Source organism: Melitaea cinxia, chromosome 5, assembly GCF_905220565.1.
Source record: "Melitaea cinxia chromosome 5, ilMelCinx1.1, whole genome shotgun sequence".
Lineage (NCBI taxonomy): Eukaryota > Metazoa > Arthropoda > Insecta > Lepidoptera > Nymphalidae > Melitaea > Melitaea cinxia.
The window spans coordinates 10,481,141-10,618,209 of NC_059398.1; the positions used below are offsets into that span (position 1 = coordinate 10,481,141).

A 137,069-nucleotide genomic window follows, 5' to 3' on the forward strand; every position below is an offset into this window, starting at 1 on the left:
ACGGAGTAGATGTCCGACTTAACGATGGTGTCGTTAAGTTTGATACCCGTCTGATGGTGACATTTATGGTTAGTGTCGGACATAAAAACGAATTACGAATTTAGGCGACATGTTTATATAGTTTATGTTTCTACCAAACAACGTGACTTTATCGTATATCACGTGAAATATGTATGAATTGGAGAAATTATTTATTTTAGCCGACTTCAAAAAAGGAGGAGGTTACTCAATTCGACCGAATATATATATATATACTATTATTAGCTTTATGTTTCTATGTAAATTGTGCATGAAAGTATTTTAACTGTGGTTCCTCCTCACAAATAAATAAATATATTTTTATTATTTTATTAATTTAATAAATATTGAATAAAACTGAGAATCGGCCAACATCTGTTTTTATACCCCTAAGTTATAAAGGGGGGGGGGATTAAGGGTGTTAATAACATATATGGCAAAGCAACGTTTGCGGGGTCAGCTAGTATCAATATAAATGTATGATTGGTCTGTAGGCAACTTCGCTTGTACCTGTTAATCTCCTTTATATCTTCTTTATTCTACGTGACATTGGTAAAATATTCCGTGCTATTTTGGCACTATTGGAAGCCATTTATCGAAATGAATGAAGAACAATATACGAGTATGTCAAACAGATTTAAATTTTTTCATACTTGTCCTGCATGTGTTCAACGATAGTATAAATAAAAATATTTGAAAAATCCAAAAGTGCACGCCTCCACGCACTCCTTTAAAACTATCGTTTGCAGCTTATGCTTAGCAGCGCCCTTTAGTTTTTTTTTTTTTTTTTGTTTAAAAAGTAATGATCGACCATGCAACGATTATAAGTTCGATTAGTTGATTTGTTTCTTGTCGATAATCACAGATAGTTCTGATTCATTCACATTACATGATATTTTATTAAGGTAGAAACTAAAAATATTTAAGTTTATTGTAAGATTTTTTTTCCAGATGGTTCCTAGGTTTTGACTGGGAAGGTTTACGCGAAGGCAAGCTGAAAGCGCCTCTGGTGCAACCCGTCACCAACGACCTAGACTTGTCTAACTTTGAGAAGTATCCCAAAGACAAGTTACCGCCGGATGAGACCTCCGGGTGGGATATCAACTTTTAAGTTAACAGTCTATTTATTATTGTTTTAGACACATACTTGTAGTTAATTAAATAAAAAATTTATCACTTGAATTTTTGTTTAATTTACTTGTTACGTTTACTTACACGATGAAACATTAATGTTATAGCGTTTATGTAATAGCGTTTACTGTTGCGTATAACAATATACATATATATATATATATATATATATTACTTTATCTTTGATAAGTAGGTAGAACATTTTTAACCGACTTCTAAAAAGGAAGAGGTTCTTAATTCGACTGTATTTTTTATGTATGTGGTAGTTTTGACTGGGTAGACCGACCGATAACAATGATTTTTTTAATCGAAAGGTGGTGCGTGTCATCCCATTTAAATTTAATTGAGATCTAACAAGTACCTACTTTTTGACTTGAATATTTTTTATTTGACTATTTTTTCGATTATCTACGTTGTATTTTGCCTCGATAACTTTTTAATAGGTGGACCGATTTCGATAAAATAAAAAAAAATTGAAAACTGGTGCTTGTCATGTGGTCCCATTTAAATTTGATCGAGATGTGACGAGTTCTTTTTGAGTTATCTCTAACAGTGCGCATTTACTATTTTTTCGTCTACCTAAGATGTTTTACTGGTTCGTGTAATTGAAGTCGGTTTTTTTTCGCTTGAAAGCAAATACCATAAACCACCATAAAAATAATACTTTGTTTTATCTTCATGTTTAAAAAAATTCGACAACATTAAATACAACTTAATGAAATATTGAAGTTGTTTTATTTTAATTTTAATTTTTAAATTTTAATTTTTTATGTATATTCGGGGATAGCTTCGTTGTTTATGAACCGATTATGGTTATTTCTTTTTTTGTTAGAAAGAAGATATCCCATGTGTATCATGTACCATGGTACCATGATAAGGAAACCAGGATCTGATAATGCAATCCCAGAGAAATCGAGGGAGCCCCTCGAAAATCGTAGTGACGACTAATGCGTTTGTTAATTTTTTTCGTCTTCTTACGTTGTATACGTTATACACGTGTATACGTGTATACGTATTCTTACGTTGTACTTGTCGATGTAATTGAAGTCGTTTTTTTCGTTTTGCTAGCAAACACAATTATTTAAGTTGACGTAAAACGGAGATTTTCAATTAAGTTTTGATATCATTTTGTACAAAAAAAATTAAGTATGTCCAACGAAATCTTGATGATAGAAAACATTTACAATAATGACTTTTTTAGAAAATAAATGAAGTATAAATATATATGTCAACCGGATTTGTAGAGTTAAAACTTTAAAATCTTAATAACACATTTCAAATTTAATTAACTAATTAGAAACTCCATTTCTAATTTAGTCAAAATTTTCATAATGTTATCAGTAACTTATTAAAATTAAAAAAAGCAATACTTAATTTAACAAAATTTTTAATAATTCTAAAACGATAATGTTATCAATGTGTATTAAGATTTTAAACAATGATGTGTAGATACACATCAGTTTTTGGTATTTTTTAAATAGAAATGGAGGTCGAAAGCTATAGCCACTGAATAAATTATTTTTTATAAATGCAATATTTGAGATATTTCTTGTTGTTGGCACCCGTGAGTAAGGAAGGCATTTTAATAGTTTATTGAATAGTCATGTCATTGGCCTTAGTCCGTCTATTGCAGATGATTTAGACAGTGTCAGACACACACTGTGTCGCCTAGGACACTCTTCAGGAAAACGCAGAGTTGCCTAAGCTCTGCGTCATCCTCTCGACCTCACTGGCTAAGCCCACAGGAACGACGAGTCGGTACGTGTGGAGCCAGTTCGACTGCAGGAGTCTTTCGCATTTTAGAGCTATGCCACGAATGCTTGACGGAGACCCCATTCCGGGTTTCAAATGAAGTTTTCCTTCTCCAGGACCCTGATGATTTTGAGCCAGGTTTATCCCTCGGTCGCCTTTTACGACCCCCACGGGAAGAAAGGGGGTGGTGCTATTCTACTCGGCCAACACCACACAGTAAATAATGAATAAGGTAGAGCAGAAAATATCCTGCTTAAATTTTGATGCAGCTCGACTGGAGAAATGCGTCAACCTTACATAAAAATGATTTTCTTATCGTTCATATTGTGTCATATATAATATTGTGTTTCTGTGGTGATAAAGGTAGCCATACTCCAAGAGAGGGTAAGGGACTGTGATCGGCAACGCGCTTGCAATGTTCCTGGTATTTTGATATACGCTTACCATCAGACGGACCGTACGCTTGTTTGCCACCTTTGCAAACTTTAAATGGCTATGACAAAACTTATCCAATTTTACAATTGAATCATAACAATAGTGAACTTTAACAAAATTATCTGTTAAGTAGAAAAGGAGCATGTTCTACATGACAAGTTAAAATGTAGGTTACTGGACGACCTCGTACTTTCCGCTCCCCCGCCGTGGTCATCACTGTATTAGGCATGAAAGTATACAGAAGAAGTTTAAGCAACTATAATGTCAATTAACTTAAAGATAAATTAAACAAGGAAATTATTACAGTGCTCTAATAGAACTTCTTATAACCATGGCGGAAATGATTCTCACTTGATTTTATTCTAATCGAACTCAAAATACTTATAGAGTAATGTAATGTGACGTTATGTTCGTTGCCCTGCACATAATATTGATATGTGTGTATTGAAACGGCTCAGTCTCTCGCGTGTGCGTGCGGAAGGTTGTCGACTGCCGTTGCTCGTATACTCGCATAAACGTCTCGCACTTCGATCCTTACGACACAATCGACTCATTCAACGAATATAAAACACTATTCGACATGCCATCATATCCTACATAATCATCTTGAAACAATGAGGAATCGTTAAAAAATATTATAATTTATTCTGATCCAACAGTTCGGTCTCGGATGCGAAGTCGCTTCAATCGGCGTTCAAAATAAATGTGTTTCGCATTTAAATTGTGGTCAGTGATATTTTTCGTTATATATTTTGTGCGTGTGGATTAACGACAATTTTAAACGATTGGTATTTTTCCCACGGTATGTACCGACTTCTTGCTAGCAATTATCACAGAAAATTTAATAAAATATACTATAAAAAATTAAGTTAAATATAAGCGTCACACAAAATTATTGTCACTGTTTTTATCAAACTACCAAATTTACTTTGTCTCAAGGACAAAATAATCAAAAAATAATTCACAGCACAATAAAAGACATTTGTCATGACTGTCTTTTGAAGATCTATTGTTTCCATCAGCATTATCAGGATGTTGACGAGATGCATTTTTATAAATAAATACCTACTTCGCAGTTTCGTATCGCAATGAACTAGGGTAACAGCACCAGTAGCCAGCCAGGTACCAGTGGTCAGCCTTTTGCGTCGTTTATTGGTCATAAATATTGCTACAATTAGAATAAACGAATCACGTGTACTTAAATAGAAACTTTGGTTCCTCATTGAATAATATGTCACACGATAGGAGGGTTAGGGGATCAGGGGGGAGAATTAAACTCATTCTTACAGGTGACGGCGGTAGAAAAGAGCAGTAGTGTCATGTCCGCCATATTTTTTACTTCGCGTGGTGTTCTCTTAAAAGGTAAGAAAAAACATGTTTTATTATTAAATGTGATAGTCTTTTATGCAATTTGACATTGTGTATTACTTCATGTATTGAATTATATTAAATTTGAATAAAAATATCGCTGATTTACGTAAATATTGTAGGGGCTGACCATTGGGTACTACTTTTTTATAAAAGGTCCAGTGGTCGGCCCCCCGGGGCTGTTCACTGGGTTCTTGAATTATTTTTAAAATTGCGAGAAAAGGCGTCATTAGAACCGTTAAATTAAAATTTTCAAATTTAGTAAGGCATGTTCTTTCATATTCCACAAAAAACCCAGTGCTCAGCCGCATTAAACATTTTATTTTTACGCGGCTGGCCACTAGGTGTTGCTGATCCAGTATTCAGCCCCGATAGACTACATTTTAGTTTTACCTCAAATAGTTATAAAATGTATTTAGGTAGTTTGTATTTCAGTAATTGAGAAGATTTTTAGCCCAAAATGCCGCCAAGACAAACTTATCCTCCAGAGAAGCTCTCTTCCACCATCGAAGCCATACATCTACGTGTCCCAGAAGGCCCAAGAAACCTGTGGGTCCGGATTCCATTTTAAATAAAGCAGAAGAAGCTGCACTGGTACATTTGTGTCCAAATTAACAAAAGTTTCCTTTAAAGATTGACAATTTATTAAATACGGTCCAAGCAATAGTAAAGGCCGATGGAAGACCTAATCCTTTCGTAAATGACAGATCAGGAAAAAAATGGCTTAAACCCTTTTTTCGAAGAAACCCTTCATTATCCATACGAACAGCTGAAGAAATTTGTAAGGGACGAGCAGTAATAACAGAAGAATATATGAGAAAGGTTTCAAGACTTCTTAAAAAACAGAGTTCTTAAAAAAATACAATGCTCTAGATATACTGGATGATCCTATGAGAATATTTAATGGTGATGAAACAAGTTTTATGATTTGCCCCAAAACTGGAAAAGTCATTGCTCTATCTTAGAAAGAAAATTAAAACGGGAAATGATAAAAAAGAACAAGTAGAAAAAATAGCAGCCATACGAAGTCAAAAAGTAAGTGTAAGCACTAGTAAAGTAAATAAAAAGTGAACAAGGAAAAGGAAAATAGATCTTTCGTCTGTTTCGCCTTATTTCATCAGATAGTGATTCAGCTCCTATTGACGAAACCCTATCCAAAGAAAATAAAAAAAGTGTGGTAAAAAAATCTAAGTGTATAAGGTACCGGGAAATAATGAATATCTTAACTACAAGTAACAGTTCGGATGATTAGAAAGATATGAGTACAAGATAGATATCTTCGTTGATATATAAGAGAATTGAGACATATAAAAATAGGAAGATTATGGCTGTGATTATTTGATTGTAAATAGATTTTACTAGGTACTATTAGAAGATTTGCTAGTGACTTTTTTCTCTTTCGTGTTATGCCTATTAAACCTAAAAGAAATATTTACATAGTATATAAGTATGCATAGATACTAATGTCGTTGATTATCTTATAAATAAATGTTGATGTTTTTATGATTAAGTTCTACAAAATAAGAACACAAATAAGTATTGTTTACTTGCAATAATATTTCGATCAGGTGAGATTTTTTTTGTTCTGGTAATTTAGCTATAAGAAATAAGAGAGACATAAATAATATTGTTGATTTTGATATAAATAATACTCATTTTGACCTCACGCTTATTCATAGTTATAAGGGCTGAATACTGGGTTCATCAAGGCTGATTACTGGATTTTTAGAGGCTGACCACTGGCAAAAAGTACCATATTTTGTTTGAATTTATATATATATTTTATAAAGAGAAAGGTTGTTTTTGACATATGTTGTTTAAAAACTATAATAAACAATTAATCCAATCATGTACTAAGTTTCATTATCCGACGAATCCTGTAAAAATGCCAGCTTTCCAAACTTCAAAAAGTTGTTATGAGGCTGACCACTGGTGCCATTACCCTACCTACTACCCGAATTTCTTTGAGTATTGCAATACCATTGCGTTTTTTAAAACATAATTTTTCAAGTTATTAGTTGAATAAATGTAAACCAAAAACCGACTTTGTACACGTGAAATTTGGAAATTTTATTCTTATTTGCGTGTGCTAATCAAAGTACAAATAAACCTTAACCATATCTTAATACTGGAACCTGGCGAACTTCGTGTAGCTTTATTTTTTTTTCTTAAATATAATAGTTACAACTATCAAAATAAAATATAGCCTCTCTTTCAAGTTGCATTAAACTGCACACGGTGTGCAAATTTGATTAAAATCGATTTAGTAATTTAGGAGTTCATATCTAACTAAGAACGTGGAGAAACAAAACCTAAATAATCACTATTTTGAACACAAATCGCTAAAGCAGTCGGTAATCCAGAACATATTGCAGGTTTTAATCCGGGTAAGCACTGTGCACTTCACTCTTTAAAATTCCTCTCCTAATTTTCATCGTGATAGAGGAAACATCGTGAAGAAGCCTGCATCTCTAAAAATAATTTCGAGAATTATATAAATTATGACAATCCACAAAGGAAAAAGGTGACCATTTAGACATCTTTTTGTATCTTTGAAGTCTCCTTGAAAAGCTATTGTCCTACAGGAAGATAATTACAGACCGCTACGAACATAACACAGATTACAAATTAACAATTTTGCAACATAGGTATCTGGTCTGGGTATTACAAATTAAGCAAATATTTACAGTTGATTACATTACTTTGTTATCTATATATTATTAATACGTGAAGCAAAAACTTTCCCTATGGAAAAAATCTCATAAAACATGGACAAATGCAGACCAAATTCTCTTCAATTATAGAGGTGTGATAGTGTTATATTCAATATATAGAGGTGGAGTGCAGAATGCTAATATTTTTTTTAATTATGCATAAAATATACGAAATAAATAATAATAATAAAAAAACATTACACGCACTACCGTGTATTTGACACACACACGCAAATTATTTATTTTATTTTTTTTTTGATTGTCAGTCTGTAGTGAAATTTGAAAAATAAAAAAAAAAGTTCTTTATTTTCATAACTTTTTGGTGTTCTTCAATTTATAATTTTTAATTATGGTCGAATTTAGACCGTTGGGTGACCTGTAGTACTTATTATACTATATGTTGTTATTTATGTGTTATAGTACTGTATGTTCCATGTTTCGCCTACGTATATTTAATATACCCAAATTATACTTTAAACTTACTAACTTTATTCAAGTAGGCATAGATATACTCAACTAACTAACAAAAATTTTAGTTGTGCTGTGGGTGTATATAAATGATTCGTCGTGCTTTTTCTGAGAAGATTATTGCAAAAATTTCATATTTAGTCTTTTAAAATATATTTTGTGCATCATTGTTTAATTATTATAATTTGGATGCAATGAAAATTTTGCAAAAAAACGAACAAACGATTTTGTGTCACGTTAGTTTACCTAAAAATGAGTAATAACGATATATACAAGGAAGAAAAAAATATTTGTAAAAATACAAATATCCATTCCAAGCGGGAATCGAACCCGCAACCGCCGGTGTTTAGTAGCCTACACGGCACACGTACGACCACACATACCAAAGCGCATATAACAGCATAGCAAACTCTTATTTGTTGTTGATGATTATAAATATAATTGGTAAGCTTAGAATACTTTCTAACTGTAAACCTATGTTGCTAAGCTATTTCTCTAATACTCACTCCTCCTTTAGTATTTACTATTAACGAGTCAAAATCGTTAATTTTTTTTAAATAATATAGTCTAGCTAGACATTTTTTTTTTGGTATCTAAAAAAATATAATTCTCAAAAAATACAACGTCAATAGCCTTTTTATCAACCCAAAGTAATTAGAATTATTTCAACATTAATTTTGATAAGAATTTGGTATGTGTAGTAAATTTGAGTTTTCAACGCTAGCTTGTGTAAAGTTGTGTAGGTTTATTACAATTTTGAAACAACAATAACTAATATTATTACTACATAGTCGAGTACAAAATTGTCATAAACAATTAAACACAGTTACAGCATTATTTCTACGTGAAAAGGTTTCTATGATGTTGTGAATCTAATCAATAATAATTAGTATTCTTAAACTAATCAAAATAAAAAAGAACTTAGGTAAACTTTGTGTGCTACTAATATTGAAATCTGATACATTGCGGCTATAGACGGCTATAGACTAGATTTGTTTCACCTACCTATCACGTTCGCACACTTTCAATTATTGAATACTCGTTGGAAAGTTAAAATACTTACTTACCTTATTAAGTGTATTTAAAATACTTTTACATTATATTCATTAAATAAACAAGAAATATATGTAAAGCAAAAATAAACTTAGTATTTACATTTAAATATTTATAATCCTAATGGCTTTATTTGTTTAAATTTAGAATGTTTTTAACGCGTTTTTTTAAGTCACATTTTAATTATGCCATAATAATTTTCAATGCTAATAGGAAACATGCTGCAAAAATAGATACCTATTTCTGCTGCAGAAATAGTTAATTAGCTGTGCAATGAGTAGTACCTATATTTAATATAAAAAATAATAGTTTATTTGCGTACAAAACAATTTTTTGCTTAACATCTGGAAAAAAAATATTAATTTGATAAAATCAATTGCGTTACTTGCTGTGTAATGATATGTTTGATGTAAAAAAAAACGTTTGTTATTTTAAATTTTAAACGGATGGATGGTCGTAATTGGCGTTTTTGATTATATTTCATTCTAGTTTGTTTTATAATTTTTTCTGTGCTGTGTACCATCCCTTATAAGTAAATAAATAAATAAGTAAATGAATAAATAAAAATAACTTAATTGATGGACAAATGTTGCTGGTGATGAGATTTTTGGTGTGTAATTAAAAATATCCCATAAATAAATATACTCACTCGTATTTTACACGACACACATGGTCATATTAAGTAGATATCTTGTAGGGAAAATAACACAAGTTCTTCTATTTTGAAAATGTATATGACGACGTTCTGATGCGACATACAGACTTATTCGAAGAGGACGCCAAGTGATCAGTACTTGTTCTTATCACGAAGACCTGATAGTGAACACTTTCACTAAATAGGAATTTGCTAACCTAACCACTAACCTGTAGTGTGGCTGACTAAGCACCAGTCCTATCTAATATAAAAAATTGCCTTCATCTACAATAAAACTTAACAAACTTCTTCAGTTGTATGTGAGGTTTCAATATTTTTTATCACACCGGTTAACTAAAATTTTTATGTTGAAAGTTGATTATCTTAAACGGCCGGCTCAGGCATTACCCAATGATAATATCTATCTTTTTAACCGACTTCCAAAAAAGGAGGAGGTTCTCAATTCGACTGTATTTTTTTTTAATGTATGTTACATCAGAACTTTTGACCGGGTAGACCGATTTAGACAAATTTTCTTTTAATCGAAAGGTGGTGTGTGCCAATTGGTCCCATTTAAATTTATTTGAGATCTAACAACTACTTTTCGAGTTATATCTAATAATGCGTTTTTACTTGACGCTTTTTTCGTCGACCTACGTTGTATTATACCGCATAACTTTCTACTGGATGTACCGATTTTGATAATTCTTTTTTTGTTGGAAAGGGGATATCCCTAGTTTGGTACCGTGATAAAGAAACCAGGATCTGATGATGGGATCCCAGAGAAATCGAGGGAAACTCTCGAAAATCCGTAATTACTTTTTACTGGGTGTACCGATTTTGATAATTTTTAATTTAATCGAAAGCTGATGTTTATCATGTGGTCACATATAAATTTTAACGAGATCTGATAACTACTTTTTGAGTAATCTTTTATAACGCGTAGTTGCTTGACTATGTTTTCGTCGATCTACGTTGTATTACTTGTCGATGTAATTGAAGTCGGTTTTTTTTTCGTTTGCGAGCAAACACAATTATTGTACGTATAATGAATATCATATGTTTAAAACACATGTATAATAATATATGTAGTACAGCTGAAGTATTCGTTTATTTTGACGCTCTAGTCTCATGTTTATGGTTAGAGTACATATTCTGTATCTAAGAATTGCGTGTCTTATAAATCTGATAATATCACACTACCACCTTACAGTTTAATAGAAATCATAAACTATTAAATAATATTCGAGATTACAACTTATGAAACTGCGATGTAGTTTATAATAAAATAGGAAGTCCAAACAAATACATCACTTAAAAACTCAGCGCTAGTAAACATGCTTTGAAATTGCGACCTGATTAAGATTCAGGGTTTCCATATGTGTGTCACAATAAATAAAGGTGTACATAAATAAATATTGTTACCAAGATTGACCGAGATGGACGCAGTATGCGAGCCCAACGACAAACTATGCCGAGCCTATGCACTCGCCGCAGCGCTGCAATCTCTCAACCTTTACTGTGCTACCATCTCGACCGCCCTCATTTGCTGCTGCTTGAAACAGCGACCTCGTTGGTTTGTAATTAGTACTTATCAAACAAACTTTAATCCAATTCAAAAAATGAGAAATATTAATAAAAACAATTATACTGTAGGTGTGGTGTCCGATGGCGAGGACAAAATATAAGAGGAGTAGCTAGTATACTTTTAGGCGTAATTTGGTGTTGCGGTGCCGCAGCAGCTACTCTCCGTCCAGGAAACACCGTACGACTTGTGGGTGCACTAATGGGTCCTCTAGCTTGGTTGGCCGCTGCAGCTATGCATGTCACTTTATGGACTAGACGCACAACCGCTCCGATATTATATTTAGCTATATATTGGCTACTGACATCTGCCTCATCAGGAGCAATAATACATAATTTCCTGTTGAATGGAGCTTCTCACGATTATATCGAAGTATATGTATATGGAGTTGGAATGTTTTTATCGTTCATTATGTCTGTAGTGGATTGGCTATGCTTTTATGATGAGGTAAGTATTTTAAAAACTAGTTTGTCAATACTGATACAATAAAAAGGAGCCTTTGTTTTGGATGTGTTCGAACGTGGTAATTTCGTGATGCATAAAACCGATTGAAAATAGACGTGTTAGAAAGCCCGTAAGAGGAAGATGTATGATACTTGATACTGCGCTTAAGCGGAAAACAGTCGTCAACTCGCCATAATAGTTGAAGCGATTATCGTAAAAGATCTTCTAGTAGGTAAAGACATAATAAAGGAAATTAACTATTTTGTTTGAAATAAATAAATATTAAATAATATTGTGTTAAAGAGCACTTTTATGCAAAATCAAAAAACCCAATAAAGAGCCTAGTTTGTTAGTTTGGGTCTTTTGAGCTTTATTTAAGCGCTAATAAAATATTTCTAAGGTAATGTATTAGAAGATGTAAATTGACTTACAATAATATCTATCCACTGAGGACAATAGTAAGGGCTTTAGAACTTTAAGAATAACAGATAGGTACGTGTGGCTGCATTGTTGTGAAAGCTTCCTCTCAAAATGTCAGTGACTCACTAACTCGACAAATACGAGTACACTCATATTTTTGCTAAAGCAGTAACTCATAGGAGTCAATCTAGACGCCAGACGCCAGCCACGAGACGTAAGTCTGGCGCCGCTCTTCGTATAATTTTCTCAACACGTGTTTAACGATTAGATCTTGAAATTTAACGAAATGTTGAGAATATTTTATTAAATATTAGTATTATGATACTTTGTCGAGACGTGGGGCTGTCTTGGATTCTCTGCTGAGATGTTATATCGACCGGCGATGTATCATATAATGCTGGGCTACCTAAATGAGTCCTCACGAGATTATCTCGGTATGAATTTGGACAAAACGAAAACTATGTTTAATAACCAAGTCATACCGAGGACGGTATCGGTCGATGGTACCCTTCTAGAAGTTATTCAGGATTATGTCTACCTTGGCCATACAATTAAGCTTGGCTGAAACAACTTTGAGAAAGAAGCCGATAGGAGGATTCTTCGACGGGTCTTCACTTGAATACTCCGCAATGCTTGAAGACAAAAGTCTTCGAGGAATGCCTCCTGCCTATTTTGATATGCGGTGCCGAGACGTGGACACTGACGAAGGGACTACTAGTTCACAAGTTTAAAGTCGCTCAACATGCAATGGAACGCTATGCTTGGGGTCTCTCTCAAAGATAGGATCAGAAATGAGACTATCCGCTAGAGAACGAAAGCAACCGACATAGCCTGTACAACAAGCTATAATATATTATAGTTGAAGTATATATTATAGTTGAAGTGGCAGTGGGCTGGTCACATATATCGCAGGACCTAGAACCGCTGAAGCAGACGTGTCCTGGAGTGGAGACCACGTGTTGGCAAACGCAGTGTGGACTGCAGTACTGAACTGACTGAGAATATTATGACACGAAAGATATTTTTATTTTCAGGTTACAAAGCGTTTACCCAGACGTCAAATAAGTTTAACAGAGACTAAAACGTTATACTTATATAACGATACACATTTTTATTCAAGAATAACCTTCTTTTGGTTAAACTCTTTACTGTACAGAGGTTACCGATCAACTTCAGACAGTGAGAAGATTGGAGAAGTACAGGAAAATGAGTCATCTAAACTATATTATAAAAAAATAAGGAACTTTTACAACAATCAAAAGGTATTTGCTTCTAATATATGGAACTAATTGCAACCCGTTTAACTTATGGGCGGTTGATTTAATGTTTATTTTCTGTATTATATTGCAGGTCACAAACAAAAACAAGTATGTTAGCATATGGAAATGTTACAGTCGGATGGTGTGGCCAAACTTCTATATAGCGGGATTATTAAAAATTTTCAGCGATTTAACGAGTATTGTCCCTGCACTTGGATTAGCTGCTTTAATTCGATATATTGAAGGTTTAAATGCAGTTTATAACACGGAATCTGAAGTAACTATCGAAGAGTTTTTCTCCAATGGCTATGTTATGTTATTTATTACAACGTTAGCGCTTATCGTTCAAGCTTTATTATCGCAAAATTCTACTCATTTACTTATGGTAGAAGGTTCTAGACTTAAAATGGCTCTACAGGTAAGTTGTGCATCACATGATGTACAAAACTAGGCTGTAAAAGAATCTAATCAATCACAGGTACATTAAAATTTAATTTCTTTTTAGAGCATGATTTACGATAAATGTACACGCTTAACAATTTGGTCTGCAGACACTGAAGTAAACGATGTGTCACATTTACTGCCTAACCCGGAAGAAGTTGCTAATACGCAATCAGGACTTCTTACGAATTTAATATCTCAAGATACCTATAATATCATGTCATGCGTATGGGTTTTCCACTACACGTGGGCCATTCCTCTGAAGGCAAGTGTAGCGACGAAGATTTTTATCTAATACTAGCTGACCCGGCGAACTTCGTATCGCCTAACAGTGACTTTTAAGTATTATCACAAATCTTTTGTATGGGAGTATAGAAAAGTGTTGTTTTTAGACTTTTTCAGGAAATTTAATTTTTTTTTTTTTAGAATTTTTCTCTCCGTAAGAACCATCCTCGTACTTCAAGGAATATTTAAAAAAAAGAATTAGCGAAATCGGTCCAACCGTTCTCGAGTTTTGCGCTTAGCAACACATTCAGCGACTCATTTTTATATTATAGATTATGTTGTGAAAAAAAGGAAAGAAGAATATTTGTTTCATTGTTATACCCATAAGTCATGTTAGAGTTGGAGCACTGTTATATGTATTTTTATCGCAATTAAATAATGTTCGCAGTAAGAAACTTTAAAAAACATATATTCCCGTTAGTTCTAAATTTATATTCAATAGTCGTAAGGAAGTTAAGATTCATAAATATTTTTTTCAGGTTACTATTATATTGTATTTAGTATATACAAAGTTAGGTATAAGTGCTATTATAGGCTCAATTACAAGTGTGTTGCTTATATCACCGCTGCAACTGTATATAGGAAAGAAAATCTCAGAAAATTCTAGGGACATTTCAAAATGTACGGATCATAGAATTTCAAAAATATCAGAAATACTACAAGGAATTAATGTAATAAAGTTATACGTATGGGAAGATTTATTTAACGAAAAGGTATTGCAGTTTAGAGAAGTTGAACTAAAGCTTCTTAATAAAGATTCCATATACTGGGGGCTATTAGGTATGTAGTTGAGTGATATCTTTATGAGGTTATAAATTCAATTGTAAAAATCTACACATTGCAATTAAACATTACAGGTTTTACGACACAAGCGTCCGGAGCGCTAATCACTATAATCACGTTCACGACACACTATTTTCTCGAAAATACTAGTGCCCTAAACGCAGTTAATGTATTTTCTGGACTAGCACTCTTTAATCAGCTGACTATACCGCTGTTGATATTACCAGTAACTATATTAATGATGATACAAGCAACGGTACGTAAATGAATTGACGTAATTATGTTGTACGGTAGTCGGTACCTACAAATAATGATTTAATTTTCTGTGACGTTACATGTAAATAAAGAATGTCTCGATGTTTAGGTCAGCACAAAAAGGATAAATGATTTCTTGGATCTTCCAGAATCTTACAACACACAAAATGACATTAATGGTGATGATGCGTATTCTAAGCAGTCCGCGGACAATTCATACGAAGCTTTCCTTGATGTTATTCCAGAAGATAATACTCTCTCTGAAAGGGAAGAAATGGCTGTTAATAGTTCACAAGTTGTTCAAGAGAAAGAATTTCTTGTAAGATTTAAAAACGCTGTTTTTTCTTGGAAAATGAAGGAAAACGTTTGGCTTGAAGTCGATGATTTAGAAATCTCACCAGGTAAACCATTTTATTGAACATAATTGCTTATAAACATTTTTTTATTTTTTTAATGTCATATCAAAAATCGACCGTTCCAGTGGGGATCGAACCTGCATCTCCGACTGACCGTGTCGGTGCTCTAGCCAATTAAGCTATGGAACGATGTACCTGTAAGATCGAAATTTTTGATATGATGATTTTATATTCGGTCTAAGCGACCGTGGCGCCGTCTATAGTGAGTTCTTTAGAGAAACCCGTAAATATTCAAAGTTTCATATTACAATGAAAATCGTTAACAGGAGACGACACCATGATATTTTTAATTTGTACGATTTATTCACATTCACGATTTGTACGATTTATTCATATTAGGAATTCTAAACATTTTTTTATATCATTATTTATTATTAATATAATTATTTATTTAAATTATTTTTAGTTTTATAGTAAAAATAGTTTTAATATGTAACATAGCTCATCTCCTCAATCCCCAACCCCATCATCTGTTTATTATTGTAACCACTCTCCTCTTTATAATTTCAATATAAAACGCTCCATTGGGGAGTAATCGTAAGATAAATACATCATATAACACTTCTATTTTGCTTCAGGAAAATTAATAATGGTTGTCGGAGCTTCGGGGTCTGGTAAATCTTTGTTGCTTTCCGCAATACTGGGAGAAATGTATCTCGAAAGAGGAGATATTAACATAAATACGTGAGAATAGTTTATTTTAATTATAATCAAATAGCCTAAAAATATTAATTAGAAAGGATAACAAAAATTAAAAATAACAAAATTGAACTGAGAAAAAATAAAAATCTAAAATAAAGATGAAACTGAAGCTAAGCTACTTTGAAAGAAATAGAATAATAAAAAAATAAATGCAAAAATTTTACAAAAGCTTATCTGAAATTATAGCCACTCCTTATACTCGTATGTATGAATAAGATTTCAAATTAAGTTATTTACTTACGCCCGTCACGAATACAAAACCCTGAATACATAAAATTACTCAATATTCGATACAAAAGGAAGTAATATCAATTTGAATTTTAGATTCATATTTAATCCTTTTGTTTTTGTTTATTTAGTAGTTGTACAATGTGGTACGCCGGACAACCACCTTGGATTCTCGAAGATTCTATACGTGAAAATATATTAATGGGTAGTGTATGGTGCCCGAAAAGATACGCACGCGTACTGCGTACCACTGGCCTTCGACCTGACTTGAAACTCTTACCGGGTGATCATGACTCACTTTTTTAAGCAATGTTAATAATGCGTATCTTTAACATTAATATAACTATACATGTAACATCAAATTGTAGAAGGTGATAACACGCAGTTGGGAAGTTATGGGACGCCATTGTCAGGAGGACAGCGCGTTCGCTTATGTGTTGCACGTGCTTTGTACTCACGAGCAAAGCTTATTGTACTTGACGAGCCGCTTAGTTCTTTAGATGTATCGCTAGCACGACATTTAGTTGCAAAGGCGCTTGTACCAGCGGCGCGATCTGGTCGTACAGTCCTATTAGCAACTAACAGACTGGAGCTACTGCATTACGCAGACATTGTAAGATAACTACGAAGAAATAGCTATCACCAAAGTTAGGGTAATAGATTAGTCTCTTCTCACAATGATTTTTAAACTTTGTAGGTGATAGCGATGGGAGACTGTCGTATAAGAGAAGTTGGTCATCTAAGTACTACACACGAAGGTATTATCAGCCAATGGGCACAACTAGCAGCTGAAGCTCGCTCAGCATCTGGGAGGACCGCAGCGGATCCATCTGGCGGCACTCTGCGCGAGCGATCACAACTTCTTCGTGCAATAAACAGTTTACAGTTTCGGAGAAATATGTCAGATGATGCTTTAGTATGTTCTCAACAAAACATTATCCTTTTTTATTTTTATGACGTTTCTATTCTACAAAACATTCACTTAAAAATAAGTTACGTATGCATTCAAAATATTACTATGTTAGCAAGTTGGCGTTAACGAAGTGGCTGGAGCTCATCTTCTAGCCGAGGTGCCTACGTTTACTGGTGGCACTTGGCGTAGTACTGTAAAGCGAAATCGGCCACTGTTGTCACGCCAGATCTCGTCCCCGCCTCCATCCATTCGCTTCAAGTGAGTTCTGTAAGTAAAAAGTTGTATTTAATACAAAAGGGGTTCTAAGATTACTTATTATTTTGTTTAAGATGGTATCGCGATTTTCGACGAGCTGTGAGTGCAGATGAAGCTAATGAAGTATTACAACGAGAAGGAAGTTTATTGCGACGTCTTTTAAGCCGCCGACCGAATCGAACAGTACCAAGGTAATAGCAATGATTTAGACAATTTAATTAGCATTAAGCGTCAGCAAATTCATGTTTCGAACTTTGTAGTTATCGTAACAAATCTTGTATTGACTATTTTCACGTTAAAAGAATATGATGTATTATTTTACATGCTAAGTTATAAATGATACTGTCTATGGAAGCTTGAATTATATTTTTTGAGGACCTTGTGTTGAAGGTGTAAAACGTAAAATGGTAATCAGATGTAAAATTCGTGGCCGAGTTAGTAAATTAGGTGGCAAGTAAAAATAAGAAGAAGAAGTAAAAATAATTGTTGATCTTTACTTGATGCTTTCTATAGAATATTTAGTTGGCTTTGAAAAAAAGACGAAAAGGCTATCTCGTCTCGTTGCTTAGTTATAAAATAAGAAGTCAGCTCACATGGCAAATAAAGAAATCTGTGGCTAGACTTATTACTTCCCATTTCGTATCAAGTAAAATCATTCAACTTACTGAGTCAATTAATTAAGTGAGGTAGGGCACGGCAGGACATATCCTCAAAATCGGGGGAAGTACCTTGATGTTACAGAAGATCACCGCTAAATAATACTGTTCTCAAGTAGTATAATGTTCCTGTAGTGAATAAGGTGACCAGAGCTCCTGGGGAGGGGCGAGGGTAAGTTCAACAACGCGCTTGCGATGCTTCTGGTGTTGCAGGCGTCTATAAGCTACGGTAATCGCTTACCACCAGGTCAGCCGTACGCTTGTTTAATGACCTAGTTGGAAAAAAAAGTATGTGAGACAGTTAGCGCAAAGCGCCAGTGTTTCTCACTTCATACTATCAAAGAGATTCTTTATTACACTTAACAAAATATGTTTCATTTGTATTTCCAGCTGGACGCCAGTAAGCTTACATCGATTATTAAGCTCAGACTCAGATAAAATCATCCCCGCATCTCAAAATATTGGTAATCCTCTTTAAATAAACTATAAAATAAAATAATAATAGATTTAAAAAAAAAAACTATTAATTAATGTAATGAGGCAAAATGCATACTTTTTAAAGCTATATATGTTGATTTAGAGTATTATTTATTATTTTATTAGTCTACCTCATAAAGCAAAATTGAGACAAAATTCTGCTAAAAAATTAAAACGTCAATATGTAAATAAAATAACAATAAAAAAATCGTTTCAAATCTTAGAAACAGTCGTGGAGGAGTCAATAAACGACCCAACGGTTATTTCAAACTGCAATGGTGTCGAAACAACTATTGCACCCGACGATGCACTGCCACCCACCGAAGGAGACGCAGAGCTTACTCTGGATGAGGTAACTTTTAATACATCACTATAAGCACTAATACAGCTTTAAGCACTGAAGTTAACGTACTCGGGCCTTGTTCACCAGTTGCCGGTAACGCCATCTGAAAGAAGACGGTATTCAATGTTTATAATTTTAAATTATATTATTGTTTTTCAACATGGAAATTCACTATATTTGTTGCATATTTCTATTCGCATTTGTGAATCTAAAAGTTTTGTCTTAATTGAGGCAAAAAGGTCCTAATGGCCTATTCTAATATATTTATTATTATTATTTATTGTGCTATATCCCGCTGTTAAATAAAGTCTATTTGTAACTTATGTGCAAGATAAACTTTATCCACAACCGGTGAAACAGAGCTTAAGTATAGTAATGAAAAGAAGATAGCCTGAATAATTTAAACATCCAGCTTTTCTAAATTTTTTTAAAATTTATTTCTTATCTTTTTACAGTGTACAGTGGTATGGAAATATGCTCGTGCGTGTCGTTGGTGGGGGGGAGCGTATTTCTGCGTCGCTGTGATAGCTCAAGTCGTTTCTGTCGGCGCTGATTATTGCCTGTCACATCTCGCCGTAGAAAATAAACGTTCTCCTCTGTCTGATCAACAGGTTAAAGGATCATATTACCGAAAATCAACCATTAACTGTCAGCAACAACATGTCAAAAATAACCAACAAAAACTGGCAATGATATCTGGATTTTATTCTTATATAATTGTGTTTGCAGGCAAACGAAGAAAAACCGACTTCAATTATATCGACAAGTAATATACAACGTAGGTAGACGAAAAATAGTCAAGTAAATACGCATTATCAAAGATTACTTCAAAATTTGTAATCAGATCTCGATGAAATTTAAATGTGACCACATGATAAACATCGGCTTTCGATTAAATTAAAAATCATCAAAATCAGTACACCCAGTAAAAAGTTATGCGAATTTTCGAGTTTCCCACGATTTCTCTGGGATCCCATCATCAGATCCTAGTTTCCTTATCATGGTACCAAACCAGGGATATCTCCTTTCCAACAATAAAAGAATTATCAAAATCGGTTCATACACGACAGAATTATCCCCGAACATACATAATATATATATAATATAACCTCCTCCTTTTTTTGAAGTCAGTTAAAAAATCGAGTAATTTCCACGACTTATTAACTATTTCAATCGAAATAAAAGTAGTACTAAAACTAAGAGTTCGATACATCAAAGTTTTTCATTTGCTAGCTCGTCAATTAATTTACAAAACAACAGCCTTCATCATTGTGATATTTAGTTCAATTGTAAATAAAATTGAAATGGTTATTTGTGAGAAAATAATATTTTTTTATTATATAATTTTAGATGTGGGACATGATTCTTGTGTACGCTCTGTGGTGCGCGTGCGGGGTGCTGGCGGCGGGCGGCGCGCAAGTGTTGTGCGCGTGCGCGGCCGCGGCGGCGCGGCGCTCGCTGCACGAACGACTGCTGCACGCCACGCTGCACGCTTCGCTGCACCACCACAACTCGCGCTCGGCTGGCGACACGATACATCGCTTCTCTTCTGACACTCTTATTGTTGATAAAGTACGCACTTACTTAGTAAAAGAATACTTTGTTTTATAATATTCTTATTATTTCACGGTACAGCGACTACAATATAAGATATATTTTTAGAAACTGTATATTGAATATACACGTAGTTTTACAATTACTACTACTAGTACTAGAATATTTCAACTACAGCAACGCTACGCACTATCGAGCACTGTAAAAAGGAGCACGAGTACCTAACTCGTATCTCGTAAATTGATACCAACTCAGTAGCAGAAAATTGGCAAGTGTTTTTTCTTTAAGTTGGCATTGATCGAAATTTTATATATATTATCGTAAGTAATATTGCTTATTAATGAAAAAAATAATAATTCAGACTGTGTTAAAAAAATCGCCGTGTGGCAACCAGCGTAGAATAGTGCCACCCCATCTCATCATCATCTCATCCCGTGGGTATCGTAAGAAGCGGTAGAGGGAAAACCACTAGAAAGTGGGCAGCAGCACTTTCTAAATACATGGTCACAACTGCGATTGCCAACCCGCCTGGCAAGCGTGGCGATTAAGCCAAATCCCCCTAATGACAGACACGACTAAAAATTGTCCCCCCAGTCCCCGGCAGCCCCGCTAGTCCTGGCTACGGTGGTGGCCACGGTAACGGCGGGACAGGGGGCCATAATCTCCGGCAGAAGCCAGGCTACCACACCCAACGAGACGACAATTGGCCCTGGCAACATATAACACTAGGACGCTGCGGACCGCCGCGAAGCTCCTTGAGCTAGAGAAAGCTCTCAGCAGGTTAAACTGGGATATTATAGGGCTATCTGAAGTCCGAAGGGAAGGAGAGGACTCGATAACCCTTAAGTCCGGCAACCTGCTGTACTACCGGGAAGGCGACCAACAGTCCCAGGGTGGTGTCGGGTTCCTCATCTACAAGTCTCTCGTCAACAGCATGGACGTCGTCAGGAGCGTGTCGAGCAGGGTGGCGTACCTTATACTCAGAATATCCAAGAGGTATTCGCTGAAGGTCATACAGGCTTAAGCACCGACCTCGACGCCTCCAGATGACGAACTGGAAGCTATGTATGAGGAAATCTCTACAGCCATACATACATCCTCGGCGGATGCTAACCGTTACCGGAAGTTGAATAGATAGATCTCCAAGTCCTTGACAAGTGACCTTCGCCGCTTTAATACTGAACGTATTGAAGAGGCCATAGAGCGGAACAAAGGCTAAATGGATACTTATGTTTGTACATATAGGTATTCATTTACGGTCTGGTATTTAGTACTTGTGGGTCTCTCCACCGTGCCTCGGAGAGCACATTAAGCTGTCGGTCGGTTGTTATCAAGTATACCTGACAGCAATCGTTACTCATAGTTGGGAATGTATCCGCCAACCCGCAGTAAAGCAGCGTGGTGGATTAAGCTCTATCCTTCTCCTACATGGAGAAATGCGGCCAGTGGGATATTACAGACAGAAGCGAGCTATATCCTAGTTAACATAAAAGAAAATATTATAATATGACCTTATTATCACATACAATAGTAAAGTTTCAAGTTGAAATACATTTATTTAAACTGAATTATGGTATTAAATGTTTATTTTTTTCATCATTACAGAAGTTACCAACAGCTGTAAATAGATGGGTCCAGCTAGCCCTGCTCTGTGGAGCGGCTATGCTTGTTAATGCCGTCGCGTCACCGTGGACCTTACTTGCAATGATTCCAGCATTCGCCATATACATTATCTTGCAAGTTGTTTATTTGAAGAATGCTAGGTAAAGTAATAGTTTTAGCGGACGCTTTAGCGCAGTGATCACAGCCACTGCAGCAATGACAAATCTTTGTACTTACATGCAGTACAGATGTTTGTCGTGATCTGGATCTTTGTGATTGTTTGTATGTATTTTGAAGATAAAATACTATTATTTAAAAAAATGATTATTTATTCGTATTCAAGTTTCACAGAGTTGGAATTTGTACTTTTATTATTAAATAAAACACAGTCATGCCCCAAATTTACGCCACATGTAAATCGACATGTTCACTTTCACAAAAATCAAAGTACAAAATGAGTTGTAAAAAAAAATAAAAGAATTCGGAAGCAGTCTAACTTCATTTTCGCTTAAGTATATATCGGATATCGTGGGCTATATATATATATATATTATATATTCTCTTTTAAGGTTATGATCACTTAAAAAAATAACATAAGCATTGGTATACAGTATACTAGTCATAAACTTTATTTGAAATAATGGCCAATATTCCTGAATAGTCGTGATATTCATCCACAACCAATTAATTGGTTTAATCGTCTTCAGCATACAAATGGAATAAAATATTTGATTAATTTAACCTGTCGCGATCAATAAATCTCTTATATCGTTGAATCCCAGGACGCTTCAACACGCAGAGGCTGACACAGCGGCGCGCGCGGTGTCGTTGGCGGCGCAAACGCTGGCGGGGGCGGTGACTGTGCGCGCGTGCCGACTACGCCCGCGCATGCTGACTGCCTTTTACCACCGTCTAGATCGCAATCACAATGCTTTGTTGTTACTCAATTCTGCAAATCGGTGGCTAAGTCTTTCACTGGTAAACGAATATTATAAGTACCTACTGATTCTAAACATTTTTGAATATCATATCAAAAATTGACCGCTCCAGCGGGGATCGAACCCGCGCCTCCGACTGACTGTGTCGGCGCTCTAGCCAATTAAGCTATGGAACGATGTACCCGCTGGATCGAAATTTTTGATATGATGATTTTTATTTTCGGTTTAAGCGAACCGTGGCGCCGTCTATAGTGAGTTCTTTACAGAGACCAGTTACTATTAAAAGTTTCATATTACAATGAAAATTTGACAGGAGACGACACCATGCTATTTTTAATATGTACGATTTTATTTTTGTGTTACTCACACATTAGGAATTCTAAACATTTTTGAATATCATATCAACGCCAACGGCGTTTTAGAATTCCTAATGTGTGGGTAACCCAAAAATAAAAACGTACATACCTACTGATTACCAAATTTTCTTCTAAAGATTTGAGTATGTACTGAATTAAATGTGCTGTGTGGTGGGCAGGTGTTGTTGTCGTAAGAGGCGACTAAGGGATAACACAGTTTCACTATAACCTTAGAACTTATAAGGTTTGGGCAGGCGGTGCCCAGAGTGGTGACTATGGGCAAAACACATGAGTTCACGTCATTTTTGGCGCGAAATTGGAGAGACCTATGTCAAGCAGTGGACTGCGATAGGCTGAAGTGAGTGACTGAATTGAATAAATGTAAACTCATTAAGAGCCATTTCACAAAAATTGGTAATAATCCGCGGAATTGAAACATTTTGACGTCGTTAATCTCACTATTGGATGCAATAATATAGTTTCTATTATTGAAATTTAATAGAGCAACCCTTGTTGTAAGGGAATAAGAAGAAACAATTTTGATACATATTATGTGTATAAAATTATTAACCTTTTCATCAGCCTCCTCCCTGGGTAAATGGTCGCAATGTATACTTTGAAGTCCTACTTTTCAATAACCTCTACGTTGAAGCCATTTAAAAAAAAATATCGTAATATGTGGAATATAATTTTGTTGAATACTAGAACAGATTTTTATTCCATTTTTATTTCTATTAATCGATAAAAAAATTTAAAGTTGCGAATATTTTCCAAATAAGTACAATTTTAAAAGCGATATTTTTCTTAGAAAGTAAACTTACATCATTAAGGAATACAAAAAAAAATAATTAAAAAATTGTAATCATTTTTAATACATTTTGTATTAAATAATAAAAAGATAGTATATATTACCACGCATCATCATCGCCCAGTAAATCAGTCGAGCGCCAGCGCTCTTAGAGGTAAGGTCTACGTCAAATTCTGCGCAGCCGTCTCTTTCACTCACACGCGCCAAGCGCCTGTTGTTATAGTGGATAAACCGCATTTGATACTTTCATAAAAATACAAACATATTAGGAAAATGACTGTAAAATAATATAATGATAATTTCTGTAAACAAATGTATAATTTAATTTTTTTTCTCACATTATCAATACAAATAGGCATTTCAATCTGTTTGTCTTGTTATTTGTTAATTAATAAGTTTGTCGGTGTCATTGACTTTATAAAAAAATTAAAACCGCCAAAATTTGATGGTCTACTTTCATCCAAAACTATGCAACTAACATTCACGCACAGATTTTCTGGGGCATAATAAAATGCTATTTTATTTATATCGTAAATAAATAGATTCATTCGTAAAGTCAAAAAACTAAATCAATTTTAAAAAAATGTTTCATATAATTGTGTTTGCTCGCAAACGAAAAAAAACCGACTTGAATTACATCAACGAGTAATACAACGTAGATCGACGAAAAAATAGTCAAGTAACTACGCGTTATCAAAGATTACTCAAAAAGTCAGATCTCAATAAAATTTATATGTGCCCACATGATAAACATCAGCTTTCGATTAAATCAAAAATTATCAAAATCGGTACACCCTGTAAAAAGTTATTGCGGATTTTCGAGAGTTTCCCTCGATTTCTCTGGGATCCCATCATTAGATCCTAGTTTTCTTATCATGGTACTAAACTAGGGATATCTCCTTTCCAACAAAAAAAGAATTATCAAAATCGGTACATCCAGTAGAAAGTTATGCGGTATAATACAACGTAGGTCGGCGAAAAAAGCGTCAAGTAAAAACGCATTATTAGATATAACTCGAAAAGTAGTTGTTAGATCTCAAATAAATTTAAATGGGACCAATTGACACACACCACCTTTCGATTAAATAAAAATTTGTCGAAATCGGTCCATACGGTCAAAAGTTCTGATGTAACATACATAAAAAAATACAGTCGAATTGAGAACCTCCTCCTTTTTTGGAAGTCGGTTAAAAATTTTTTTTTTTTTTATTTTTATTTTAAATGTATTGACTGTTGTTATATGACAAACTTGAAATTTTTAACAAATTAATTATGTAAAAAACAGAGTTATTAATTTATATTATACATTAGAAAATGAACAAGATGATCTTTTGGTTGTCACACTTATACTAACTAGCGCAAAGATCGCGCGGCTCGTACAACTCGCGCGATGCACCAAATTTACCTAAACTTGCAGAGCGAAAAATTGTGAAATGACTTTTAATAGGACATAATGGGAGCGGTGAGCGTGTTCGTGTCTCTGGCTGCGGCGCTGTACAGCGGCTGCAGTGGCGCGGTGACGGGGTTGGCGGGGGCTTATTCGCTTCTGCTGCCCGTGTACCTCGCTCACCTCGGCAAGGCGCGAGCAGATTTAGATGCGATGCTTGCTGCTGTACAACGACTGCTTACCGATACGGATGTGCCTCAAGAAGATTATAGAGAAGAATGTAAGTTAACTGTATGGACAGTGTCGCTCGCAGTTTTACCTTTATAATTCCTAATGATGTGGAAATTTCAGAATAAGCCTAAGTGATTAGTTCACTTAGACTTATACCGATCACACATTCTCTCAGTTTGACGTGCTAACGTCTTATAAATTGATAAATACTGGCTGCGAGAATGCAGAACAAGCAATATAGAGGCACGGTCAGCCCAAGCGTTGATACATTTATCTCTTTTCTCGCGTGATGTCAGAGCAAGCAGTTCGAATAAATATATGTTACTAGCTGACCCCGCAAACGTTGTTTTGCCGTATATGTCACCTATGGAAAAAATCTCAGAAAACATGGACAAATGCAGACCAAATTCTCATACCGAATTATGAGAGTCTACGAGATCTCTTATGCTCTCATAACTCGGTATGAAAATTTGCTCTGCATTTGTCTATGTTTTATGAGATATTTTCCATAAGGTTATTACCCCCTTAATACCCCCTTCTCCCTTATGACTTAGGGGTATAAAAATAGATGTTGGCCGATTCTTAGACCTACCCGACATGCACACAAAATTTCATAAAAATCGGTTCAACCGTATCGGAGGAGTATTGTAACTAACATTTTGACACGAAAATTTTACATATAAGATTTGATCGAAAAATTTGTAATTTTCAATTAACTCCTTTGTATTATACAAAATTATGTTATTTCAGTGATAATAATTCAATTCAATCCATAAAAGAAACAATGGGGTCACTAGAATGCCTAGCTATTATTCGGTCTATCCTAATAACCTCACATTTATTTGACTGTTACTCTCTAATGTAATTTATGTACTTGTAAAAGATGTTCTTAGTTTTATATGATTACTATATGTAGGAGATAATTATTAATAACAAAATTTAATATGTAGATGAATTTAATTTAGAAAGTAAACGATATTACAATTAATATGAGAATGAAATAATAATTAAATTTAGATGCGCGGTTAGTTTTAAGATTCGTAAGGAAGTGTGTTGTGTGAGCGCCGTTCAGCCGAACACTTCAATTCTTGATGGCGTCATATTTCTTTCAACGCATTGGTTTTATCGTGTGGTCCAATGTGTAAAATTTGTAAGGAGCTGGTCCAAGTTGATAAAATAATATTGTGGCGTTTATTATCATCAGGAAGTTCGCCACATATTCCCCCTGGCTAGACCGTAACTACGGTCGATAAAAGTTGGGAAATTGGACTCTTCGCCCGCTTCGTGTGTACTTCTCTGTTGAAGTTTTGACAGGTTGTGATAGTGTTACCTTTTCTTCTCTTGCCATGTACGCCGGTTTAAGCCTGTCGATAGAAACATTAACCTTTTTGTTCTGGACGTCTAGTGTGAAATACTTAGGCGTTCTTTCGATGACCTTGAAGGGTCCGGCATACGGTGGTTCTAACGATCCACGCAATCGGTCTTGTCTCAGAAATACATGCGATGAGTTTGTTAAGTCTTTAGGTATATAAAATGGTGATGCGGTAGATGTATGCCAGGAAGTTGGTCTTGGGGAAAGTTTAGCCATATGAGATCGTAGGCGTGTGGCGTAAAGAGTTACATCTGTTGCGGTGTAATCATCCTTAGGCGACAGGAACTGACCGGGCAATATAAGTGGCTCACCATAAACGAGCTCTGCTGGTGACGCTTGAAGATCATCCTTCCAGGAGCTGCGCATGCCAAGAAGTACTAGTGGAAGAGACTCAGTCCACTGCGAAGAACTACAGTTGCTGTTGCACATGATTGCTGTTTTAAGTTGTCGATGCATTCGCTCAACTATACCGTTTGCTGCAGGATGGTAGGCGGTAGTGCGAATATGTCGAGCGCCAACTGTCGCTGTGAGAGATTTGAACAGTTGACTTTCAAATTGCCGACCGCGGTCTGTGGTTACCCGGGCTGGGCAACCAAAGCGTGCAATCCAACCGGACACCAAAGCTGCGGCACAGGACTCAGCTGTTATGTCCTTAAGCGGGAACGCCTCGGGCCATCGCGTGAATCTATCGATGACGGTAAGGCAATACCTGAAATCATAAGAAATAGGTAAAGGTCCTATGATGTCGAGGTGCATGTGAGAGAACCTTGAAGAAGGAGTAAGGAAAGTGGAAAGGGGGGATACTGTATGGCGGATAATTTTGCATTTTTGGCATTTTAAACATTGCCGTACCCACTCTCTACAGTCCTTACGAATCCCTGGCCAAACAAATCTTTGTGTCACCAGTCGTACTGTAGCTGACCTTCCAGGATGATGTAAACTGTGTACCATGTCAAAGACTTGTCTTCTAAATTCTGGTGTTATATACGGTCGAGGTGAATGCATGGAGATGTCACAGTAGATGGGTATAGTAGTAAATTCAGTTGACATTTTCACAAGCTTCAGTGAAGAACCACGGCGAAGAAAGTCTTGCAGTTCAGTATCATTGTCCTGAGATTGTGCAAGAGTCTGATAATCTATGGTACTGATTTCTTCGATCCGAGAAAGTGCATCAGCTACTTTGTTGTCCTTACCCGGTATATATTTTATATCAGTGGTAAATTGAGATATGAAGTCGAGATACCGGAATTGTCGTGGTGAACAGTCTTGCTTACTGGTAGAAAAAGCAAAAGTGAGGGGCTTGTGATCGGTGTAAACAGCGAATGTAGCAGTTTCTATCATATGTCGAAAGTACTTGACAGCTTCGTATACAGCTAGAAGTTCTTTGTCGTAAGGGCTATACTTCTTTTGTGCAGTAGACAACTTATGAGAGTAAAATGCTAGAGGTTGCCAGTCATCAGCTTTCCTCTGTTGGAGTACCGCACCGATAGCAAAGTCTGAAGCGTCAGTGACGATTGCGAGTTCTGCCGAGTAATCTGGATGAGCTAATAGTGTAGCTTGCGATAGTGAAGTTTTACAGTCTTCGAAAGACTTGAGTAATGTAGATGTCATCTCTACTGGGTGAGAACCTTTCAGTTTAGGTCCTTGTAGAATGGAATTCAGCGGCGCCTGGAGTTTTGCGGCATTCGGAATAAACCTACGATAAAAGTTTAGCATTCCTAGAAACCGTCGAAGTTCTTTAACTGTCTTAGGTACAGGAAATTCGTTGATAGCTTGGACTTTTGATTCAAGAGGCTTAGATCCAGAAGCAGAAACGTTATATCCTAAGAAATTTACAGTTTCTCGACCAAATGAGCATTTGGAAGTGTTAATTAAAATGCCATACTGCTTGAGACGTTCAAATAACTGCCTTAGATGTGTCTTATGTTCCTCTTTAGATTTAGAAAATACCAAAATATCATCGATGTATCCGTAGGAGAAGTCAAGACCGGATAACACCTCATCAATAAATCTTTGAAATGTTTGTGCTGCATTCCTAAGTCCAAATGTCATGTAAGGGAATTCGAATAATCCAAACGGTGTTGTGATAGCAGTTTTTGGTATATCCTTCGGACTTACAGCTATTTGATTGTATGCCTTAACAAGATCAATAGTAGAGAATATTGAACATCCTGACAACTGATATGAAAAGTCATGTATATGACGTATCGGGTATCGGTCAGGTATCGTTCTAGCATTGAGTGCTCGATAGTCACCACAGGGTCTCCAACCATCGTCCTTCTTCTTAACCAAGTGAAGAGCAGAAGACCAAGGACTTTCAGAGCGTCTGGCTGTACCACTTGCTAACATATCCTCGAATTCTTTTTTAGCAGCCTGACAACGGACAGGATCTAGACGACGAGGCTTACAAGATACTGGTTGTCCAGGAGTGGTTCTGATGTAATGGAGAGTATTATGTTTTGTCGGAGAGTGTATACCTGCTGGCCTTGTGATCTCCGGGAATTCTCGCAAGATCTCGTGGAATTCAGTTTCACCTGTGACAGTCTTCACTGATGCGATGTCGTCAGACGGAACTGTATGGTTAGCACGTACTGAGAGGGAAGTGATATCATCGATCAAGCGTTGCTGTTTGCAGTCTATGAGCAAACCATAGTAAGTCAGGAAATCGACACCAATGATAGGTCGGTAGACATCAGCGACTGTAAAGTTCCATGTGAAGTCTCTACGAAGTCCGAAATTAAGATGCAGTTTTATTGGTCCGTAAGTATGAATGACTGTGTTGTTTGCAGCCACCAACTCAAAATTAGTCTGCTTGCGGGGCGTCTTTAATGCTGACCGTGGGAAAACACACAGGTCGGAACCAGTGTCTACAAGGAACTGCATTTTACTTACACGATCGGTTACAAAAAGACGGCCTGTAGTTGTTGTTGGGCAGTCATAGGCCACTACTTCCGACTGCCCGTGGAGTTTTCCGAAGAAAAACTACATGGCTCCTTGCATTTTCTTGCATTTGCGCCGTAGGTAAAATGGTAAAAACAATGAGGATGATCTAGGGGTGGTTGATTGGGACATGAGCGGCTTCGTGAGCGATTATATTTTCGGGTATTTGAGCGTGAGCGCGAGCTATTGTGTTCTAACCGTGCCTTAAGTTGTGCTACTTGCTTTGCTAGTTCGCATACCTGCTTAGCCAAGTCATCGTATGAAGAAGATGAAGTATTAGAAGATGTACTTGCTATCTGCGGTGTTGATGGAGCAATTTCATGCACCTTGTCGGCCAATTCTGCCAGCTTCTCTAACGGTAGATCTATCTGCGAAGCGATTACGGTTTGAATTGTCTGAGGTAATCGACTAGACCATAAAGTGGCTAAAAAATCTTTAGGGACTGATGGACCTGCCAGTCCTTCGAGATGACGTAGGAACTGTGATGGTTTTCGGTCGCCTAGCTCCTCATGCATTATAAGTTGCTTTACGCGTTTCTCCTTTGAGGCAGATAGGCGTTTAATGAGCTCGTTTTTAAGTTTTGAATATTTATCTGCAACGGGCGGATTAGTAATTACGTCTTTTACTTCAGCTGCATATTGGTGATCTAATTGAGCCACTAAATAGCAAAACTTAGTCTCGTCGGTTGTTATTCGAGATAACGTGAACTGGCTTTCGACTTGAGCGAACCATAAGGTGGGTTCCTCTGGCCAAAATGGTGGTACTTTCACGCCTACACGCAATACATCTGTGCCGACATCGGCATCTCTAGGATCATCCTGATTCATATTTATAAGAAAAAAAAATCTCGCTTACCGCTATCACTTGAGGCACACCCTAAAAATCACAACTCAATATTCCTTAAGGTATCTTTTCGATGTTTTCAAAATCCAAACTTCGTTTCACGTCGGGGTCACCAATAATATGGGGTCACTAGAATGCCTAGCTATTATTCGGTCTATCCTAATAACCTCACATTTATTTGACTGTTACTCTCTAATGTAATTTATGTACTTGTAAAAGATGTTCTTAGTTTTATATGATTACTATATGTAGGAGATAATTATTAATAACAAAATTTAATATGTAGATGAATTTAATTTAGAAAGTAAACGATATTACAATTAATATGAGAATGAAATAATAATTAAATTTAGATGCGCGGTTAGTTTTAAGATTCGTAAGCAAGTGTGTTGTGTGAGCGCCGTTCAGCCGAACACTTTAATTCTTGATGGCGTCATATTTCTTTCAACGCATTGGTTTTATCGTGTGGTCCAATGTGTAAAATTTGTAAGGAGCTGGTCCAAGTTGATAAAATAATATTGTGGCGTTTATTATCATCAGGAAGTTCGCCACAAAACCTTGTCAGAAAAATTGATTGTCTGTAAACCGACTTTCCAGAGAACAATTTTTTTGTGATATTCTGGAGCCATCAAGTTTTATCTCAAAGGCTTCAGCAGCTTAATTTAAAACTAAATTTTGATTATTACCCATCAATAGCTAAAATATTTAAGTTAGGTACCTATACAAATGTAATTTGAACAGCATTCGTCCATGTCATCAAGCATCATGAAATTCAAACATTTATTGACTTTTATTTCTAAACAGAATAGAAAAAAAATGTAAAAAACTACACCATATCAGATTATAAATTTTCAAAAATCGGTCAACGTTGTCACATCAGCTCTATACCGTAGTCTGTTCTTTTTTAGTTGTAAAATTACAATAGGTAGATTCTTATATGTGACTACATATAGGAATCTATTTTACAATAAGTATTGTCTGTAATGTACATACATTATTATATTATTTACACTATTCATAATGTTCTAATGGAAGTACTTAGACGCTAAATATACCAAATGTTACACATTTCTTGTAAATATTTTAGGTCCGATTCCTAAAGAATGGGAACGAAAGGGGAAAATAGAATTTCAAGATGTAACTATTCAATATCAACCAGAATCATCGCCAGTGCTCCAGAACATAAATTTGATGATCAAACCTGGTCAAAAGGTACAAACAATAACGATTCTAATATTTATATATTTGGTTACCTTTATTGTTTATATGGTAGATAGGTATTTTATTGATGTATTACTATTTTTTAGATAGCAGTTTGTGGCCGAAGTGGTAGCGGAAAATCTACTCTTCTAATGACTTGTGCGGGAGCAACGACAATTAAGAGCGGTCGCGTGCTTCTCGATGGTCAAGACATTAATCGAGTACCGTTGCGCGTGTTACGACATCGAATAGTAGTTTTACCGCAAGAAACAGTTTTGTTTTCTGGAACACTACGAGAAAACCTCGATCCACTTGCCGTGCACACAGACGAAGAAATTTGGCACAGTCTACGAGCGGTCGGGTTGTTCGACTATGTGACCGCACAGCCAGCCGGCTTAGGTACCTAATAAAGCATGACATTTTAAAGACCATCGTTGTAAAGGCCCATTTTAGATATCGGTAAATTTCAAACCGATCGATTATGACTAGGTGTTATGGGGTCGTTCCCGTGACTAACAATATACGGAATAAATCAATAAACAAGTTTTTTTAAGTGAAAATGTAATTTGCACATGAGACATTGATTATAAACTAGATGTACCCTGCACGCGTTGCTACACTATTTTTTTAGGTCGTACCAACTCAGAAACCTTTGTGGGCTGAGGCACAACACTGCTGAAAATCATGACATAATCAAATGCACAGCTTACAATTCTCTAAAGGATATGAAGACAAACATTCATTTATATATATTACGGGTTTGGGGTAGGATCGGCAAAGCGCTTCCGATGCCTCCGAAGTTGTAGGCGTCTATAAGCTACGGTAATCGCTTACCATCCGGTGGGCCGTAAGCTCGTTTGCCGTAGTAGCACTATAAAAGCCTAATATATAATCGTAAGTGATGGAAGGCCCGTATGGCGTGCGCGCAGAGTGCAGCGTGTCGGCGCGGCGCTGGGCGGGCGGGCGCGCGGCGCGGGCGGGCGCGGCGCGGGCGGCGCTGCACGCGCGCGCGGCGGCCGCGCTGCTGCTGGACGAGCCGGCCGCCGCGCTCGACGCCGCCGCCGAGCGCGCGCTGCTCCGCGCCCTCGCCGCGCTGGCGCCGGCCGCCACTGTCCTCACTGTTGCGGTCACTATTTTTATTCTTTCCTTTATTTAAGGACTTTGAGACCATAAGGACTACGCCTCCCCGTAGGAACGTCACACGTTACATACAAGAAAATTAATGAAGTCGTCGTCGCATACCACTGTTTACAATATTGTAGAATAGTTTAACCGGTTCTGACGGAGAATACGCCAGAATTGAATTACAATCTCCAAGTTCTTTTTAAAATTTTGGATTAGTTGCAGCATATCATTTCTGATATCTTCATTTCGGACACATTCCACCGTGGTGTAAACTGCATCTTCAATTATGCCGCATTCGATACACAACGGAGACTTTTTAATGGAGCGCAATCTAAATGTTGTGGTTGATGTATTTCAACTCAGCTTACGCTTCTCAAACCATATCCGCCAAGGATCTCTACCATATCTGGTTCCAAGATTCTTTACCATGATGCCCTTCTCCACTGATCGCTCATCAAAATAAATTTTCCACATATCACAACAGTATATTCTAATTAGATGTTAACTGTTAACAATTAATATACTGTCACTATTTTTTAACGATCCATTCACAAAATTCAAATCCTTCTCCTACGTGGATTTACTCGTAAAAACCTTTGCCATTTTTCAGAAATGTTAAGCTATCGCCATTTCAGTCAAATACATTAATAATTTAATTACATTAATACAAACTATTTCATTGTAAAATAGTACAGTAAAACAGCTTTTTTTTTCGAACTAACGTAGTTTGAGTGTCGAGTCAGTGACCTAGTCACCTGAGTTTTTGTTATGTCGGTTATTTATATACTCTTTACCCGTCTTCACAAATTTTTACAAATATGTCAACTTTAAAGTTACTTAATAATGAGTATAGTAATTTTTAAATTATAATTTCGGCTATGGTATGCCTACATGTATCTCTGTATGCCCCTTAACAAAAGGACATCTGTTAAATGTCACGTTGTATAAAAAATTATTTATCAAATTTAGAATAATAATTAAACAACAATTATACTTCGACTTATGATGTGATTTCTCCTGCAGCACCGCCTGTCCTCCGTGCGCGGCTACGACGGCGCCGTCGTTTTACAGCAAGGCGTGGTTACGGAGAACGTGGACGTTGATAACTTGCTGGACCCCCGCGCCTCTCTGAGTGCGTGTGACGACGGCTCTGCTATTCCTGGTCAACCTCACTTGACGATGTAGCTTTACTAGATTAGAGGTCCAAATCTCAGCGGCGATCCGTACGATATTTAATGTTTTTAAAGTGCATCGCTTTAAAAATAAGACTGAAGTTACTCTTATTTATTTGTTATTCAATCACCTCGAGGACCACCGAATGATATTCTTTTTATAGCAATAATATTGTAATTTTTGACCCTTTTCGATATTTATAGTGTTGTATAAAACTATTTAGTAATGAAATAGTGATTGACGTTTATTGAATAAAACAATAAGAAAAACTAGTAAAATTTCATTTAAAACTGTATTCCATTACAACAACAATTGCAAATAAAGCTCATTAAAGCTCACTCGGAGGCGGAAGCGCCCCCAAAACGACGCGCTACCAGAGTCAACAATACATTATAAAATTTTATCACTATATAACAAATTACAACAATATTTACGTTGGCACCGATTTATACAGTTTACATAAAAATATTTGTGTCAGGACACAAACCATATAAAAATATTCACTTAAAGTACCTTACTCACGTAAATATACTTAGAGTAATTCTAAATTAAATCTCGACATTTAATAAATTCTCTTTTTTCGCTTAATGACTACATTGGTATTTACTTTCAACGGGACGGGAGAGCAGACGTACACACACACTCTTGGAATATTAAGTCTCCACGTGCTCAGTTTAGACAATCCAATATTGTGTAGAAACTACTAACGCTTAAAGTTAACATTATTGGAAAGGCACATAGTAAGCCACTGATTTTAGGTTTATTGTTACAACTATTATTTACAATTACACCCATATTTGAAGATTAACAATATTTAAGATTCGTTGATGACTGTAAACTATTGAGCTATTCATTTCTCTAAAAGTTTTCTTTTTTCCACTTCTGTTTAAATTTGACTATTACCCCTCAAAATAAAATAAAGCAGAACTGTGCGCTATCTCATCGGTAAATGTTAACACCAAAAATTGTACACAAATATTTATACAATCGGAACACCGCCACTTTTGACCACCATTGTAGGGTAGGTTTATGTATAGAGTAGATATTTCGCCAGTGTGTACTTGTACAACTCTAAACCGTATACGTACAGATATTAGTGTTCATTGTCATATCTCAATCCAATTATTTAATTTAAGTTTATACACATTTAACAATTTTTAATTTTATGTTGTTGTAGAGAACGGTACACCTTTTATAACACTAGCTAACTAGCCTACGTACATTTTGATATGCACTACAACAATTTATTAAAGTAAAATCCCAGTCTCCACACTCATAAGTTCACTCGATCCTTTAGTCCGAATAACCTCTACACGATGTCAGATCTGTTTTTTATGATTTCGCTTTTTTTAAATTGCTGTCACCCAAGAACAGGAACTATATCGTATCGTGTTCGTATTTTCAAAAACGTTTGGTGAGTACATATGTTACCTAACAAATATGGTTAATAAGATAAACATCGAAAGTACAATCTACATCAACTCATCTTAGTGGAAGCCTCATTGTGCGAGAATCCTTGTTAACATACATTTTCATTTGTGTGATAGAATCGCGCCAGTCGTCGTTAGGCGCGACGCGCACGAGTACTGTCAATAATAAAAGTTTAGTACAATAGCGAGAAAATGTTAAGTATGTGCTTGTAGCGACATCTTTCGGTTCCGATTCACTGGAACATTACACTGGCCCGACAAGCATCACACGATGTATGGACGACTTAACCTACTATCGACCTCCGGTCTCGGAGGGGAGTGATTTAGCGACATCTATAGCGCAACATACGAACTAAAAACTGACGTATCCTAAATCGCGATATCAAAGTTATCAGGGGATTGAATAATATATACAAGAACCCGACAACAACCGTCGGGGCGTTTGCCGACCAGACACAACACCCGTCTGGTCGGAGAATTCGCCCTTTTCAATGGGGGATGAGGGACTTCACACCCTGTTCCTCTCACACCCCCCCAAATACTATATATATAATAGTAATTAATGTATTTTAATATAAAACAAATATATTTGTAACAGGTATATACAGTTTTTTATATGTTACAAATGGGGCTGTGATACAAAAAAAAATGCATGTAATTATTTTTTATTAATAATTAAATTATAGTATCAAAAAGTTAATTAAAGTCAGCTGGAGTAATGTCTGATATGAAAAACGAACAAGATAGTGAAAAAAAATAATAAGAATATTTCGACAATAAAAAAAATAAGACGTGTAGTATCGACAGTAAATCGTGTAGACGACGGACTTTTGGAATTCGAGGAAGGATCGACGAACTAGTTTGTGATAACTGCGAATTTAAAATATCGCTCCGAGCTACAAAATATTGTGCGCAAACCTAATTTAGAATATCGACGTCAATCACAATAATCCCTAAAGTTAATTTCAAATACAAAAAAATGTTACTGTATATATTGATCGAGACAACGATAAATGAACACGGTGTCACATTCGGTTTAAAAATTTAATATAATTTTTACGTTATTAATATCTAGATAAGTTGCTAAAATAACACAACGACCGCTACCGTGAGAATTACACTATCGCTCAGTTTAATACTATTATCTTTAACACCTCGATTCACTGATCATTATCATTTTTAGCGAGACTAGACGCTACATAGCTCACGTATAAACTATTCATAGAAAAATGTAAGCGACTTGGGACTTTGTACGGTCACTCCTCGGGGTTTTAGCACATTGTCAAACCATTTACAAAATTCTGTTCCGTTTTTAATTTATTATTATACGAAACGATTGCGTTAAGAACAAGTAAATCAGTTTTAAATCGAACGCAGACGATTTTAAATAATATAAACATAATATCTTAGTGTAATTCTCACGGCGAGAAGGAACGGCGTCGCCTGGCGGGGTGAGATGTGGCGTGGCGCGCTGCAGCTCGGTGCTCACGGGGTGTCCGAAGAGTCCGGTGTGTCGGGTTCGTCCGGGGCGTCCGGGGCGTCCGGGGCGTCCTGGGCGGCCGGGGCAGGGCTACGTGGGCTCGCGCTTGACGCCGGCGGCGGCGGCCGCGGCGCGCGCCTCGTCCGCGAGCCGCTCCGGACTCGTCAGGATATCCGTCGTCGTGCAGAGCACTCGTAGCGAGTTTAACACAGCTATGGATAAATGATTATAATGAACGTTTTATAAGCTATTTTTTACGTTTGTTGGTTAATTGTTAATGGGTTATATTAAGCGGCATAATGGAATTTGCGATTCCGTCTGATTCTTACAGCGACTAATGTTATGACTCAACTTAGAATATGAATTAATCCAAAATAACAAAAACGGTTGGTTTCTTTCATTACTGTTGCGCGACTCCACCAGCGCCGCGCTCACTGCGCTGAGCTGCGCTCGCGGTAGACAGCACACAACTCACCGGGGCGCATCTCGACGAGGGAGCAGTGCTGCTCGGCCCACAGCAGCGTGGTGCGCACGAGGTCGGCGGCGCTGCTGCACGACACGCACGCGCTGAACGACTCCACCAGCGCCGCGCTCACTGCGCTGAGCTGCGCTCGCGGTAGACAGCACACAACTCACCGGGGCGCATCTCGACGAGGGAGCAGTGCTGCTCGGCCCACAGCAGCGTGGTGCGCACGAGGTCGGCGGCGCTGCTGCACGACACGCACGCGCTGAACGACTCCACCAGCGCCGCGCTCACTGCGCTGAGCTGCGCTCGCGGTAGACAGCACACAACTCACCGGGGCGCATCTCGACGAGGGAGCAGTGCTGCTCGGCCCACAGCAGCGTGGTGCGCACGAGGTCGGCGGCGCTGCTGCACGACACGCACGCGCTGAACGACTCCACCAGCGCCGCGCTCACTGCGCTGAGCTGCGCTCGCGGTAGACAGCACACAACTCACCGGGGCGCATCTCGACGAGGGAGCAGTGCTGCTCGGCCCACAGCAGCGTGGTGCGCACGAGGTCGGCGGCGCTGCTGCACGACACGCACGCGCTGAACGACTCCACCAGCGCCGCGCTCACTGCGCTGAGCTGCGCTCGCGGTAGACAGCACACAACTCACCGGGGCGCATCTCGACGAGGGAGCAGTGCTGCTCGGCCCACAGCAGCGTGGTGCGCACGAGGTCGGCGGCGCTGCTGCACGACACGCACGCGCTGAACGACTCCACCAGCGCCGCGCTCACTACGCTGAACTGAGCTCGTGTTAAGGGAATATCACCACCACGAGAGAATATTGAAATAAAATTTCGAATTAATGTATTCATATTTTTACAATTATATTTTATAAAAAAAGTGTGCGTAATTCACACACGAAGAAGTGAAGCATTTAAAAAGTCGTGGGAAGATGTGTCATTGCGATTTATTCAGTCAGCTCAGTCTATTGCAGTCCACTGCTGGACATAGGCCCCTCTAAGTTCGCGCCAAAAAGCGCGTAAAAAGGCGCGTAAGCAACGCAAAAGCCGTCGCTTACGCGTTTTTAGCAGTAACGTAGAGATAGAGTACCGTTATCTCAATTTCTCCTACACATTTGTTTTTGTTTCTTTATCGTTTTAGCATTTTCGTTTTATCGAGATTCAAATTACAACAATTTTAAAGAAGTTTCACTTCAATAATATTCAGATTACCATTTAAACTTTTTTCACTGTGTAGTGTTTAATACAAACTATTTAAGATTACGATTTAAAATGAAAAAAATGATAACACTTTCCACGCTCCGCACGTTAAGTGGTCGGCACGAGCGCCAGATGGCGCTAGACGTCGGCAAAGGATACGAGCCAGTACTTCCAGTTGTGCGCGGTGCGCGCGGCCACGTGCGCGGCGAACATCTCGCGCAGGCGGCCGGCGCGCCCGCGCGACACCGGCGCGCCCGTGGCCGGCAGCAGCGAGTGGCAGTTGCTGCGGGCACCTCTTATGTACACACTGCTCAATGGGAGCCTTATATTCTGTTTTTTTGGAACAGTCTTATGTAGTAAACAAATATGGCGTACTTCCGACCACAGACAACAGAGTAATATTGTAAGTATAGTAAAGTGACACAAAGAGTTTTCCAAATGTCTGTAAGCTAATGTGTTGTGAAAGTGAGTGATAAATGTGGAAAAAACGTGAATTACATATTGACAGGGGTTTGTTTACTAAATAAGATTGTTTCAAAAAAACAGAATATACACACAATCAAGCCGGTTTTAGTGGCACGCGGACCGTTAACAGCCGATATCTCTGAACTTCTAGGGAGTGTTTTTAAACAGCGACCTCGGTGACAGTCCAGCGGTCGTATGCATAAAATATGCGTTATATTGCATTTTTTAAATTGAATAATAAATATAAAAAACGCGTAATTTTTAAGTGATTTATGTTTTTTTTTTAATTTATCGGTACCGTAGTCATTTGTTTTTGTTTACTCGTTTACATTTTTTAAATATAATTATAATAGTAAAGGATATCATTTTCCACCAAATTTTACCGCCTCTTGAGCGTTTAAATGACTTTAATCATTAAATTGTCAAATTACTTACGAAATTGAATTGTTTAAACATTCGATCTGCTGTCGTAAGCTTTCCATTTCTTCTTTTATTTGATTCCGCTCTGCTTTTAATTGCTTAATGTACTCTGCTCCCTTCTGCAGCATCGCAGCTTTACTAATCTGAATATACAAAAGCAAGATGTCATTCACTTACTCATTAAGAAATATCGAAAACCACTTGACGTTTAGGATTAAATTTGAGAAGGAGGTGTTTTATAGTTAGTAGATGCACAACAAGGAAAGGCTTTTAAAAAGTTTTACTTCTAGACGGGTGAAATAGGGATTGAAAGTTTGTATGAAACTTCCTCATTTACGAAGTTAGAAACGAAATACTTTATTTTTGGACTACTGATCACAAGTAAGTATCTATCTGTTTCAGTGACTACGGTAATTCCAAACTTAAGGTAATGCAAGGAAAGCACATTTCCAGTCTACGGCTCATTTCCAGAAGCAAAGTTAGTGAGCGAGTGAAGCGAGCGAACCTTCGCGGCGGGGTTGGTGTTGAGGTGCGGGATGAGCGCCTGCAGCGTGTCGAAGCCGTTCTTGATGTTGTAGCGGCGCTTCTGCTCGGCGTGCAGGTGCGTGCGCCGCGCCTCGCGCGCCTCGCGCTCCGAGCCCGGCGAGCCCGGCGGCGACAGCGACTGCGCGCGGGACTGCGACACAGTGACACGGTGCTCGTTACTGCGGGCCCGTCACGTTGGGCTCGTGCCACGGTTGTAGCCGAGAAAATCGGTAATGAAACAACTTTTTTCGGATTTTATCGCGGTTTATTATTATCTTTTGATTCCCGACGTTTCGGATACTTTACAGCAACCATGGTCACGGGGGGACTGTTGCTGTAAAGTACTGGGAATGGTTGCTGTAAAGTATCCGAAACGTCGGGAATCAAAAGATAATAATAAACCGCGATAAAATCCGAAAAAAGTTGTTTCATTAAATGAGTAAAATTCGCGTAAACATTAGAAAACGAGAAAATCGGTTTTAATATTAGCTCGGTTGCACGTTCGTGCGCCGATAACTGTTGTTTTATCATACACGCTAGGGTTTGAAAGAAAGATAATTAGATTTCAGGGTATAACATAGTTTTTTTTTTTTTGTTAGAGTAACCACCTAAAATATATTAAGATGTAAAATGTTTTTAATTATATTGATTACAATATATAAAACATGTATTTTTTCACTTTTGTTGACACGTTGATATTTCTATAAAAATAGAATTTTTATAATACCTCAAAAAACAGAATTATTTAAAGAGATTTCATTATTCGAGTAGGTTTCAAATGCACTTTTGAATAGTCATTTTACACATTAATACGCCTTGATTATATAAGTTTTGAATAAATTAATTATAGTTAACTATAATTTTTCGATCAATTTAAATGTTTGTATTTTTTTTTTTTTTTTTTTACTTACTATAAAATTAATCGGTAACCTGTTCTTACTCACTCTCGCCTTTTTTAATTAAACTACATAATATACTTGTGATGTACGTATCTCAGTCATCAGTTACCAAACATTCAAAGATAACATGTAATAAGTGATAACGATTTATTAGCCGATCAGTGCTTAATGTACACAAAAAGGTCGGTATACAATTTACGATATTAACTCCGATAAATGAGTTTTTTATTGCTCTCCTATTTATTATAATAGTAACATTTTGTTTGTTAAGTAAACTAATTTTATGACATTCAATTTCTTAGTTTCCATAAAATAAGCTTGAAAATGTATCATGATTACATTATATCTTAGCAGTATTAATAAAACAACTTTTTGGTAAAAAAATAACGTACAAAAAATAAAACATTGATGACCGCATATTTATTTAAAAACGCCGAGACAAAATATTTATGAAAAATTTCAATAATACAAAACTAAAAACATTACAAATACCTAAAGCCAAGTTTTTCTTTTTTTTTTTTCGTTTACACGACTATCTTATCAGTATAATATTTAATAAAGCGCCGAGACCGTCGACAGATGGATAGTAACAGTGGTATTATTGCTACAGCTATGATAACGAGAGATCGAAGTCTGGCGTCGTCGTCAGAAATTTGCACAACTCGCGAGCGTGATTAGCGTCGAAAACAATATGACGAATTGTCAATACTAGCCGTTGATTAAGATAAGAATTTCGCAAAGAGCTGATAAAGAGCTGTATACTAGACGGATAGTACGTGGTTACGAATCTTGACTAAATCTTAAATAAATATTGCTTTAATTTTACATTCTAAGCAATTAAAATAGACGATTTTCTATTTCATTGTCTATTGTAATAAAAATAACGTAAATTCTGTATATAATTAATTTAATTATTGTAAATCATAATAATTTTAAGTCATAATGGTATTTACGGAAAAATATACAAAAAAATAGGTATTTGATATTAGACCCCCACAAAAATTACATGTACCCCGTAACCTTAGTAACTTACGTTTTGAATACTATAAAATAAGTAGCAAACAATTTTCATACATTTCAATAATGAGCAGAGATATAAATATAGGATACCCATTATCGGTTTTAAGACATGTGTTTCTCATAAGAACGGGTGTTCACTTAAAATGAGATAAAAAAATTATTAGATACATTATATAGAGACAGATAGTCATTTAAATTATATTCAATACAATTATTATCATAACGCACTAGTAGTCATTGTAAGCTGAAGTATAAATACAGTGCAACGACGTATCATTTGAGAGATACAAGATAATGGCTAAACTTATTATTAAAATGGAGGCGTGGCTAAGAGGCGTGATCGGATAACACGTAGGCTTTTTATCGTGTGACTACTGAGGTTTATAGAGAACTTTATACTACTAAAGCCCAGTTCCTATATTCAAATAATTGTGTTTGCTCGCAAACGAAAAAAAAACCGACTTCAATTACATCGACGAGTAATACAACGTAGATCGACGAAAAAATAGTCAAGTAACAACGCATTATCAAAGATTACTCAAAAAGTAGTTATCAGATCTCGATGAAATTTAAATGTGACCACATGATAAACATCGGCTTTCGATTAAATTAAAAATCATTAAAATCGGTACACCTAATAAAAAGTTATTGCAGATTTTCAAGAAGTTCCCTCGATTTCTCTAGGATCCCATCATCAGATCCTGGTTTCCTTATCATGGTACTAAACTAGGAATATCTTCTTTCCAACAAAAAAAGAATTATCAAAATCGGTACACCTAGTAAAAAGTTATTGCGGATTTTCAAGAGTTTCCCTCGATTTCTCTAGGATCCCATCATCAGATCCTAGTTTCCTTATCATGGTACTAAACTTGGGATATCTCCTTTCTAACAAAAAAAGAATGATTAAAATCGGTACACCTAGTAAAAAGTTATTGCGGATTTTCAAGAGTTTCCCTCGATTTCTATAGGATTCCATCATCAGATCCTGGTTTTCTTATCATGGTACTAAACTTGGGATATCTCCTTTCCAACAAAAAAAGAATTATCAAAATCGGTACATCCAGTAGAAAGTTATGCGGTATAATACAACGTAGGTCGACGAATAAAGCGTCAAGTAAAAACGCATTATTAGATATAGCTCGAAAAGTAGTTGTTAGATCTCAAATAAATTTAAATGGGACCAATTGGCACACAACACCTTTCGATTAAAAGAAAATTTGTCGAAATCGCTCCACCCAGTCAAAAGTTCTGATGTAACATACATAAAAAAAAAAAAAAAAAATACAGTCGAATTGAGAACCTCTTCCTTTTTTGGAAGTCGGTTAAAAATGATTCATTTTGCAGACTGGCCATCAAATTCGAACAACATTCGTATAGTTATCGGCACGGATATCGAACTTTCACTCTCATGTTTACTTTCACTTATTATGGATAAAAATATTTAATAAGTACTAAAAACTTTTACATTTTATTTATTTTTATTTCTGTACTTAACAAAACTATTTTGTTTGCGACCCCTGCACGGAGCGCAAACCGTTCCATCCCCACCGTCACCGAGCGCTCAATATCCAATTATCCATACCGATACCTATTTATTAATATACTTACATGGTGCGGTGATATGATATCGCTGCCTATAGGCGAAGGCTGTCCTTTCAGAATGGGGGACTTCATGGGATCATTAATCCCGACACCATCGTCTACGCTACTGTTTAATTTGTACAAACTTTGAGCTGTAAAAAAAGTAACGTTTAAAGCGTTATTAATTGCAAATAAAGCAAAATAAAGAAATAAAGCGCACATATGGCGTACCTAGATATATCAAAACACTTCCAAACATTTTTTAAAAGACATTTTAAACAATATTTTTGCAAACATTTTGTGCTCCTGTTGTTCCATTTTTATATCAATACTAGCTGGGCCCGCGACTTAGTCCGCGTAGAATTTAACAAAAAAGTTATTCTTCAGATCGCCAAGTTATAAAATAAATAAATTTCTAAAATAAAAGTGGCCTAAGTTACTTCTTACTACATCAGCTATCTGCCAGTGAAAGCCTCGTCAAAATCGATCCAGCCATTTTTGAGATTAGCCGGAACAGACAGACAGACGGACAGACAGACGGACGGACGGACGGACACAGACAGACAGAGGTACTGACACAGACAGACAGACACAGACAGACACAGACACAGACAGACAGACACAGACAGACACAGACACAGACTGACAGACACAGACAGACACAGACACAGACAGACACAGACAGACACAGACACAGACAGACACAGACACAGTCAGACACAGACAGACAGACACAGACAGACACAGACAGACACAGACAGACACAGACACAGACAGACACAGACACAGACAGACACAGACACAGACACAGACAGAGACAGACACAGACAGAGACAGACAGAGACAGACACAGACAGAGACAGACACAGACAGAGACAAACACAGACAGACAGAGACAGACACAGACAGACAGAGACAGACACAGACAGACAGAGACAGACACAGACAGGCAGAGACAGACACAGACAGACAGAGACAGACACAGACAGACAGAGACAGACACAGACAGACACAGACAGACACAGACACACACAGACACAGACAGACACAGACAGACACAGACAGACACAGACACAGACAGACACAGACACAGACAGACACAGACACAGACAGACACAGACACAGACAGACACAGACAGACACAGACAGACACAGACACAGACAGACACAGACACAGACAGACACAGACACAGACAGACACAGACAGACACAGACACAGACAGACACAGACAGACACAGACAGACACAGACACAGACACAGACAGACACAGACAGACACAGACAGACACAGACACAGACAGACACAGACACAGACAGACACAGACAGACACAGACAGACACAGACACAGACAGACACAGACACAGACAGACACAGACACAGACAGACACAGACAGACACAGACAGACACAGACAGACACAGACAGACACAGACAGACACAGACAGACACAGACACAGACAGACACAGACAGACACAGACACAGATAGACACAGACACAGACAGACACAGACACAGACTGACACAGACACAGACACAGACAGACACAGACACAGACAGACACAGACACAGACAGACACAGACACAGACAGACACAGACAGACACAGACAGACACAGACAGACACAGACAGACACAGACAGACACAGACACAGACAGACAGACACAGACACAGACACAGACAGACACAGACACAGACAGACACAGACAGACACAGACACAGACACAGACAGACACAGACAGACACAGACACAGACAGACACAGACACAGACAGACACAGACACAGACAGACACAGACACAGACAGACACAGACACAGACAGACACAGACACAGACAGACACAGACACAGACAGACACAGACACAGACAGACACAGACACAGACAGACACAGACACAGACAGACACAGACACAGACAGACACAGACACAGACAGACACAGACACAGACAGACAATAATTGTAAAAAAAAAGTCATTTTTGTAAACGTACCGTGAATACATCCATGTGCATTTAGTAAAAAGCGGTTGTTTGGATATTACAAACAGAGACTCCAATTTTATTTATTTGTATAGATATATATATAGATTATAGATTACAAAGACAGAGTTTAATAGTTTTTGTGTAAATGGAAAGTAGTAGTCACTCGTATCACTGCATTTACTCGTATATCAAAATTTATTTGCCGCTATTAGGTAAGCGGTACTTTGTTTTTAGGTGTATGTTAGAAATAAACACAATAAGCGACTCTTAGAAGCAGGGCGGTACGCATTCATAGTACTAGCCTGGCAAGTATCGAAACTTACATTTACCAATGAACTAGCACCGACTCGATAAGGTTAAATAGGCTAGTAGGAGTTTGTGGTTCGGGTTAGATAGGGCGCTAATAAATAAAATTTAATCGATTCGTGATGGTTTCAATAAATAGAAAATGTGGCACTAACAGTGCTGCGCGGAGAGCAGTTGAGCCAGCATGACGCTGGCCTGCGGTAGCGTGGGCTCGGAGGCCACGCTGGTCAGCGGCGGCGGCCGGCGAGCGCCCGCGCCCTCCCCCGCCGCGCCGCTCGACGTCGACCTCGACCGGATGCGAATCGCTCCGGGAGTCACCTCGCGAGCCTGCAGAACGATCGTAATTCTGTTCCTGTCTCGCGTGAATCGCTCAACGAGAGTATTCCGAGTCCCCAAATTATGACTATTATCGACTTAAAATAACAAAAACACGCGTTTGATTTAGTATCCTGGAACTGACTGAGTGGATTCCAATAATTATAAAATATTTGATTTCTTCTCCTGCTAGTTTAGGATTAGCTTTCAATGGTGCCAAGCGAGCACATATGATTTGGCAAAAATCATCAATAATTATATGATACGTTAAAAGGCAGTCGCCTCACCCTCGGCGCGTGGCCGCCGGCGGCGTCGTGCGAGCCCGCGTGCGCGGGCGTGCTCACCGCCCAGTCGGCGCCGAGCTGCGCGCCCAGCGGCAGGCTGTGCGAGCGGTACTGCTCCTGGTTGCGGCCGCCCGCCCCCAGTCCGCCCACGGCGCCTACACCCACCGCAACCTGTACCTGGTGAGAGCAAAATCTTTCGTTACGCACTTCGATTATGCGACGACTCGTTGCTCCAATATTAACCCGAAATCGTTTAGGCTAACCTGCTGTGTCGTCACTGGAACTAGAGGTGGCGAGGGTAGTTTAAAAGACCGCGTGTTAACGGCGGTCGGAGAACTTTTCGTCTTGTAGTCGACGGGGTTCGGCTGCAGATACTGCAACTGAGGCGGAGACTGTCGGACGGAAGGCCGCACCTCAAAGTTCTGAGGCGGCGCGTGCACTGGGTTTTGCATGGGTTGCGAGTAACCCTGGTACTGATTATTCGACATCTGGCTCGAGTAGTGGCCTAGCCGTGAACGTGGTTTCTCTCTATTGTATCCACTCCTTCCTTGTATCACTAACGTAGACGCATATTTAGAGTTCTGAACCGGCTGCTGTAGCAAAGATACCGTTTCTGGCGCAGTCTGCGAAGGGGGAAGAGCTAGGAAGGAAAATATCTTATGAAACGAATTTTATGACATGTAAACTCTCACTCTCTCTTATGTACTTACCAGAGTTATATTTGGGATAACCTGAATCCTGTTGAGTAATAATTTTATTCTGTGTATTTACAAATTGCACACGAGGTGACTTGCTCCCATACAAGTTTCCGGGTATCTGGTCGGGTTGCTGTTCGTACGTATTTTGAGGGAATGCAGGACACATCTCCTGTGCCCCGAGGATATTGTTAGATAAATCCGACGAAACGAACAATCTTCCGTTGTATACTCGCAACTGATCATTTTTTGTCTGTTCAGGCATCGACATCATTTGGGTATTATTGTTAGTTCCTATAAAAATTGCAAATTTTAGATATATGCACTTGATATATATGCGTTTAATATAATATAAAATAGGCAAATACCATGAATAGTCATCTGGCTGGTAGGCATTGTGACTGTTGTATTATTTTGTGTGTCAGCAATATAATTCGTTGGATTATAAGCATCTACTGACATTCCACTTCTATATAATGGATCTTCGGCAGAAATTGTCGTCTCTTCGGGTACCGGTGGTAAGCGAGTTGATGACAGAAGATCTAAGAGGTGACAAATGGTTTAAATTAATCCCTCCAAAAAAAAATTACACATACATTATTATCTGAGCATATTATACCTTGAAGCGGTTCAAGAGTGTCCATAAAGTCGTCGAGATTTGGTTGCAGAGGACCTAAGCTTGGTTGAATGAAATCAGCTAAACTTGCACCTCTGGCTAAAATTAAAAACAATATTGCATGATACTGTATAAAGATCAAGATTTTTTTTCTGTTTTGAAGGAACTATGAATACCAATTTCCCTGCAATCTGGAAATGCGAAAGGTTGGTGGTTTGTAATGGTCGAAAACAGTGTGTCACTCATGAAGTTGAGGTAGTCCTCATCGGTGAGCATGTTGGCAGCGAAGTCGCTGCACTGAGACTCGACTGTGTCCATGTCCGACATCTGAAAACCGCACAGTTTTGACATCTGAAAATGGATGTATGAACGCATTTATATTTATGGGACAACGTTACAAAAACCCTCGCTCCAAACGAAGTGATGGTAAACAGGGTTTTATTCAACATTTTACAGAAAAGTGATTATTAATTTATAATATTTTAATAAGTGGACCAAATAGTCGTGTTAACCCCAAGATAAATGGATTCAATGTTGTTCCATAATCATTTAGAGGCTTACCGAATCCTGAACAGAGGTGTCCCCCTTGCCCAAAAGTCTCATAATATGAAACATGCGCCATTTTTTATATTCCGCTATTACAGCTTCGGCTCTTCTTTTCCAATATTTGCCTTCTAATATTGTTGTCTAAAAATATATTTAATATCAATATATATTTATAGGATTATAATAAGAAATTTGCTTTAAAGACTACTATTGTTATTTTCATACCTCTGGTTTAACGTGCGTGTCAACATCCAACGGAGATGCAAACTGACAGATTAAAGTGTTTTGTTTCTTTATAACTGAAAAACATTTTTAAGAAAAGTGTAAACAATTAGAAAATAATCTTACTTTGATATTATTATTAAATACGACTTTCCTAATACATGGAACTGTTGACTGTCGTGCATAATTATGTGTAGGTAGACTTACACAGTAATTATTATTATTTATATAATAATATTGTTTAGAAATTATTTTTATCTTTATAACTTTTTATATAGTTAGTATCGTTTGGTGCATTGATCTCCACGTGGTCACCGTGTGTTACTTTGACCGAAAAAAACCTATCTTAAACTTTATCTATGTATTCCTGTTTTATAAACATTTTGATTACAATTGGATACCAGCGGATACCTTGAAATCAACTAAAATATCTTAAATTGAAAACACTATTTTAACGACATCTTTACGAAAACTTAACGAACACAGCTTCAATCGTCATCAAAACAAAGTCGAAAATCCTTTTATCTTTATTTTACATCGCGTTCGGGATCGCGAGAAATATATACAGCACATTTTGTAGATTTTAACACTGGTCGAATAGTTCCAGCACGAGCTCCGAAGACTACTTACAGTCAAATGAAGTGGATATTATGAACATTAGGACCATATCTGCTACATATGTGTTATGTAATATGTACGCATTATCGACTATTTATCAATGAAGGCAGACGACACCCTTTAAGTAAAACTGATGCTATGACGCTAAGAAATCAAATCTTACTATTTTATATAAATGAATTTCCCTATTTCATATTTAAAAACAGTTATACATTATAAGTTTTTTTTTTTTTTTTTATACGAACTGATAAAAAAAGTGTTTTTGGTTATAGTATAAATTTGATAGTCCAAATGAATCGGTAGTTACGGCAGTAAAACTGTCAGACAAAACTTTATAAAGAATAAATAAAAAAAACAATTCTATATATTCACTTACGTAGTTACTTCGTACTGCGACTAACAATATGATGAACACAAACAATCGAAGTAATAAATTTACTTGCATATAATAGACAACGTACATATATTGCAACAGCGTTTTATTGCATAGGAATAAGTTGTTTATAGTGACAATGTTCAATGAAATCTCTACCATGTGTTAAATAATTCTATTTGCAATGTTTAGAATATTAATTTACTCACATTGCATGTGCCAGCATCTCCAGATGACGTTGTTCAATCTTATTTTGTCCTTCCACCGTAGTTTTATACCTTTAAACCGATTCCATTTCGGAGACGTTAGTTTTTGTCTGAGAAATATAAACATATTTACTGAATGTAACTTACCATACTTCACTCAGCCTCGACGTCACAAAGCATTGTTATATACAAGCACCTTCATAATTGAATGTTCTGTTAAAGCTCTTAGATCCATCGAAAGCATTTTTAATTTTAAACGTTTGGAATTATGCATTATAGTATTGAGGTATACAGTGAAGTAATTCGAAAAATACAAGTACAGTCTTGGAGGTTAAACCGTACTGAAGATACGCAAGGTAGTCAGTCGTACGAGCGCACAGTAAGCCACTTATCTTTGTTGCTATCAATAAATGATCTTAAGCTTATTATAAATAACCATTTGATAAGAATGAAACCTGACTATCTTATCTTCGTTTCTATCACTCCAAATAGACATATTTTTGTACTGTTACCCGTTTACATCAGAATAAAATATATAAATGGCAGATCACTTTCAAAATGATACAGGAAATATAGTTTTCTACGATAATAATAATTATTATTAATAATTTAAATGTCATTATTCTACGATTAATCAGCTAGGAGTTATTTAAAATAATATATATTGGAATCAGGCGGACATAAAATATTTATGTAATTAAGCCCTTTTTTTGCGTGGGTAAAATCCATCATGGATACCCTCCAGCGCGGGGGCGCCAGAGGGTTATGTCAGACTCCTACTGACTAAAAACCACCACGAGTGAGCAGTCTTCCACCTGGGTGGAGCAAGATGGGGTCGCACTATCATTTGCCAACTCGCTCCCGCGGAAGGCCCGGGCAAAGCTTCCGGGCCCCGGCATAATGGTGGGGTGGTCTCGCTCACAACAAGGCCACCCCTCAGACGTGTGGGGTCTTGTCGTCCGGCCGGCCGAAGTCCCCCGACTATCGGCCGGCGACCCCACTATTACGAGGGGAGAAGGAGGTGGGCAAACCGTTTCCTCCTTGCCCCCGTACGTCTGCGCCGGAGTGAGCCAGCAGAGGCGTCTTCCTCTCTGGCCCACTCCGCGGTCTCCTTCTGCACCATTACCTCTTCGCAGAAGGAGACCGCCGCTTGTCACGATCTCTCGCTGTCAAGCATGGCCTTTACAACACTCGACAGCAAGAGATCACGTCCAAGAACCGCTGAAAGCGTGCGTCGCTGCGGTTCCCAAGCGGCGCACACCTCCAGCGTGTGGAGCGCCGTATCTTCTGATGTAATAAAGCCCTCGCCCAGCCTCCATCAGCAATCTTACATAAATCGTCAGTCCGCACACTGCGTTTGCCAACACGTGGTTTCCACTCCAGGACATCCACGGCCATCGGTCCTTAGCGACTTAGTTGACCAGCCCACTGCCACTTCAACTTACTTATTCTACAGGCTATGCCGTTTACTTTCGTTCTCTCGCGGATAGTCTTATTTCTAATTCTATCTTTGAGTGAGACCCCAAGAATAGCCCATTTCATTGAACGTTGAGTAACTTTAAACTTGTTGACTAGTCCCTTCGTCAGTGTCCACGTCTCGGCGCATTATGTCAAAATAAGCAAGACACATTGCTCGAAGACTTTTGTTCCAAGCATTGCGGAATCTTCAAGTGGAGACTCGACGAAGCCTGACAAACGCTGCCTAGCCCAACCGAATCCTCCTATAGGCTTCCTTCCCTCTGACCTTGACCCTTGAAAACAACTTATAGAAGTGACTCAGTAGTGCAATCGATCTGTAATTCTTCAAAAGCAACTAATCGCCATTCATCTTGTAGAAAGCCACCACCACACTCCTGGACCACGCCTTCGGCGAGGTATCCCGGTTGGTAACGGCGTTAAAGAGCCTCGCCAAGGCCTGTAGGACAGGCCACCTTGCCGCCTTAAGGAGCTCAGGGCCCTCCCATTTTAAGATGCAATATATGGTGTGTGGTTACGGTAGTTAAAATATAGCCACCCCCTCTCTTCCTGTGGGTGTCGTAAGAACCGACTAAGGGATAACACAGTTTCACTACCACCTTGGAACTTAAAAAGCCGACCGATGGCGAGATAACCATCCAACCGCTGGTTTTGAAATACACAGGCCGCAGACGGGCAGCAGCGTTTTCGGTGCCACAAAGCCAGCCCTGTGGTCATCAACCCCTCTACCCAGTGTGGTGACTATGGGCAAAACACATGAGTTCTCGACTTGTGGGGGCTTATGTCCAGCAGTGGACTGTATTAGGCTGAAGTGTGAGCACCGCACTAATCTGGTCAACTTCGATATTCGGGATGTCTTATGTCGGCTAGTAGGCGCTCTATGCGAGTTAGTTATCGATTGTTCGCGAATTAAAAATGTTAAATCTATGGATTCTTTTTTTTTTACACTCAGCAGCACGGAATCTTGGCCAAATTCATAACATGCGATAGCAAATTTTTAAGTGTATCTAACTTTGTTCTTATTGCATAAGTGGGTAAAAATAATGTTTACGTTAATCCTAAAAGGGTAATTCACTAAGTTGAAGTGCATTTTGGTTTGGGTTCTGGAATTTAGTTGAATCGTGTCATTTATCCGACCAACTCTACGTTTTCTAATTGTGTTCTCAAATCTTCAAATGTTAAGTTGTCGAAGTTCTTTGGTTTTATTGTGATAAATAAACATCTAAAGGCGCCTAAGGATCCATAAAAATGCCTTTATCACCTAGTCAGTTAGCACAAGCGGTGGCATTAATCGAACAAGGGATGATCCAGCGTGAAGTGGTTGTTATCCTTAACGTACCGCGTTCTTCGATGCAATATGCACTAAAACGGTACCCAGAGACTGGCCTCTGTACACGCAGACCAGGTAGTGGTGGTGTATGTTGCACGTTAGCTTGTGACGACCGCTTTATCGTGTTAGAGATTTTAAGAAATCGCATCACTACTGCTGCCGAGATCCAGCAGCGGCTTTAAATCTCCAGGAATGTAAATTTTAGTGACCGTACGGTGAGAAGACGTATGGAGGAAGTTGATTTAAGAGCAAGAAGACCAGCCCGTGGCCCACAGCTTCTCCCAAAGCATAGAGCAGCTCCACTTCAATTTGCCCGCTAACATACTAACTAGTCTCATGAACGAGTGCAGGATCGCTTTAAATGCACCTGATGGTCGACGGCGTATGTGGAGAAGGAAAGGTGAACGATATCTGGCGACTACTACCACTCCAACAGTGAGTTTTGGTGGTGGCTCTATAATGGTATGGGCTGGCGTTAGTTCTGATTCACGTACAGAATTGGTAATCGTCAATAACGCTCTAACTGCAACACGATACGTCGAGGATATCCTTCAAGAACATTTTGTACCCTTTGGAGGGCTTATTGGACATGACCAATTCATTTTAATGCATGATAATGCACGTCCACACGTTGCTCATATCGTAAATGAGTACTTAAAAGAAGTTGGTATTCAAAAATTGCAGTGGCCAGCTCGCAGCCCCGACTTAAACCCAATAGAGCATATTTTGGATAAGCTAAAAAGGACAATTAAAACAACATCAAACCTACCAAAAACTCTTAGCCAGTTTCGAGATGCTGCACTTTCTGTCTGGCACAACTTATCACAAGTGGACATTAAAAATGTCATCCAAAGCATGCCAGACCAAATGCATGCGGTCATAAGGACTAGATGAGGAAACACATGATATTAAAAGTTTACCAAAGTTTACCAAAGACCAAACAGTTTTTTATTACTAGTGCTCAAAACTGCAGTGTTTAATTTTGTGTAAATGTAATTTTGCACTTAAACTTCATTATAAACTTAAAAAAACATTTATGTTTAAAAATGATTAAAGATGTTAATTGGATGAACAACTATCAAAATTGGCCTAAATTTGCAATGTAAACTGAAAAAAAACTGAAGTTATCACAAATTTTATACTTGGCCAAGTTTCCGTGTCGGTGTGTGTATATATCATCCTTTGCAAACTTGCATGCGACTATAGGTAAAGCCACCCCTGATCAAGCTCGAAGATCGATTCCAGTACTGCTAGCGAAACAATCCGTTGTGGTGTCTATTTCGCCAAATCGTTATAAAAAAGTAGGCTTGCAAAAAAATAATAATTTGAATGTGTTGCTCTAATCATGTAATTTGATGAATTAATCCTCTAAATTAACTGACATGGGCTAATAACTCTCTGCTAAAAAGTTAAATGACCAATTAGAAGTTCTATTCACCATCTAATATCTCACCTAACATAAATGGTATGGTGGCTATGATAAGCAACTTAATGCTTGTATTATAGATAATTTTTTTTAATAAATACATAGAAATATCACATATATAGATACATAAATACAAATACCACACGCAGACTCAGGCAGGAATCGAACCCACAACCCGTGGAGCAAAAAGCAGAGCAACCAAAAACTTTGTCAACGGGTTAGTCAGTTATTATGGATATAATTATGGATGTACTATGTATATATTACTTCTACCAGTATGTTATGAATACTTATAAATCTTAATGACTCACTCACTATAGACCTCTCATGCATACATATATAACACTTTAGCTTTCTACATTAAGCAAAATGATAAAAATATAATAACACTTTAGCTTTCTACATTAAGCAAAATGTACAGAAAATAGTTTTGAAGTCACAAAATACAGACATAATATCATCATAGCAGAGGGAAAAAACATAGACATTAACATGGGATAACTTAAAACTAATAAGCAAGACTACAAAGTACAATTTTTTATAAGGATTCTAAAAAAAAAATCATTAACGTTTAACATGTAAGACAAAGTTCTAAGTCTACATATAAAACAATTCTTAATGAAGTTAAGCATATAAAACATTACACAAAACCTATAACTATTACGTAAATATAATTCTTAAAAGTAAATATAGCAAAAATAATTGCACAAAATATGTTTTATTAATATATAGTATGTTTATAACTAAGTATGTCTCTGTTATCAGAATAAGTGACCTGCGTCTTCTGTACAGGTTCTGATGACCTTTTGTCTTATCTTTGTAAACTGATTCAATTTAGAAAATACATATTTCCTTGCTGTCAGGAAATATTCCAAAATATAACATTGTAAACACTGATTCAACAGAACAACAGTTACATTATAATCACATTTACATAATAAAATTAACTATTTGGTTTACTATTTTATTTACTAACGTTATGAAGCTTTCAGTAATGAAATAAGAATTAAACATTTAATTTATAAGAAAAATAAATATATGTTTATATAAACTGATAAAACTAATCTTCAACTATTAGAAGAACACATATCAAAGTTAAAAATACAAAAATAACTATGATCACACTTACCTATACGCCAAAGTCATACATTTAAACAATTTTGTAAGTGATATTTCAATAGAAAGTTGTTGATGTTGTTTATTATCTTCTTTATCAGAGTGCTGAAATATCTCCGAGGATGTGGGTAATGTGTAAGTGGCAACTGCAGATTCTTTGGGAACGTTTTGTTCTTCATCAGGAATCGGAACAGCTAGGTCATCAAAATCATCCTGTTCTTCAGCTTCGAATTGTGATACCATAAAATGTCCAGAATGAATTGCCTCTTTACCAGGGCGAGTACGACGTTTTTCGACGTGGGTCATTTTCTTATTTATTACGAAGCTTGAAAACACTAATAATAAATGATATGCCTAATTTTGCTCTTATTAATGATTAACTTTTAGATTTTGCCATATTTTCACTTATCACTCACATTGTTTTTTTCCATTTCCATCTTTCTGACATTTACAAATGTTGGTGTTGCTAACTTCTGATACATTTTAACCAATTAGATAGCGTTGGCCGTTATTTAACGTAATCGGTTTCAGTAACTAGTTACGAAGCTAATAACCATGTACGTAGTTTCGCCGATACGAATGTAACGATTATTTTACGTACGCAGTTTTTTTGCGTACGCAGTTTTATCAAAAACTTGACACAACGACCGGCGCATAAGCGTTTTACCTAACAACGTAACAGGTTACTAATATTAATCATTACAATACGCAGATACGCTTACGCGTAGGATAAAAAGAGATGGCTATAAGTACTATAGATGCATCTTTGTTTTCGAATATGCTCATGGAATTTTGTACGCAATTGACTATGAGCTTAAGTTTATTCTAATACGCACCGTTTTTTAAAGAAATTTTAATTTCGGTCGTGTTTCTTTTTAAATATTTTCGAATTTACTATTTGGTATTAAGACAGTTGACGAGTGATTAATTATTAACGATTAATGTTATTGTCTCATGTTGAAGTATATACTAAAAAGTGTGGGTTTTTAGTTGTATTTTTAATTATATGTATGTATGTATTTCGAAAAATAATTAAAAACTGTACATAAAATCAAATGAACTTCTAAATACGCCTGCATCAATTATTATGTCTATACAAAAATCAAAAAAGTAATTTAAAAAACATGTTTTGCAGCCAGTCGTAAGCCTAGATAAAATATGAAGGGAAGTTAATTTAATTATACTATCCATCAATATTAACGTACATAACATATAACTACTTCATAACCATAATACAAACAAAAGTAATATAACGTCGCCGTCCCGTAGTGATGCTCTATACAGAAATAACTAGTTACGAAAAATAAGCAGTTTCGAAACTAGTTACGCGTATCCACGAAACTACGTATAACCGATTACACATAAAAGACGTTACGACCCACGACTACAATTAGATAAACTGGTCAAAATTATGAAAAGGTTATTATAAATTATAAGGAGCAGAAGAATGATTGATTGACATACATAAGTTTGTATTACCTATTTTTTTACTTAATATATTTTAAATAATGATGATCATAATATTATAAGTTAATTTGGTGCTAATTAAAATTAATAAAATTACAGCTACATCTTAAAAATATGGCAATACTAATTATGTTGACAAATATCTTTTGTACAGCTTAGAGCGAAAGACTCGAATCCAGCTCTCGATAAATTATAAAAAAGTGATAAAATTATTGACACTATTTTAAAATGACAACAAGTCCACATTTACCACCAAAAAAATTAAACACGCAATTTAATTTTGTAGAATTACAGGTATTTTCTATAACCTTTAACACAGCTAAAATTTTTTGCAAACGAGCATATTAATTTTGTAAATAGATACTAAAATTGAGATTACAATATTAAAAATTGTGCAACTTGCAACCAATGATAACATACCTACGCCTCTTCAATTGAAAAATAGAATATAAAATCGTAAATACAGAAACATTCTTCTTTTGCGTAAAAGCACTTTTTGTACGTTAACCTTTACTTAAAAATGAATAAATTAGATTCTTCACCGACTTTTAAAAACATAAAATCTAAAAAACTTCACTCTCCGATACAATTAAAAGAAAAGATAAGAAAGGTAATATCTATTATTCATATTATTTTTTATATTTGTTGTATTTATCATCTGCACATTGTATAACATATACATATTTTTTGTAGGATTATAAACACAAGGTGCAAACTTGTCGTGATATTCTCTTAAGCAGATTGCGAGAATCTCCATTGTTAGGCAAAGACCTTCATACAACATTAACAGACATTTACAATGAAACATTTAGTAATTTTAATATGGATGGTTTCCATATTGAACTACTAACAAATAATGAAGAAACAAAAATACTGGAGGAAATCAAAATGGAGCTAATACAAACTGAATTAAGTTGGTATGTTACCTATTTATATAAATTTATTAGGAAATCATAGTTTCAAATAATGCTAAACTTTTAAATTTAGTGATATATGAATGTTAAGACTTCCCATAAAACTAATAGAAACAGTAGAAAGATGTCAGTATTAAGAATGGTAGCCCTCTCATTATATATTATAAATATATAACTATCTAAATTATGAGGAGTCTGTAGTTAAATTTTAATTAATATTATACTAAGCCAGTCAAAATAGACAGGGTTATTATAATTTACATGCACTTAAAAATTGGTATAAATGTTAAAACTCTATTTTAAATAAAATGTGAAAGTCCGCATCAAACCCATATCTCCAAAAAGGTTATTTAAGATCACAAATATGGGTTTTATTTGCATTTTTCAGGCAATGAGTAAGTTTAATTATTAAAGTAAGTTAAAAAAAATTGTAGCTCAAGCAATTATGTACAAGAATTGTCTCTGCACCTACTTTTTCTAGAGAGAGATAAAAAAAGTTGAAAAATCACCACAACTTTGGGGTTTCGGTGCGTGCAAGACAACTCCCACAATATGCCTGTTATCAGGGTTGGTCTGCTGTACCATATCTGGAACAGGTTTTCCCTGTCGATGTACGGCAGCTGGTTACTGTCTCCGATGAGGACCACCTTCTTGGCCCCTGATAATCGGGCTGCCATCACTATGACCCCGAAGTGGTTCATGACGGCTTCATCCACCGTAAGACGTCTGATTTTTGCGCCCCTTCGAAAGCCATTGACTAGTACGGAGGCCATAGCGCGCACCTTTGATTTAGCTTTAACGCCATAGCGGTGCGCCAGCTTCTCCTTAAGATCTTTGGCAGCCTCGACTGTGGTCGTGATGACGACTTCCTCGTCGTCATTGAATTCCCCGACTATGCGAGTTCTATTGCCACATCCTGGAACCCTATTTATCCATTCTAGTGATAATAGCCCCAGACCACGGGAAAGCCATCGGCGTCGCGGTCCTCCGTGATGGTTTGAGCCATCCGGAGTTTTCGATCATCCAGCATCACTCTCGTGCATCTGGCCACTACCACCACCGGGTCCTCTGGTAGTGTATTGAAGATCTGAGGCTCTTCTTCCCGCCCCTCAGACTCGACCGCGCTCACGAAGCCTCCTATGATGTTATATGTAGCTATACACCTCCCTGACATGTTTCCTTTGAATACCTGTTGGGTGTCGTTGTTGTAAATGGCTGCTTCGGCTTCTTCGAGTTCCACTTCCAGTAATTTTAGGTGGTTGTACTGGTAGGTTTGCATGATCTTATTGCATGTGGCCAGGTTTACCTCTCGATTTGCTTTTGTTATGACCAGGAACTCGGTAAGGGCATTTTGCGCGTGTTCAGACGGTGTGGACGCTGGTCGAAGTGATGTTACTTGCCCCATATCGGACCTTGTTCGAGCAGCTGGTGGCGCTCTCGGGTGCTTCGGACTGTCGTCCTCGGTGAACCTTTTCAACGCCTCCATTTGCCGCTCTCTTGAATCGACCTGATTGGGGGTGAGGTGTGGCGGTTTTTTTGCCTCGTTTTGGGGAGATTGAATAAACTTCTCCATCGCACATCAGACTCGGTTTCGGTTTCGTGTACTGTCGTATGTTTTGGAAACACAGTTCTATCAAGTGACACAGGTCAGCATTCTTCTCTCTTTAGGATAAATGGTATATGTACAGATTTTGCTGGGCTTACTCGAATTCTCCACTTTTTCATCCGTAATTCAATTGCGTGCGTGCTACTCGATACACTTGTTCTGTCGTCCCATGGTGGGCACGAAAGCCAAATAGTTGGTCTTATATTACTTTGTGTTATTCAAGTACTGGGAGCAGACGTATTAGGCATAGTTTCTCAAAACCTTTTGAAAGTAAGGGGAGAAGACTTATGGACCTGTATGGTTTGACTTCTGTTGGAGGTTTTCGCGATTTAGCAATCATGTTAATGATGGACACTTTCCACATCTTTTGGGAAATGTTATAATCTCAATATTGCATTAAAGAGGGTTATCAGTTGAATTATGGCTTAATTGTTTGTTATTTAAGAACTTCTCCTGTTATAAGATCGAATCGAGGCGTCTTTTTCGAGTCCCAGTATACTCTTAAAGCTCGATCTTTGCTGGAATTCCATAGAACTCTGAGCTTTCTCCTATAATTTTCATTTAATTTCTCCTAATGAGATTAATATACAAATTGTTAAGTCCCTAGTGTTAGTAAGACCATAATTTGTTAGACAGTCCCAATACTTTCAACTTACTAAAATATAACTTATTAGACCACTTTCACATAAGGAGCAAACATTATACGCTATCTTTATAGGAAATTCTCGTTATTGGTATCTTGTCCATGTGCTACCGATAGGCTTGTATAGTTATCTGCCCAAATATTGAGCGCTGACCTTCAACCTTACTTCAACATTTTATGGATATAGATAAGTATAGATATTTAATGAGAACTATATATTTTAACATATTATTTATTTTTATTTTTGTACAATTACATATTAACTATTTTCTGTTGCGACCGCGATCTCCGCACAACACAAACTTTATTTAACCTTGAGAATTTAATATGTCTAACTGTATTCTTTACAAAATTGTATCACAAATTCACAATGTAACAAGAGTTGGTGCATAACTACCATCAGTTGTTATTCAAAATAAGATCCTCTATGCGTCGCAAGACTCAGTACTTTCCAAGTTTCGACGACGGCTTGGCGCAAAGGTTACCAACTGGTTATTGTGCTGGTAGTCGCAGGTTCAGTCACCGCTCGTCTTGTATAAGCCATATGCATAGACGTTTTGCAGTCTGTATGATTATGGTGTCGAACCTCCAACATAGGCTTTTTATCCTACGCTACCTCACGAGTTTATTTTATTTTTTTACCAATCATTTTGTTTTATTAGTTTTTACATAGTTAATAAGATAAGTTCATCTGTTTTATTATAATAAAACATACGTACCGACTATTTTTTTATTCTCTACTTATTGTTATAAACGTAAGAACTCAAACGAGCTATTTTTTTTCAATTGGTATTTTTGGTTTAGTGGTGATTTCAACTAAAAGTACAATTGTAACTATTAGAAAAGAAGCAACACGTATGCTATAATTAAAAAATAATAATAATAAAGTTTAATTCTTTGTTTATAGGTGGCTTGAAGAATATGAAAAATCAAATATTGACAACATAGACTGGTCTTCGTTACACAAGGACGATAATGTTATATGTTTACTTTGTCAAAAAAACAATTTTACTCTTAATAATCAAATTTTGTCATGTACATATTGTAATATTAAAGTTAAAACGGAAATGTCCTTACTAAGCATTAAAAAACAGATTGATGACTGTATAGAAAGGCACACCACCGTTTGTGCCGGAAGTGCACAATTTGTAACAGTATTAGAGTCGAATGAGAGTCATATTTACCTTTTTTGTGAAGCCTGTATGGACATGCAATTTGTTGTTTAATTATCTTTCTCGTTATTGAATTGTAATGCCTAAAAATCAAATGCTATTGAATTTAATCAAATGCTTTTTGATTTCCTAGGTACTATATTTTCTTATACTTTTCATATGTATGTTGTTTGAACTCATTAATAAAATTGCTGTTTCTTTGTGTTGATTGCATTGTATTACAGCAATACCCTGAACTTACAGATAGGTAGACCAAGCTGTAACCGTATAAATCTAATTCGCGTTAGTCGTGGTATTGAGCATTTCTTAATTTAACGTACCAAACTTATTTGTACTTGACGTAAATTGATTACAATGTATGTGTCTGTTGTAAATATTAGATTAATATATTATATGATTATAAGAGAGAAAATTTAATTTAAGAATTCGGAAACTTGCAGTCTGAATCCGCGTAAGTCGAGGTATTACTGTACATCATTTATGTCCGAAAAAAAAGTTCCATCAATATATAACTTTTTGAGATTTGGAGAGAGATTCCAAAATTATTGTGATTTGATAAATATGCAAAATTTATGATAATTTTATAAAACTTTTTTTTTACGGTTAAGTGTTAAGAAATTTAGTATTGTCATTATAATCTATTTTTATTTGGAGAAATAAGGAAGTTGTATTGAATTAATTTTTTTCTTGATAATTAAAAACAAATATTCTTATTATCAATATTTTTAAAATTTAAAACTGGTAACCCACGCAGTTTATCTTCCCATATTTCTTAAATTAAGCGTCCAAACAACATAAAGTTGTCTGTCTATCTGTTGGTATGTTTGTCCGCGCATTACGCAAGTAGTACCGAATAAAATTTGATGACAGACCTACCGATATGCACACAAAATTTCATAAATATCGGTTAAGCCGTTTCAGAGGAGTATGGTAACTAACATTGTGCTTATTACGCACGAACTACACGAGAATTTATAGAGAAGATAAGATATTATATTTGTGAAATCACGGTCACAGCTGGTATTGTGTGAAGACTAACATTTTTGGAGTACACACACATTTCTCGTTGTGCACTGGAGCAGTAGTGTCTTTTTCCGAATTGTTTTACAAAATGTAAAATTTTGTTTGAAATTTAGTGCTAAAATAAAATTTATAATAGAGACTCAGTAATAATGTAGCTTTGTATTGATGAAGGAATTTTCAAAATCGGTTAGTAGTTCTGTATATGTATATTAGCCTCTAGAAACCTACAAATAACTTCACATTTCAAAAAAAAAACTTAGGTTCTTAATTAATATTAATATAAAAAAAATGAGATTTTTATAGGTAAGATTAATTAAATAAAATAGCTTTAGAGAACGGTTTAATATTATACTTAATCATTAATTTTTTTCTAATACATTTTATAAGAAATAAAACAAAAGAGAAAACAATTTGTGTCAAAAAATAAATGTGTGTGTGGTAATCTGTTTCTTTATCAGGATTTAAGGCGCCTCCCTGACCAAAACGCCGCGCTAGCCGTTTTTTGTGCACTTTTTTGGAGCTATCTACTTGTTAATGGAAAGAAGAATCAAACTAATAAAAACACAGTTAAATTCTGCATAATTTTAATTATACAATGGTAGATTTTTTTTTTTTTTTTTGAAGGAATAGATGTTAAATAATCTCCTTACAACGATACCACAAAAATGAGAAATAGTGATTGATAATATGCATCTCCTCGTAAAGTAAACATTATTTTATTTTGCAACCGACACCAATGGATTGACAATTTAATACTGAACAATACGTAAGAATTTTTTTTTTCAAAAGACCCAAATTTGAATTTTTATAGATTTTTTTCTAAAATCTGGGCGTATTCACTACTGTAACTCAAGCACAGGGTATCGGAATTCAGTCTGCCGCAAGGTTTGGAGGGAGAAGCTTGTGTTGTTTGTCACCGTGTCGGCTAGCGCACGCTCAATACACAATATCAATTAACAATAATAAATTTATTAGCATCTTGTTAGCATTTATTGTTGAAGTTTATAAAATAAAATTTACTTTGTTTTAAATAAAAAAAAAAAGTTGTTTGTTAAAAATAAAATATTTTTCTACTTACACTGTCTGAATAATAAAGATAGATTGCTTTTTAACCGACTTCCAAAAAAGGAGGAGATTCCCAATTCGATTGTATTTTGTTTTAGCCGACTTCCAAAAAAGGAGGAGGTTCTCAATTCGACTGTATTTTTTATGTATGTGGACATCAGAACTTTTAACTGGGTGGACCGATTTCGACAAAAAAAAATTTAGTCGAAAAGTGGTGTGTGTCATTTGGTCCCATTTAAATTTATTTGAGATCTAACAACTACTTTTCGAGTTATATCTAATAATGCGTTTTTACTTGACGCTTTTTTCGTCGACCTACGTTATATTATAACGCATAACTTTCTACTGGATGTACTGATTTTGATTATTCTTTTTTTGTTGAAAAGGAGATATCCCTAGTTTTGTACCATGATAAGGAAACCAGGATTTGATGATGGGATCCCAGATAAATCGAGGGAAACTCTCGAAAATCCGCATAACTTTTTACTGGGTGTACCGATTTTGATAATTTTTTATTTAATCGAAAGCTGATGTTTATCATGACATTTAATATCATCATATTTAAATTTCATCGAGATCTAATAACTACTTTTTGAGTAATCTTTGATAACGCGTAGTTACTTGACTATTTTTTCGTCGATCTACGTTGTATTACTTGTTGATGTAATTGAATTTTCGTTTGCGAGCAAATACAATTATTAGCAATAAGATCGCCTGGTTGAACAATTTATTACTATAATTACTTATTATGTAAATTTTGTTCTTTATTTACATGTGCAATAAAGTATATTATTATTATTATTATTATAGATAACTCGCCTTCAATCCAAAAAGTCAACACCAAACGAGTATCATGAATACTTATACTTCACTACATAGTATAAAACAAAGTCGCTTTCCGCAGTCTGTATGCTAAGATCTTTAAACCTACGCAACGGTAATATAATAATGTACTAATATATAATATATACATTATAATGTAATACAATATATTTTTTATATATTAGTATCTTTTCATCTATATATATTTTATATTTAGTATCAGCATTGCACCCGTGCGACGCCGGGGCGAGTCGCTAGTATTAGAATAAAAGTTGTAAGTATTCATTATGAACGTAAGTGTAGTGACTGAATTCATTACCAAAATTATTTATGCACCAATTAAATAAAATTAATTTACTTTTTATTGTACACAGCAAATATATTATATATATATATATATATATATATATATATATATATATATATATTTATTAACGTAGGTGTTGTCACTGAATTCTTTACCAAAATTAATTTACTCACCAATTAACATTTCTTTCTTTCTTTAATAAAAAATTTTTTTTAATGAATGCCATGTCTACGGACTCCATGATCTATATTTTTTACGCGTATTCGTAAGTTGTTTACCAAATAGCGCTAGTAGTGTTTTACGAAGTATTGTAGAGGTGGGGTGCGGCAAAGAGGGAACGAATGCTCAAGGTTATTTGGTCGGGGTAGCGCCTTAACATGAAATCTGGGCAAAACACATGAGTTCACGCTACTTTTGGCGTAAACTTGTGGAGGCCTATGTCCAGTAGTGGACTGTAAAGGCTGTAATGATGATAATGATGAACATGAAATCTTTGATCAAAAAATTGCCTTTTGTATTTTCTTACGTCGTATTTTTATTACGATAAAAAGTCAGTGACAAACAGTGAGTTATAGGAGTTCGGATATGTTTGTGGATATGTAAGTATTAACTTAAAAAAACTGAATAAATAAGAAAAAAAACTTTATTGAACTAAAAAAACTTAATTTTCAAATTGAAAATTAATTGGAGACATTAATTTTAAATTAAACTCCAATTTACAAAATAAAAATGACCTTTTAATTCAATTCATGAAGCATGGTAACAAGGTATATTGTAAATTAATTTTAATATCTCTGTCATAATAGTTGGATTAGAACATTTTAATACACGTTTTATTCCTACCAAAATATTAACTAAACGGTAACTTGTATAAAATGTACATTTAATAATAGTTATATAAAACAGTACCATTACTTTACGGACATAATAGATGGGCAGCATTTGTAGTTGAATTCATCCTTTGTATAAAATGGTCAACTATGTAAATTATTCTAGGCCTGAAAAGAAAAACATAGTTATTTAACACAGTTTTATTAAGTTCATCTGTATATAACTATATGTTTTCAAATTACTCTTTCATTCATTGAGTCAATACAATAACTGCTTAATAAAGAAAAAAAAAAGATTCAAAAAGTATTACTAATAAATTGACTAGTTGTAATGACAAAAATATTAGTAATAAATTCAATGAGGTATATTTTTCTTGGTTCCTCAAACTATTTCAGTTATTTTGATTAATATAGAACTTAATTTATTAAGAATATTTTAATTAAATAGGGGGAGAAAAATTAAAACTAACATATTGGAAATAAATATAAAACCTTTATGGTAATAAATGTATATTGTACATTAAAATTGGTAACCTTTCGTTCATTCCATTTATTATTGATTAGACACGCATAATTTAAGGTCAGCTGAATATATATAATTTTATCTTTTTTATTTTCTTTTTTGTAATGTTATAAAATATTAATAACAAGCTGCTTCAATTATTCTAAGAGAGATCACCCAAACAAACTTTATGAATTTATTATTAATATAATCTATCTATACAAATAAAAATGAATGTTGCTAAGCGCATAACTCGAGAATGGCTCGATCAATTCAGCTAATTTATTTTTTTGAATGTTTCTTAAGGCCCACGGAAGGTTATAATATTTAAAAAAAAAGAAAATTTTTACTATTAAATTTTGACAGAACAAACAATGTTGTTGGTCAACATGTTATAACAATATAAATAATCAAATACTCACTATATAGGCATTCCTTGTACTTCCATAAGATCTTCCTGTTGAGCGTGTTGATGTGAGTGAGTGGAAGCAGGAGGCACTGTGAATGCATTATGATTGTGTGGTCTAGGACGTCGAGGAGAACGGGCAGTAATAACGCGTGGCTTATGAATTTCGTCCATTACTGATGGAGCTACATATGTAAAGCCCTAGAAAAATTATCATATGAAATACAGACAAGCTGCTTTTCTTCAAGGTTTCCTTGGAAGTGGCACTTTGTGAAACATGTCTGTGTACATAAGAATTTTTCTGAAAATTTGACTTTCTTTTTTTAGATAGTTTTTGCGCCAGGTAAAAAGCAATTTAACAAACAATACAAATCAATTTCAATTCCATCCTAATATTCGCTTCTTTGACAATGTAGAGTCGAAAGTCTTCAATATTTATAACATACCTGGAACATAAGGTTGGCACTTTCGCTAAGTGTTGATTCATCTGGAGAATCAATTGGTGTCTGCAGAGTAAATCTAGTGTCAAACTGAGACACATCATCTTCGCTAGTCTGAAATATTAGAGATAAAATTTACATAACATACATACATTGCATAATAACATTTTTGTGTTTTTATTGATATCTATGTATAATCATTACAAAAAAAAAAATAGAGTACTTATATAATAAGATGGTGGCTACGGCACCAAAGAATATAGCCACCCCTTCTCTTCCCATAGGTGTCGTAAGAGGCGACTAAGGGATAACACAGTTCCACTACCACCTTGGAACTTAAGAAGCCGACCGATGGCAGGATAACCATCCAACTGCTGGCTTTGAAATACACAGGCCGAAGACGGGCAGCAGCGTCTTCGGTGCGGCAAAGCCAGTCCTGCGGTCACCAACCTGCCTGCCCAGCTTGGTGACTATGGGCAACACACACGAGATAAGATTAAAAATGCAAGTTTTATCAATTCAATATAATTAGAGAACTACAATGAGTGGTGACTCATTAGAAACAACACCACTAGTGTAGAAGCCGAATTAAGTTTTTATTAACTCAATCTAATATAGTTTGTGCATTAATAGCTTAAGACTTCCTTCATTGGTATCTTACCAAACGTGGTTTAATAGGAGGTTCCAGTCGTCGAGCAAAGACGTCATCCCATTTCACATGCTTAAAAAAAGCATGACTTCGCACTGCAGCAGCACCAGTAGCACCTAAACGTTGCGTTTCTGAACGTTTCATTAGACGCCGTATCAAATCGCGAGCATCTTGAGTGAGGTAGGCCGGTAACATTAGTTTACCTTTAAGTATTTTTTCAATTGTCTTTGTACGGTTGTCTCCAGTAAATGGTGGCTATATAAAAAATTGTGTCTTGAAACATATTATCAATATACATAATTTAATTTAAGAGAAAATACTATATATTATTTGGCAAAAAAATTTTGAAATCATATACAAATTTTTTATTTTTACAGATATTAAACGAAAACACTATAAACACATACCTGCCCAATTAGCATGTCATACATTAATGCACCCAAACTCCACCAGTCAACAGCTTTACCATGTCCACTTCTGGTCAAAATTTCAGGAGCCCTTTAAGAAGAAAATACTATTTAATTACTATTAAAGAACAACAAATATTTCATCATTTTTGAATTGTATCATTAATTTTTATACTTACATATATTCAATGGTTCCACAAAAAGTGTGTGTGACAATACCTTCCTGAATGTGCTCTTTACACAATCCAAAATCTGTAAGTTTTACATGTCCTTGAGCATCCAATAGGACATTTTCAGGTTTTAAATCGCGATAAATTATGCCTAAGCTGTGTAAATGTTCCAAAGCTAATATAATTTCTGACAAATAGAAGCTGAAAAATAAATAATACAATTGTTGGTGTAAAAACTTAAATTATTCATATTGCTTATAGATAATTGAGTGTATAGCATTTACAAGCAAAATAACTAATTTGTAGATTAAGAGATGCATATTGTAAGTGAAGTGGGTTATACAAGTTATTAAATTGATAAAGCTATAATAATGTTACAATAAACACACAAGTCATTACAGTTTGATTTTGCTAAAAATACTTGTTTATTTCATATACATAACAAGTTTCTTGCAGTTAACAATCCATATTAATAATAATTTATATAGGCTTACAATATAATACTGAGAACAGATTAACTTATGGGATATATTCTGTGCTAGCATAGTGTAATAGTACTTGATAAGATGTCTTTTGAAATATATCCCTAAACTGACAATTCCCAACCTGCAGTACCTCAGAGAGTATGTGGAGTCCCAGTTGGGATATGTAAGATATATATTGGTAATACTGAGAAGTTAAAACAGTTAACTTATGTATACAGTATTATAATATATACATACTTTAAATTTAGTTTAATAATATAGTTTAAGATTAGTTTAAACTCAACCTTATAATTAATAACTTAACAAGGCCTATGACTATAAAGACTAAGAGAGAGAGAGACATATTTTTAGGGAGTAGGGGTAGGTATACTGAGATGAATAAAGGTAAGCACTGACCTAGTCATAATGTACAGAATAATAAAAAATTATAATATATACATAGTTTAAATTTAGTTTAATAATATAGTTTAAGATTAGTTTAAACTCAACCTTATAATTAATAACTTAACAAGGCCTATGACTATAAAGACTAAGAGAGAGAGAGACATATTTTTAGGGAGTAGGGGTAGGTATACTGAGATGAATAAAGGTAAGCACTGACCTAGTCATAATGTACAGAATAATAAAAAAATTATTATTTGATAAACTCTTTCTTTACTACTCACCATGCTGTGTCCTCAAGAAATATACCCTCACGCTCAAGATGCATGAACAATTCCCCTCCACTTAAATATTCTAAAATTAGATATAATTTACCACCAGTTTGAAAAGCATATACTAATTCAACTATAAATGGATGCTGAAAATTCAATTAAAAACAATTATTTATTGATATGTTGTATTATTACTCATTTTATTATTTTGTTTTTAATAACAATTATTAATATAGTAATTAATATAAAGATCAGGGAGTAAGATATAAAAAATCACCTTAACAGCTTCTAAAATATTTCTTTCTGCTTTAGTGTGAGCAGTGTCCTTTTGATTACGCACAATTGAAGCTTTCTTAAGCACTTTCATTGCAAAATATGCACCAGGGTCAGGGCCAGTAATCTTACGAACTTGGAAAACTTTTCCATATCCACCTTTTCCCAAAACTTTTCTTAGTTCAAAATCTTGGGGACCAAGTCTTTTACACTGGCCTGGATTTACATTATCTTCTGAAAGTTGTATGGTTTCTGATCCTTCAGACCTTAAATATAATTTTAAAAAATTAGTATTTATATCTATCTCTTTTTACTAAGGTTAATAATCTTTTTTATTGATAAATAATACTCACTCTACTATATTATTGACATGTAGTTCAGGATCATAATCAACCTGTATTTGAAATTAATATATATATGAGAAAAAATATATAAACAACACCAATTAAAATTTAATCAAATATAATATTAATTCTCCTAAATCCCGTTTTAAGAAATATAAACATTACCATAGATATAAAGAGAACGGCAGTTTTGTGGATGTGTTCACTTAAATTAAGTTATTTTAGGTTAGGTGTGCCTATTGTATAATTAATGGAGGAATATAAATCACATACCTCATCGACTTCAATTATATCATCTTCGTCAGAATCCCCAACTGTAGAATCCACATCTAAATCTAAATCAAAAACACCTGCCATATAAGACGACATTTCACTAAAATCACATCAGCAAAATGCACTATTTTATGATAACACTAAAACTGCAGCAGAGAAATTGTGATTATAAATGTATGGTAAGTTTATTTTCCTTGCGTTAATATTATAACATAAAATAGAATAAACAAGGTGAACACAAGATTTTTTTTTTTGCAAATACACAGTATTATTCACAGATAAGTAGAAATTAGAATCAACTTAGAATGGCTATAGATTAAAAAATTTAAGATATTGTTTTTCTTTTAAATTTATTGAGAGCTGGATTCAAGTCTTTCGCTAAGGTAAGATATTGTTGAAATTGTTGCTTCCTCAGAGCTGCCAGTCTCAGAATCAGCAGAAAATAATTCAGTTTCAGAATGTACGCGGGAGTTGAGGGATTGGGTCACAATAGAAATGATGTAAAAGTGACGAAATAAAAATATCATGATTCTTTTAAAAAAATACTACTTTAAAGTTTAAACATACTCCAGCAAAATTTTTATTAATCATACTCACCAAATTTAACTAATTGTAAGAACAGAAAAGTCGTTGATCTCTTACAAGTCGCAGTCAGACAGTCAGTCAGTTCAGCCTATTGCAATTCACAGCTGGACATAGGCCTTCCCAAGTTCGCGCCACACATTCCGCCGATGTATGTGAGGAATATGGATGAAAGGTCAAATCTGCACATCTATTTATTTTTTAAGATTAATTTTCATGTCGAAATGTCAATGCCGAATAATTTGCAATTTATTTAATTATCATAAACTTTATCAGATTAGCCTTTCATACAAATATTTATAAAGAAATATTATATGATTTTGTTTAATAATTTATTATTTGTTTGCAATTTCATATTTGTGGCGTACTGAGTTGAACAGCAGTTCATAGAACGATACTGAAACGTCAAAAGTTAACCACGAATATCTTCATAACGACATCGGGAGCAGTAGTTTTTTTTTTCATAAAAAAAGAAAAAAATGTATGAAATTTCTAAAAACTATTTTTTTGGCCGTCCATTGACTGCGATTCATATATTTTTTATCATTTTAGTTCGATTTCGTCAACTTCCGGTACGAATAACACGGAGTTAAATGAGGCTTTTATTCTCAAATATTTCTTTGAAATCATCAGCTGTGTCTTTTTCTTTTTTTTAATCGATGCAGCATAATCAACTCTACCTTATATTCCGAATTTATGAAAAGTTAGACATTTTACATACATCCTTAAACAACATTACTGAACAACTACTCTGGTGTAGTGGTGCGAGTAGCCATATATATAAAAAATTAGTAAACTGTTGAAAATATTAAAATTAAGAATATTATGATGTCGAACTTGATGTTACTTTAAATATTCTTAGCATCTGGAAACCAAATTAAATGAATAGATGAATAGATAGTGGCAATCATGTTTATAGTTAATACTCTTTGTCAGCTTTCTGGTGGATTTCTGATCTTTATACGTAACGATCGTTCTCCTTCTCTCCAAGCTCCATGGTTTCCTCGGACTAAGAACTATAGTCCGAGATGGTTTCTAATACATGATATCACAGATAACTAATAGATCAAAGAAAGAGAAAGATCAAAAATTAAATTTGAAAACTAAACTTTAATAAACTATATTTAACTATGCTTTGAAGTTAAAATGCTGTAAAACGTAAATTTATTTCCATTTCACTAAAAAAGATCGTTATAATACAAAATTTGAATCAAGTAACTCTTACATTCCAACATATGTCACTTTTTATTTGTTTTTAAACGTTTTCGTACAAACAGTATTTAGTTGTCGGAGATGTAAACATGTATTTGATGTATCACTTATCGTATCACTAATGATCGTCTGTTTGATGTTTTTTATTTTTATAAAATCTTACAAAACTATTATACGACTGAGTGTGTTTTTTTAGACAATGTTACATTACCTTATATTTTTATAAGAATATCCTTCAATGGCTAGTGACAACGAAAAAAGTTTAAGTAATTATAATACAGATGGTTCTCTAAAGAATAATAAGAAGAAGAGTAACAGTGGATTCACTGGTAAGTACAAAATTATTAATAAAACTTAACTAATTGGCTAGATTAATTATTGTATATATCTAAAAACCATAACCTCCTCATAATTATGTTACATGTCAAGACTCATTACTCATGTGTTGACAATAGTGTGCATACAGTTTTTGTGTAAATATTGGGGATATGAATATCACACGAAATAGAAATGCTCAAATACAATGTATGTTAATTTAGAAATCAAAATCTGGAAAATACCATGCTAGTACATTGTCCTCTGTTTTTTTGAGAAAACTCCACTACTAAAGAAAATTTTATAAAGCATAATATAATACATGACGATGAAGTCATAATATGATAACAATGTTAACATATTTATTATTATTAATCTACCTATTCTTGTGTATCTTTCTTTACACCTAAATAATTTAAAATACTATTTCTTATGAAAAGACATTATATTATTAGGTGATCTTTATTAGGAGACCTTTATTAGGAGAACTTTTTTTATTAGGTGAGTATATATAATATTGTTACGTGTTAGGGTTCGAAGGATTTGGAGAGAAAACTTGCTGACTATTTTCAAGACTTTATTCATTAGCACTAGGTCTAACACAAAGCACTAGGTTCAAACACTAAGCACTAAGTTCAAACACTAAGCACTCACGGTGTCCTCAGTCGTAGCCAATGTCGTAGGTTTCGCTGGTACCACTCTTGATCACTAGTTTTCACTTTGAAGTCGCCTCGAAGATCGCTCAAACTGAACTGAACTCGCTCACCTCCCTGCTGCTATTTATATCGGCCGAGATGAGGCCCAGACCATTCTGGAAAGTTCGCACATGTACCCGGTTTTTGAGACTATACTTCTACATAGTTCCACAGTAGTTCCTCTAACGCCATCTAGTATTGAGTAGAGAGTTTCATGCTATCGCTGTCTTTGTGTGGTTTCAATGGTTGCCGCTAGATGGCGCTAGTTTCTTTGTGTGTTCGTAACACTACTCCCCTCTTAGAGATGCTCGTCCTGAGCATCGTTGTTACTGCCATGGTAACGCGCCAGACGGTCTATGTGTACCACTTTGAATGTCCCTCTTGGTTGCTTTTGAATCCTGTAAGTCAGGACTATCCATCATTCAGTCGGGTAACCACGGTGACCCTCCAGTCATAGGTCTACTGGTGTTCGTAATTCTCTACCGTAATTGACATACGCAGGGATAGCTTTTATGCTCTCATGCTCGGCGGTTCAGTACGACAGAAAGAAGAGTGGTATATACTTGTCCCAATCCTTTTTTTTTTCGTCTACCAATTTCGCCAAATGCCTCTCAAGGGTCTGGTTAAATCTCTCAACCATTCCATCAGACTGTGGATGGTACGCAGTGGTCCTCGTCTTATGCATGCCCAAAATTCTGCACACTTCCTGGAATACTTGCGATTCAAAGTTCCCGCCCTGATCAGAATGGATTTCTAGAGGCACACCAAAGCGACATATCACTTCTTCGACTAACTTAGAAGCGACTGTTGTAGCTTCTTGATTTGGTATGGCGAACACTTCGGGCCATTTGGTGAAGTAGTCCATGACGACCATAAAATACTTGTTTCCTGATTCCGTTACAGGAAATGGCCCCGCTACGTCAACTGCAATTCGTTCCCACGGTGCACCGACGTTATACAACCGCAGATTCCCACGGCTCCTGGTCTGTGGTCCTTTTACAGCAGCGCAAGTAGTACATTTGGGGCACCAATCCTGTACATCATCTCGACAATGCAACCAGTAGAATCGTTCTCGCACTTTTGTTAACGTTCTCTTGACACCTAGATGACCTCCTGATACGCCATCATGTATTTCACGGAGAACATCTGGTACTCTCGTTCTTGGGACAATTATCTAAAGGTGGAACTCTCTGCCGTTAGTCTTCTCCCATTTCCGGTAGAGTATTCCGTTTTGAAGTATCAGACTGTCCCATTGAGCCCAGTACGCCTTAGTGACAGCGCCAGTGGGTGCAACCTCACTCCAGATTGGTTTTACGTCACCCCTTTTCTTCCATGTGATGATGTGCCGAAGGTCGTCATCTCTTTCTTGAGCTTCCCTCATAGCATCATTCTCCCAGATACCCAAAGGACTTGTTTTTGTTAGCTTTAATGTTACTTCATTAAATTCTTGCTTAACACAATGTTTGCAGTCTTCCGAACACGGCCATCGTGAGAGTGTGTTGGCATTCCCATGCATTTTTCCGCTGCGGTGTTCCGCCTTGAAGTCGTACTTCTGAAGCTGCTCAATCTACTTGACCTTCTGGGTTCTTGAATTGCAGTAGCCACTTCAAGGCTGCGTGATCAGTTCGCAGTAAAAAGTGTCTGCCGATGAGATATTTGTTGAAATGTTGTAGCGTCTTTACAACAGCCAAAAGTTCTCTTTTTGTCACACAGTAGTTTCTTTCTGGCTTGGATAAAGATTTGCTGAAATATGCAATAACAACTTCTCTTTCACCCTGTTTTTGAGATAACACCGACAAGCGACACTTTTTCGGGTTCAACTTTAATTTGGCCCCCTCTATTTTAGCGAAAACTCGCTCCAAGTTTTGCAAATGGTCCTCGAAGTCACGGCCGACAATGATGACGTCGTCTAAGTAGACTAAGCAAGCCTCTCCAACTAAGCCTGCCAGTACACACTCCATGAGTCGCTCGAATGTGGCAGGTGCGTTGCAAACCCAAAGGGCATGACTTCAAATTGCCATAAACCTTTACCTGTTGATAAAGCTGTCTTCTCCTTGTCTTTCGGATGAATTTCCACCTGCCAGTATCCAGATTTTAGATCTAGGGTTGAGAACCATTTCATGCCACTCAAGGTATCCAAAGTGTCGTCGATTCGAGGTAACGGGTAACTGTCCTTCTTAGAGACATCATTGAGACGCCTATAGTCCCCACAAAATCTCGTGCTACCATCTTTCTTTTTCACTAATACAACAGGTGAGCACCACGGACTTGCAGACGGTTCAATAATCTTATTCCTTCTCATGTCCTCCAAAAGGCCTTCAACTTCTTTTTCCTTTGCAATTGGTATCCGTCTTGCTCGTTGACGAATTGGTCTCTCACTTCCTGTATCTATCCTGTGCTGGAGCACTGATGTTGACCGCGTAGCGCTGTAAAAACTTCTTGGCTTTCATGCTCTGCGAATAAGAGAGATTACTCTTGCAGTCATCGAGTAGCTCAGTCACTAATCCGTAGTTGTTGCTCTTTGCCAAGTCTGCGTCGTCATCGAACTACACTTTTTCATTCAGCCAACTTCTTCGCACTTTCCAACGACGTCACCTTTGTTCAAGCAGATCTCGCGATTATCAAGGTTCAAAACCTTGACACAGCGTTACTGCTTCCACTAACAAGGGTTCTCGCCGTCATCAGTTTTTGCGCCGATGTCTTGGTAGGTGTGTCTTCGATCAACACGCATCTGTTTGACTTTTTGTTTCCAGCTGGCGGTAGTTTCACCAACACCCGAGCTTCCGATCTTCCAGGTATAATGACTTTCTTTACAGATGCGACTTTCCCGCAAGCGCTTCCAAGAATGAAGATTTCTTCTTCACCACACTTGAAAACTCCGTCAGTGACATTAATTCTGCAGTTGTGTTTCTTCATGAAATCCAAACCCAAGATGCAATCATCCATAATCTCAGCCACGATAACGTTATGAGAGTATGAGGACCCCCCCACATACATCGTAACTGACATTTCTCCCAGGACGGGTATTGGCTGACCGGAGGCCGTAAGAAGCCGACAGCTAATTCTCCTCTTGTGTCCCCTTGCGGCTTTTACCAGCTTTGGGTTCACTATTGTTCTAGAGGCTCCTGTGTCCAGAGTCATTTTGCAATCCATCCCGTTAATAGTCCCCTGAATCGCAAGACTATTCCCGCTGCATGCCTGAGAGATAACAGTTATTGGGGCTTCCTCCGCGTCAGCCAGTACTCGCCCCCTTAGTCCTGACTTTTATTCGTTTCCCTGTTCCTCGGGCAGGGGACGAAGCCCCTTGTTTCTTCAGCTCCTCTATTTGTTCCTCGATCCTTTTCATCCTTGCTATCTGGGTCTCCTTCTGCGGGCAGTTGAGCTGAAGATGGCCCCTTTCGCCGCAATTGTAGCACATGACTCCATAGTTTTTCTTTGTAGGAGCCTTGACCTCCTTGACTTCCTCAGAGACCACGCGAATCTTATAGGTCTGCCGTATGTCATGGCGAACAGCCTCGACCTCCAAAGCATGCGCCAATGCTTCCTTTAACGAGGTATGGTGACGAAGCCTCACTGCAGCTCTGACCTCCAGGTCTTTGATTCCGTCGACAAATGCTTGAACAATATTCGTGTCTACCATCTCGGTGTCTGCTCCTGGGTGTGCCTTCCTGACGAGTTTCTCAATTTCCAACGCCCATTGTTGTAATCCTTCTCCTGAGCGTTGGACTCTGTCACGCAGTTGGGCACGGAACACGTGCTCCAGGTGTCGCTCCCCGTATCGGGATTCAAGTGCCTCCATCGAGTCTTGGAACCCGTTTCCTGTATGTGGCAGTGCTTCCAAAACCGACAAAGCTTGCCCTCTGAGCGCAACAGTGAGAGTGGTCAGGCATTGCTCTTCCGTCCATCCGTTGGCAGTAGCAACAGTCTGGAATTGTTGACGATAAGCGTTCCACGGAGTAGCGCCGTCGTACGGAGGCACTTTCACTCTTGGTCCTTGCGCCACTCCGGTACTTCCACACATCGCGACTCCCGTTGTTTCAAGGCGCACTACTTTCTTCTGTAGTTCAGTGAGACCGGTTTTCACATTTTCAACATCCAATCCTAACCCGGTAACTCGTTCTTTCACTACGTCGACATCTTTTCGAAGCTTAGTCACCGCGTCGCTAACATCTTTTATAGCCCAAAGCGTTTTTTCTTGGAGCTCTTTTTGTTGCACTTGTAATTCTTGCAAAGCACCACGAATTTCAGCCTTTTGTTGCTCTTGTGATTCTTGCAATTTGAAATTTGTTTGCTCTTGTGATTCTTGCAAAGCACTACGTATTTCAGCCCTTTGCTGCTCTTGTGATTCTTGCAATTTTAAACTTGTTTGCTCCATATATTGTTTTAAATTTCCATGGTTCTTAACATTATTTGAATTCGTTTTTTCGGGATTTATACCATGTACCTTTTTATATTTGAGGCTCCGATATTTCGGCGCAGTTGCATGCGCCGTGGTCACGGAAGAACTGTTTGATTATTGCGGGTAGATGTTATGGGCAGACATATCGGTCTACCCTCCGTCTCAGTCTTCTATTACGCTCGATACCGGTACCACTGTCTGCAAACTCACTACTCACTCGAACCTGTTTTCGACACACGACACTCACTGTATCCATACGCGAAACGGCACTTTTATGTTTTCCGTTGTCCCGACACAAACGAACCACTGGACTCCAGACACTCGACAGTTTAAACCCATCCTCACGATTGAAATTTTTGTGTTTGGTAATTTCAATCGCTTCCCTGACCATTCTCGGTATGTAGTGGCGTTCTGTTGAGATAATCTGAGAATTATGCAACTCGATCCAGTGATTTGTGCCCGATTGTATCAAGTGTTCAGCGATGGCCGATTTTTGCGTATCGTTATTTTTGACCGCTTTTATGTGCTCCTTTATACGGCATGCTATTGTGCGCTTTGTTTGGCCGATATATGAACTACCACAACTGCAGTCGATTTTATAAACACCAGGTTTTTCCAACGGAAAATTATCTTTGGGCGATCGTAGACATTGTGATACACTTTTCAAAGGAGTGAAGATAGTTTTAATTGCATACTTTTTTAAGATATTTGAGACATTATCCGTCACCCTCTTTACATACGGCAAAAATACTGGCTGTCTATCTACTACCTGCCTCTGTAACTGGTGCCTATTCATGTGTCTAGGTGGAAGTTTTCCTGAATATCCATTGCCCTGTAGGACCTGCCGCACGTGTTGTAACTCATTGTGTAGGTGTTCGTCATCACAAAGATCATATGCACGGTTTGTGAGTGATGCCACTACAGAGTTCAGATGTCCAGGATGGTGATGCGAAGTAGCTTTGAGGTAACGATCTGTATGTGTGGGCTTTCTGTATACAGAGTGACTGAGTGTACCGTCAATACGCACCTGAATCTTTACATCAAGGAATGCTAAGCTTCTGTCTACCTCCATCTCACAGGTTAGTTTTATTTTAGGATGAATGTTGTTTAAATATGCCAGATAATCTTCAACGTCTCGTTTGTTTCCCTTCACTATGCAAAAAACATCATCAACGTACCTTTTCCATATAAAAAGGTAAATGGTATAAATCCCGAAAAAACGAATTCAAATAATTGTTTGCTCCATTAATTTAATTAAACTTTCTAATTGAAGAGCCACTTGAGAGTCTGTAGAAGCTACGGTGTCGCTGGTGGGAGTGGTAAGGTGGCTGGATCCAGTTGGCGGGGCCTGAGCCTGAGTAGGCGGGGCCTGAGCCCGAGCGGGCGGGGCCTGAGCCCGAGTGGGTGTGGCCTGAGCCCGAGTGGGTGGGGCCTGAGTCCGAGTAGGCGGGGCCTGCGTCCGAGTAGGCGGGGCCAGGGGGCGTGGTCAGTGGGCGGGGCATGATAGGCGGAGTCAGTAGGCGGGGCTTGGTCCACGTTGGGCGGAGCTTGGTCTCCAGTAGGTGTGGCCTCCGCAGCTCGTTGTGCCCTTGTCCTGACGCCCTTGTCCCAAGTCTTCTCTCGGAGTCAATGGCATCTCCAAATCTCACTTCCAACACCAGTTGTTACGTGTTAGGGTTCGAAGGATTTGGAGAGAAAAACCTGCTGACTCTTTTCAAGACTTTATTCACTAGCACTAGGTCCAACACAAAGCACTAGGTTCAAACACTAAGCACTCACGATGTCCTCAGTCGTAGCCAATGTCGTTGGTTTCGCTGGTACCACTCTTGATCACTAGTTTTCACTTTGAAGTCGCCTCGAAGATCGCTCAAACTGAACTGAACTCGCTCACCTCCCTGCGGCTATTTATATCGGCCGAGACGAGGAACAGACCAATCTGGAAAGTTCGCGCATGTACCCGGTTTTCTTCTTCTACCCGGTTTCTATCTTGTCCTGCAAGGATGCTGGTGTTTTACAAATAACCCTGTATATATATATATATATATATATATATATATATATATATATATATATATATATATATATATATATATTGTTACGTGTTAGGGTTCGAAGGATTTGGAGAGAAAGACCTGCTGACTCTTTTCAAGACTTTATTCACTAGCACTAGGTCCAACACAAAGCACTAGATTCAAACACTAAGCACTAAGTTCAAACACTAAGCACTCACGATGTCCTCAGTCGTAGCCAATGTCGTAGGTTTCGCTGGTATCACTCTTGATCACTAGTTTTCACTCTTGAAGTCGCCTCGAAGATCGCTCAAACTGAACTACCCTCGCTCGCCTCGCTGCGGCTATTTATATCGGCCGAGACGAGGCCCAGACCATTCTGGAAAGTTAGCGCATGTACCCGGTTTTCGAGACTATACTTCTATATAGTTCCACAGTTGTTCCTCTAACGCCATCTAGTATTGAGTAGAGAGTTTCATGCGGTCTCTGTTTTTGCGTGGTTTCAATGGTTGCCGCTAGATGGCGCTAGATTCTTTGTGTGTCCTTAACAATATGTTATATATGGTCAAATTGAGTAACCTCCTCCTTTTTTTTGAAGTCGGTTAACAAAATTGCCAGTTTTTGATACATATTATGATTTTTATAGCCGTTAAATAACTTGAGAGTATGATAACCAACCTTGAGATCACATATTAAATTAACTCTTGTGTCTCATATTTAACATTGTCAAAGCAAGCTAAAAAATATATAGTAATGATCCGTCAAAGTTACCCCGATTGACTGTATTATTTTTGCGTTGTTGTAATTTTTTTTTGACTTAATTGTGACATTTCCTTTAATTTGTGATAACAATAATTTCAAGCGTTTTATATTGGGCGCGTTCCACATAGCGACGACAACGACCGCAACAGCCTCAACGCCCTGTTTGTCTCGTCGCGAGCTAACACTCGACGTCATAGATGACGTCACTATTTGTGACCACATCGCGCCCACTTCGACCAAATAATATGGGTGGGCTTAGAGTTGCCTTTTATCTAAACGTGGCTGGAATTAACAAAAAAAAACCTGTCAGTGTCAAATTGTGAACGTTCTCTTATTCGATTCGGCAAAATGCAACGATGAATTCCCGGGAACCCGTGTTGAATTAAGTTATATTCCAATCCATGCGAAATATGTACTCCCAACCCCCTACAGCTGCATGTTTTCACCATACCGCCATATTGCAAGCACACAGCTGATACCTGACAGCGCCCAAATATGTGTTCCTCTTATAAACTTCGCCTACAACTACATTTTTTACGGTAGTGGAATGGTTATTTCAGTTGTCGTTGTTATTGTAGGCCTGTAGTAGAACGTGCTCAATATATTATGGGGTAATATATTTTAAGAGCTGGCAGCACGCTGTCAACCTTGTTGACAGGAATGACAGATGTCAATGCATTATTTACGAAGCATTTTTGTTGTTTAACGTTTTCGTCATTTATGTAGATTATTACATAGTCATGATTGTTCGCTTCGCATTAGATTAAATCTGTTTTAAAAAGTAACAGACAGGTTCCAGTAAGAAAGAAAAAAAAAACGGTTGTTCGAATTTTCGTTTTATTAAAGCTTTGTTATTAAAAAAAATTGTTGCAACTCTCATTTTAACGAGATTTTATGATTAATAATGAATTTTAAAATAGAAGACAGTACTAACGAAAAAGTACCTTCAAAGTTTGAAGAAATTATAAAAGACATCACCAGAAAAAGATCAACACAAAGCTTAGAATCGATACGAAAAGATCTATTTCTTACACTTGTTGTTTATATTATGACAGAAAATGGGTTTTTGCCAGTTTTTCAGAAAACAGTTGAAAACTGTTCAGAAAATAATATAGCTATGGATAAAATATCTGGTCTGACATTAGATACAGAAAAATGTGAGATAGATTTTATATTAGTGGGCTTTGATGATATAACAGTAAAATTAATATTATGTCCGTTGGGAATAACAGTTTTAGTAAATGTATTCATTAGTGATGTAAATTCAGATGTTTATTCTGTTTGTTTTTCAATAAATCAGTATGTTGTTTCTCCCGAGGCCTTAATTGTGCCAATGATTTTTCGTAACTTAAAGCACTTTTCAAATATATTCAAAAACAAAATTATTACCCCAGTAAAGAGTTCTATCCGTAATTTTTATGGCTACTCCAGTGCAAGTTTATTGGGACTTCCTGAAGAGTTATTGTTTAATATTTTCTTGAGACTTCCAATTAATGACATTATAAATGTTTCTCAAACATGTAAAAAGTTGGCTTTGTTGTTGAAAAATCGTAGTTTCTGGCATAAACTCTTACTAAGAGATTTTAAAAATGAACTTGTTGGTGACAAAGATGACTTGAAAAAAATATATAAGGACGCATATATTGCTGAACAAGAATCAAGGCAAAGATCAAGTCAATTGCGTTGTAGAACAGGAACACTACATGACTTAATGGATTTATCTGATTTTGTGTCATATATTGATAATCCTTTATGGGATGTTATAATTTAATCATATATTTTTATTTTTACTGTAAATCTGGAAATAAATTTTATTAACTTATGGTTTTCAAAATATATCTTTTATTTTAACAGCATAAGCTAAAATTTATAGTGCCTTTGTGTATATTTGATACCAATTTTTTTAAATAATTATGTATGTAATATACAATATATTATTGGCTTCATTGTTAAGATCCAATAGATATAGAAGAAGAAATCAGCTTATCTTTATTATTACTATTTTCTACCATGCTTATAATATGGTGAGAACCATATCCCAACATTAAGATGATGAAAGATGTATTCAATAAATACATCCTTTAAATAATTCTATTTATTAATTTTTAAACCAACTTTTTTGAAATTAATTGATAATAATGATTATTTTATCAAAAACTTGATATCAACGCAGTTTGAACTTTAGAAGAGGAAATGAGGACCAAAAGCCTGTATGGTAACTTTGTTCACTATGCTTCGATAGTGAAATTCCTGAATTAATTTTAATTACTTTAAAACTCTGAACGACTATCTGGAAATGAATAATAACGGTAATGAAATCAATTTAACCAATAGATTTGGGTGAAATTTTGGTGTAAGTACTTAAACTGTCTTATAATTAATCCTAGATGTGTAAAACAAGTAAGAAAGAATTTATGACAAATTTTTAAATTATGCTTCCTATGTATTTTTGTATACTGATTGTAAATTCTGTAATGTATTAAAAGCATTTTCCATCGCCTTTATATGGATAAACTACTAATAATACTTACTTTATTGTGCATAGAAGTTAAAGTACATAGGTATCTTAAAAAATTAATCTTACAAAATAATATGCACAAAGGCGGTCTTATCGGTAGGTAAGTGATTTCTTCCAGACAACGTTGGGGGTAGAGGAGATTTTAAAACAATTCAGAGTAGGGTCATTAAAAAAGGCCAAAAAAGTGAATAATATAAAAAATACAGACCCATTACATTATATTTTATCGTAATATATTAAATAAATACAAAAAATATATACCTATTACATTAATTTATTAAGTAGGTAATGGAAAGGGCAGTCCAAATCGTCATAAAATGTTTGAAACATTTTATTGATTCCCGTCCGAACGGTTTTTTAGTAAAGGTACCAATGAACTACATGTAAAATGGCGAGATGCAAGTGCAAAGACACCAATGCTACTACATACTTTGATGAATTAAATATATTATACATAAATAATTAAAAAAACACGACTTTATGTTCCGACCATATAAAACGCCAATTTCATATGTAAGGACCCAATATTTAAAAAAAAACGTTTTTATTCAAACCCTAAGATACCCATGTACACTCAATACATATGATAAAAATGGAACGGCTTACTGTCTGTACATTTAAGATATATGAGAAAAAATATTATTGGGACTTTTATCAACGCAAATAGCACTCAAAAAATGATTGTCAGAATTTTCGTCTGTTTGTCTGTGTAATATATTGCGGCAAGCTTAGCTTAACATTTAGTGTTTGTTTCATGTCAATCAGTTCATAAATAAAAAAGTTATGCCAATTTAAAAATCACGTTCAACATGTAAAGTCACTATTCGACGCGGACGAAGTTGCGAGCACAGCTAGTACATAATATATCGCAAATATATTTTTTTTAAACTGTCGTTTATAGGGAAAAAAGTGTAGAAAACAATAATTGACAAAAGTTGAACTAAAAATGAAGTAATATTGCTTTATGCAGTGCTTAGTTAATAAATAAATTACGTATCAAACTAAATTTTCTATAGGTGCAGACAAATTTAACCAGGGTGCACAACCGCCTATTGGTAAAGGAGGGCGACATCTATCCATACCATTTGATACTTCAGCTGCTAATGGTGATTTAAGTAAGTCCACTTTTTTTATAACATTTTCTATTTTAGTCCATATTTCGACCACTACTTATAATGAGGCAATTTTTTAGCTTAATAAATTTATATGGAGTTTACTCAATTCGACCGTATATATATATATATATATATATATGTTCGGGGATAACTCCGACGTTTATGAACCAATTTTGATAATGCTTTTGTTGTTGAAAAGAAGATATCCTTAGTTTGGTACCATGATAAGGAAACCAGGATCTGATGATGGGATCCCAGAGAAATCGAGGGGAAACTCTCGAAAATCCGCCATAACTTTTTACTGGGTGTACCGATTTTAATGATTTTTAATTTAATCGAAAGCCGATGTTTATCATGTGGTCACATTGAAATTTCATCGAGATCTGATTACAACTTTTGGAGTAATTTTTGATAATGCGTATTTACTTGACTATTTTTTCATCTACCTACGTTGTATTACTTGTTGATATAATTGAAGTCGGTTTTTCTTCGTTTGAATGCAAACACAATTATTTAAATGACAACTACACACATGTCTATTTGGGACTTAAAGATACTCACCGTGAAGATACCCTAAATTAATGTATTTAAAAAAATATAGTCCAAATATTTTTCTAAGCAATCCAGCTATACATCACATAGTATCTACACAAATCCAATGCATTTTAAGTTTTGTTTACCGTTATGGGTCATAGTTTTTGAATGAGGCATATAATTGCATTAAAATAACTAAAATGTAAATGTCTATTAGATTATTTTAGTAATTAAAAAAGTTGCAATTATTTCATACTTTATTTTAACATGGTGGGTGATATGGTAGTAAATTTACATACGAACTTCGCATTCAGCCTGTATCATCCCACTGGTGGGTATAGGCGTCTTTCTCCATGTGGGAGAAGGATTGGAGCTTAATCCACCACGCTGCTCCACTGCTGGTTAGTGAATATAAGAACTTAAGAAATTATAAAAATGACGGATACCTAATATTGTCATGGGTGTATACATATATATGTAATATTGATTTAATATTTTGTCAAATATCAAATGAGATGGTCTATATTTTGGAAAAAAATGCGACAGCTATTATTCTAATTACAAATTGATTAAAACAAAAATTTTTGACTTTGATATACTATCGGTAGAAAAGATTAACTAATAACTAATGTCTATATAGATACAAACAAATTAATGTACAATTGATTTATAGAAATTATTTATTATCTCAATGTAAGAGTAATACGAAAATGACAGTTTGATGTGGCGGGGACATATGAAGTAGGGTGAGTGTTGCGCACGTAAGATGCGCCGCGCAGCCTCCATTCGTACCCTTGCCTCCGCGGCGCCATCATCTTAAATTATCGCGTGTTTTACGAGATAAACGCCATACAAAGAGTGATATATAAATGTAGGGCCTCGTGTCTCGTTTACGTGCTGATGACTTGGAGGTGAATAAAACCGTGGAGGGGCCGCGGGTGGCGCGCGACGGGCCGCCGTGGCGGTGCTACGGACCCATGCTTACTCATAGTCGATCCGATGGCGATTTCCCTATTTACACAAGAGGTGAGAGGGCATTCCTTCTTAGTACAATTTTGAGTTCAACTAAAACATCCTTGTTACAAGCAAAACGTCACGGGTTTTGTAATTTACTTTATATAAATTACTTACTTCAAGTGGACGACCACGTCCATGCTAGTAATTCCAAACAATACATTATAAGTACGGAAGTATTATAATATTCACCTAATAACGCTACCACTCGTAACTAAAAGGAGATTTACAAATCGATATCTTAGCTTCCTTCTATTGAGAGTCATAAAAAACGTATTATGTACATATAAACATGTAAATTTAAATATATATTGTGTATGTAAAGATTTTGCGTTACTGGTTTACCGGATGAGTAAACTTTTTACTTCTATTTAACGTTTAAAGCTTCATCGCATATTTTATATGCTTAAATAGGTTTAAGCTTGAAAATACGCTCGACTTATTTTCTAGGACAGTGTCTCTATTAATAAATAAAGGTTACACGCTTAATCAAGCCGACCACACGATATAATCAACCATAATAATATGTATCTACAATGACCAAACATACGAAACATTTTTACATGAGTCTAAACAGGTTCTGTTGATTTTTTAATTATTTTACATAAGTTTATTTACGTTGATTTATTTGACGTACGTACATATTTTTAATAATAGGTACGTAGTTATATAGACAAGCATATGGTGTGGTTCTGATCGGTGTTCTAACGTCTTCTATCTAGTCTTGTAACTCTCTGAGCATTGTTTGTACCTCGTAAACCTGAATATTAACTTGTTACACTATAAAATACATAAAACGTTGTGAAGAGTAATTACTCAATACGGTTTATATAAATATATTTGCTTTTCTAACTCTTGTGTTTCCGTCTTCTAATCACTAAAACCGCCTAGCTTACAAGTCGTCGCCTGCTTGATTCGCATATAAATTTTTTTATTATCCTATACAATAAAGTCATCAAACAAGCGTACAGCTGACCTGATGGTAAGTGATTATCGTAACCTGTAGACGCCTGCAGAAGCACCGTAAGCGCGTTGCCGTCCCTACCCCTGACCTCCCCAGCAGCTCTGGCCATCTTGCTCGCCACAGAGACACAACACTACTTGAGAGCAGTATTATTTAGCTGTGATCTTTTATAAGATCTTATTACTTCCCCAAATGGATTGCTCTAGAGTTGGGACAACATATATCTTGCTATGGCCTACCTCAATGAATCTGTTACTCTATAAAAAGAAAAAAATTTCCTCGTTTTTGCACAATTTTTATTGAGTATCAAATACGCTCCGATAGATCGATTATTATAGCCTTACACGATAAATGGGCTATCTACACTATTTTTTTTTAAATTAGAACCAGTACCTAGTTCCTGAGATTAGCTCGTTCAACCAAACAAACTCTTCAGCTTTATAATATTGGTATTCATTTGATTTCATAAGTTCCTGTCATATAAAACATCGGCAGTAATCCTTTTAATTTTATTTTTAATCGACTTCAAAAAGGAGGAGGTTTTTTATCGTTTGCGAGCAAACACATAATTTTTTAATGCAATGATAGGCTTGCGTTTGACCATTATTTCTCCTGATGATAATTGAAAATGCGGTCTAAGATGGAGCACGCTTACCTAGAAGTAACCTATTCACTCGCGACTTAAAGGTCCCCAGGTTCCATTATTTGGCCGTACGGATCAAGAATGTACTAGCGAATCGCTTAGTGCGTATAGGGGGAATGTCAACCATATAAGGGTGGCGTAACGCAGAGCGTCTGGATAAAAATGACTTGTAATTGTGTTTTTTTTCTTAAAGTGCAATAAAGAATATACATGTTTGGACATCCAGTAAAGACAATATTAATCTATAGTCTACTAGCTGACCCCGCAAACGTTGTTTTGCCATAATTACATGTCATTAACCCCCTTAATCCCTCCTCCTCTTATAACTTAGGGATATGAAAAATAGATGTTGGCTGATTCTCAGACCTACCCGATATGCACACAAAATTTCATAAAAATCGGTCTAGCCGTTTCGGAGGAGTATTGTAACTAACATTGTGACACGAGAATTTTATATATGAGAATAATCTATTCTCAATTTGATTGACGCGTGTGTGTCACATATAGTATGTGTAATATTGTTATTGATTTAATGTATTTTTATGCATAGTTAAAAAAAATATTAGCATTGCTGAACTATGCTGAACTATATAAACTATAAGTGTGCAAAATTTCATACTCCTCCGTCCGCGCATTTTTCGTAAAAAGTGGTACAAAATTTTATGTTTTACGTATTAATATATAGATATAAGATAAGATATAAATATGAAATTAAGATATAGTAAGACGTAATAACATAATTGTGTTTGCTCGCAAACAAAAAAAAAAAAACTACTTCAATTACATCGACAAGTAATACAACGTAGATCGACGAAGAAATAGTCAAGCAACTACGCGTTATCAAAGATTACTCAAAAAGTAGTTATCAGATCTCGACAAAATTTATATGTGACCACATGATAAACATCAGTTTTCGATTAAATTAAAAATTATCAAAATCGGTACACCCAGTAAAAAGTTATTGCCGATTTTCGAGAGTTTTCCTCGATTTGTCTGGGATCCCATCATCAGATCCTGGTTTCCTTATCATGGTACCAAACCAAACTTATCAAAATCGGTACATCCAGTAGAAAGTTATGCGGTATAATACAACGTAGGTCGACGAAGCGAAAAGCGTCAAGTAAAAACGCATTATTAGCTATAACTCAAAAAGTAGTTGTTAGATCTCAAATAAATTTAAATGGGACCAATTGGCACACACCACCTTTCGATTAAAAAAAAATTGTCGAAATCGGTCTACCCGGTCAAAAGTTCTGATGTAACATACATAAAAAAAATACAGTCGAATTGAGAACCTCCTCCTTTTTTGGAAGTCGGTTAAAAAAGAAACAAATCCAATTCCCTAAATGCCTTTGACCAATCACACTATTATGACGTATTTCAACATAAATACATAGGCATTAAACTGTTTAGCTTGCAGAACATGTCAATAATAATATGAGACATACGCTTCACTGGCAATTCTGCTTACCAGAATCCACCGTGCTTGAATAAATATTCTGAATATGAATATTAGGAAGCCGTATCGTAGAACAGCGCAGTATAAACCGACCGTTTAAATTATAAATGAAATTTTCAAAATAAGACAATCTACGCTGTTGCTATCATTGTAAATAAAACATAATATTCGTATATGTTTGTGTTAATAGAAAAAAAATGTGGTGTCATGGGACACCAGGTAGGAACGAAGTTTCTTCGGATAGTATAGAAGCAACTAGGGTTGCCAACCATACTTTATAATAAAGTATTCTACTTTATTTTTGGTAAATATACTTTATACTTTTGCATACAAATAAAGTATATGAAAATACTTTATTTTCAATCTTTACTGTGATGCGTGAAACAAAATACTCATTATGGGTACTTAGCTATTTAACGGTACACATAAGGTAAAACGAATGATGGAAAGGATTTAAAATTACTGAACGAAATGTTAGATGTCAGATGTGGTGTTTTGAATGTGACAGGACAGGTGACAATCTGACATTTGTCACAGATGTCACTACTCACTATCAACGATATTGTAGAAAAATTGACCGTTGGCTTTGTTTATATGTAGTTAAGGAATCAATGGTTGGAAAAATGGTTTGGCCTTAACGAAGATAACTGGCTTTCAATACTTCCTAACGTGTCCTTAAAAAATGCGGTTAAATTTGAACATTTTGAAATGATAATTATAAAAACTAAATTACAAGACGGATTAAATATTAAGATGCAGGATATATATTCCGAATGTATAAAACAAAAAAAAAATCACTAATGATGATAAAGAATTTTCAGTGAAAAGTACAGTTGAAAAATGGCAATATATACTTAAAAATGCACCTGATAGCTTACCAAATATGAAAAAAAAATTCTTACTCTCTGTTCCCACTACTTAAGCTTTCACTGAAAGGGTTTTTTTAGTGATGAATCTAAAGTAGCGAGAAGAGAGATATAGCGTCAATAAATTTAATTAGAAACGAATTTTTATTTATATAAATTTAAATATTGATTGTTAAACAAGTTTGAAACATTTAAACATAACAAAAAATTGTTAGCATGTGCTAAAGGCATACAAAAATACGTTTTTAAAGCAATAAAAACATAAAATTTGAAAAATACTTTTTTTTTCTTCCAAATACTTTATTTTTTCCTATCCAAACCATTTTATACGTTTTTTTTTTGTCAAAAAAAGTTGGCAACCCTAGAAGCAACACAAATGAAAAAAAAATGTTGAATCTATACTAATATTATAAAGCTGAAGAGTTTGTTTGTTTGTTTGTTTGAACGCGCTAATCTCAGAAACTACTGGTCCGATTTGGAACATTCTTTTAGTGTTAGATAGCCCATTTATCGAGGAAGGTTATAGGCTTTATATCATCACGCTAAGACCAAAAGGAACGAAGCACCAATGAAGAATGTTTCAAAATCGGGGGTTCTTTTTTCCTTTCGAGAGCTTCCTCTGCGTGCGCTGTGAAAACAGTTAAAGTTTCGCAAAAATCATGTATGACAGAATTGATCCTCTTTAAAAGTTCTAAAAAAAGTCCAGAAGTTCCGCGCGCAGAAGCTATTTTATAATATATAATTTCTAGTCATTGATTTTTTTTAATTTTGTTGATTGGTTTTTAATTAAGTACATAAAAGTATTTATGAAATTTAGTATTTTAGAAAATAACAAATACCGTAAAATAAAATAAATCAAACAAAATAATAATAATAATAATTCAAACTATTAAGTGAAATAAAAAACATATGGCTTTATTTATTTTTGTCGACAGTATAAAATTACATAAATAATTTAAAAAAAAGTTTACTAGTAATATTTTAGTTTTACAAACGTCACATTATACAGTCGTGTGACTAATATTACGTCACTTCCATTATATATTTTTCTTACGGTTTTAGTATCACATTTTTTTCAGTTCGCTCGCCCAGCCAAATGTCAAGCGTGCCGTAAGGAACTTCGTTCCAATAGAAGATAAGAAAATATCCTAAAATTTGACAGACAAAATAGTATTCCTAACATAGCACGCAAATCTTTAGATCTTTATACCAATGCTAATATATTTTGTCATTTGTCTTTATTAGTTAGCAGTTAGTAAATTTGTTGTTGACTCAGATGTTAGAAATGTCAATTGAATTACTCTGTTAAGAGGAATATGATAAATACTCGCATTATCAAGCGTTATCTAATCTATATCATTTCTATTCAATGTCTTAGTTGTAATTCGTGCTCCGATTACTTTAGACATGTAGGTGTTTAAACGAACCTATTATTTTAATTATTTGGTTTATGTGTACTCGGTGGTGTAAAATGGATGACTTCATTCTAAAAGTGAAAGAGACGTCGAGACTGAGGCCGATAGATAATGATACCCAGAGTGATAGTGGAATTTTGGAAAACAATGTAAATCAAAGTAAGTTCGTATGTTTGCCTTGTTTTTTTATTTTATTTTGAATAACTAAGTTATATTGTATTCAAACTTGATGTGACCAATATTTTATATGCACTACTTGACAAGACTGACATTGTCCTCTTTGAATTCCATAAGATCATAACTTTGAGGTTTGCCGAACTATCCAGACCAATTTTTTAAAGCCTAAAATCTTCAATAGACACATTTACAAGTATAACTTACTAACAAATAACATTTTATATGAACTTGAATTTTATGTGAACGTCGCAGCGATTTAGTTGAATTAATCTATCGATTATCAGCCTTGCCATTTTACTAAATGACACCATTCCGCAATCGCTACAAAATAAATCCATTCAATATGCCTCTACAATATTCAGGCTCTGGCTGATGCTTAGTTCTATCTTAGTTATTTTTGTACCACTAAGTTGAATAGGAGGGACACATGTTGGACTTTTATTTTTCCCTGTAAAGACTAACAACTCACTTTTGTTAAGACTGTATCTTAGTCCATGCTGCTCAGCATATCCTTCACAGATTGCAAGTAACTTTCTAATTCCGCATATTGAGGGACTCAGCAGCACCATGTCATCTGCATAATTTAAGTTATTTACGCTTACACCATCTATATTGCATCCGACATGTGTCCTGCCGAGTCCAACAAGTAATTCATTAATATAAATATTAAAAAGCCTCGGGGAAGTGCGACCACCCTGCCTTACCCCACACTCAAGTTTGTATGGTTCAGACAATGCACTTGACCATTTTACAAAATTTCTCTGTTTGTCATACCAGATGGACAATATAGATATTAGTGACGCAGGAATGCCCTTCCCCCGAAGCTTTTCCCACAGGATATTATAGGAAACTAGGTCAAAGGTGGTGTTTTCCTATCAGTATAATATTTGACAGCGTGCTTCAGTGCAAAAATGGAACTCTCAGTTGACAACCCAGCACGAAAACCAAACTGTGAATCGTGTAACTGTGTGTATCCACCGAGGCGAGAGTCAAGCACGCTGTCAAATATCATAGTTGCCAGTGAAATAGGCCGGTAATTACCCTTGTACGCTATGTCCCCCGTCCTGTTTTTTTGTAATAGGTACAACTATTGTGTCCAACATCTCCTGTGGTAGGTAAGAGTGACCTATACAGAGATTGAAGAACATTGTCAACACTCCTGGCAGTGCATACCAGCATTTTGAAGGTGCTCGATGCTGAGTCCATCGTATCCTGGAGATTTACCTCTTGCGAGCAAATGAAAAAATTGAGATTGTATCTTTATATTAATCTATATATTTAAGAAAAAAATTTAGTAGACTTGAAGTACATATATAAGAGTAGAACTGTAGACACTTTCGCTGAAGCCAGACATGCGCTAAATGTGACAAACGAGCTCCTGTCCGCTTCACTAGCATGAATTTATCTAAGAACTTAAAAGAACAATAAATTGAAAGTGTAGAAGTACTCTTACTCTGAACATTTAATGTCTAAACATCACGAAGTTTATAATACAACGATTATTATTTCAATTCTTTATCACCCTTAAAATATATATTTTTTTAAATTTAATTAGCAGATATGTACCTCTTTTCCTTTCTGAGTTCTCACAACCCGTTCCGTTTTTTTTTATAACATGACGAAATTTACCATTTACTTTATGTAGTTATATATATCATACTATGAAGAATATGCATTATACTTTGCCGAAAAGTAAAATTAAGAAATTTATGTTTGATCAGAGTACTTAAAATACTGCTTTCCAAGTTGAAGTTTAACAATCAATAAATATTCGATGGGTTGCACCTGCACGTATACAAACGGAGCGTAGGTGGGGTAGACCGCGGGGATTTTCGTTAAAAGGTAAATCCGGTGCGACGCCGGTGTCGATGCACGTTCTCCGTACTTCACATACTCGTTCACTTCTCGCTACATGTGCATGGGTTAGCATTGTGTTTTGAATATCAATGAACAATCGCAACTACGTCGCATTTTAATCCATTGTTAGATTTGTATCTCTTTTCGTACATATTTAATTTTATTAGTAGAGTCACATTAGCTTTAAAAACGTTACGGTACGTTATTTCATTTTATCATTTTTAGACGATTTTATCATAATAACGAAGCGAAATAATATTATGATATAAACGAATTCTAATAATGCTATTATTTACGAGATTTATGAAATTAGCTTTATATTTCCGATAAAAACAAAGATATAAATGATATAAGTAGATATTATGAAGATATGTATGTATATAAGTGTAAGTTCGTGTGAGAACATTTTGCAACGGACGTTATTACCGTACGATCATGTCGTTACGTTAGTAATTGTTGATCTCTGTTACCGTGACGTCATGACGTGGTTTCGCGTACTTTTACGCCATCGCCATGGCAGTTATGCCACGGATCAGCGAACGAAGCGCGTCTAGTGCAACATGCAGGGACAGCAAGCGGGCCCCCACTCTTTCTCGCCGCCCGTCTCGACCCGCGCGCCAGTCTGTCGGTGTGCGTCCCTAGAGACGCAGGTACCATAAATGCATTGTAATTATTTACGTTGTCCGCGTCTGTAATCGTGCCTTTGTTTAGTGGTGATTATCAGTGAAGTGGTGTTTTTGTTGGCAATACTGAAGATGTCGTGTATGCGACATGGCCGTGTGTAGTTGACATGTCTTTGAGCGCGCCTGCTCAGGCTGTGCGCGGTACTAGGACCAATAGCCTCGACCAACTTGATTTTCAAGAGCGCAGGCAGCTGATTGCTAGCTCATTGTCTCTCACTGACTTCCTTCACGTCGGGGCTAAAGAAGTTGCTGCTGTTGCCGGTTTGTTCCCTTCGATTAAATATTTGATTATGGCTATTATTTGAAATGAAAATTAATATAATTTTATAGAATCAGTATAATTAACAATTAATAATTGTAATAAAAAAAATGAATATTTACTTGACTTATGTCTATTAAAGTTATATCTTCTTTATTTTAATTTATCAATATTTCTCGGTTTTAAGTAATGAAGCCGAATACAAGTCAGAAATATGCGGTCACTGTTATTTAATAAAATAAAAATTTCTAAACCAAAATTGGGGATAAAGAACATCTTTAATGTATTTATACTCCAAATTGAAAATTAACGCAACAAAATATTAAATGGGTATTATCTTCAATGTATGCAACGTTGTAAAAAATTTGGGATGGACAACATGCACGAGTATGTATATGAAATTTACGTTTTATGTTATGCTGATGTCATATGTCCATTATTACTGGAACATTGACCACTTGTAACAGTTCAAATTTGGATTTGAATATGATTCATTCCGTCACGCAAATCCTACGCAGTTTCAGTTTTTAATTTAACAAAAAGTTAAAGATTAGTGCGATTAGGCTGTATTATATACCAGTAATGTGTAATTATCCTCGTAATATAACTCGTTTTCTTGACAGATATGTCTAACGGAAAAAAGGTTTAATTTAGGATTTTTTAGCCTTAAATTATTAGGCTTTGGCAAGTCTTTAACGCAGTCATTCACCGGAGTACCAGGAGGTGAGGAGGCGTGGTCAAGGAGTATGGTGGTGTTATTTTACAAAAGAGGCGATATATTGTAGAACATCACCACCACAATCCTGGCGATATCTCTCTTAAAGAATTATAGACTGATCTCACTTCTGAGCCACTTCTAAAAGCTGATGTAGATTTTTGTGAGAAAAATTCTAAGCTTCTTGGCTATCAATCGAGCGAGCACACACAATGTAGGTAAAGACGCTAAGGATGGAAAAGTAGTTTTCAATGAATAACTAACAACTTGTTTATCATTATAAAGACACATTTAATCTTGTTTTCGGTGATACACTAAGTGTAAAATAGGTAGTTTAGGTTTTTATTGTCAATAGAATATGAGACTTAAACTTCAATGTAGATAAGCTTAAAGCTTTGTACATAGTTTTACAAAACTATATATACTTTAAGTATTCAGCGTTAAGAGTAACCTTCAACTCAATTTAGTAGTGTCATAAGTCTAATTAAACTTAATTAGCAGACATTGATTGTAACAATAATGTAAATGGGTCGCAACGCATCTAACTTCATTTACAATTTATTTGATACATACTCAGAATTCCCTTACTACTTCATCATCACTGGATTCTATGTAACCTAGTCTGAGCTTATTATGACTTTACATATCATAAAGAGGTCAACCATAATCTTGATTAAAGAAAAAGACGCCTTGCGTTCTTAAAAGGCGATTTTTTAATAATTACATAGTATAAAACGCAAGTCGCTTCCCGCTGTCTGTATGCTTAGATCTTTAAAACTACGCAATGCATTTTGATGCGGTTTCTTTAGTAAATACAGCGATTACAGAGCAAGGTATATGTACAATACATTCATAATATAGTAGTAACACAGTTCCACTACTACCTTGAAACTTAAAAAGCCGACCGATGGCGGGATAACCGTCCAACTGATGGCTTTGAAATACACAGGTCGAAGACGGGCAGCAGCGTCATGAGTTCACGCCATTTTTGGCGTGAACTTGTGGAGGCCCATGTCCAGTAGCGACTGCGAAAAGCTGCTGTGATGATGGTGTGATAAATATAGTAGAGGAACACTGATAGTTTTTGCAACCGTGCTAATAAAGAATAAAATTAAAATAAAGATTAAAGTAAATTACAAAACTACTTTGGTTAATATTAGGTACAGACCTGAAATAAAACACGAATATCTTTCATACTTCAATATATTCAAGAGCTAAAAGTTCACAATAGTAAAGATTCGAAATGAAATAGAACACGTTTCTGTTCGACAAATTTCCATCTACCCTATGAGATGCTAGTTATTTTAGTATAAAATTTTCATTGTAGTTCTTGTAAAGAATTATTTTAAACTGTGTGTTTATTTGGCCCCTTCTCTTATCTCGTCAGCTATTACTTATTATCACCACGTTAAGTTTCTTGAAAATTAGAGCGAGAAGATAAGAAGAGTATTTATGGAAATACATCGTCGATATTCGTAATTACAAGAACGTTATGTATCATATTCGTACGTTATAGAGCAGTGAGCATTTGTAAGAGACGTATGCTCCAGACAGCTAACTTTGTCCTCGTAACACTCCTTACGCTATTTGAATATAAATTGCACGCCGCGTTAAATTTAAATGCATACCTTGATAAACATCCTTTTTTCAATCACCCTATTATCTTGCTGTTGAACGCTTTGTTACTGTAGCGATATGAAAATTATGTATATATTCTGTACTTTACACGATTACGCATATCCTTTGTAGACAGACGTTCTATGATTTTTCTCGTAATATTTTTAAGACCGCATTGTTTTACCTAAACGATTATCCCACCTTCTTAATAAAAATAATATATCATCGAAAATAGCTGTTTTCCAGGCAGGACAACCGTCAATGTATAAATGGCTGAGTGTACGAAGTTCTTGTAAAAACGTAAACTTTTTGTCTTAAGTTAAAAAGTTGCCTTCTAATCTTGTAAAACGTTTTAATAATTTTAATGCTAATTCGCCATTTGCTTCTTTTCTGGTTTTCGTAAGTGCACGCAATTTAATTTAGATCGACTTCGTGAAATAGCCTCCGAGGATAACATCTGTACCAGACAAGAGGGAATTGAAGAAATAAAAAAAAAAGCGTGTTAAGTAATATATGCATAAGTTTACGTAGATTATTGTCTCCGTGTAGTAAGCAAAAACTATAGAAATTGATTGGTTGAATAATTTTAAAGGTAATTTCTTGATTTAAAATAACGATGCTTTACAAACAAAAATGTAAAATAATAAACAGTGCTGTGAAATTGAAATGGTTGCATGAATTAAAATATAAACAAAGACTTTTTTAAATTAATTATACAATTAAACTCTGAAACTTTTACAAGTGACCGCAATTATGACATTGATGTTGAAAGGTATTTCGCATTTACTAGCTACTCCTAGAAATATGAAAATTATTAAACGTTTATGTCTGAGTACATGAAATTGTTCGGGTTTCTGTAGCGACGTTTTCTTGATAGTTAAATTGTGTAAAAGAAACCACTTTGGTAAATAACCGTGATGTTTGGCGCGAACTTGGGAGGACTATGACCAGCAGTGGACTGCAATAGGCTTAACTGACTGACTGAGTAATTTTATGAAATTTTTGATGATACAACTTCTATGTCTCGTTTTTATTTATAAGTGCGCATTTTCTAATTAATATACGTAAAGACGTTAACGAAATTCGGTAGAAATATTTTGCTTAAAAGTTAGTTGTGTAAGTGTGAACCGTTTTCAATTATATCTCGAGAATACGTGATTATAGACGAAGATACGACAGAAAGTCAAGGCTAGAAAAGATGTACCCCAAAAAAGGACAAGAAATAGTTTGTCATTAATGCAATAACAAATCATAAATATAAATCGTGATGTAATAGAATATTCAATTCGATTCTTTACTATAAAATTAAAAGATTGTGTTGAATTTCTGTTTTTATGTTTTTGTGTTATTCGTAAACAAGAATTCATGGCTGAAATTTTTATCTTGTTTGATTTACCGTTGGTAAACAATCTTTTTAAGATTAAATTTTAGTTTTATCATATTTTAATCTAAATATTTACTGTAAGTCAACCAGATATGGTCTGAAAGCAATTTTGTTAACGTACTTGAGACACTGTGAAAACTAGTATAACATTTTTAATGTTACATACTTGAATATAATACCTGAAATTTGAATATCTACACAGTACCATACCATACCATAGCGTACCATAATACCACTCATCTGACGCATCTGGTTGAATTGATATGTATTAATTAAAAAATAATAATAAGCATTATTTGCTGTCCTATTCCCATTAAATTATGACGTATTTATTATGTAGTATTTCTGATATAACATAAATTAAGATCAGACTGACTGTTAACTTCCTTTTCATTTTGCATTTGTATTGTTTTTAATTATTGTAATATTTAAGCCAATACTATATTAATACAATAATACATATAAATATTCAGTCTTTTCATAGTTATGTAGGTAAGTAGGTATATTCGAATATCATCACGCATCAAGCAGTCCAATTTTTCTTTCAAAATTATATAGGTGAAACTTCCTATGAATATTGAATTATGTTTACTCTACACTAGAGTTGTAGACACTAGTCTTGCTCCTATTTAGAACGATAAATTGCGATATCGCCATCAAAAATTAAAATAACCATTGCGAATAATCACTACGCGATATTATACCTATTGCAATATGATAAATAATACGGTCGATCTATTTATGAAGAAAAAAAAACAAATTTTATTTCCTTTTAATCGATAAATCCTGATTTCTTAACGTTCAACAACATAATGGAGAAATGAAGTAGGTATACAATAATAATGAAATTATTCCTGCCTGTGTAGTGATGGGCGCGGACATTCTTAACAATAGATTCACAACGTAATGGGGCCATTGATTGTGTCCGTGTGTATGTGAGAGTGGTTTTGTCTGTAGAAACATGCCGAGCGGCATGTGAGCGTGTATTAGCTTGCCTTCGTCAGATTGTATCTCAGTGTCGCTTCGAAGGTCCAAGTTGTTAAGAAATCGTGATAGGTCTATGTAAGTGGCTTTATTTTTATCAATTAATTTTGCTTGGCTTGTAAATTCTTGTTTTTAATTAATTTTTTTGAAGTAGGTAGATGTTATAAAAAATGACTAGTGGTCGCCCAGAGGTCGAAATTCGACCATAATTAAAAGTTTTAATTAATACTGAAAATAAAGAACCTTTTAAAAAAAATTCAATTTGACTACAGACTTTGACAATCAACAAGAGTTGTCAAGTAGGTACATGGTAGTGTGTGTAATGTTTTTTTGTTGATATGTACGATTTTATTTTTGTGTACCCACACATTAGGAATTCTAAACATTTTTCGCTTAAACCGAAAATAAAAATCATCATATCAAAAATTTCGCTCTAGCGGGTACATCGTTCCATAGCTTAATTGGCTAGAGCGCCGACACGGTCAGTCGGAGACGCGGGTTCGAATCCCGCTGGAGCGGTCAATTTTTGATATGATATTCAAAAATGTTTAGAATTCCTAATGTGTGGGTACACAAAAATAAAATCGTACATATTAAAAATAGCATGGTGTCGTCTCCTGTCAACGATTTTCATTGTAATATGAAACTTTGAATAGTTACGGGTCTCTGTAAAGAACTCACTATAGACGGCGCCACGGTTCGCTTAAACCGAAAATAAAAATCATCATATCAAAAATTTCGCTCTAGCGGGTACATCGTTCCATAGCTTAATTAGCAAGAGCGCCGACACGGTCAGTCGGAGACGCGGGTTCGAATCCCGCTGGAGCGGTCAATTTTTGATATGATATTCAAAAATATTTTTTTGTTGATTTAGTAAAATTTTATAGCTGCATACTCTATAAGAGCATGGAACGTATTGTAGTGACATCTATCTCGTCGCTTCAGCCTGTAATATCCCACTATTGAGCATAGGCCTCTTTCCCCATGTAGGAGAAGGATCAGAGCTTTATCCACCACGCTGCTCCAATGCGTTTTTTTTATTAGTCCACAAAACTGACAATCGTTTAATAGACATATAAAGTAAAGTACAAAGTGTAAAGTATATATATACGGTTGAGTCTACTAGATGTAGACATAGCATGCATTACAAAAAAAAAACCAAAACTAAAATCAAAACAGGGTTGGTGGATTCGCGGACATCTATCTCGCGACGTATAAAACTAGAGAAAATTGACGTATCCTATCATCGCACTATCAAAATTATCAGAGTGATTGAGTATATATATATACAAGAACCCGACAAAAACCGTTGGAGCAGTAGCCCGCCAGACACAACATCCGTGTGATCGGAGGATCCTTCCTTTGCGAGGGTGGATGAGGAACTTTACACCCTATACCCTCGCAACCACCCCCAAAGTATACTGAATAACCGGCTCCTGGCATACCTTGATGAGAACGACCTTCTCAGCGACCAACAATACGGTTTTCGTCACAATCGGTCCACGGGTGACCTTCTAGCGTATGCCACTCACATATGGAGTGAGGCTATCGAAAGACACGATGAAGCCATACCTCGAAGGCATTTTGACAGGGTTTGGCAAGACAACCTTATTAGCAAGCTTTCCTCATACGGCTTACCCACTTCGCTTTGTGTCTGGATATCTGACTTCCTGAGGGATCGGTCGATCCTCGTCCCTGCGAGTCCTATCGATTGGCCATCAATGCCGGGGTCCCTCAGGATTCTGTGCTCTCGGTAACGCTATTCTTGCTGCACATCAATGACCTGCTCAAACCCGGGACCTTTGGGTATGCAAATAACAGCACCGTTGTCGAGCGTTACGTGTTCAACGCACGAGCGAATGAGGTCCAGTCGCTGAGGGAAGCCATGATTCAGCGTCTGAACTTGTCCTTTAAGCTGTCTCTGATTGGGGTGATGCAAACCTGGTCAAGTTCAACGCCTCTAAGACCCAGGCGTGTCTCTTTTCGGCAAAGCGGAGTCCTTTCCACCTGACTCCCTCTTTCCGAGATGTGCCCGTGTCCATAGCTGGCCACCTGGAGCTTCTTGGCGTTACTCTATCATCTACCCTCCATATTGGCTCATACATAGAAGTAAAGCCTCGAACAGCTGCCAAAAAACTGGGCGTCCTCTCGAAGGTGAGACAGTACTTCACTCTGGAACAGCTTTTATATTTATACCAAGCTCAAGTTCCCTCATGCATGGAGTACTGCTCTCATCTTTGGGCTGCTTCTGCCCAAAGATGAGAGCAATACTCCATATATGCAAGTACCGGCTGGAGCTTCTCGAGTCAATCGAGAGGCGAGCCAAGAGGCTCACTGGTGATGATACTCTTGTCGCTGCAAAGCTGCAAAGCTTGGATCATCGGCGTAGGGTGGCCAACCTGTCGGTTTTTAATCGGGTACACTTCGAAGACTGTGCGCAGGAACTCCACGACCTGATTCCGCCCTGCCCCTTCCACCTTCGAACAACCAGACGCACAGCGTTACGCCACCCTTATATGGTTTACATACCCACTATACGCACTAAGCGATTCGCTAGTACATTCATGTAGCGTACGGCTGAAGAATGGAACTCTCTACCAGCGTCTGTGTTTCCGGATAGCTACAATCTGGGGATCTTTAAGTCGTGAGTGAATAGGCTACTTCTAGGTAAGCGTGCTCCATCCTAGACCACATTCTCGATTAATATCGGGTGAAATAGTGGTCAAACGCAAGCCTATCAAATTATAAAGAAAAATGCATAATAAAAAAAAAATAGTATTCTGCACTCCTTCTATAAAACCGTATGTATGTACACACTTGAATTGTTATGACAGAATTGGTATTGTACTTACTGAAAAATCTATAGTTTCAAAATTGTTACAATTGCGTAACAATGGACCTCAAAAATAAAAAAAACTAACTGAAAACATTACATAATAAATTGGTAAATGATTGAAGCATTAATATTGTGCTCGCGTTTATAATAATAATATTTACACTGTATTGTTTAGATAACTCGAATTATAATCTTGATTTATTATATAAAAAATAATTATATTATAAATGCTGATATGTATAAATAGACTGCTGATTACACTGTTGATTTCCTCTTCTACGTATTTGTTTAACAGTTAGATTAAAAAACAATTAATTACGCATACTTTTAATATTTCATAAGATTTTTTCCTTATTATTTAAACGTTAGACAACCGCAGTTTCGCCCGTGATATACATATTTCGATATTTGTGTGTTATTGACATTTTCGCTTACTGCGTTCGTCCTTTCATTCATAGAGCAATGTTTGTAAGCCTTACCATTTTTATCTATATATTAATACGCAAAGCAAAGACATTGTACCCCCCTTTTAACCGACTTCCAAAAAAGGAGGAGGTTCTCAATTCGACTATATTTTTTTTTTTTTTTTTTTGTTATGTATGTTACTTCACAACTTTTGACTGGGTGAAGCGATTTCGACAAATTTTCTTTTAATCGAAAGGTGGTGTGTGTCATTTGGTCCCATTTAAATTTATGAGATCTAACAACTACTTTTCGATTTATATCTAATAATGCGTTTTTATTTGACGCTTTTTTCGTCGATCTACGTTGTATTATACCGCATAACTTTCTACTGGATGTACCGATTTTGATAATTCTTTTTTTGTTGGAAAGGGGATATCCCTAGTTTGGTACCATGATAAGGAAACTAGGACCTGATGATGGAATCCCAGAGAAATCGAGGGAAACTCTCGAAAATCCGCAATAACTTTCTACTGGATATACCGATTTTGATAATTCTTTTTTTGTTGGAAAGGAAATATCCCTAGTTTGGTACCATGATGAGGAAACTAGGATCTGATGTTGGGATCTCAGAGAAATCGAGGGATCTCTCGAAAATCCGCAATAACTTTTTACTGGGTGTTCCGATTTTGATGATTTTTAATTTAATCGAAAGCAGATGTTTATCATGTGGATATATTTAAATTTCATCGAGATCTGATTACAACTTTCATACTTCAAAAACATAGGACTTTCATACAAACTTCCAACCCCCGTTTTACCCCCTTAGGGGTCGAGTTTCGTAAAATCCGTTCTTAGCGGATGCCTGCGTCTTATAAGGAGCTTACCTGCCAAATTTCAAGTTTGTAGGTGTTATAGTTTCGGAGATTTCGTGATGAGTGACCTTTCGCTTTTATATAATAATATATATATAAATATATATATATATATACGGTCGAATTTAGTAACCTCCTCCTTTTTTTGAAGTCAGTTAAAAAAAGACGAGCTTGGCGAGTAGTCATAAAGTTCAATAGTCGCTTGTCAGTAACAGTAACTTGTTTTGTTGCAGCAAAAAAACAGAATGGTTCGGCCGTGCGTACAAACAGCCTGGGTTCCGGCGCGCGCACACCGCCCGCGGAACGAACCAAATCAAAGTTCTCGGCGTTTGGTAGACTATTCAAACCATGGAAGTGGAAACGAAAAAAGAAGTCCGAAAAGTTCGAAGCTGCTTCTAGAAGTGAGTATTTTAGGACATACATTTAATTATATTAAAATTTGTAAGTTTCATTAATATTTATAATTGTAAAGTTAACATTCGTATTATTAGACACTACAGCTTATTTTAGTAGACTAGATTTCGTCTGCGTCTTCGCCATCGTGGAATACACGTTTTTGGCTGTACCGTCTTTCTTATTAAATATAGCTTATGTCGCTCAGTGATGACGTAGCCTTCTCCTTGTTAAATAATTTCTAAATCGGTAATAAATTTTGGGTTTATTAGCCGACTTCATCATCATCATCATTACAGCCTATACAGTCCACTGCTGGACATAGGCCTCCACAAGTTGTAGCATATATTTTTAATAGCGCCTGGTTTCGTTCCTGCTGATGTATAATAGCACAGTTATGCATTAGCGTTGCTATTTACTTTTTCTAGGCGACTGATTTAATTTTGGAATACCCTCGTATTGTATTACGTCGCGGTTCACCTTAGGGGGTAGTTGTGTCGCGACGCGCGGGGTATGCTAGGGTATATAAGCCTCAGGGCGAGTGTTTGCGGCCTCTTTTTGCCTTTTTGCTCTTTTCTTTTTTGGGTTGGATTCTCTCGCTGTCTTAAGATCTGAGTGCAATTAATTGTGGGTGAGTCATTGTAGTTCTTATAGGTTTAAGCTTTGCTGAAGTGTAAGTTGATTTTGTGAGTTGTTGAAAAAGAAGATTAAGTTTCTGTAGGATTTTTTTTTCGCTCTCTCTCTTGTGTCTCGTGTTAGGAGTTGTGGGTGTCTCTCTGGCCCGGCAAGCAATTTTTTAACACGTAGCACTGGCGCCCAGCGTAAATTCTCTAATATTTAAAATTATTTGTTTGTCGGTGAATTATTTTAATTATTTTATCTTGTAGGGTATCGCATTGGCACTCAATTTTTTTTTTCTTATTCCTGGCAAGTGGTTTTCTCTGGGTATGTAAAGGGTCTTGTCCTTGTGTCTTTGTGTGTTTTGTGTTTTGTGAATTGTGTTAAATTATTACTTTTCATTTTTATTAATTAAATTTGATTACTGTTTCGTTTAGGTTGTGTATTTATATTATTAGTATGTTTAAAATTTAAAGTTAATATTTAAAAGTTTTTATTTGAATTTAAAAGATTTGTCCGAGCGTAGTCACGGGTTTTGCATTGTTAATCGTTCCTTGCTAAAAATTTTCAGTTACCTACTTTTTGTATTAATTATTTCTTGCTCAATAATTTTTGCCGTAACTAAATTTTTTTGACTACCCTCTATTCACGAATATTTTTGCTTACTTTGTACTTCTTTGTTACATTTTAACATTAATTTAAATCGAACTTTTTTTGTACTTTTTGTTTCGTTTAAATTTTATTATTGTGCTACGATGACTCACTTAATAAAATTCGTATCCCTGCCTAAGGCTGAGTTAGAATATGAGGTGGTTGTTCGGAATGAGGAGCCAGCTGCCACGGTTTTAGCTTTACGTAAACAAATATTACAATTGTCGGAATTGTTACCGTCAGAGGAGATTTTGGTCAGTCCGTTGGATATTATAACCGATTTGGCAGGTATTAGTGACACTTTGATAAAAGTGAAATCAATTATTAATATATTTTAGTTATAATAAATTTTAGTTTTCGGTTAGTGTCGTGTGGTTCGCATTATTTGGACTTTGATAGTATAGAAAATATGATTTTTACTCCTCGTGACTGTTATGCGGAGAACTTAAGTCGGTTGGCGAGTATTTTCGATAAAGTTCAATTTCGGTGGTATGCCGCTCATTTAAAAAATACTTCAAGTTATAATTTGCGTCGTAGGACTGCGGAATTTAATGTTGGTGATCTTGTTTATAAGAAAACTTACTTCTTGAGTGATAAAGATAAATACTTTTCTAAGAAATTAGCGCCTAAATTTATCAAATGTCGAATTGTTGGTAAAAGATCTCCTCTTGTATACGTATTACAGGATATGAATGGTAAAGATCTTGGGGTTTGGCATATTAAAGATTTGAAGTTAACAGGAAGTTCTGGTAGTAAGGGTAATTGATATTGTGTTTTCTTTTTGTTTTAAATCTATTTATTTATTTATTTATTTATTTATGGACAGCCAGTAGCTAATACAACAAATCTTATATCTAATACTACACTAAATAACAAATAAGGTAGTTGTACAGCCTATGAAGGTGTCACAGCATGCTTAAATCTATGAAATTATTTCACTATTAACTAACTTTAACTATGCCTTAATCTATGAAATTAATTAAATAGGTATATTTTACTTACAATTTCTATTTTAACTTAATTTTTTATTAAACTCTCTTAAAAAGGTTAACACGCTCTTCCTGAAGCTCTGGACACTATCATTATAAATATCGACACTGCCACATAACTGGTTATAAGTCCTAATTAGTCTCACGGTTAAAGAGTGCTGCTTAAGTTTAGTTCTAGCGAAAGGCTGATAGAAAAGGCCAGAATAACGAGCCGCTCTCTTCAAAGCACCTCTTGGTACTCGCAGCTTAAAATCCTGTAACAGCACAGGACAATCGACAATGTTTCTGCAAATTTTAAAGAGGAACATCATGTCAAGCAATCCACGACGAACCAAGAGGCTATCCATTCCAAAATGTTTGAGGCGCTCAGTATAATTGTGAAGATTCTTATGGATCCCTTCAGAAAAAGCAAGATGTCTAAGGAACCTTTTTTGAACACGTTCAATTCGTAACTGATGTGTATTATAACCAGGTGTCCACACCACGCTAGAGTACTCGAGTATATTTCTTACATACGCATTATAAATAGCTATTTTAGTTTTTGAGTTTTTGAAAAATTTGCTATTCCTGATTATAAAACCTAACATTTTTGATGATTTCGTTACAATGGCATCTATGTGGGAATTAAATGTAAGTTTTGAATCAAAGAGGATACCCAAGTCTCTTATTGTATCTACCTCAACTATTGTACTGCCATCCAAATGATATTTAGATTGAATCTTAGCAATATTACGTGTAAATTTTATGTGATTACATTTTTTTATATTAAGTGACATATTATTTGTGGAGCACCAAGTAGAAATAGCATTGATATCCTCTTGTAGTAAGTCAATATCAGATAAAGCTTTTATGGTTTTACACAACTTTAAATCGTCAGCGAATAAGAATGCACTACTATGTTTGACGTTATTGAGAATATCATTAACAAAAACGTTGAACAACCACGGGCCCAAATTCGAGCCCTGGGGTACTCCTGAAGTGACAGCGTAAGTTTGTGAGTATATGTGATCTATATTACGTATTCCATTTTTGAGACGGGTGATGATCTCATTTTTTTATTTTGTGCTTATACAAGTACATGACTTATGATAGTTGTGTGTTGGGTACATCTCTAATGTACTTTTGGTGTTTATTTTTGTTGAGTTATTCCACTGAGCAATAACTTAATTTGTGTGTGTTGGGTGCATCTTTAACGTATCTGCTCACTCATATTATTTTGTTTAAAGCCTACGCCATAAGTTGTTGTCGTTGTTGTGTTACAACTTAACTCTGGAACGGGTGGCGATTCCACATATTATTTTATTCTATCGAATATATATTCGATTCTAATTGTGTTATGCACATTCTAAAGCCTACATCGGGAATACGGTATTAAATATGGATTAAAAAGAAAAAAAAATTGTTAAATTAAAAATTTTAAGTAGCTGCTGAGTGGTGCTCATTTATAGACCGTCACTCTGAGTGTCAGGGCGTTAATTGTCTTGGTCGGTTAACGCACATTGATAGTTGAATTTCAGGATGTTGTATGTTAGTGACGTATGATTGGGTCGTAAGACAGTGTTGCAGTGAATTCAAAATTATATGTGGTGTTTTTGTAATTCGATTATCTCTCATGATTAATCTATCAAAAAATTTTTTTTTCTCTTAGTATGGAGTTAAATTTTATAATCCCTTCCTGAGCTTACCAGATTCTCTCCTTACATTAGTTTTTTTTTAGAATTTTGCCAGAGATGCAAAATTCTTCTCTGTCGGGGGGGGTATTGTAGCATATATTTTTAATAGCGCCTGGTTTCGTTCCTGCTGATGTATAATAGCACAGTTATGCATTAGCGTTGCTATTTACTTTTTCTAGGCGACTGATTTAATTTTGGAATACCCTCGTATTGTATTACGTCGCGGTTCACCTTAGGGGGTAGTTGTGTCGCGACGCGCGGGGTATGCTAGGGTATATAAGCCTCAGGGCGAGTGTTTGCGGCCTCTTTTTGCCTTTTTGCTCTTTTCTTTTTTGGGTTGGATTCTCTCGCTGTCTTAAGATCTGAGTGCAATTAATTGTGGGTGAGTCATTGTAGTTCTTATAGGTTTAAGCTTTGCTGAAGTGTAAGTTGATTTTGTGAGTTGTTGAAAAAGAAGATCAAGATTCTGTAGGATTTTTTTTTACTCTCTCTCTTGTGTCTCGTGTTAGGAATTGTGGGTGACTCTCTAACCCAACGAACAATTTTTTAACACGTAGCAAAGTTTACGCCAAAAATAACGTGAACTCATGTGTTTTGCCCATAGTCACCACGCTGGGCAGGCGGGTTGGTGACCGCAGTACTGGCTTTGTCGTACCGAAGACGCTGCTGCCCGTCTTCGGCCTGTGTATTTAAAAGCCAGCAGTTGGATGGTTATCCCGCCATCGGTCGGCTTCTTAAGTTCCAAGGTGGTTGTGGAACCTTGTTATCCCTTAGTCGCCTCTTACGACACCCACGGGAAGAGAGGGGGTGGCTAAATTCTTTAGTGCCGTAGCCACACAGCACCCGACTTCATTTTGTTTTATTTAGATAGCTTACAGCTTATAATAACTATAACTAATATAAAATAGAAAACTAATAAGAATGATCAAATGTATAAAACTAAACAAGACTTATTACTATTGTGCATGGATTCCATCATAGATACAATAATCGCTATTTTTATTGTACTAATACTCCCATGAAGCAAATCGATATAAACATTAAAATTACTAGCCCAACAAGCTCTAGTAAGCAATACTGCCGATAGTTGGTGCCTGAGAAAGTAATACTAAAAGACCTGTAAATATTGTTACGAGATGCACGTAATGGTATTTTGAATAGCATTTTATGCAGCACATCAGGGCAGTCGATTACTGCTCTTACTATTTTGAGTAGAAAATCAATATTATCCATTACAAACAAATAAAAAAACCATTCTTTCCTCTTTATAATATCAGTGTAGATCGTATAGAAGTATAGATCAACGTTCAAGTACCTACACGCGAGCATAATACCATGCCTCAGTGTGGAGTGAGACATTACGAAATTGTAAGTATTCCATTGGAATAGGGAGCTTTATAAAGTACTGTTATTTATTTGCTACACATTTTTATGGTATCCTACAAACAAATGCGTTAAGTAGTATAGCTTTCGATTTAAATATTAACGGCCATCTTTGGTTAAATTTCAAAATTCGTTTTGCTTATTGTTTTACAGTTATTTCTTTTGCATATAAAAAAATAATTTGTGTTATATTTTCAAACTAAAGCTCTTAAGTGAACACATAAATAATAAAATATTTACATGATGCTTATTCCAGAAAACAATTTTTCTAGTCCGGCTATTACCCAACAAGACCGAATAGATTTTGACACGACATTCATTGTAAAATAAGTAAAGTTTTTATGAGTGAACTAGCTGTGCCCGCGGCTTCGCCCGCGTTAAAATTAGTATCACAACGTTTTCCCGGCAAACTTCCAGTGAAACTCTCATCAAAATCGTTCCGTAAACCTTTCTCTTGCCAATGTTGGAGCCCTTTCTCCAATGGTGAAACCGCATGAAAATCTGTTTAGTAGATTTTGAGCGAATCGATCACATACACTTTTGGGGACTTTGTTTTATAATACACTAACTGTTGCCCGCGACTATGTCCACGTGGTTATGAAGCTATGCATTACTATTAAGATGTTTAACGCAAATTATTGTTTTTTTATTTCAGTCACTTAAAATGCTTATCAAACTAACTTTTTAAAAGGCTTTTTAAAAACTTTTTGTCAAACTAACAATTTAGTATAATTTAATAGTTATTTTTATAAAACCTCTCTATATACCACATTTTTAGTTTTATTTTCAGGCTGTATATGTTTCATACAAACTATCAACCCCAATTAAACCCCCTTAGAGGTGGAATATCGTAAATTCCGTTCTTAGCGGACGTCTGCTAACTATAATCTACCTCCCTGCCAAATTTTGTCTTTATCCAACCTGGATGGATAAACCATCCAGTGGTTTTTGAGTTCTCGTGATGAGTGAGTTAGTGACCTTTCTCTTTTATAATTATATATAGATTACGATGCATTATTTGGACACCTCCTCACCATATAGAACATATATTTTAAATTTCAAGTCTCTTACTTCAAAAACTACTTTCATACAATCTTCCGACCCCGTTTTATTCCCTTAGGAGTCGGTTTTCGTAAAATAAGTTCTTAGCGGATGTTTACGCCCCATAAGGAACCTACCTGCCAAATTTCAAGTTTGTAGCTGTTATAGTTTCGGAGGTTTCGTGATGAGTGTGTCAACCTACCATCCCCCGTTTTAACTCCAAAAGAGAGTTGATTTCTAAAGATACATTATTTGGTCACCTTTCTACCATCTATAGAGCATACATTTTAAATTTCAAATCTCTTACTTCAAAAACATAGGACTTTCATACAAACTTCCAACCCCCGTTTTATCCCTTTAAGGGTCGAGTTTCATAAAATCAGCTCTTAGCGGATGTTTACACCCTATAAGGAACCTACCTGCCAAATTTCAAGTTTTTAGCTGTTATAGTTTCGGAGATTTCGTAATGAGGGAGTCAACCTACCATTCCCCGTTTTAACCCAAAAAGGGAGTTGATTTTTAAAGATACATTATCTGGACACCTTCTCACCATTTATAGAGTATACATTTTAAATTTCAAGTCTCTTACTTCTAAAACATTGGACTTTCATACAAACTTCCAGCCCCCGTTTTACCCCCTTAGGGATCGAATTTCGTAAAATTCGTTTTTAGCGGATGTCTACGCTCTATAAGGAGCCTTCCTGCCGAATTTCAAGTTGTAACTGTTATAGTTTCGGAGATTTCGTGATGAGTGAGTCAATCTACCATCCCCCGCTTTAACCCCAAAAAAGAGTTGTTTTCTAAAGATACATTATTAAGATACCTTCTCACCATCTAAAGAGCATACATTTTAAATTTCAAGTCTCTTACTTCAAAAACATAGGACTTTCATACAAACTTCCAACCCCCGTTTTACCCCCTCAGGGGTCGAATTTCGTAAAACCCGTTCTTAGCGAATGTCTACGCCATATAAGAAGTCTATCTGCCAAATTTCAAGTTTGTAGTTGTTATAGTTTCGGTGATTTCGCGATGAGTGAGTAAACCCTCCATCCCCCGTTTTAACCCCAAAAGGGAGTTGATTTCTAAAGATACATTATTTGGACACCTTCTCATCATCTACAAGGCATAAATTTTAAATTTCAAGTCTCTTACTTCAAAAACATGGGACTTTCACACAAACTTCCAACCCCCGTTTTACCCCCTTAGAGGTCGAATTTTGTAAAATCCGTTCTTAGCGGATGTCAAAGCCTTATAAGGAGCCTTCCTGCCAAATTTCAAGTTTTTAGGTGTTATAGTTTCGGAGATTTCGTGATGAGCGAGTCAACCTACCATCCCCCGTTTTAACCCCAAAAGGGAGTTGATTTCGAAAGAAACATAATTGAGACACCTTTTCATCATCTATAGAGCATAAATTTTAAATTTCAAGTCTCTTACTTCAAAAACATAGGACTTTCATACAAACTTGCAACCCCCGTTTTACCCCCTTAGGGGTCGAGTTTCGTAAAATCCGTTCTTAGCGGATGTCTACGTCCTATAAGGAGCCTACCTGCCAAATTTCAAGTTTGTAGGTGTTATAGTTTCGGAGATTTCGTGATGAATGAGTGACCTTTCGCTTTTATATATATTATAGATATAGATTATAGATTAAGCTTCATTTACATAAGACAATATTACAGAACAAAATTTAAAAAACCAAGATTTTGTGAACAATATCATTTTATGACCATTTTGCCTAAATTTCACGTAGACACAATCGCGTGGAAAAACTATTGAGAATAAAAATGTTTGTACCTAGTAGTGAGTAGTTAATAATTCAGAGTGTAGTAGTTATTCACACCGCGTACTACATTCGTACAGTTATTGCACGATCTTCGTGAAGTTTTGCAAGTAGACACTTAAGATAGTAAGATTAGAATCACTATTCCAATAATTATTGTTTAAACTTATCTAATTCGCTGTTATTTAGATAATTTGAAAGCAGATCTAATTAACAATTATAAGTTAAAACGCTATAGATAAAAATTAAATCATTGCTTATTTACTTTCAAAATTATAGGAAGTTTTATAATATAGTTCGAGCATGTATATTTTCCAATTAAAATTTGTCAGACCTTTATTTAACGACAATGTAAAACGATGGGTTGTAAACGAATAACTATTGCTTGTACAGTTAGTATTAGTTGCTTACTTTGAGCCAGTGCTCCACCAAGAAAACACTCTCTGACAAAAAAAGTTTGGCATGAATTACAAACTATAACTGGGTTTTATACTGTTTATAACAAAACCGAAAGCAGCTGTTTAGTCACAGCAGAGGCAGCAATGATCGAATAATTGATCAATCAGTGTAGAGATATTGAAGTAATGCCTAATATTTAAACTTCATTCTTAGTTGCTAGAGGTTGTGAACCGTGACAAAAAATATTCGTTTCGTTTCAAAAATCTTACCTTGTTTGATTTTAAACAAAAAAGCTAATTGAATATATATAAACATTATCATAGATTATCGTGGAATTGACATGTGTATACAAAGAATTTACGTAATCAAGTTCCAAGATTCGAAATATATTTCGGGAAAATACGAAGTCGCTTTAATAACGTAAAACTAGCCGCCATAGGCCATTAAGTTTTAGTATCATACCACATTAGGTATTTAAGTGAAAACAGGGATAGCAACGAACGGGCTTGTGATGGTCTCGCTATTATGGTAACCGCTTATCATCAGACAGAGGTAAGGCTGTAGAAAACGAAAGGTCCTGGGAAAAGAAGGGTATTCTAACGAGATGATGGTTGATACATTAAAATATTTACATTTTTAAAGAAAAGACTATTGTACCGACCTCACATGGAATGTAAGGTGAATGATGGGGGTGTAATAAAGTTGTGAGAATAGTCAGATTCTAAGCGTGTATGATCTCTATTATTGGCCATTACGCGACATACGCAGTGCTATCTCTACCTCACAGATTTGTATAATAATAATACGTCACATTTCTGTTTTTTTTTTTTAAACCATATTCTTGTACTATTGATTTTAAATATTTGCGTAAAATAGCTTATAATATTTTGTTTTGCAGCCTTAGAAAGAAAAATATCCGTCCGAGCGAATAGAGATGAGTTAGTTCAAAAAGGAATTCTTCTACCGGAGAGTCCAGTGACTCCTGTACCCGAAGCGAGTAAGATACTTTTGTTTTGTTTGTCATCTATACTGCGAATGACGCTCTGATGTAATGGTGCGAGTGCCATGTCGGTGGAGAGCACGTTAAGCGATCGGTCCCGATTGCTATCATGTACACTTGATAGCGATCGTTACTCATATTAGGGAATATATCCGCCAACTCGCATTGGAGCAGCGTGTTGGATTAAGCTCTGATCCTTCTCCTACACGAGGATAGAGCCCTAAGCCCAGCAGTGGGATTACAGGCTGAAGCGTAATACTTCAAATATGCAGTTTGTGATTGTATGGTTATCGTTTTCTGTCACGTAATTTACCTTTTAATCAATATTTTTTATTAAAAAGCGTTTACTCTGTACAGTAATTTTTAAATAAATGTATACGTTACATCAGAATTTATAATTATTATTATAGCGGAAATTAAAAAAAATCGTATAATTGTTTAGTTATTTAATTAACTGTGTGATTATTCTTATTTCGTGAGTCGTAATCATCACAATGGAATTACTATTACGAATTGCAAAACACTTGGTTGTTAACAGTTATAACGTATTTAAACACATTTCGGTTCGAATATATATCAAGAACGATTGCTAACAAAAAATGTGGAAATTTTGTGTCGTAAATTGGTGTAACATTCATTGCTTTCTGATTACTTTCCACTGAGCCAAACTTAATAACTGGACTAACTTTAATTTTACTTTAATTCTAATTTTGTCCAGAAGTCTATTTTTTGGTGTATATTTTTTAATTTTATACGAAACCTCTAAGCAAAAATATCTCTATTACGTATTGTCTGATGTAATGGCATAAAATTTGAAAGAACCTTCAGAAAGTTTCATAGCCTTTAAAGATAACTTTTAAATAAGTTCAGTTACTAGTACTCGATTAAAAGTGATTGGATATTACGTTTTTCTAGACTCATTGGTATTTGTATATAACATATGAAGTAGTTTTTTTTTTGTACTTCCACTGGGTTGAATAACAAATGTACGGCTTACCTGATGGTAAGCAATTACCGTAGCTTATAGACGTCACAACACCAGAAGCAAAATAAGCGCGTTGCCGAAATACCCCCAATCCCTCCAGGAGCTCTGGTCGCATTACCCAAAACAGGAACGCAACATTGATTGGAAGTAGTATTATTTACCTGTGATCTTCTGAAAGCAGCCCGGCTGAAGAAGTACATGGACCGTACGCTTCGAGCCGTACGCTTATTTACCGACGAACACGAGTGAAGTAAAAAGTCTATCTTCACTAACTTATATCTCCCTCTTTTCTTCCGTTCGCCTCGCCCGATCACGCTTTTCGTAACACTCTCGTCAAGCATTCACCAGCTTACTCCCCAAGTTAAGCGTGCGTAAAAAAGTTCTCCTTCAAAAAGTCTTTATCATTGATATGTCGCGCGCGTCAGACGAGGAGCCCGCGTACGGCGAGGAGGCGCGGGTGGAGCGCGAGCGCGAGTGCGTGCCGGAGCGCGGCGGCGCGCACGCGGCACTGCAGGCGCAGCTGGCGGCGCAGCTGGCGGCGCAGCAGGCCGCGCTCGCCGCCGCCGTCGCCGCGCACCACCACCACCAGAACAACAACGTCATCGGTATGTTTCTTTTTTTTCGATGCTGGGAAATGCATTTACGTATTTGAGTATGTGGGACTCGCCGACAGGGCGTGAATATTCCGGACCCACTAAAAGCTAGTGGTGTCCTCGTAGTCTTTATACTAGTTACTTTTTTGTTATGCTTTTTCTCATTCCGCCCCGTTGACTGGCGGTTGATCGACACAGTCAGAATCGACTGGTATACCCACTAAACTTATTCGTGCCCTATCTGTCTTATTGTCGTACTAGCTGTGACCGCGACTTCTTCCGCGTGGAATTTAACAAAAAAGTTATTGTTCAAATCGCAGAGTTATAAAATAAATAAATTGCTAAAATAAAAGTAGCCTAAGTTACTCCTTATTATATTACATATATTACCTTATTATATTACATATATTACCTTATTATATTACATATATTACATCAGCTATCTACCAGTGGAAGTCCCGTCAAAATCGATATAGCCGTTTTAGAGATTAGCCAGTACAATCCGACAAATAGACAGACAGACAGACAGAAAGACAGACAAAAATTGTAAAAAATGTGATTTTGGTATATGTACCGTGTATACCATATGCATTTAGTAAAAAGCGGTTATTTTAATATTACAAACAGACACTCCAATTTTATTCATTTATATAGATAAAAGGGATCGCTTATTTGTATGTTACTTGTGTTGATTTTTTATAAATATTAGAAGATGATTCATTCACTAGCAAACTAACTGTCTTAAACATTTGTTTTGCGATATACTTTCTGTTACTAGTTCTAAGCTATACGTATAAGCGCGTTGATATCTTTACCTACCTTATCTATAGCAAACGCCGAAATTTTCTTCTAATTTACTTTAACTACCGCAGTGCTCTGCCTCCATGCTGTCTTTGCTGTCGCATTCAGCCTGTAACATCTCACAATTGGGCATAGGCCTCTTTTTCCATGTCTTTGCTATCATCGTTCACTATCTTAAGAATTGGAACTTTGATCAATCACTTCTTAAATAATGTCCATAATTGTGGGTGTATTTTTGGTGCACGATGATGAATCGATAAATAACTAATTTAAACATTTTAAGTTAAAAAGCTACAAAGTAATCGTAAAAATCCTTACGTAATTTATGAATTATCCCTTACTAGTTAATTTTTTGTGATACTTTTACTCATCGCGCCCTGCTGATAGGTGGCTGATATATGACACTGGTATGGGAACGAGTTACTACATCATATCGAGCGTAATACTAAATATATGGATGAATCTCCATTTTTACCTGATTATAGGACTACCAAAAATCCTTTAAATGTGTTTTTTATACAAGGATTATAATCCAACAATTAGTGTTAGTATGCTCGCTGTCTATTTAGATATCTATATCTAAATAGGTAATAGTTTAATAAAGATTACAATGATCTTTGCTAATATGCATTTGCTATATAATGCTAAATTATCTGAAATGCCAATTGAATATTATAGAAATGATGAATAGTAGGAATTTTTTTTTGCAAACTTTTACCTAAAAATAGTAATAACCGTTTGCATAAAACTTTTCACTTAAAGCATTCACTTGTACTTTTCGTTGACTAACATTTCGATGAAAGAAAAAAAAACGTGTTGCGCGTATTCTTGAGTAAAGAAAAGCAACGCGTGGCGGGAATTGGCGGCTTCCTGGCAGGACGAGCAGCGAGCGTTGACCCCCGCCACCGCGCCACCGCCGGCCGCTGCGGACGAGCACGTGACGTCACAACCAGACAGACAATACGAATTAATTACCTTCGAGCACGGATTGCTCCTTCTGTTGCGATATATGGTTACGACTGTTTCGGTTTTTCCGAGATAAGTGCTCATTATTAAGTAATTAGAGATAGTTCTGTAAATGTGTAGGTATTTCAATGATAAAATTTTAATATACGGAGTGGCGTATATGCAATCAGTAAATGTAAACGATCGGGGTATGTGTAGTAGCGAGTCGCCTTTAAAAAAAAATCGTTTACAGTGTATAGGGGTTATGTAGGAAGTCTAGATCGAGTGTCGGGTGGTGACAGGGGCGCTGCGGCGCGGCGAGGGGCGCGGGCGGGCGGCGGCCCGGCGCGCGCCTCAGTGCTGGCCCGCCCGCGCCCGCGCCCGCCCGCGCTCCGAGCCCGCAGTCCTAACCTCACTCGATAGCTCCTCGACACACACATCTCTTCCTTATCCCCAGTAACTCCCATGATAACGCAATAGCTATTCCCAGTGTTGCCCAGCGTTTAACTGCGTCGATATTCATAGCGATATCCTGCGCGTAACGTTTGAAATGTGTCGCAGGTCAATATAAATAAATGAACTGTCCTATATGTATGATATAATGTTATAATATTTCGCAAGTGTTAGCACAAAATTAAAACAAAAGACTCAAAACTAGGTAACTAATGACTCGTACTATAATTTTAGCTTCTAATCTAATTTTGGTACAAACTCTATCTAAAATAATAACTCAATGTTTTGACGGTTGTGTAGTAGTTTCTTTTAGATTTAATGCTCTACTTTAATATTCTCGGTTAGAGATACTTTTAATTTTACCGATACTTTTAACCTACTTTAGAAAATCGTGTGTTATAGTCGTGGTTTCTAGGGACAGCTAGGCGCGAACTTAGCAGGCAATATCGATCGACACCGGTCGCAGCACGCGATCTCGCTCACTGCATCGACTTTTCCCATAGCGCGCTAATTAGGGAAACCGTTGAAAACACGTGTTTTTTTTTAAGTTACTTTTACATACTTTGACGAAAGTTCGTTTTTTTTTTCGTTCCGAAATTGCTCAAAATAGGATATAATAAATAATGGATCAGAAAGTATTGTCGAAGTCGGAATGCACTCGAGTGTTGTCGATATCGTTACCACCGGTGAGTCGGAAGCGCGGTGGTCGCGAGTGCACCGCCAGCGGGAGGGTTGAGCGCGGTGTGTGAAGCGGGCGCGGTGTCGCGAGCGCCGCCGCGCGGCAGGCGCGTGCCGCAGCCCCGGCCGCCCGCGCCGCGCGCGTCGCCTGCGTCGCCTGCGTCGCCTGCCTCGCGTCTCTCTATGATGGGCTATATCATGGGGTGTGCGTGTTTGAGAGGTGCGTAGCGCTCTTTGATACCGTTCATACCGTTGATACCGTTCACGTTGCGTAAACACATTATTTATACACCGACCGACGTTTACATTCAAAACATTGTTTAATGGACGATTCTAATTTTAAAATTCATTAAGTAGTTTGGAAAGAAAAAACTCATATTTTTGTATTAATACACTTCACGATTTAATCTAAAAACGCACCTGTTTGATATAATTCTTAATGTTTATTAATTAAAGTTTAATATTATTATAATACTAATAAATATCGTATTGTTACTGTTATCTAGTTATGAAATAACCGACGGCAATAAGTTACAAGTGTAGAACATCGGATGATATTGTCGTTATCGTTTCATATCCGGAGTGCATCTACTTCAACTAATTGCATGCAAACCGTAACTATGCTCGTTTGCTTACCGACGACTCTTACGATTTTATCATCATCATCATTTCAGCCTATTGCAGTCCACCGCTTGACATAGGCCTCCAAAAGTTCGCGCCAAAAATGGTGTGAACTCGTGTCTTTTGCCCATTGCCATCACGCTGGGCAGGTGGGTTGGTGACCGCAGGGCTGGTTTTGTCGCAACGAAGACGCTGCTGCCCGTCTTCGGCTTGTGCATTTCATCGGTCGGCTTTATAAGTGCCAAGGTGGTAGTGGAACTGTGTTATCCCTTAGTCGCCTCTTACGACACCCACGGGAAGAGAGTAATATGATATTATATAAGTACATTTTAATTTTCATCGTTGCATTATATATCTTTACTAAATTGTAATATATTTGATACCTATTTTTTAATACACATAATTTTAATATTTATTGTTTATGCATATTATTATGTAAAATATATGTATGTCAATGTATTTATAGATGTGTATGTATATGTATATATATTTATGTATGTGTACGTATATATGTATGAGTGTATTATATATTATATACTAAAATATTTACTTATTTAAATGTTTTTTTTCTTTTTTAATAATTATGTAAGTCTATCATATCGTAGTTTTTGTCTATTTATGATTGATTTTTCCTCGTTAATTTGTGCACACCTCTAACCGCTGCTACTGTATCGTGTCCAGAACCCAAAAGTTATCTGGAAGGAACGCTATTTAGCGATGAGATCACCATTGTACATCTTGTATTGTATCTTTCTTTATATGTGTCTGTATTTCGGTGTACATTAGGAATAAATAAATAAAATAAATAAATTATTAGAAGTTAGTCTTAACTCATCATTCTGGTTTCATTATCTTAAACATTAAATTTAGGTATATCTTAAAATATTTAACGATATACGAGTATATAACGAGGCTGATAAGCAGATGCTGCCATGATGGTGTGGTTTATATATGTATGTCAGTCAGTCAGTTCAGGCTATTGCAGTCCACTGCTGGACATAAGCCTTTCCAAGTTCGCGCCAGACATCTCGGTTTTCCGCAATCCTCATCCAGCCTACACCGTCAATCTTACATAGATCGTCGGTCCAGCGGGCCGGAGGATACATATCCATATATGTATTTACTATGTGGTATATTTTATAGATGTATTCATCAAAATATTTTGTACGCATATACTATGTACAATTATTATTTATTGAATATTTTACTACATTATTACGTCTTGCATCACTGCAACGTTTCTTACTTTGTTTCAAAACGCTTAAGATTACCTGGAAGATATCGCGACTTAGCGATAAGGCCACCTTATTATGCATCTTATGGATGTAAATTTCCCTGTTATTAAGTGTTCCGTATAATTAAACTCCACTATATGGTGTTATAGCGTATATTATTATCAAATACATTTTAGAAAGTTATATTTAATGATTTTATATTCATAAATACTAATAAATGTTTTCAAGTATTAAAGCGGACCGCAATTTCTTTCTTTTGATTTAAATTTCAAATGTTTTTTGGATGTTGCTCGTCATTTTTATATAATTTTAAGTTAATTATTTGGAACTGTACTATGGGCTCAACTAACCATAACACAGTTGTAAAATAATTATTATAATATATTAAATTCTTGTTAAGCCGTTTACAATATTTTAAGTTTCGTATTATTAAAGAAGTTATAAAAATAATGATGAATTTGTTAAAAATACATGAGCAGTTTAAAACCGTAGATGTAATTATTAGGATTTTATATATTTAACATATTAATAGCGTGAATAAACTAGCCTAAAGTACAGTAAAGGGCCATTTTACCACTATTAAACGGTAATGAAAGATTAGCTAAAAGTCACTCACATTTTCGCATGGAGTGTTCCGTAGTACTGCAAGGCTTAACAATGCACTTTTTAACCGACTTCCAAAAAAAAAAGAGTATGTACTCAATTTTAATCGAAAGCTGATGTTTGTCATTTGTTCCCATTTAAATTTTATCGAAATCCGATGACTACTTTTTGAGTGATCCTTGTTAACGCCTATTTACTCGACTATTTTTTCGTGTACGTCTTAATACTTGTCCATCTAATTGTCGTCGCTTTTGTTTTTCGTTTGCGAGAAAACACAATTATGTTAATTCCGAAAGAGAGACAATCAAAACATTTTTTAAGAAATTACACTCCTTATTTAGTAATTAGGAGTAATTTTATTTTATATTTAAACTAAAAGTGTTCTAAGTATAGTTTTGTGTCAGACGGACTGACGACCGAAGAATCTTAGTAATGGGGTTCCGTTGGATTCCTAAAAATAATATGAATATTCCTGTTTTATGTATTATCCGAGTGATATATATACATAATCTTTTTTTCGTAAATTTAACCCTAGAGCAAAAAGCAGGTTCAGTACAAACTGCGCCAACGGGTCCGTCATGTTCAAAGTATGATTAAAAAAGGTCGTTATAGTCTTCAAAGCAAACTAAACTAATTCATAAACGAAGAGTACAAAATTAAGCTCTTCGGTTGTACATGTATTTAAAAGTATATTATTGTAAACAATAAAAATAATACCTCTGAAACAAAACTGTTAAAATCCCACAAAGCGAATCGGCACGCGGCGTTGAAATGATTTCAACAAAAACTTTCACACAAAAGTAATTGATCATATCTGAGACTTTCTGTCTCGCTATTGTTGTATTCGCTTCACTCTCACAAATTACAATACAAAACTGACATTCAAAAAATACTCTACAAGCAGAAACCATAGCAAAAATGTGTGACGTAAAAAACAGATGCGCGGAAAGGAAATAGGTATAACGATAACCAATCGTTACATGTTATCAATTATTAATAAAATTATTTCACGTTCCTAAAACATAAGTGAAATATCACAGGCAGCGCAGTACGCGGAATACAAAAGCAAATCCTCATTCTACGACGACGTGGGTTTTGTTAACAAATTTTTATGACTAGTGTGTAATTATTAACATATATTAATACTATTTGATTTTGTATTACAATTCTAGAATTTTTTCGAAAAATGTCTAAAATTCCTGAAAAAGTTACATGCCGATATTATAAAAGACCTCCGCATTCCAAGACTGAAATAAATGCTATAACAGCGGCCACTGTCGATATTAGGAAATTTAAGTTTTTCCGTGACATTTGACCTTAAAAAACATGAGATTTTTTTAATTACGTTTATTATGTATAATTTTCTTTATCTATTTTTTTTTTTTTTTTTTTTTGATAATTTGTAGTATTCCTGTTTTTTCTATTGTATAGCTATTTTTAGATGCTTATTGGGTTACATTATTAGGCTATAAACGACGTACTTATTGACGATTTACTTTGAGTGGAGCACAAAACAACTAAGTTAGCATTATAATGGTAATATTTTGTAACATAAAAAAAAAACTAATAAAATGTTTGCGATACAGATGCAACGTTAAAATTCTATTTAAAATTAAAGACCTTGGTCTCGCCAAGGTCTTTTGACTTGAAAATCTGTTCTACGTGACGTTGGCGAAATCATCTGAGCTCTATTGGCATCATTGAACTAAGCCTTTGAACGAAAAGAAGTTGATGAATATAAACTAAAATCTTAAGACCAATAAGAATAACTACTAACTAGTTAGTGGTCGCCAAGTGGTCGAAATTTGACCATAATTAATATTATAATTTATAATAATTTTATAAGTTTGAACATTATTAAGGTTCTGTTGTCAAAAATTATACTTCAATAAAAATAAATAAAAGAGTATTAATATAAACATAATAGTAATCGTATTAAAATAGTAATTAAATGAGTGTTTGACGTAGATAGCTGCTAATGATCAACAATCTAATACGCTTCGCGTAGTCAAATGTTTATCCAGAGGGTTTATCCTTGCGGATTTGTGTATTTCTTAGTTTTAGTGTAGAGTCCCACACCACAGGGCCACCTTCCGAAGTAGATGGTAAGAGTAAATTTAATGTTAACTGTTTATTTTCTCTGAATGTGGTTTACACAATAATCTTATGCTATTTACAATATAGATTCTTACTAAATCTGATCACTAGTCGTGCCCGCGACTTCGTCCGCGTGGAATTTAACAAAAAAGTTACTGTTCAGTACGCAGAATTATAAAATATATAAGTTTCTAAAATAAAAGTAGCCTAAGCTACTCCTTACTACATCATCAGATATCTGCCAGTGGAAGTCTCGTCAAAGTCGATCCAGCCGTTTCAGAGATTACCCGGAACAAACACAGACAAAAATTTAAAACAAATGTCATCTATCTATACATATATAAAAGCGAAAGGTCACTCATCACGAAATCTTCGAAACTATAACACCTACAAACTTGAAATTTAGCGGGTAGTCTCTTTATAGTACGTAGACATCCGCTAAGAACGGATTTTACGAAATTCGACCCCTAAGGGGATAAAACGGGGATTGGAAGTTTGTATGAAAGTCCTATGTTTTTGAAGTAAAAGACTTGAAATTTAAAATGTACGCTCTTTAGATGGTGAGAAGGTGTCCAAATAATGTATCTTTAGAAATCAACTTCGTTTTGGGGTTAAAACGGGGGATGATAGGTTGACTCACTCATCACGAAATCTTCGAAACTATATCATCTAAAAAACTTGAAATTTGGCAAATAGGCTCCTTATAGATCGAAGACATCCGCTAAGAACCTATTTTACGAAACTCACCCCTAACGGGATAAAACGGGGGTTGGAAGTTTGTATGAAAGTCATATGTTTTTGAAGTAACAGACTTGAAATTTAAAACGTATGCTCTTTAGATGATGAAAAGGTGTCTATAGTTTTGGGGTTAAAACGGGGTATGTTAGGTTGACTCACTCATCACGAAATCTCGGAAACTATAATACTTACAGACTTGAAATTTAGTAGGTAGGTTCCTTATAGGGCGTAAACTACTGCTAAGAATGGATTTGACGAAACTCGACCCCTAAGGGGGTAAAACGGAAGTTGGAAGTTTATATAAAAGTCCTATGTTTTTGAAGTAAGAGACATGAAAATTTAAAATGTATGCTCTATACATGGTGAGAAGGTGTCCAAATAATGTATCTAAAGGGATTAAGTGGGGGTTGGAAGTTTGTATGAAAGTCCTATGTTTTTGAAGTAAATGACTTGAAATATAAAATGTGTATAGGTATATATAGATGGTGAGGAGGTGTCGAAATAATGCATCGTAATCTATATATATAAAAAAGAAAGGTCACTGACTAACTCATCATGAGAACTCAAAAAACGCTGGAGGGTCCATCCATCCAGGATGAACCCTCCAGCCATTATAGTTAGTAGACGTCCGCTAAGAATGGATTTTGCGATATTCCACCACTAAGGGGGGGTTAACATATTTGTATGAAACACATACAGCAGCTATAAGTTCGCCTGATAGGTTATTTATACTGCAGCCTGAAAATAAAGCTAAGAATGTGGTGTATAGAGAGGTTTTTTAAAAACAACTATTAAATTATACTAAATTGTGCATTTTAAAAAGTTACTCAGTGTTATAAGCATTTCAAGTGACTGAAATAAAAAAATAATTTGCGTTAAACATCTTAATAGTAATGCATATCTTCTTAGCCACGCGGATGTAGTCGCGGACAACAGTTAGTGTATTATAAAACAAAGTCCCCAAAAGTGTATGTGATCGATTCCCTCAAAATCTACTAAACGGATTTTTATGCGGTTCAAGAGGAAGGTTTACGGAACGGCTAAGCCAATTTCGGTGAGATTTTCACTGGAAGTTTGCCGGTAAAAATTTGTAACACACTGATTTCAACGCGGGCGAAGTCGCGGGCACGGCTAGTTTTAGTATATGTACGGTGTATACATCCGTATGCATTTAGTAAAAAGCGGCTGTTTTAATATTACAAACAGAAACTCCAATTTTATTTATTTGTATTGATAAATGTATTATTATATTTGTCGCTGCTCTAAAAATAACTCAATTTAATGTTAATATGCGAGCGGTAGGTATAAGTTAATCTCCATGGATTCATATTTATTCATTATAGTGTCTGATTTTAATGAATCAATTAATGTCACACTAAACTATATTTTGATCGCTTACATTATACACTTAAATCGCACTAGCATCCCGCTCCGGCTTCGCACGGGTATTAACAAAAATTTCACAATATTTTTTTCCCTATTTTTTTTTTTTTTTTGAAAATATAATATAGCCTATGTCACTCGCGGATAAGTGTAGCTTCCTAACACTGAAAGAATTTTTCAAATCGGTTCAGAAGTTTCGGAGCAATGCAAATAAACAAAAAATCAAATCTTTCCTCTTTATAATATTAATATAGATATGTGTTCATACTCTAACCATGTATCGTGTAGGTAGGTCATCATCTTTTAAGTTATCAGTTTCAGTTCGAGTGAACTATAAGTGTTACGTATCCGATGTATTACTAACTCCTTGACATACCAGTTCTGAATCTGTTAATATGGACTTTGCGTTTATTTCATTAATATTTTCTCTTACATATGGTCAGTATATAAGTCGACGATGCAAGAAATTTGTTTATAATACGATACATTATTCATAGATTGCAATTTTATAATACATACTGTTTTACAAATTATACTACCCGATCCTCAAATAAATAGTATTCAATCCTATTTCGGGTTGTCTGGAAGAAATGGCTAACTAGCCATAAGACCGCCTCTTGTACTACACATTCTTAAGTTGTCTGTATTATTATTATTTTGTATTTGCATATTGTGGTGTACAATAAAGAGTAAATAAATAAATAAATAAAATATAAGAACTCTTTTAAAGTTCGGTTTGTATAAGTGCTTCTTTTCATATAATAATTAACAGTTAAATTTAAACATTTGGGCTGCTTTAGGTACTTTAAAATGGATGCCAGTACTGTTGATGTTAGACCTGTACTTATAAAGAAAACCGTTTTGCTGAATTCTGACGCGAGTTTTTTTGACCTTCTTCGAATTTGTTTTCGTATTCAACATCATTTTTAGGATCGTGTATATTATGTAATTTACATATTTCTATCATTTTATCAAAATACTGACGACCCGACTTCGCACAGGTGCAACGCTGATACTAAATATAAAATAAATATTTGCAATGTAAGCGCAAAAAATGTGTTTATTTACGACATCATATTAGAAATCTCTAAAATTATCAGTGTTCCTCTACTATATTATGCATGTATTATATATATTTATATATACCTTCCTCTGGAATCACTCTATTTATTAAAAAAAATCCGCATCAAAATCCGTTGCGTAGTTTTAAAGGTAGCATACAGACAGCGGGAAGCGACTTTGTTTTATACTATGTAGTGATAAAGCTGTGTGGTTACAGCAGTAAGAATATATAGCCACCCCTCTCTTCCCGCGGGTGTCGTAAGAGGTGATTAAGGGATAACACAGTTCCACCCACCACCTTGGAACTTAAAAAGTCGACCGATGACGGGATAACCATCCAACTGCTGGCTTTGAAATACGCAGGCCGAAGATGGGCAGGAGCGTCTTCGGTGCAACAAAGCCAGCCGGTCACCAACCCGCCTGCCTAGCGTAGTAACTATGGTCAAAACTGACGAGTTCACGATATTTTTGGCGCGAACTTGTGGAAGCCTATTTCCAGCAGTGGACTGTATTAGGCTGAAGTGATGATGATTATGAAGTTATGATGTAGTGATAAACGCTTCACATTTAACGAGATTTTCCTGTGGGAATCCGGCATCTAGGTTATCGGAAACACAAACAACAAAATCGCCTACACAACAACAAATGTCTTTATAGGCAATTGTACAATCGATTTTCGTGTATGGAGATAGAGTCCGCGTTCGCCAATGTAACAGCTTACGCTGTGACCCTGCCAATCTGCCACTTTTCGACTAAATATGTCTGTATTTAAAAAAAAAAAAAAAAAAAACAAAGTATTTTGAGGATACAAACCAAATAATTTAACATATAATCTATTCATTATTAATACATGAATAATGAACAGTTTTGCGTGTAAGAAGACATTATATTAACAAACAAAAAAAAAAAATTACGGTTTGTTGTAAAATAAAAAAATCTGTATTCAAAAAAGGCTTCTTAAGCACTTGAATTAATGTTTTACAAGGCATCATTTTGTTTTGCATTTAGTATAACGACCCTTGTCGCTGCCTGGTGGAGTACGCCGCATGAGACGGCCACCGAAGATGAACGAGAACGATGTATACAACTTTTAAAGTGTGTTTTAAGTTTAGTGTAATTAAAGTAGAATATTATAATTATAAATATATACGCTTTATAAAGGATGTATGTTATAACCATAGTTGTAGTTGCAATTGTATCTTTAAAATTATAACAAACAACAGCAAGTAGTCAATCTTCATCTTCATGCAGGTTCTTTAGGTCTTGCCCTGTATTGGTGGAGATAAGAGGTGTTTTTTATATCATATCAAAAATTGGCCGTTCCAGCGGGGATTGAATCTGCATCTCCGACTCACCGTGTCGATACTCTAGCCAATTAAGTTATGGAATGATATACCCGTTAAGTCGAAATTTTCAATATGATGATTTGATATTCGGTTCAGCAACCACTGATCGGAGATGCAGATTCGGTCCCCGCTGAAACGTTTTATTTTTGATATAGTATTAAAAAATGTTTAGAATTCCCTAATTTGTGAGTTCACAAAAAATAAATAATACGAGATAAGAGCTAATCCTTCATATCTCCGTAGGAAAATTTTTCCACCAGATGTCCAACAAAATTTAAATTTATTACGTGCAGCAAACTTTCTGGCCAAAAAGAGCAATCGTCTACTCTTTGGAGTTAGGCTTTCACTGACAAATATATTTTGAATCGGGATATTACTCGTTAGCACATACAGTGCTTCGTGTTCAGTTTTTCATTATTATATTCTCTATTAAATTGCTTAGTCATTCTCAAAACTCTTTCCCTAATAATAGTCGTGATGAATTCTTCTACAATAGGATATTGCTTAACTGAGGGTAGTCGGTAAATTTCCCTTACGCCTGCCGCTTGCAAATGAGATTTAATGGCTTTTGTCAAATGCATCAAAACATTGCTAAGGTTTTCTTTAGTTTCAGTTTTATGAATGGCACATTTCTTATTTCTAAACACAAACTTCGCATATTTTTCTTTAAAAATTCGACGTACCCTCCAACAACTCAATGTTATTACGGTCTTCTTTTTTGTCCCTTTCAAGTTTTTCAACTTTTTTTTTTGTGCATTCGTCATAATGGCCGAAACAAATTCAACCAACCGATTTAATTTGTCCATCTTAGGATTTATTTAGTTGAATTGACGCATTTATCATCCTGAAGGTTCTTTAATATAGAAATTAATTCTATTTTACATCAATAATGATTTATCGGGACTCACACTCTCGATTTGTGATGATATATTAATAAGGTTCTGATTGGTGCTGCGATGGTGTTACAATTTTAGATTGAAGCGGAGACTAGTTTAATGGCATTATCTATAAAGCGACGAGGACGAAACAAAAACAATAGCATGCAATAGGAAATATCTTATTCACAGGTCATATGAGCGAGAATTTTATACAAAATGCATAATCATCAAATAGAGAGTATCTCTTTTTAATAAACGTAATATTCTTAGACAGTATATTGTTTAATGTTTACTCACTGTGTTGATTTATGCGCGCCACAGATAATGCCTTGATACGCGACACTGTTGATTATTCGTTCCTTATATTGCATGAACATTATTCAGTTAAATTAATTGTATTGCTGTTTCTCGGATCTCTCTCGGAGATCTGAGGGGAATATAATATCAAATAATAATTAAATATTGAGTCATCTCCCCTGTGCTTGTGCAATGTGCTTTAGCTATTAAACTTTTTACCGACTTTTTTTTCACCGACTAGCTGTACCCGCGATTTAGTTCGCGTGGGAGATTCTACCTGTGATCCCATGCGAATTATTGGATAAGAAGTATATGTTGCCATGTGACCTCCTTTATCTTATTTTAGCCGTTCCAGAGACAGATGTAGAGACATATAGTCAAACATTTAAAAGCCTTTTTATAAAAAAACGATGAAGTTTTTTCCCGCGTAAATGTTAATTTCGTGACAACTCCAGTATAAAAAGTAGCGTGTATGCTGCTCCGCAACGTCCTCTATCTTCCAGTGACAGTCCCATAAAAATTCGGCCATTTTGAAGATTAGCCCGGAGGAACAGAAAGACAGACAGACAAAAAATTTAAAATCGTTTGCGTTTTAGCATAGTATGTATTTTTCAACGCCAAATCATAATAAAATAAAAATAAATAATTTATATAAAAATTAAAAAAAAAAATAGGGTGGACTAACCTTAACATTTAGGGGCATGAAAAATAGATGTTGTTCGATTCTCAGACCTACCCAATATGCACACAAAATTTCATGAGAATCGGTCAAGCCGTTACGGAGGAGTTTAACTACAAACACCGCAACACGAGAATTTTATATATTAGATTACACTTTTGACAAAATGTATGCATCATATTAAACGCTGATTTTTTATTATTTAAACATTAAAATATACCAACAGACCTATTCCATTCATTTCATTGGGCGACAAATTTTTTAACAACACCTAGCCGTACCTTATTTCCGATTTGTCTCATGATTAATAATGTAATTTTTTTGGCTGGAGTGTATTACTACGGAAATAAAATATATAACACTGCTTTTTAACGGTGAAACATTTTTCACAATAAGCCCAGTAATTTCAGAGATTAGTTACAACATACCTTAAATCTTTATTATATATAATATAACTAGCGGACCCGGCAGACGTTGTCCTGCCCGGAAAACAGCTATCAATACTTACATACCGATAGCAGCTCCACCTGCCGGGTCCAATTGAGATAAAAACTATCCTATTTCCTAAGTTAGACCAAATTACAAACGCTTACAAAATTTGATAAAAATTGGTTCAGTAGTTTCGGAGTTACATACCGATAGCAGCGCCACCTACCTGGTCTAATTGAGATAAAAACTACCATATCTCCCAAGTTGGACCAAATTACAGATGCTTACAGAATTTGATAAGAATTGGTTGAGTAGTTTCGGAGTTTATCGCCCACATACATCGTGACACGAAATTTTTATGTATAGTGTTAGTCAAAATCAAAACAACTTTATTCAAATAGGTTTTCTAAAGCATTTTCGAGTCATCATTTTACAAGTTAAATTATAGTTATATATAGGTAAATCATGTAAAGTAAAATTTAATTATTATATATTTTTAATTCTCTGCACCAGTAAAATCACGACCCTGCGCTTCCGAGAATAGTAATCGTTTTTCCAGGACAAACTGCAATGATTCTAGAAAGCGTAATAAACTTTCTGTATGCTGGAAATCCATTATGTTTTACTTTATATTTAATAGAGTGCCTAATTATTTATTATTTAATTCAATAGTGAAAGAGTTTAGTCGTAAATTGCACTTGACCGTAACCCGCTGACGTCATGCAGCTAAATGCACATGGCGAGAAATATCATTGCGCGTGGGAGGATGACGTTTGTTCCTGTGTTTACATCCGAGTGGAACTTGGGCATTACTTATATTACTTAAAATATTAACTAGGGACATTTAAATTATCATTGTATTTGCAACCAAAATGTCGTTTTATAAAAATTAACAAACAGCAGTAAAATTACTGTGAAAAAAAGCCTAAATAGTAAATTATTTTTAAAACTATAATAATACATTATTGACTGAAGTAATAAAAATTAAGAATTTGTGTTTTAATCACAACTTCTGAAAATGAAAGTACATAATCGAACATCTAATATCTTAAAATTTTATAGTAATAGTTATTGAAATAATTTCCCACATATATAGACATAGTAATGCGGGTCAACGAACTTTGCGAAGTTATAAGGGGGCTAGTTTCACGTAGCACCGCCCGGGATGAATGGCGTTAAATTAAAAATTCAAAACAAAGCGAAACGATGTGTGGGTGGTCGGCAAAGTGCGGAGGGCGGGCGGCGATCGAAGAGCGCGCGCGGAGCTCGTGGTAGCGGGCGGGGCGGCCGGCGAGGGGTAACGATCCGCGGGCGCCCGCAGTCTTCCAGCCGCGAGCGCGTCGCGAGCATGAGCGACGTCGGGACGCTCGCCGCGATGGACGCCTTCGCAGGCGGTGCGAGGCGAAGGCCCTCGCGCCTGCCGCCGCCGCCGCCCTTCGTCCCGCCGCCGCCGCCGCAGCGCCACGACCACTACTATGTGCGCCGCAAATCCCCCGTGCCCAGACACTCCTCTAACCTTACGCTCTTCGCGCGCTCCAATGGTACATCACCTAGACCACGTTGCACCATGCAATTCCACTGAGCTATGCACCCTATGAACTCCAAGCAGAGACTTGTATTCATTATACCATAAAAACATCACCATGAACTCATCACCGCACGCAACTTTGTTTTATTATTTTATGGTAACATTTCAAACTTTATTACCTACAATTATTTTCTTTATTATTTTTCATTTAGATTTAGGTGATATGTTATTGTAGACATTAGGTATTTTTTTTAAAGAATACTAATTTTGTTATTTTATCTTAATTAAAAAAAAATATCATTCGTCTTCATACTAGAATCTAAAATTCGTGTGTCCTTAACATGTCTCTTACATGAAATAAATATGACATAACATATCACAAATTTTCAGTTGTTGGATTTCGTGCTTTGAACATTTATCAAGTTTAAACTCGAGTAGACTAGTACATTTAAATCTTAACTAAATGATAGTCACAAAAACTTTTATTTAAAAATATTATGTTCATTACCCATTGAAAATGTTTTTAAAGAGTTTAGATTATTTTATTTGCATACTTATATATATTTATGAAATAAATATGACATAACATATCACAAATTTTCAATTGTTGTATTTCGTGCTTTGAACATTTTTCAAGTTTAAACTCGAGTAGACTAGTACATTTAAATCTTAACTAAATAATAGTAACAAAAACTGTTATTTTAAAATATTATGTTCATTACCCATTGAAAATGTTTTTAAAGAGCTTAGATTATTTTATTTGCATACTTATATAAAATATATTTATATTCAAAATTCGATTTAGAAGCAATTGTGCATTACTAATTTGTTCAATAATAAAAAAATAAAAATTGTATTAGTATAATTTTGCTCATTAATATTACATTGACAATGACGATATCATTAAAATGGCATACGTTAAATTTAGCAAAAAAATCCGTAAAATGTAGTAACTTCAATTTCAATGATACTACAGTTCGAAGCAAGTTCACGCCATCAGGCTTTAATGTCAATAAATAAATACACAGGCGTCGTGTCGCGACCTCGTAAAACTGTTTGATGTATAGCCATGAGTCGAGCCTTTTACATGAGAACACATTGCGCCGTTTTAATTAACTCTTTCATATGCCACATTTTACGCCTGAAAAAGTTAAATGGAATTATCGAATCTTTTTTTTTTTCATTCTGTTTTTACCGTTATATACTCTCTTAACGAAGACATTGCTTTCGAGCTTTTGTTAATTAATGTAATCTCCAAAGCTTTGATGTGGGAAAGATTTAATGTTTAAACCTATTTTAATGCGCAGGCTGTAAGTGATATTTCATGTAGATAAAGAAAAAAAAAAAACTCGCATTATTAAAATAATATCTTTTCCAACTGGGAATTAGATTAAAGCAGATGAATTTTTACGCTATGATAATTTAAACGAAATTTAAATGAAAATCTCTTAAGATAGTATATGAAAGGCTTTGTCTGAGACAAAAGGCATACCTAAAGGCAATAATTCGAAGAATACGAAGCGTGTGATAGAGGCTGACGGTCGTGGCCGCGGCACGCCCTTGACCCACCGCGGCTGCTTCCGCCAGCGAGGACCGCCTCCCGGTTGAGAAATCATCTCTATTTATCCCATTCTTTACATAGCTCTTATTTTTAATTTCATAAAAGTTATATAACAATCTGTAAAATTTCATCACAAATAAGATTTTAAGAGTTGCTGGTACCTTAAGAAGCCAAGGGAAGACAAGGGTCGATGATGAAATCTAAATAAAGAGTTTGTACCAAAGAATAATAATAGCGAACATATTATATTTATTAAAAAAAAAACAACACAGCAATATTGACAAAGATAATAAATTAAGCATAGAGTTAATAATGAAAAATTGAGAGAATGAAAACAAATTCATTAAAGAATCTCATGAAATAACAAAAATCTTACGATTTTATGTAATTACATAGGAATTAGGTGTCACCAGTTGAGATTGTTGTTGCACCTTGTACTTTATATTAGAGGACGTCCAGTTGAGACTTGTGAACTTCTCTTGTAGAGTCATCTTCGAGGTTATGCCTACGTATACAATTATTTCTATAAACTTTCCTATTTTGTTGCAAATACATTGTTAGTTATACGAAAATATCATGAGAAGATGTGTTAAATAATTTCCTTTAATGTATATTTGTCATTTACATTGAAACGGTTATTGACAAATAATCTTTATTCTTGACTTTACCTTGACTCTTTTATTAAATTAAATTTCTATTTCTTTTGATTATTTTAAAGATTTTGTCAAGTATTACGTCACTATTATTTTATTTTTAGGACAAGGGCATTTAATAAGAAGAAATAGAACTTTATTAAGTATCACCGCTTTTCTATACACGGTACAGAATATAATATTTTAAACGTAGGTATATAGTATAGGTATGTAACTCGAGTCTTAATGTAGATATATATATTATGAATAAGTAATCGAAACGTGTCATCGTAAATATTTAATGGCTCAATGGTGCTGACAAATTCTTGTATTTAAATAAGTCACCAAAGTTTAATGGCTTTCAGTTAGAGAATAATATATCTTGACACTCGCTGCTCTTTATTCGCCCACCTACATTTCCTCACCTTCGCAAATGTTATTGCCTCACAAAACTGTGAGCAATAGCCGACCTACATCTGGCTGTCGTGCCATCTATTTAAAATATTATTTTATTGTTATCGTGATTTAAAGTTACACATTTTAATTGGATTTGGAAAATATGGAATATTTTATGTTCACGTTTACTTCGTTGAATTAAATTTATATCTACACAATAAAAATGAATATTCCTAATAGCACCGAGGCATGTTTTAAAATTCGAACATAATATTTTAAATTCAACTATCGTTTTGAATATTTGAATATCAATATATAATTAATTATTATATTTTACGTAAATCTTGTGGTTCTAAACTTTCTTTGGTTGTGGAAGTTTTTGATTACATCTGTATGTAATCGTCGAGTATGTCCGTACATACTCGACGTTTTATAAACTTGTAATGCTAACGTAAAAATAAATAGGTCTATTACATTTTTTATCACACACTTATTTTTAACGAGCTTTCAGTATCGCGTCTTTGGCGTCGTTTTACGCATCATGACGAGAAATGCGAGAGTCGCTCACGCGTTTTCACTACGCGTACTCTTGACATTGTCGAAACTATTCATGTTTGAGTTGCTCTCTCAAACTGTCCTTCACGCATTGACATAATATGTTATAATTTTAAAAGCTACTTATTTTATTTTTAAAACGTAAACGATGAAAAATTTAACTGAACATGTTTGTTTTAATAGTTTTACAATTTTAGTAAAGTAAAATGGGCTTTTAATTTATATTTCGGTCATCATTTATTAGCAAGCACGCTTAAATTGGATCTCCTTTTCCTTTTAAAATAATTACTAAAGGGCATCCTTATGATAACTCGAAGAAGATTAAGTTAGTCACTTATATAACGAGCACAACGATTTTATCCTCGAAGCAAGAGCCTTGGCCAAGGGCGACCGCATCGATCGCAGCTGGGACCTTTCGCCCACTAGCCGAACCGTGCTCGCGCACCGCTCTACCTAGCCTGTTGAATCAGCTCTCGCTGCACTGCTCGCACTATTGTGGAAATATCTACTTGTAATTTTTTTCATTTTTTTTTTTATTGTTTTGAAGAAGAAAAACCAGTTTGAACCACAATTAACATATATTTATTGTAACCTTGCGTTATATTGAACAGTTATATTGGATTATATGAATTAAATACGTGTATCTTTGAAAATAAAATCTATTTATAGTTTACAAAGGTATTTAAAGTTTATTGAAGTAAAAGCTTGTCCTGCCTTGGGAACTTTCAAACCCAAGAAGTTTAAATAGAAATAAACTTTTCTGGATAGGAATACCCTAGGTGACTAGCGGTGTAAAATATGAGTACTTTACGACCTATTCTCATACACAAAAAAAAAAATAATGAAAATTTTTCACGCGTTTCGGAGTCGTGCGACCACTTATATCGTGTTGCGAGATTTGTTTGTGTTAATGTCGTTATTCGTTTGTTCATTTATTGACTATCTTTATCAATAGAGTTATGATGACTGCTTTACGACTTTACTCTTCATAATAATGCATATTGGCATTTAAACAATAACCCGATAAATCCTTATTGGAAGGCCAAACACAAACGTTCGTTAACACTGAATCTACTATAATTGATTTATTTTGTAATATTTCTTAAGCAATTGATTAGTTGCGAATCACGAAAACAGTAATACCGCTGACAGGTTCCAGTTATTGTATTGCTTCACGCAAGGCTTATCGGCACAAACGAAGTTGTAATATATTCTAGTATTTAAATATGCGATTAGTTTAAAAAACTAGCAATGTCAAAACGTACAGCTGACTGTCTTCCTCCACGCTCTAGATTCTATTACCGCGTGCCTGGTACGGTGAAACAGGATGTGTTAATAATAACAGTACCATGTGCTGAAGGCCGATAGGTGTCGGCGCCGGCAATGAATGGGACTCGCGTGCCACAGACCGTCGCTCGACTCGATGTCAGATATTTTTAGACCTATCGACATTGTATGGTGACGTTTTCGTTCCCGGTTCGCTGATACAATTACACTCGACTGTGTTGAGACTTTGATGCATTCACAGTTTACATGCTAGGATCCTCGTAAATATGCAACCGATAGCTATTTCAAGGTTACTTTTATTTTTTAAACTAATAGCGGTACTAAAGATATCGATAGTAACACTTGTCATCTGTAGTACTAGACATTCATTCACTACTTTTCACACATAATTAACTATAGTAAAAAAAATGTAATCGCAGTTGGTGGGTATTGTATGTTACTATACCGTATCGCCTGAACTGGATACCGAACAAAAGAGTAGAGAGTATGTCATCGGAATGTTTATTTGAGTCTACTAAAACCTTTAGTATATGTGTTTAACCAACAGAGAGTATTAATATATATTTTTTATCTCTTTCAGAGCCAAAGAAAGATAAATTAGAGAACGGTGGCGAATTGGTGAGGCCTGAGAGACCGAACTCTTTGAGCGCGGGCAAGCTCCCAAGGCGGATATGCTATCAAGGCGACGGTGAGTCACATCACGAATGCCATCATTATCTACCGTTTAAGGAAAACCATCTGCCCATAATATTCTCAATGACAACACATTCCTTTAAAGTAACTAACTTTCTTTTTTATCGCTATTCGATATTTTATTGTTCTGTTTATTTAAATTTTCGTTTTTCTGATAATCAAATTTGGATAGTAATCATACAAAAATTTTATTTGCTCAATTTAATTGTAATTTTTTGAATTTTCTACAATATTTGGCACGTAACGACGTTCAGGTTTTTTTTCTGATAAAGAAAAGCACTAGCGCTTTTTGCAATAATATTACTATAATTAGTATCGTTTTTGGAAGATACGTTTCTAGACAATGCTATGTTTATAAAGTTAATTTTATTATTTTGTTTTAACCACTACATCAGATTTACCCAAATATATCTCTATATTTCTCGCTGTAATATAATTTATTATATGCCACTTACCCAGCTAACTTATTTCAGTATCTAGTATCAGTAGTATCTTAAATTTCGTATTTCACTTTTAGCGGTTTATGGTGTAGGCAGCGGCGGCGGCAGCGACGAGGTGAGCGCGGAAGAGCAACTGATGCTCTCGGAGCTGCCGGAGCCGCCGATCGCGCTGTCCGAGATCGGGCCCATTCCACCTCCGCCCATGTTCAGCTCGCCTAGCCCGACGCGCCACCATACGCACCAGATAGCCAGTAACCTCTCCGACTGTGAGTACACTAATAACTAATTGTGTTTTGTTCATGAGTTATTCTACTTACTACTTACTCTGGTTTATTAATTTCAAATGATATTAAATCAAGTGTAGGTAAATAATTGTACTCTAAAATTTAGAGTAACTTTTAAAGTTACATTTAAGATTTACGCGAAAGTTAATATACTAATACATACTGTCACCATCATCACATCAGCCTAATATAATCCACTGCTGGACATAGGCCTCCACAAGTTCGCGCCAGAAATGGAGTGAACTCATGTGTTTTGCCCATAGTCACCACGCTGGGCAGACGGGTTGGTGACCGCAGGGCTGGCTTTGTCGCACCGAAGACGTTGCTGTCCGTCTTCGGCCTGTGTATTTCAAACCCAGCAGTTAGATGGTTATCCCGCCATCAGTCGGCTTTTTAAGTTCCAAGGCGGTAGTGGAACTGTGTTATCCCTTAGTCGCCTCTTACGACACCCAGGGGAAGAGAGGGGGTGGCTATATTCTTATTGCCGTAACCACACAGCAAGTTTTTAGATATACATACTGTATTACTATTTATTTTTCGAAAACTCTTTACAGCTTAGAAGTGATTCAGGAAAGTTGTTAATATCATTACATAGTATAAAAAAGTTGCTTCCCGCTGTGTGTATGCTTAGATCTTTAAAACTACGCAACTGATTTTGATGCGATTTTCTTAAGTAAATATAGTGATTCCAGAGAAAGGTCTATTTCTATAATGCATGCATGATATAGTAGAGGAACACTGATAGTTTTTGCAATCGTGCGAAGCCGGAGCGGGTCGCTAGTTACGTAATAATCGAAGCATTACACATATAAGCCATTGACGTGAGTTTACTGTTGATGCCGATATCTATATGATCGTATCTCATCGACAGCGGAAGAAGAAGACTCGCCGGAGGAGGACGAGGCGGACGCGGGCGCGGGGGGAGGAGGGGGCGCGGACACGTCCCGCGTGGAGGAGATCCCGCCCAAGGAGCCGCTGTTCAACGCCGTGCCGCTCAAGTCGGCACTCAAGAAGCGGCCCACCGCCTCGCCCGCCGCCACGCCGCTCGCCACGCCACTCGCGCCGCGCCAGGACCACCACGCCAGCTTCAAGTCAGTACACACCACATTGGACTCACTCTTGACGTAATGTAGGACTTGTTGCGCGTCCGTTTGTGTGACGGTGAGCCAGCAGGCGTCACAATCAAATCAAATTTATAATGAAAAATATATATCACTTGACGCATCTAAAACTTGTCGTTTCCATACGACTTGAGTCGTTGATGAAATAATTTAACAGTTGCTAAATTACTCCTGTCACTAACACGCAGTTACTGTAACTAAACAAGCTTTATGTACACACCAGCGTGCCCCAATTTTCGGACTGAGACCTCCTCTAGCGTTACGATTTGTTTCGCGAATACCTTAAATACGACCATAGTTGAAAGTAACAAAGATGCGTCATACAACAGCATCTATAGGGTTAGTGTCAATTTAATTTTGGAATATTTTAGTTTACTTTGAAAATTCTCAACTTTCGTATTATAAACAAAACAATGTTTAGGTGAATCTTGTATTTAAATGGATATTATCGCATGTCATTCGTTTCCAAAGATGGTTTTTATAGTTTCGGTTATTACTTTAGTCAATCTCCTCTTATTAATTAA

General features: G+C 35.9%; 8 protein-coding genes across 8 annotated transcripts in view; 6 read left to right on the forward strand and 2 right to left on the reverse strand.

Annotated features, from left to right (window-relative positions):
- Nucleotides 1–1,200, forward strand: part of LOC123653832 (cGMP-dependent protein kinase 1-like) — a 14,357-nt gene extending 13,157 nt beyond the window's left edge. Inside the window, exon 13 of the mRNA XM_045589812.1 lies at nt 970–1,200. Within this exon, the coding sequence (XP_045445768.1) occupies nt 970–1,129 (160 nt within the window). The 3' untranslated portion in view covers nt 1,130–1,200. The remainder of the gene's footprint in view (nt 1–969) is intronic.
- A 9,413-nt stretch (nt 1,201–10,613) lies between these two features.
- Nucleotides 10,614–34,833, forward strand: LOC123653833 (ATP-binding cassette sub-family C member Sur-like). Its single transcript, XM_045589813.1, has 25 exons — nt 10,614–11,149; nt 11,230–11,605; nt 13,057–13,284; nt 13,373–13,699; nt 13,787–13,987; nt 14,487–14,787; nt 14,865–15,046; nt 15,155–15,446; nt 16,040–16,145; nt 16,523–16,674; nt 16,760–17,004; nt 17,089–17,307; nt 17,417–17,562; nt 17,634–17,750; nt 18,606–18,679; nt 18,917–19,044; nt 19,485–19,646; nt 20,386–20,607; nt 22,195–22,352; nt 22,974–23,169; nt 25,741–25,960; nt 32,154–32,278; nt 32,374–32,665; nt 33,196–33,392; nt 34,415–34,833. The coding sequence occupies exons 1-25, from the start codon at nt 11,013–11,015 to the stop codon at nt 34,574–34,576; spliced, it is 4,965 nt and encodes a 1,654-aa protein (XP_045445769.1). The 5' UTR covers nt 10,614–11,012; the 3' UTR covers nt 34,577–34,833.
- A 2,731-nt stretch (nt 34,834–37,564) lies between these two features.
- Nucleotides 37,565–56,051, reverse strand: LOC123653835 (carbohydrate-responsive element-binding protein). Its single transcript, XM_045589814.1, has 17 exons — nt 55,573–56,051; nt 50,215–50,321; nt 49,018–49,091; nt 48,808–48,933; nt 48,423–48,573; nt 48,241–48,345; nt 47,999–48,172; nt 47,646–47,924; nt 47,199–47,575; nt 46,939–47,112; nt 46,492–46,663; nt 44,081–44,205; nt 40,534–40,692; nt 40,044–40,171; nt 39,303–39,426; nt 38,594–38,723; nt 37,565–37,686 (listed from the first exon to the last, which is right to left on the reverse strand). Exons 1-17 carry the CDS (start codon nt 55,863–55,865, stop codon nt 37,565–37,567), a joined length of 2,820 nt encoding a protein of 939 aa, XP_045445770.1. The 5' UTR covers nt 55,866–56,051.
- A 1,193-nt stretch (nt 56,052–57,244) lies between these two features.
- Nucleotides 57,245–61,569, forward strand: LOC123654036. The gene is made up of 3 exons (XM_045589998.1): nt 57,245–57,636; nt 57,720–57,943; nt 61,097–61,569. The coding sequence occupies exons 1-3, from the start codon at nt 57,547–57,549 to the stop codon at nt 61,413–61,415; spliced, it is 633 nt and encodes a 210-aa protein (XP_045445954.1). The 5' UTR covers nt 57,245–57,546; the 3' UTR covers nt 61,416–61,569.
- A 4,762-nt stretch (nt 61,570–66,331) lies between these two features.
- On the reverse strand, nt 66,332–70,308 carry LOC123653577 (ribosomal protein S6 kinase beta-1). The gene is made up of 9 exons (XM_045589569.1): nt 70,011–70,308; nt 69,747–69,787; nt 69,398–69,659; nt 69,133–69,266; nt 67,992–68,183; nt 67,813–67,903; nt 67,418–67,660; nt 66,763–66,870; nt 66,332–66,517 (listed from the first exon to the last, which is right to left on the reverse strand). The coding sequence occupies exons 1-9, from the start codon at nt 70,104–70,106 to the stop codon at nt 66,332–66,334; spliced, it is 1,353 nt and encodes a 450-aa protein (XP_045445525.1). The 5' UTR covers nt 70,107–70,308.
- A 1,532-nt stretch (nt 70,309–71,840) lies between these two features.
- LOC123653836 (phosphatase and actin regulator 2-like) lies at nt 71,841–115,972 on the forward strand. The gene is made up of 6 exons (XM_045589815.1): nt 71,841–72,133; nt 83,519–83,617; nt 102,535–102,702; nt 112,124–112,222; nt 113,636–113,815; nt 115,803–115,972. The coding sequence occupies exons 1-6, from the start codon at nt 72,043–72,045 to the stop codon at nt 115,970–115,972; spliced, it is 807 nt and encodes a 268-aa protein (XP_045445771.1). The 5' UTR covers nt 71,841–72,042.
- Nucleotides 79,936–81,818, forward strand: LOC123653578. The gene has a single exon (XM_045589570.1). It carries the CDS (start codon nt 80,889–80,891, stop codon nt 81,753–81,755), a length of 867 nt encoding a protein of 288 aa, XP_045445526.1. The 5' UTR covers nt 79,936–80,888; the 3' UTR covers nt 81,756–81,818.
- A 17,999-nt stretch (nt 115,973–133,971) lies between the features above and the next one.
- LOC123653839 (phosphatase and actin regulator 3-like) overlaps nt 133,972–137,069 on the forward strand; it is a 13,241-nt gene continuing 10,143 nt past the window's right edge. The window contains exons 1-4 of the mRNA XM_045589818.1: nt 133,972–134,032; nt 134,588–134,695; nt 135,218–135,406; nt 136,296–136,548. Of these exons, the coding sequence (XP_045445774.1) occupies nt 133,972–134,032; nt 134,588–134,695; nt 135,218–135,406; nt 136,296–136,548 (611 nt within the window). The remainder of the gene's footprint in view (nt 134,033–134,587; nt 134,696–135,217; nt 135,407–136,295; nt 136,549–137,069) is intronic.

Coding starts and splice junctions, on each gene's coding strand:
- LOC123653833 (XM_045589813.1), top strand. CDS start 11,013: ATGGACGCAGTATGCGAGCCCAACGACAAACTATGCCGAGCCTATGCA. Junction 13,988..14,486: donor CGTGGGCCATTCCTCTGAAG/GCAAGTGTAGCG, acceptor TATTTTTTTCAG/GTTACTATTATATTGTATTT. Junction 32,666..33,195: donor CGCACAGCCAGCCGGCTTAG/GTACCTAATAAA, acceptor GCGTGCGCGCAG/AGTGCAGCGTGTCGGCGCGG.
- LOC123653835 (XM_045589814.1), bottom strand. CDS start 55,865: ATGACCCACGTCGAAAAACGTCGTACTCGCCCTGGTAAAGAGGCAATT. Junction 48,574..48,807: donor ACACCTCTGTTCAGGATTCG/GTAAGCCTCTAA, acceptor TGCGGTTTTCAG/ATGTCGGACATGGACACAGT. Junction 44,206..46,491: donor ACTGCTCTCCGCGCAGCACT/GTTAGTGCCACA, acceptor CTTTTTTTACAG/CTCAAAGTTTGTACAAATTA.
- LOC123654036 (XM_045589998.1), top strand. CDS start 57,547: ATGAATAAATTAGATTCTTCACCGACTTTTAAAAACATAAAATCTAAA. Junction 57,637..57,719: donor TAAAAGAAAAGATAAGAAAG/GTAATATCTATT, acceptor TATTTTTTGTAG/GATTATAAACACAAGGTGCA. Junction 57,944..61,096: donor ATACAAACTGAATTAAGTTG/GTATGTTACCTA, acceptor CTTTGTTTATAG/GTGGCTTGAAGAATATGAAA.
- LOC123653577 (XM_045589569.1), bottom strand. CDS start 70,106: ATGTCGTCTTATATGGCAGGTGTTTTTGATTTAGATTTAGATGTGGAT. Junction 68,184..69,132: donor TTTCTTGAGGACACAGCATG/GTGAGTAGTAAA, acceptor TTTATTTTTCAG/CTTCTATTTGTCAGAAATTA. Junction 66,518..66,762: donor GTGCCAACCTTATGTTCCAG/GTATGTTATAAA, acceptor TAATTTTTCTAG/GGCTTTACATATGTAGCTCC.
- LOC123653836 (XM_045589815.1), top strand. CDS start 72,043: ATGGCTAGTGACAACGAAAAAAGTTTAAGTAATTATAATACAGATGGT. Junction 72,134..83,518: donor GAGTAACAGTGGATTCACTG/GTAAGTACAAAA, acceptor AATTTTCTATAG/GTGCAGACAAATTTAACCAG. Junction 83,618..102,534: donor AGCTGCTAATGGTGATTTAA/GTAAGTCCACTT, acceptor GTTTTGTTGCAG/CAAAAAAACAGAATGGTTCG.
- LOC123653578 (XM_045589570.1), top strand. CDS start 80,889: ATGAATTTTAAAATAGAAGACAGTACTAACGAAAAAGTACCTTCAAAG.